General features: G+C 43.1%; 2 protein-coding genes across 4 annotated transcripts; both read left to right on the forward strand.

The window, feature by feature from the left end:
* The first annotated feature begins 1,250 nt into the window (after window positions 1-1,250).
* Window positions 1,251-25,451, forward strand: LOC147108627 (plasmanylethanolamine desaturase 1-like). Its single transcript, XM_086005323.1, has 5 exons — window positions 1,251-1,390; window positions 8,729-8,820; window positions 12,043-12,187; window positions 19,151-19,363; window positions 20,131-25,451. Exons 1-5 carry the CDS (start codon window positions 1,318-1,320, stop codon window positions 20,250-20,252), a joined length of 645 nt encoding a protein of 214 aa, XP_085861449.1. The 5' UTR covers window positions 1,251-1,317; the 3' UTR covers window positions 20,253-25,451.
* A 4,059-nt stretch (window positions 25,452-29,510) lies between these two features.
* Window positions 29,511-62,185, forward strand: LOC147108628 (ubiquitin-conjugating enzyme E2 variant 1-like). 3 transcript variants are annotated; one of them, XM_086005324.1, is made up of 4 exons: window positions 29,511-29,618; window positions 54,991-55,139; window positions 56,637-56,762; window positions 58,499-62,185. In XM_086005324.1, exons 1-4 carry the CDS (start codon window positions 29,597-29,599, stop codon window positions 58,643-58,645), a joined length of 444 nt encoding a protein of 147 aa, XP_085861450.1. In that variant the 5' UTR covers window positions 29,511-29,596; the 3' UTR covers window positions 58,646-62,185. The 3 variants fall into 3 exon arrangements, with proteins under 3 accessions (XP_085861450.1, XP_085861451.1, XP_085861452.1); XM_086005325.1 differs by lacking the exon at window positions 29,511-29,618 and adding an exon at window positions 29,632-29,797; XM_086005326.1 differs by lacking the exon at window positions 29,511-29,618 and adding an exon at window positions 29,916-29,990.
* The last annotated feature ends 81,994 nt before the right edge of the window (window positions 62,186-144,179 follow it).

Below are 144,179 nucleotides of genomic sequence, written 5' to 3' on the forward strand. Positions count from 1 at the left end.
TTCTGTTTTGAATTCTGTTCCTCTAGAAATGAACCCCAATGCTTTGCTTGCATTTTTATGGCTTTGTTCACCTGCATTGCTACTTTTAATAATTTGTGAATCTGTACCCCTAGATCCCTTTGCTCCTCTACCCCATTTAAACTCTTATTTTCCAAGGTGGCCTCCTTATTCCTCCTACCAAAATGCATCACCTCGCACTTACCTATATTGAAATTCATTTGCCATTTACACGCCCATTCTGGAAGTTTAACGTCGTCTTGTATTTTGACTCAGTCTTCCTCAGTATTAACTATCCTCCCAAATTTGGTATTTTGTTCAAATTTTGATATTTGTGTTTTGATATTTCAAATTGTAAAAATGTCTATTTTTTAATTGAGTTGTGGCTGGTAACACAATTTTGGTTAACTAACAGGTATTGGAGCTGAATATACATATTGTCGTCTTCTGATGATATCTGTGGTTTTGCATACTCATTTGGGTGGCCAGCCATTCATATGATGGCCACATGCAGTAAAAGCTGGCCAAGCACAGTTCATGCAGATTGTGAGCTTTTAGTACAGGTGAATATTTCTTGATGTAGGAATGTGTCAGCATCCACTGCATGTAAAGACAGTAATGGTGTTAGTGGCTTATGCTGGATTGCACTGTGGTCTTGGGTTTCTTCTCGGCTTTCTTGGAATTCACTGGAGCTCAGTCAAATGTGGTCGTTGGACTTTGAGTAAATTGGGCAGCATAGTCTGACTTGTCTACACCATCAAAACTGATTGATTGGTACATACTAGTCACATTTGGATAAGGTGATCCTTTCCAAGGTTTACCAGTATTGTATATCCCAAAATAACACTTTCCGTGACTGCTTTTAATTAATTTGCATTTGTGGTTACAGTACAGTAGTTGGAAAACAAAAGCATTGTAAGTTCCATGTGGTTATTTTCCTTTTCTCACTATCTAGGCTCCCTTCGGAGGCTTTAGACTGGAATTCCCCCACCTGCCCCCTGAGGAATTGTGAGGATGTACTAGTCTCCCTACTCACTTACCTGAAACATTGATGCACCAAAGCACATATGTACCATACTGTCAACCAAAGAAAATGCCTAATTTAATACTGTAATATTGCAGAATATAAAACATAAATGGCAAGTTAAGTTTATGCTGAGAGAAAACTGGAGCTAAACTTCAGTCAGTTAATTAAAAAAACAGATTTCCAATAAATTTGCATGTTTGCTCAGTTATAAAACCAATTAACTTCTGTTTTCTTTTTCTCCCACAGTGAAACGATTTCAGGAATGGGTGTGTGTTATTTTAAACATTGCTCTAATGAACTGCAACTTATATCATCTGGTCATAAATTTCAGCTGGGACCACATCCATCTGGTCCTTATTGGAATTAGTAAGTAAAAGTTTAGTATGTAGAAGTTTAATAAGTAAACGTTTAACATGCTTTGCAATGAAATTATGCAAAATGAAAATGCATCCTATTTGACCCTAAGCTGAGCTGCTGACCCAATATACTCTCCATCACAAAGACCGCCTACTACCATCTCCATAACATCACCCACCTCCGCCCCTGGCAGCCATGATAAATTAGAGATATCAGTAGGATTTGCATTTACATTGACACTAAGCAGCCACTCTTGAGCATAGTATTAAATTAAAACTCATTACTATTGTAATTGACACTTGGAGTTAATTGTCTGGCATAAGTTACTGCCTTGAATCCATACAAAAGCCAGCAACTTAAGCATCTATATATTTATCTTACGAGATGTGTATGCAGCTTGTGCTTCATTTACATTATAGTACTGCCTCCAGAGGTAGAACTGCATCATAAGTGAACTGATGTAAGTGCCTGAGGAATTAGTTTCACTCTGGTGACAGCGAAGGTAAAAAGCTGTCAGTGTCAGCAATTGCTGGCAGATGTGCTATTTCATCCTAGTCATGGATGGGTTAACATTGCTGGCGTGTGTTTAGATGTTATGAGTCACGATTCCACCATCTTTGGCTCATGCCTGTTTTAGGGTGCAAATTTTTTTAAATTAAATGGGCAATTGATGCTAAGCTACAGGAGATGGACAAGGAGAGGTGACTGAACTTCAGGTTGAAAAGGTAGATTTTAAAAGGACAGTAGTGAAGTCAATCAATCTCGAGTAACAAACAATGCATGAAAAGAAATTATACAAATAAAAGCGACAACACAAAATGGTGTCAGCTGTGGCTCAGTGCTAGCAATCTTGTCTCTGAGACAGAGGTTGTAAGTTCAAGTCCCACTCTAGAAACGTGAGCACAAAAATCTAAGCTGACATTTCAGTGCAGCACTTTGTTCCTTGTCCCCAGGCCATGAGGGGATTTAAACGCAAGGATGAGAATTTTAAATTTCAGGCATTGATGGACTGGGAGGTAATGTAATTCAGTGAGGACAGGGGTGTTGGGTGAATGGACTTGGTGCAGGAAATGATATGGGCAGCAGAGTTGGCTAAAGTAGGTTGGGAAACTAGATTAAAAGATATGACAGTAGAAAAGCAATGGCAAACATTTAAAGAAATAATTCATAATTCATAATTCGCAACAAATGTACATTCCCTTAAGTAATAAAAACACCATGGAAAAAATGGTCCAACCGTGGCTAATGAGAAATTAAAGATAGTATTAGATTCGAGGAAGAGGCTTATAATTTTGCCAAAAAGAGTAGTAAGCCTGAGGATTGAGGGGATTTTAGAATTCAGCAAAGGAAGACCAAGAAATTGATAAAGGGAAAATAGAATATGAGTAAACTAGTGAGAGACATAAAACAGACTGTAAAAGCTTCTACAGGTATGTAAAAAGGAAAAGATTAGCAAAAGTAAATGTGGATCCCTTAACAGGCTGAGACAGGAGAAATTATAATGGGGAATAAGGAAATGGCAGAGAAATTAAACAAATACTTTGTGCCTGTCTTCATGGAAATAGTGGAGAACCAAGGGTCTAGCAAGAATGAGAAACTGAAATAAATTAGTATTGGTGGAAAAAAAGTACTGGAGAAATTAATGGGACTGAAAGCTGATAAATCCCTTGAACCTGATGGCCTACATCCTAGGGTTTTAAAAGAGGTAGTGGATGTATTGGTTGTCATTGTCCAAAATCCCATAGATTCTAGAACGGTTCCTGCTGATTGGAAGGTAGCAAATGTAACCCCACTATTTAAGAAAGGAGGGAGAGAGAAAACGGGGAACTACAGACCAGTTAGCCTGACATCACTAGTAGGGAAAATGCTAGAATCTATTATTAAGGACATAGTAACAGGGCACTTAGAAAATAATAATAGGATTGGGCAGAGTCAACACGGATTTATGAAAGGGAAATCATGTTTGACGAATCTGTTAGAGGTTGTAACAAGCCGAATAGATAAGGGGGAACCAGTGGATGTGGTGCATTTGGATTTTCAGAAGGCATTTGATAAGTTGCCACACGAGGTTATTACATAAAAATTAGGGCTCACGGGATTGGGGTTAATATACTAGCATGGATTGAGGATTGGTTAACGGACAAAAACAGAGAGTAGGAATAAATGGGTCATTTTTGGGTTGAAAGGCTATAACTAGTGGGGTACTGCAAGGATCAGGGCTTGGGCCTCAGCTATTCACAATCTATATCAATGATTTGGATGAGAGGACCAAATGTAATATATCCAAATTTGCTGATTAGGCAAAGCTAGGTGGGAATGTAATTTGAGAGGAGGATACAAAGAGGCTTCAAGGGGATATAGACAGGTTAAGTAAGTGGGCATGGCAAATGGAATATAATGTGGAGAAATGTGAAGTTATCCACTTTGGTAGGAAAAATAGAAAAGCGTCGTATTTTTTTAAATGGTGAGAGATTGGGAAATGTTGGTGTTCAGAGGGACCTAGGTGTCCTTGTACACGAATCACTGAAAGTTAACATGCAGGTACAGCAAGCAATTAGGAAAGCAAATGGTGTGTTGGCCTTCATTACAAGAGGATTTGAGTATAAGAGTAAAGACATCTTACTGCAATTATATAGGGCCCTGGAGACCAGACCTGGAGTATTGTGTACAGTTCTGGTCTCCTTACCTAATATACTTGCCTTAGAGGGAGTGCAACGAAGGTTCGCCAGACTGATTCCTGGGATTGGGGGGGATTTGTCCTATGAGGAGAGATTGAGTAAACTCGGCCTATATTCTCGAGTTTAGAAGAATGAGAGGTGATCTCATTGAAACATACAAAATTCTTACAGGGCTTGACAGGGTAGATGCAAGGAGGATGTTTCCCCTGGCTGGGGAGTCTAGAACACGGGGTCACAGTCTCAGAATAAGGGCCTGGCCATTTAGGACTGAGATGAGGAGAAATTTCTTCACTCAGAGGGTGGTGAATCTTTGGAATTCTCTACCCCAGAGGGCTGTGGAGGCTCAGTCATTGAGTATATTCAAGACAGAGATTGATAGGTTTTTTGGATGTTAAGGGAATCGAGGGATGTGGGGATAGTGCAGGAAAGTGGAGTTGAGGCAGAAGATCAGCCATGATCTTATTGAAAGGTGGAGCAGACTCGAAGGGCCATTTGGCCCTCTCCTCCTGTTTCTTATGTTCGGGTCAGCTGAAGTTTATGGGGGGTGCAGGGTGGGAGGTCAGTCAACAGGGCATTAGAATAATCCGATCTGGCAGTGACAAAGGCATGGATGAGTGTTTCAGCAGCAGATGGCCTGAGGTAGACTAGAGGGGGACAATGCCATGTAGGTGGAAGTACGCAATCTTTGTGATGGCGAGCGTTTGGGTTTGGAAGTTCATCTTGGAGTCAAATAGGACACCAAGGTTGGTGTGAACAATCTAGTTTAGCCTGAGACAATAGCCGAGGAGGGGGATGGAATCGTTGGCAAGGGTACAGAATATTTGGCAGGTGGCGAAAATGATGACTGGTCTTCCCAATGTTTAACGGGAAGAAATTGCGGCTCATAGTACTGCTGTTGTAAAACATCATCCTCCTCCGGCCCACCATGAGCAATGTCATAAGAGACCTAGAATATAGAAGTGATAATTGTTACAATTTGGACTGCCCTAGAATTTTTTTTCTCATCGCCAACACAAACGCGAGCTCCCCTAGTAAAACTTGTACCTGTAGTGAATGGAAGTGTGTGCATGAAGTAATCTGGGAAAGTGTGCTCTGGCTGAAAATAGACTTTTTTTATTGTTACTGGATTATATATAGGAGATCCACTATAAATCCATGTCACTTCACAAGATGATCAATATAGATTATTCCAGATCCTTGCATAATGGACTAAACTACTACATTGATTTATTCAAAGCAGGCAATACCCATGAGTCATTGAAGCTGATACAATTCAAAACTGCTGTATTATATTTGGATTACAAAACTTAAATGTAAATTCCCTGTTCCAAAACAATAAATGGGAAGTTATATTTCACAATTGAATAAAAGTTTTCTGATATAGTTATGCCTGATGAGGTAACTCTGATGCCAAGAGTGATCACTTCCCCCTAACCAATCATTAGTAATGCTTGTTAAATAATCCACCTCATCAGAGGTGACTCATGCCCCTTGACGTAACATCTGCACGTAAATGCATATTTCACTCAGACGTAGGTACTATATAGATCAGGACATGTATAGATTAGGAGAGACATGGCCCGGTTGTCAACCGAGGATAAGGAAGAGACAATGAGTGTCCAAAGTTAAAGTTCCCAGAGGGATATCTGTGTGGTGAGTGTGTGTTTCTGATTGGATAACCGAATTCAGTGACCTCCTGATGCTTTGCCTTGTCCTCCACAACTGTATCTGAACTTGAATATTGGTCGGTGCTCAGGCTTGTCTACAAGTAAATTTCATCCCATCCCAGGAACTTAGGGGGAGAAATTCATTAAAGCCCCATTTGGGGCGTTAAAACTTTGAAAGCTGAAAAATTAGCGGCAGGCGCTAATGATAGGCTCCCGTGAAATTCAGTTGTAGCGCTCCAAGAGGGAAGTGGAGCGCTAAATCAAGCGGTAACCACTTCTGTTAGGGCGCTAAAGTCGGAGAGCGGGGCGATACTGGCAGAGCGCGAGACAATTTGCAGCGCATTCCAGACGGCACTCTTCAATCACAGAGGCTGCTTCCCTCGCTTAAAGAGAAGGGACAATACTGCACCAGAAGCTATTTGTCAGCTCTGCAGTCTTGCAAGGCGACTGCCAATACAGCTCCAAACACTCATGAGGTGGAGGGCTTGGACATCCTGCAACAATGAAAGAGTGAAAACTTTGCGCAGGCACCAGACTGGTGCAAATAATAACGGTTCAGCGATCTGAAAAGCATTCCCTTTAATTACTGCTCCTGAAGTGGCCATCCGACTTCAGAACGCCTCCTCTTGCTGGCGTTGTCAGCGCAAGGCAATAATGCAGGGGGCGAAAATCAATTTCACATCCGGGGCGCTGCGCACTTGATAACATCACAATCTACGGGGCACTAGAGACCAAGGTGGTAAGTGGTAACGCCAGCGCAAAACTGCCAGGGAAGTTCACGGGCGTCGCTGAATTCACCACGTCCGGTCGGTAATCCCTTAGTGCCCCGTTACCACCCCCCACAGGTGCTAACGGGAGGCGCAAAGTAGCCACATTTCTAGCCCATAGTCTTTAACTTTCGACTCTTGTATTGTCTCTTCCCTAACCTCCAATTTACAATCAGAACATTTCTCTCCTAATCTTTACCATGCTTACGTAACCTGAACTCGCTCTGAGAGACTGAAGATAGATAAGTCTCCAGGACCTACTGTTTCCACCCCAGGATATTAAAAGTAGTAGGTGAAGAAGTCGATGCTTTAGTAATGATCTTCCAAAACTCTCGACTCAGGAATTGTCCAATTAGATTGGAAAAGTTGCTAATGTCACTCCATTATTTAAGACGGGTGGGAGAGATGAACCAGGAAATCGTAGACCTATTCGTTTAATGTCTGTTATTAGGGACTGAGTGACTGAGCACTTGGACATATATGAACTGATCAAAGAGAGGTAGCATGGATTTGTAAAGGGTAGGTCTTTCTAACTAAACTAATTGAATTCTTTGATGAGGTCACCTAATGTGGTAGATAAGGGAGTGTCTGTGGATATGGACTTAAAGAAGGCATTCGATAAGGTTCCACACAAGAGACTGATGGGAAAAATGGAAGCGCATGGACAGAAAGTTGTCAGATTTATTCTGGATGTGCCGCAGTTTCGACCAGTTAAACATTGGTAGGACTAATACCTTTGGACCCCCACCACTTGCCACCAATTTCATCCCCCTGCTTAGTCACTAGATTGTTCGCAACCTCCATGTTCCATTTGACCCCGAGCTGAGCTTCTGACTCTCTAACATCCATCATAAAGACCGTCATCTTCTATCTCTCTAACATTGCCTGTCTCTTCTATTCTCGCGTTTAAATCCCTTCATGGCCTTGCTATCCTTCTATCTAACCTTCTCCAGCTGTGCAACATTCTCGAGGACTCTGCATTCTTCTAACTCTAGCCTTTTTGCACATCCCCCACACCCTTCGCCCCACCCTTGCCGAACGTGCCTTTAGCCATCTGGGCCCTAAGATCTGGAATTCTCTCCCTAAATCTCTTAAATGAGGAGAGGGAGGTAGAGAAATTAAGACCCTCCTTAAAACATGCCTCTTTAACCAAGCTTTTAGTCTCACTTCCTAGTATCTCCTTTGGCTCAGCATCTATTTTTGTTAAGCACTTTGATATATTTTTCTATGTTAAAGGTGCAATATAAATGCAAGTTGTTAAATGAAATGGAAATTGATCGTTGTTGTAAATAAATTGAATTGATAGCTAAATTAATACACTGCTATGGGGGAGATTGTATTTAAAGGACTTAGAGTCATAGTCATAGTCATAAAGGCACAGAAGGAGGCCATTTGGCCCATCGAGTCCGTGCCAGCTCTCTGCAGAGCAATCCAGTCAGTCCCATTCCCCCGCTCTATCCCCGTAGCCCTGCAAGTTTATTTCCCTCAAGTGCCTATCCAGTCTCCCCTTGAAAACATTGAGTGTCTCCACTTCCACCACGTCCGTCGGCAGCGAGTTCCAGGTCCTCGCCACTCGTTATGTAAAAAAGTTTTTCCTCCCATCCCCCCTGTATCTTTTGCCCAAAGCCTTAAATCTGTGTCCCCTAGTCCTTGTGCCATCAACTAGTGGGAGCAGCCTTTCCCCGTCTAGCCTATCCAAACCCGTCATAATCTTGTACACCTCTATCAGATCACCCCTCAACCTCCTTTGCTCTAATGAAAACAAATCCAGCTTCTCCAACCTGTCCTTGTAGCTAAGATTCCCCATCACCAGAACCATTCTGGTAAATCTCCTCTGTACCCTCTCAAAGGCCTTCACATCCTTCCTAAAGTGTGGTGACCAGAACTGGACACGATACTCCAGTTGTGGCCTAACCAACGTTTTATAAAGGTTCAGCATAACTTCACTACTTTTGTATTCTATACCTCTATTTATGAAGCCCAAGATCCCATATGCTTTGCTGACCACTCTCTCAATATATCCTGCCACCTTCAGGGATCTATGCACATTAACTCCCAGGTCCCTCTGTCCCTGCACACTCTTTAAAACTTGTTCTAAACATTTGTTGTTTGCTGGATGTTTGTGTGTGTGTATATCTTGTATAATCTTGCCTATCATGTACATATCTTGTATTTTTTAATACCCAAGTCATAAAGATGATATTTGTTCTAATTGTGTGGTTTTTAAAAATCTAGTTGCAGGGATGGTTACTGCTGACTTTGCTTCAGGATTTGTCCACTGGGGAGCAGACACGTGGGGTTCTGTTGATCTGCCTGTACTTGGCAAGGTACGCAATAGAACTGCATTTCTCCGGCTTTTCCTCATACTGATGCAAATTCCAGAATATGTCATAATGTTGAATTTGTTATTGAGACCTGAACACCATATGTTGTAATGCCTTACTTAGCTTGGTGTTTGTAGTTTGTGAAATTACACAATGCTTTTCTTCTTCACCCATTACATTTTGAGGGGGGTGGGGGCGCAAAGACTTCAAAATTATCTTTTCAAATAGCATGTAAATGTATGTGTGGGTATGTTTACATTGCATGCTTTTGTATGTGCAGCATTAATGGGCTTGCCTTTATTTTTGAGTGGGAAAGTGCATATGTTCCTGTGAAAATAAGTAATGGTTTTATTTTTAATCACTAAAAGTAAGACTGTTTTTCAGGGGGGAAGCGATTGGCTTATTTTGCTGTGCTGTTCTCCATATAGTCTACCCTCAAAGCCACAGCATGTCTGTACAAACCTCATTATTGACTAACTGTATACCAGTATGTTCTTTCAGGAGCTAGCTTCATTCAACTATTGGTAGTGCCATGGTAGACCCATCACCCACTGTTTCTCATCTATGGTTCACTTTTAAGGACCCTGTTTGACTGGTTACACTTCTCATCCCAACGCCTCCACATATTGCCAGCCAGGGGGATGTGTGGCAAGCAGAGGGGGGAAGCAGTAGATGGCAGCTGAACAGATGGTGTCAATCTTAGTGACAAAGCCCATGAGCTCCTCATGCCTGGATCAGTTTCCATATGTGTGATGGTGGTAAACAGAATGCCTAATTCAAACCCTTATCCATGTTTTCCTTGCCTCCAGACTAGACTTCTTCAATGCCCTTTATGTGAGCCTCCCAAACTTCTTTTAAAAGTCTATTTGCCCAAAACGCCACCATCTGCAGCGTGTCCTCACTTGTCACCTGTATCGTCCCTGATCTTGACTGTCTCCCTTTTCCCCCAACACACCAAATGTTTGTCTTCATTAACAACTTGCTGCACGGCTCACCCTGCCCTACCTCTGCAATCTTCTCCAATCCTACATTCCAGCCCATATCCAACAGTCCTCTAAATCTGAGCTCCTGTTCATCCGACCATTCCACTCCCTGCCCCCCTCACCTTACACCTCGCCTCACCAACAGGTGTTTCTCAATTACTGGCAAAGCTTTCCGCTGTTTGGGACTCTCTACCTAAATCTGTCTGCCTTGTTACTTCCCCCTCCAAAATCACCAATTGTTAGTTTTACTTCTACCTTCTGTTAAGTGCATTTTATTTCTATCTTCTGTGAAGTACATTGGGGTCTTTTATTATGTTAAATCTACTATGTAAGTTGTGTCTTGTTAATATGACCTTAGTGGGTATATTGTCTGCATGCCCCACCAAAAAACAGGTGCCTTGCACTGGTGTGGTCATTAGTAGCTGGCTACGCTGCTCAGTTGCAATGTTCTCTTCCTGGCATTGCTGGAAGGGTGGTAGTTTGCAGCAGGAAACCTCCACCAGTTATTTCTGGTAGTTGCTGGAAATAACTTGCAGCCTACATTTTTGGCCCATTTTAAGAGTCCTTAGTGCCTTCCACTTGTCTGAAAAGCAGCTGGTAAAACACATGTACCACACACACCTTTCTCTTCTCTCTCCCACCCTCCCAAAGTCGTCTTTGTAATTAATTGGAAATGATTATCATTCTGGATGATCCCCAAATCTAGCTGAGAAAAAGGAGCTTACTCCGTAGTGATGTTGACAAAATTGAAAGGCTCAACCTGTGAGTGCTCGTGCAAAATTGTCTTAAATTTTATTGACGTCCACGATCTTGATGTACATTTATCGATTTTTGAAAAGTTTGGCTCTGCTAACTATTCAATTCACAAGTGAATTGTCAGTTTAATCCTTTGTGAAGTTGGCAATAGTAACTAATAAATACAAACCATGCCTTCTGCAACTATTCAAGATTGTAATACTGCACCACTTGGGTGCAAACCAGGAGGACTAAGTTCAAAGTAAAGGATAATTCTTATCTGCATTTTTAGTGAGTGAATTGCAAACGTCTGTCGAGTTGTGCAATTGAGTAAGTCCATAGTCACTGATTTTTTTAAGCAATTCTTCTCTGTAGGTTAGAAGGTGATAAAGGGAGAGGGAAGGAGGAAGTGATGTGGTTAGGCTGGGAGTCTGGTCCAATTTAGGTACCCTCTGACTAGGACTAATTATCTCGCACAGTATTGCAATCAATGTTATCTGTCGATTTAATGAACAATGGAAAATGAAAAATATCGGCCCCACTGATCATTAGGTGAAGAATAATAAACATAATGTGATGTGATATGTAATCTGCCAAAACAAGCCTGCAGTAGGGGAGAGGAAGCACCAAAGATTGTGGCTGCACCTTTGTTCCTTTTACGATATCCCGGATTTTGCAGGAAGCAGTGAAGGAACACCGCTTGCTGTTCACTACGCTGACAGCTGCCCGCGGTTTTCACAGGCCTTTGAGCTTCGACTTGCTGGCCTCTGGTGTCTGATCCAGCCTGGCGCCCTCTACAGGGGATCTGTGGAGCCTGTGAGCAGGATAAGTAACAGCGAGCCTCTTCAACCAATCAGCTTGAAGAATCTTCACTGGCGACATGCAGAGTCTAAACCAGGAATTATAAATGAGATTTAAATCATGTACAGAAAGCAAAATAAAGATTGGGAAAGAAAGATGGGATTAAGAGATAAAAGACAGACAGAAAAAGTTTTTATTTTTTTATTTGTTTAAATCTCCAACACTAATTACATTCTGAAAGCATGAGACTCTAAATTTTCAGGACCAGAGAGATTGTTTGGCAGTAATTACGACTGATCGCCATTAAAAATTCATCAACCCTAACTTTTTCCAGCATGTTTAGTGGTTAACTAGTGGGCAAGTACTGCAGCTTCATGCCCATCATGTGTTTTAATGCTGAATCTGTCGGCGAGGTACCGGTGTAGTGCAGCTTGTAGAAGAGCATGGCAAATCAGACAGCAACTGCGTTCAGCTGCAGATACTGGAAGTTGCTATCTGATTTACTCCATAATAACGGTGAGTGCTGATAGCCTCACCATTACTCCTATCGCAAAATCCAGGCATATATGTATTTGTATCCGCCACTACCCTTTAATTGAGTTCCCATACTGAGACTGAGCACTGTTAAAATGGGAATGTTATCTTCTAATGTTCACACGCTGCTGGCACAGTGCTTTTTCTGTAATAATGTTTCTCTGTGTTCCAGGCTTTCATTAGACCATTCAGAGAACATCATATTGATCCCACTGCTATAACGAGGCATGACTTGATAGAAACAAATGGCGATAACTGTATGCTTACTGTGATTCCCCTGGCTAACATGGCATACAAGTTTTTTACTCTATCCCCAGGTATGTTGATCTGATGCACTGATTTTATTACAAGTACAGTGTTGTGCAATTAATGAGGACGAATTCATTCCTTTAAAGCCTCCCCAGCTGGCTCAGTAAATTTATCCAGCGAGCAGATGAGCCATACACACCAGCAAGGTCCCCAGTTTCTGGCCCAGGATTATGCTGAGCTAACCGATCTCAGCAGGGGTGTTAGAATTGGCCAGAGTTACACTTTGAATTGCTATCCGGGAGCCCTTTCTGAAGTGCTCGGTGAGGACAGGATTAAGTTTGGCTGTCATACCCTCTGCTATCCAATACCCTGTTAATATTTGCTGTTAAATCTCATGTGAATAATGAGTATGGTACTCGAGACTAATTGGCATCAGTGGAACTGTACCACTGTAAGCATTCAATGCCGCTAGGAGAGGAAGGCAGGGGAGGAAATTGGCAAGGAAAAAGATGTTTAAAATCAATTGTTGTGATTCCTGTTCAGTATTCGATCACGTGGTAACCTACATTTAGATGCCAAGACATCCTGAGGGTGTGATGTGCAGGTTATTTTTAATTGTGCCATAATTGCTCTGTATAGTACAATGTTGTACTTCAATAAGAACTGTGCTGATAGATGGGTGCTGTGTATGTGCAGTAATGTCGGTACACTTTGTCCGTGTCCCTCTTTAAATGCTGTAAGCTGTGGAATGTGTAAAACTTGAAAGATTCCAAGCAAACTGCAAATCAGCACCTCTCTTACTAATTATTGAATAAATTGATCACAATTCATTATATTGTTTGCAAGTTCCATTTCCTCCTCATTCTCTGTGTAAAGAAATTATTTCTTTGATCTGTCAATGGCTATCTTGTATTTATGCCTCCTTATGGACTCGCCCACAAGTGGAAACAGTTTCTCCACATCTACCCTATCAAACCTCTTCCTATGTTTAACGACCTCTATCAGGTTTCCTCTTAGTCTTCTCTTTTCAAAAGAAAAGAGCCCCAGCCTGCTCAATCTTTCCTGATAGTTGCAACCTCTCAATTCTGGTAACAGCCTTGTAAATTATTACTGCACACAGTACTCCAAGTGTGCTTTAACCAAGGATCTATATAAATTTAACATTGCCTCCCTGCTTTTGCATTCTATTCTTCGAGAAATGAACCCGTACTTCACTACTTTTTGTCATTTATTTATCTGTATTCCTAAATCTTTCTGCTCCATTTAGTTTTTTTTTACCTTGCAGGGAATAATTATGAACTGCCCCACACGTCGATATATTGAATTTTATTTGCCCACTCTGCAAGCTTGTTTGTCGAATTGCATTTTGGTGGAGTCCTCCAAATTATTAGCTATACCCCCCAATTTAGTGGTATCTGCAAATTTTGACACCATACCTCCAATTTCTGAGTCCAGATCATTTATTAATAAACATAGGTCAGGACACCAGGAGAACTCTCCTTTTTTTCCCAAATTGTGCTGTGGGAACTTTTACATCCAACTGACAGGGGAGGTGGGTCTTAATTTAACGTCTCATCTGAAAGATGGCACTGCCTCAGCCTAGATTATGTGGTCAAATTTCCAGAGTGGGCTTGAACCCACCGACTTTGACTCATAGGTGAGAGTGCTACCACTGAGCCAAGGCTGACAATCTTTTCTTCCATGAGCAATGCCACAGGAGATCTTGTACAGCACACGGTTACTGAAGTAGTGCTTCTGTATATTTATTCAATTAACTTTGTAAAGTGGACCATCAAATCTGTAGCAGAAAAAAACCTCAAACATTACATTTTGCTCATTGGCACAAATAAGCAACATAACTACGCTGGTTGACTAATCGTGTAGACCATTAAAGATCGCACAGAAAAGCACCAACTTGAAAGGCTCCAATTTTAATCACATTGACCAATTTATTTTTTCAGTGGTTCCAGCTGCCATCTTGAATTTTTGACCCATCTGAATACATTGCTGCATAAATAGCACATATAATTAAAAAATATATCATTTACATAAAATGTATTAAACATGTCCACAGAACTATTCATTTAATAATTTAATATTGGAATTACTGCAAGAAGTTTCCCTTGGAGAGGTTTACCCTCTTTCTGTGGCTTGTGTTCTGCTTTAGACCCAAGTGGAAAATTTCACTTGAGCCTTGAGTGCTGGGTATTTTCAGCTGTTGTGGATGAGCTCTGCACATGTGAGATGTAACATGAGAGTTTGTTTTTCACCCTGCTCTTGTGGAATTATAATGACAATCTGTGTTACATGACAACCAGGTTTAAAAAAAAAAAAATTGTAAATAATGGCGAGACACAATGGCAAGGAGATGGGATTCCAAAAAAATCACTTTTTTCCCCAGCTTTTTATACAACTTAATTTTCATTTAACAGCTTAATAGGGTTGTTGCTGAGGGCCACAGATGTTTGCACTAGCGGGGAATATTTATACACCCATTGATGCTAAAGTCTCGGACATTCCAGCTGGAGTCGGCCCAGGACATAACATTCAAAATCATGATCGCTGGAGACTCAACAGTGGGGGGAAACATTTTGGTGCAGTGCTGCACCAACAACTGCTTTTTGCAAGATCTATAGATCTACCACGAGTAAGGCAGAGGGAAAAATATCTCTTTAATAATTATGTAAATAGTTGAGGAAAAAGATTTTGGGAGAGGAGGGAAGAATGAACAAATTAAGTACTTGCAGCTGTGTTTTTTAAACAGCATACCTCTAACTCACTCACTAAGTAATATCACAGGGGTGTGTGTATACATGTGAACAAACAAATTGGGGTTGAATTGGCAGTCAGGTTAGCATACTTTAACTCCTGGGAGCAACATTTGAATGCAGCCCATACTTTTCGACTGAAAAGTCTTTGTGTGCTTGTCTGTATGTATCTTCAATGTCATGTTTTTCAATTTCAATTTTATTTGTCACATAACCAAATACAACAAGTGAAATCCAGTCAGTGAAATGCTTTTTTCTTAACGAGCCGAGCGCACCAAGCAGCAAAGGACACTTAGCTGCCTGGTACGCACGGAGCCCGCAAGGACGGCAGCCATCTTCATCGGCGCCATCACAATCGGGTCCGCTCTCGCCTCGCTCCGCCTTTCTCGCACTCCTGCCCGACAATCTTTTCTGAGGCTTTTCTGAAGAAATTCGCGTTAACATTATCGAGGTGATGTAATGCACTTGTACCTTTCCTTCCCCACCAAATGTGAGGGGGTGATCAAAGCTATTTTTGAAAATGTGATTTTTAGGTAGGAATCTATCCTGCTTACAAACAAAATAGGCCATTAAGCTGGCAGACCTTTCTGGTTTCAAGGGTAATGTCACAGAGTGACTGTGCAACCGATGTGAGGAAGAACTGATGTACGCTTGAACATAGCGTTTTTCATGAACTTGTCACCTATGTTGAGTGAATGGCCTGGATTTTGCGGTCAGCTTCTTGGAAAAATGAAATAACTTGTTTATAGAAATCTGGCAAAGGTTCCACCTGTAAAGCAAGGTTCCATTTACTTCTAACCTTTATCTAGGTTCTCTCTTCTTAGAAAAGCAATTTCATTTTTCCAAAAAGTCCCCAGGGAACATTATGAAGTGATCAAATGTCACGGTTTAGTTGCTAATGAAATCGATGTGTTTCCTCTTCCAACATCAAGCGCTCTCGGGATAGGTCATTTTTTTCCCCAGACAGATAAAATTGGAGGAAAGAAGCGAGGAAAGTCACCACCCCCCCTTTTTTTTTATAAAATAAAAGTGTTGCAGGTTCGTGTATTATTGACCAGCTAAGAGAATGGCTGATACCTGTTAGATCTCTGCTTGTGCTACTGTTGCAGCTACCACTGGTAGGTATCAGTTTTAAATACCCCCATGGGGCGAAGTGCCTGATCATCACACAGTGCAGTTTGTTTGACAGTATGGCCAAGATTTGGAATGTGTGTGGGTGTTTCTGAGCATGAAACTGCATCCTACATTTTCTTCTAAAACATAATTTTAGGGACTTACTCTACTACCTCTCCTTTTCAAAGGATTATAAAGAGCTACTGTCACATCAGCACTCTAATGCCAAGATTCTTGATGAGTGGGAGGCCAGTAGGCAGTGGCCCATACATGCCCTAGAATCCATATGCAGAACTCTGCCTGCTCCCACTCCACTGCATTGAGAGCATCCATTATACAGGAAACTTTGGTTTATCCGGAGGTTAACTGTCCGGAATGCTCGAGCCACCGGCAAGATTCAGGAGTCGGTTCAGAAAGTTTTTTTTCTTTTCGTTGCTTTTTTTTCACTAGTCAGGCTCTGCAAGGTCTAGCTAAAGCTGTTGCTTGGCTACAGAGACGCTTGCAAGCTATGGCCGACTGTTTAGAAGCTGCAACAGGGCTTGTTGCTAGATACGGAGCTCAAAAGCTTCCGTATGTTTTAACATTAGCGCTGGTTTGTCCGGCAGTTTTGATGGGACGGCAACAGCTCGGTCCCGTCGGTGCCGGATATCACAAAGTTTCCTGTATTTGCAGGTCCCTTCTAATGCCTGAAATGCAATCAGTCCTATATCGGTTGGAAATTGTGACTGGAATGTTTGGGACATAATTAATCGACTTTAGATATCATCCCATTTAATTAAATGTTTGTTCAATTTAATTATAATGGAGGTCATTTTTGAACATTCTCTTGTACTTGCCTTATTTTGCACAGAGCAAATATTACTGAAGAGCACCACCTGCAGGGTTTTTGGAGTTTCAAGGTTAAGTCAATCTACGTTTTGCTGTGCATTAATGCAATATTGGGATAACTTTTTGGATGATTCATGAGAAATTTACTTTTAGAAGTGCAGACTTAGCAAAATTTAGAAAGCTGGTTATTAAATGCCTGTAAAGAGTGATTTACTAAGGTATGTCTACTAGACATTCTCTACAGCTGCCTAAATGCTTTAAGTTAGCATTCCTCCATAAGTTACATTTCAGTCACATTCATGATATTCTGAGATGAATGGTGAAAAGCTCCACCCTTGGCATAATCTGCTTGGAGCAACAAGTTTTTGTGTTGTGTTTATAGCGAGGAGGGCCCACTGATGTTTCTGCCCCAGCTCAACGCCAGTGAAAACCTCTGCAGATAACCAAAGTCATACTGTATCCATAAACTGGAATCGAACTCATTAGGATGAAAAGAATTCTAATCCCTAGGTTATTACAAACAGCTCATGGTTGACTTCAGTTGAACGTCACTTGGGTCCTGTTGGGAAAGCGAGATATAAATTTTCAACTGTAGTTTTCCTATTGGTAAACAGTTTTGAAAACATATATTGGTGACATGAAACATATTTGTTTTTAGGCATCAGCTTTGTATTTGAATCTAAACTTTTTTTTTAAGTTTTAGCTTGACCATTTATATGGAACTGGACTATATTTCTTGTAGTGGCTAGATTGTAATAACAACCTGGAAAGTAGTTTTGGAAGAGAATTCCAGAGGGCACTGGCAACGTGGCTGAAAGAATGTCAGTGGTGGAATGGTAGGCTTGCAGAACAAGTTATAAACTTGTTTCATAGGAGTGGAGAGTGTAGACTGAAACATGGGTGGAGCAAGGCTGTGAAGGAATTTGTAGATGAGGATAAGGATCTTGATCTGGGGCGCAGGTCGGTAGTGTAGTTTGGTAAAGACTGCTGTGAGGGACAGTGTGCAGGGGAAGAGCTGAGCTGTCGGTTCCTGGATAAATTGAAGATTTTGAAGAGGGGAGTTGAGGAAGTCAGTAAGTGAAGCATTGCAGTAATCTATCCTTGATGATGAAGCACTCTAGCACTGAAGGGTGTGAGGTGCGGACTTAAGCCGGCAATGTTCAAAAAGCTGGGGTGGGGGGGGGGGGGGGGGGGGAAGTAGCTTTAGTGATGAAATTCAGCTTAGGGTCTAACAGAATGCCAAGCTTGGGTTCAGCCTGAGTGAAGAACCAGGTACTTTCATGGAATAGGAGCCCACGGTACATAGGTGCTGGGAGAGCCAATGGTGGCTTTAGACTTCTGTGTTGAGCTGTAGAAAGTCACAGCTCTCAGGACTTGATGTCAGATAGTACCCTTAACAGTCCTTGAATGAAGGGTGGTGACTGGTAGAATAAGGTGGCCATTGATGATGGCAGCATAGAGGTGAGGAATAAAAAGGGATGTGTGGCATGATGAAAGTTACTGCAAGTATTGAAGATCTCGTGACTACCTTGGTACAGGTAGGAGTGGAACTGAGCAAGCGGTGAAATTGGGCTGTACCACAGGAGAGGTGGTGGAGTAGAATGGAGTGGTCAACATTTTTGAAGGCAGAAAAAAGAAAAAACTTGCACCCGTATATTGTCTTATCATGTCCCTCAGAAGAATACACCCTACACGACAAGGAACGTTAATTTTTTCCACATCTACAACCTGAAGCTGTTGAGTTAGCCTGCTTACTTACTGCCACATTGTGGAGTAGTTTTGTGCTGTGGATGGATATGCACTGGAAATCTGGTTGATGGAAACTAACTAGCCTTAAATACTTTTGTCGCAGACTTGAACTCAGCTGGTGGAGTTCAGATTTTGCACTGATGGCATTAACTCTACCTCATTTTACACCCTCACTGCAACTATTCTAAATGCTGACTATACTGCACTGGCATGTACTTGATCAAGAAGTTGAATTTTGCGACCAAGATGTGGATGTTTAGATTCAAATTTTGTGTCCTTTATATCTAAGACCATATAATTCTGAAGATTCACTAGATATAAATACAGATCTTACACCACACAATAGTTATGAAATGGTTACAAATCTCGAGGGTGAGCAGATTAATGTCAGTTTAATAGGATTTGCAGTCATCTTTAAACCAGTTGTGTAATGTAAACGGTACTTAGGAAAATTATTGTCTTCATGATATTGAATAACGGTGTGGAGTGCATATATGCACTTTCAAAACATTGTTTGGTAGCCAGTGTCTTTCTGCTCATATGCTTCTAATTGAGATATATTTCCTTCAACAGAGGCCATGAATGGTGTATATCCTTGGGAGTGCTATGTCTTTTCTCTTGGATTATTTGTGACTCTGACCAACCAGATTCACAAATGGTCTCATACGTATTTTGGACTTCCTTCATGGGTCTGCTTTTTACAGGACTGGCACATCATTCTGCCCCGGAAACATCATCGTATTCACCATGTATCTCCACATGAAACCTACTTCTGTATTACCACAGGTCAGCAATTGGAATCAGGCAGCTATATATATATATAGAATTTAAAACTTGAATTTGTTGTTTAAATTTCCTAATTGATTTGTGCATTTGTAGCTATTCAACCAAAATTCTAACCAGCTTTCTGTATTGATGCTGTAGTCTAACAATCTGGCTTTTGGAGTGGAGGAAGCTGGGCTAATTGTTCATAGGAACAATAATGTTAGACTTCCCTCCAATCCAATTTTTTCAAGTTCCATTACAGATGTGGCTGACACTGCAATGTCAAAGCTCTTTTTAATTCCCTCCCACGGAAAAGTAGGCCAAGAGTTCATTTCATTGACTGCCCATGTGTTGGGTTCCCAATCTCAACCAAGTGAGGTGCTTAGTGGAGTCTTGATGATTGCTTGGAGGAGAGCATTTCTATGAGTCAGGTTCCCTTGTGACTGACTCCACAGTGGTGTTGCTTGAAGCCTGGGAACAGGTTATCTGACTGATCTCTAAGCCTGCATATGGTGTGGAGTGTCCGAGGTGTAGGGAAAATGTGGGTTATTGTGCAAAATACATCAGTAGCTCTTGTTGTTTTTCATTAAACAGCCAGGTGTGAAATGAATGCAGTATGAACCTAAGTTTATACATGTCCAGACTCCACTATAGCTAAATGTAATATTTGAAAGAAAAATTAATCTTTGTTCTAATTAATGATGCCAGTTGGTAACTGCATAAAGTATTATGCCTGTCCTTTTTAATATTTTGAGCGTACAATAATGTTTATGTTTTAATCTTTTAAGGTTGGCTAAACTATCCCCTGGAGAAAATAAGATTCTGGAAAACTCTAGAGGACATTATCCAAGGATTAACTGGAAATAAACCCAGAGCAGATGATTTCAAGTGGGCTCAGAAAACAAAGTAACCTTTTGCCAATATTTTGACTTTTTAAACTACTTTTTGCCAACTAATTGCACCAGCCAAATCTATAACTGCAGTCTGAAGAAGATGCACCCTGGAAGCACATACTACTCCAAAAATAAGGACACTCATAAAACTGAAGATGTTTGAAGGAACTTGAATGTATTTGAATAGTGATCCTTTGGTGTAGCCATTTCTGGTTTTCAAATTAACGTTCAGAGTGTAATATGAACACACACAATGTGTGTTGCACTTGAATTTAGGTTAACGAGGTCAATCGAAATATGTTCTAGGGACACAATCTTATAGCTGTGGAAATACTGGAATTTCAAGAGGGTAAATCTTAGGGATGGAAATGCTACAAAATGACAGTGTCCATATGGTGCTTGCTTATTTGTGTACTATAATACTGACAAGGCCTTAAAAAAAACTTTTGTTTGCCAGAGATATTTAAAGTATTATTTTGAATGTGTATCTATAAAATTCAAAACTGCTGCATACTAGTTATTGTTGAATTTAAAGTCATACTTTACAAGTGCTTGCGTATAGTGATAAACAATTTGGCCTGAGATCTCAATGATTTTTTTTATTATAGCTGCTTAAAATACAAGAATTTAACTCTTACATTGAGGAGTAACACAATATTAATGATTTTAATGTCGCCATTCAGCTGTCCAGTATTTTACAATAAGGAACTATTATGGAAGCTTTAACAAGGTTAGCAAACCAAAAAGCACTCCAGAGTTCCAAGGCTTTAAGACCTAGGAATATACAGCACTTTCCACATCATCAGCAATTTAAATTTATTACTGATTTTCAGTACCAGTTGGCGAGATGGCTTGATGCACTTATGGCTTCAAATATAATTGCCAAATAACACATTGAACCATTCCTAATACCTGTAAATATTTGTGAATCCAGGCTCTAGAATGAAGGAATATTTACATTTTACTGGTCAGTCAGTAAAAATTACCTGTATAGTTTGATATCCCTCCTTTAAATACTAGTGTAACTACTGTAAATAAAGCCAAGGCCAACTATACTGGCAACTCGGAGCCTGCCTCGTTAGAAATGTTACCATGATTTGAATGAATAAAGGATGTCCACTCTTAGGACTAGCACATTTGTATAATAGTTATTGGATTTACTCACTAACCACAGTGAAGGAATTCTTGTTTTTAGAAACTCTCCAATAAGTTCCCAGCTCTCTTTATGAAAAAATACAGTTTATTGTATTGAATTATGTGTTCATTCGCATGCAGATTTTGCCTGCCGCTCCAGACCTGAGCCCATTATTTCTATCTTTTTTTTCTTCTCTTCTCTCCTGTCCCCTTCCCTTGTAGTCATCTTTTATTTCTCGCTTCTTGCTTACTTTGCCTTCCTACTCTCCAGTCACAATCCAGGCTTGAATATGCCTTCGATAGGTCCACAGTTACCTTTCTGTGCCTCTTGGCATTCTCCGTCAGGGCCATTGAGGCACCCATCGCAGCCTCCTATAAGCAGCAACCCAAACTGCCCCATCTTCCTCTGTCGCCAGCCTTCCTGCCCAGTGCACTTATTGGGGCTAACCTTACCGACTTCCTTCCCACTCACCTCATCCACTACCATCACTTTGGATTCTGCCAGTGGACCAACAATCACACCTCCACAATGTCTGTTCACTCACGACTGAGGCCCTGGCCATCTATGACCTTATTGTACACTATTGCACTGACATCCTAGCTTTTACTGAAACCTGGCTCATTGTTGGCAAAACCTTGCCCCTTGCTGAAGCCACCACTCCTGGTTATACTTTCTACCACCTGCCCCACCTGGCATGCCACAGTGGCGGTGTGTCTCTTATCAAATCTCACTTTGGTCTATTCTTCTACTCCTCTGGTACTTTCTCCTGCTTCAAGCTACTCTTTGTTCCACTTCTCCTTTAAAATCTTTGTTGGCTACTGCATTTCCCCAGCCCCACCCTGAGTTTCTCACCAAAACATCCTCCTTCAGCCGCTGCATAAAACAACTCTTCATCCTCAATGAATGCGATCTTCATCTCGGCTCTCCTCTCTTGCACTCACTGACCTCCTGTCCTCCCCACATCTCCCTCCATGTAAACTCTCCTACCCATATTCACGGCCACCCCCTGGACCTTGCCTTCTCGCCTGGCCCCTCTACATTCATTGTCTTGATCACAGAACCATCCAGCTCTGACCATTTACTTGTATCGTTCACCACCCTCATCCCTTACCCCCTTCCAATCCCACTTTCTATTTGTCACCATCCCTGGAAAAAAAAACTATGCCAAATCACTTGCAACTGCACTTTCTAAATTCAAACCACCTAGCCTTTGGTCCTCCATTCATCACTCTGTTCAACCACTCCCTCACATCAAACTTTCATGCCCTTGTCCCCAGCAAAAACTTTGGCCTTTCCCATCCTGGTCAATTCCACTGCTATGGCCCTCATCTTTGCTCCCTCAATCCAAGGGACATAGACTTGAGCATGTCTAGTGTACCACTGTTATAGCCATCAATTACCAGATCTCACTGGACCACATCAAGTGCCAATGGGCTTCACTTTCCTCACTACTCAGGATCATCCTGGAGAGCAAAGATAACCCTGGCTTCTTTTCTCAACTACCAACTGTCTCTGTAAACCACTCTCCCCTTCACCTCCAAGTGCGAGGAGCTGGTGGATTCTTAGTCACTAAATTGAGACCATCTGTTCAGCTGCTTTCCTACCCGCTCCCCCCAACCTTCTCCTTGCCTACCAAGTAAACCTACCCTCTTTCCCCCTGCCTTAGCAGTGAACCTGCACCTTTGACGCCTTTCTTTCCTATCTCCCTCATGCTCTCTTTGAGCTCGCCTTGCCCATGAGATCTACTTCTAACTCTCTTGACCCCAATCCCACTAAACTGCTGGCCACCTAACTTCCCTTCCTGATCTGTATGCGAGCTGACATTGTAAATGGTTCCCTCTCCTCAGGGACTGTCTCCCTTTCAAAACTGACATCATCCTCTCATGGGGGGGAAAAAAACACTCGACGACATTCCTTGGAAACTATGCTCCCTTCAACCTGCTTTCCTCTCGTAATTGAATGTGCAGTTGCCTGCCTCCCAAATCCATCCTATCTTTCCTGCAACGCCATGTTTGAATCTCTCCAGTCTGGTTTCTACCCTGCCACATCAGTGAAACAGCCCTAACCAAAGTCACAGATGACATTCTCTGTAACTGACCATCATGCATTATCACTCCTTGTCCTTTCTACAGCCTTTGAAGCCATCATCTTTGGCCCCTGCCACAAATGCTCTACCCTCGCCACCGACTCGATCCCTCTCCCTGGCTATTGTCCCAAGCTGAATTAGACTGCTAGCAATCTTGGTGTCCTATACAAGCTGAGCCTCCAACCCCATATACTCTCCATCACAAAGACCCCTACTTTCACCTCTGCCTCAGCTCATCTGCTGCTGAAACCCTGACTCATGCCTTTGTCACCACCAGACTACTATTCCACGCTTTCCTGGCCAGACTTCCATCCTTTAAACTTCAGCTCACCCAAAACTCTCCTGCCCACATTTTATCCCACATCAGATCCTACTCTTCTATCGGCCCTATATTGGCCGGTTCCCCCAACTCTTCCAATTTAAAATTCTCATCCTCTTATTTAAATTCCTTCATAGTTTCACCAATCTCTCTGACCTTCTCCAGCCCCACAACCCTTCTCCAGAACTCTTTGTTCCTCTGACTCTGGCCTTTTGTGCTTTTGCCCCACCATTGACGGCTATGCCTTCAGCTATCTAGACCTCATGCTCTGGAATTCCCTTCCTAAACTCATCCGCCCCTCTACCTCGCTCTCCTCCTTTAAGACCTTACAACCCACCGCTTTGACCAAGCATTTGGTGAGCCCTCCTAATATCTCCTCCTTTGGCTTGACTCTGACGGGCCTTGGTCCGTTTTTCTATGTAAATGGCACTATACAAATGTAAATTGTTGAAACCTCTTACTAGGTTTCTGGTGAGCAAACTTTTCATTGTAATTTTTATTTTCAACAATGAAAAAGTGCCCAGTGATGATGGGTTAGCTATGAAAGGGATCCAAAACTTATACATTGTGTATTGGTTTATCACTACTTTTGTAAGATTATGTTTAACTGCTTTCATTTTGGCAAAGCAACTGTTTTATTTTTGTTTATGCAGGGCTTACATTTAATGCTGTCAGTTGATTTTGTTTTTGCTAGCTTATCATCTTCCCAAGCTTTAGCATATCTTTCCACGCTAAGCCTTACTGTCTTGTATCACTCTATTCTGATAATTTCTTCCCCCCTACCAAAAAAAAAAAAAAAAAAAATATTTCCGGTCAAAAAAAAATTGCTTTTGTGTTTTTTAAATTCCTTTTTCTAGTGAGCACAATAGTTACCAGCAATACATTTAAATAAAACTAATTAAATGTGACTCCTGTATATGGTTTGCAAGTTGGTGAGATTATTTTGTTACACAGTATATAAATCAACATTAAAGTTAATGAACAAGATATGTTTGAAGAAGTAACTGACTTTTTTTGCACATATTACAAAGTGTGAAATTTAAGTTATGTGTCATTGAACGTGTAACATTTGATCTGAAATGCTTTTTCCTCGGTATCTGATTTTTTTTTAAACTAGCTGTTCAAAAACACATGAGCTAGTGAAATGTTCATACCACTATTAGGCGAATCAACATTACTGTGCATGGTCTGTGGTTTATTATTTTTGAAAGGGAAGAAGAATTTACACTCAAACTATACAGCTGAATGCCTTTTTTTTAATGCTTATTTCAAAGATTAGAGCTGTAACAAAGCTTTGGTCCCTGCAAGCCATGTTCAGTGAAAAAGCTTTGTTGTTCATCTGTCCAGTTTTAAGCTTCATTACTGGGACCATTCCTGTTTTCCTAACCCTGATCATGCTTACTTTAATTCAGTACCAATGTCAAAGTTTATTGGATATGTCCAGAGCTTTTGATATTTTTCTTCCACCCCCAAAAAGGTTTTGTTACAACTGTATTTTTTAGGCTGTGAAGACCTGATCCTGATGATCTGATGCATTCTGCTCATGATTAACTTCAGAGTATAAGTGCGATACAGTGAGCACTTGAACTAAGGTATGGAAAACATGTATTGTAGTTTTATAACTTGCTGAAGTAAACTTAATTGGAAAAAATAAAAATCCTGTGATCAAATGCAAATGATGTGTGTCCAGTGATTTTACTTGGAGGAGGAGGAGGAGGAGGGGTGTGTCGCTGTCCTTCCATTTATTAAAAAACTTGATTTATTAGGGATTGCATTCCACTCTACCTACTTCAATATAAGTTAGAGGTACTCTGCAGTTGTGCATCTGGATATAATATATCACAAAAGTATTTAAATAGCCAATGCTAATTTGGGTCAGAATGTTTCCAACAAAAATCTAATGTTTGAATCGCCAATAGCTTCAGCACTTTTGTACTGCAGATGTATTTGTGTTGTGGTCTCCACCTCTACTGCTTTGTACATCAGCAAAAGCCTTTGTCGGTGTGATATAATTGCACTTATTCAATTCTCAAGTTTGATTATAACAATCCATCAATTGTAGGTCGGATGTTCTAGAAAACTTCCCAGAGATGTGTAAAGGAGTTGGCTCAGTCAGTTGATCTTACTTTAGTATTAAGACATGAATTCATAAGAATCTACATGCATGGGGGTTGGGTATGGTTGCATTGATGGTTAGTGAGAAGATTGATAGAGGAGCAAGACAGTGTGGGATGGATGTAGATGTTGGGGTTTTGGATGAACTCCTATTTGCAAGTTTTTGGTGGAATATGAACAATATGTCTTCAGTTTTGATTATGTTGAGCTGAAAAAAAATTCTTGTGCATCCTGGTCATGACGGTGGGTAAACAGTTGGACAACACAGTGGTGGCTGAAGAGTCAAGGGTGATGGCAGAGAGGTAATGCTGGGTGTCATCAGGATACTGGATACATGTGAAAGCTGAGCCAATGTTTACAAATTATGTTGCTGAGAGAAGCTGTCTAGGAGGGAAAAGGGGCTTAAAGTGGAGCCTCCACCATTAGCACACCATGGCTGTAGTGTGTATTATTGATAGGATGCACAGCAGCAACTCGCCAAGACTTCGAGTACCTCCCAAACCCGTGAGCTCCACCATCTAGAAGGATGAGGGCAGCAGGTGCATGGGAACATCATCACCTCCAAGTTACATACCATCTCGACTTGGACATATATCGCTGTTTCTTCATCATCACATGGTAGAAATGCTGGAACTCCCTACCTAACAGCACTGTGGGAGTACCTTCACCACATGGACTGCAGTGGTTTAAGAAGACAGCTTACCACTACCTCTTCAAGGGCAACTAGGGATGAGCAATAAATGCTGGCATTGCCACTGATGCCCATATCCCGAATGAATTTTAAAAAAAACTTACCCTCTATTTTCTATATTCTGTTTGATTTTCTTTTGTTACTAGAATTGTCACAGACCTCTGTTTAAGTCACATTTAAATTTGAACTTCTTTACTCATCCAAGACTGCAACCCCATGACATTTTATGGCAACACATCTAGTTTGCACCCTAAGCATCTCTTGTTTGAACCATTAGAATATAAGAAATAGGAGCTGGAGTAGGCCATCTGGCCCTTAAAGCCTGTTCTGCCATTCAACAAGATCATGGCTGATCTTCCACCTAAACTCCACCTTCCCGCACTATCCCCCATATCCCTTAATTCCCTTCATTCCCCAAAATTTATGGACCTCTGTCTTGAATATACTCAACGACTGAGCATCCACCGCTCTATGGGGTAGAGAATTTCCTGTCAAGCTCCTTCAGAATGTTATATGTTTCAGTTAGATCACACCTCATTCTTCTAAACTCTAGGGAATATAGACCTAGTCTACTCAACCTCTCCTCATATAAGGGCAATCCCCTTATCCTAGGAACCAGTAGAGTGAACCTTTGCTGCACTCCCTTTAAGTATGTCTTTCCTTAGGTAAGGAGACCAGAACTGTACACAGTACTCCAGGTGTGGCCTCACCAATGCCCTGTATAATTGTAGTAAGACTTATACTCTAATCCCTTTGTAACAAAAGCTAACATCATTTGCTTTCCTAATTGCTTGCTGTACCTGCATATTAACTTTCTGTGATTCATGTACAAGGACACCCAGGTCCCTCTGAGTGCAAACATTTCCCAGTCTCTCACCATTCAAAAAATATTCTGCTTTTTTGTTTTTCCTACCAAAGTGGATATCTTAACACTTCCCCACATTGTATTCCATTTGCCATATTCTTGACCACTCAGTCAATCTATATCTCTTTGCGTCCACCTAACTTTATATCAGCAAACTTGGATACGTTACTCAGTCCCTTCATCAAATCATTAATATAGATTGTAAATAGTTGAGACCCAAGCACTGATCAGCTGTGGCTCAGTTGGTAGCACACTCGCCTCTGAAGGTTGTGGGTTCAAGTCCCACTCCAAGGACTTGAGCGCATCAAGCTAGGCTGACACTGCAGTACAGTACTGAGGGAGTGCTGCACTGCCGGAGGTGCCGTCTCTCGGATGAGACATTAAACCAAGACCCCATCTGCCCTCAGGTGGATGTAAAAGATCCCATGGTACTATTTCGAAGATGAAGTTATCCCCGGTCTACTGGCCAATATTTATCCCTCAACCAACATAACAATAACAGATTATCTGGTCATTATCACATTGCTGTTTGTGGGAGCTTGTTGTGCGCAAATTGGCTGCTGCATTTCCCACATTACAACAATGACTACACTCCAAAAGTACTTCATTGGCTGTAAAGCGCTTTGAGACATCCGATGGTCATGAAAGGCACTATATAAATGCAAGTCTTTCTTTTCTTTTTCCCCCGCTAGTTACAGCCTGCCAACCTGAAAAAGTCCTGTTTATTCCTACTCTGTTTTCTGTCCATTAACCAATCCTCAATCCATGCTAATATATTACCCCCAATACCATGAGTCCTAATTTTGTGTAATAACCTCTTGCGTGGCACCTTATCGAATGCTTTTTGAAAATGCAAATACACTACATCCACTGTTTCCCCCTTATCCATCCTACTAGTTACATCTTTGAAAAACTCTTAAGATTTGTTAAACATGATTTCCCTTACATAAAACCATGCTGACTCTGTCTAATCATATTATGATTTTCTAAGTGCCCTGTTACTATGTCCCTAATAACAGATTTTGCCTACTACTGATGTCAGGCTAACTGGCCTATAATTCCCCATTTTTTCTCTTCCTCCTTTCCCATTTCCCATTGTCCAACCTTATCTCATAAGTTTTTTCCAATTTATCTGGGCTAAGTCCCTTTTCAACTCATTGAAATAGTTTTTTTTCCAGTCAAGTATGTATGTATCTTTGACTGTTCCCTCTCCTTTTCAGTTTTTATAACAATCCTAATTATGTCTGGCAAGAATGTTCAAACACAATTTCCTCAGCTGGGCAAATATTAATAAAAAGAAACAAAGAGCAAGTGCTGGCATTATGAAACAAAAGCAGCAGATGCTGGAAATAATCACCAGGTCATTCAGCTTAAGGAGAAAAGATGAAGGTTATAAGCCCTACCTTAACCTGTCTTTTCTGTTTACTGAGGCTGAATGAACTGCTGTGCATTGCTAGTATTTTCTATTACTATTATGAAACAAGACTACCCTTGGAGTTAAAGAAAAGACTTGCAATTATATAGCGTCCTTTCATGACCACCGGACGTCTCAAAGCGCTTTACAGCCAATGAAGTACTTTTGAAGCGGAGTCACTGTTGTAATGTAGAAAATGCGGCAGCCAATTTGCACACATCAAGCTCCCACAAACAGCAATGTGATAATGACCAGATAATCTGTTTCTGTTCTGTTGGTTGAGGGATAAATATTGGCCAGGACACCAGGGATAACTCCCCAGCTCTTCTTTGAAATAGTGTCATGGGATCTTTTACATTCACCTGAGAGAGCACACGGGGCCTCGGTTTAACATCTCAGCCGACAGTGCAGCACTCCCTTAAAACAATAAATACATGTGAGTAGCTTTAGGTATATGTAAATTAATCTAGCAGATTGATATTGCAATACACTAGTTGCAATGCATGAGTGCAAATGTTCCACCCGTCCATGAAGTCTCACTGAAGACCTGCAGTATTCACGGTCCACAAAGCTGGCGCTTCTCAACCCAGCCCAGCCCTGCACCCGGAAGAGCGCCGCGGAGCGAGCGCGCGCGCGCGCGCACGCCAACGGCGCCGTGCCCGCGGTCCGCCGCCTGTTCCCGCGTTTAATGACGTCACGACCGGAGGCGGTCAGCAGCGACCGGTAGCGACACAAGATGGCGACCACCGGGAGCAAGAGTGAGTCGGGGCAGAGGGTGTGGGTGCTTTTCTTTTCTTCCCGCTTTATAAAGTCTCCATTCGGAGCCGGCTGGTTCGAGTGAGCCGGCCCCTCCCCCCCCGATCCGAATGCGGTCTCTTTCCTGGTTGCTGGGAGCCGCTGGCTCCTGGGGAAGGGCCCCGGGGAGCCGCGTCTGCAGGTTAGTTCGAAGCCTGCCATAATCTGCGCCCTCACTGTTTGTGTGGGCAACTCGAGCGGTTTCGTTTTCATTGAGGGATCCGGCAACGGCCCGACCGGATTTGTCCGCGGGAGGAGGAGGAGGAAGCGCATTTTAATCGGAAATAAAACGTTGCCGAGTTTTTTTTTGTAGTGCCAGCATATTTTGTCTTAAGGTATGTGTGCCTTGGCCACCTCGGCAGAGGCAGGTTGTTGCTATTGCCGCCGCTGTAGCCTGGCTGCGGTTTGCTTCCTGTGGGTGAGGCTGCGCCGCTTTTTCTCTGTCCTTTTTTAAGGTTCACGCTTTTGCCCGCAAATAAGTAGCCCACGCAGGCTAACGTCCTGCTTCCCCATCCGCTTCCTTGGGGGTCCTTTCCCCTTTTATTAGTTTAAACATCTGCTTAGGTATTTCAAATTTAATTCAGATGTGTAATGGCAGTTTCCCTCATTGTCGTCATTTTATATAATCCAGACACAACGGTTTTTTTTAATGTGCATTTTTCAGCTATTGTGAAACTGCAAGGGGTAGGTGTCCTGTTCTACAACATTTGTCATAGAAATTGTTAGAACTGTTTAGGGGAACCTTTTTCTGAAATGTTAGATTATGCTTAGAATTTAAGTGATAAAAATAAATTTAAAATGATGTAATTTTTTTAAGTGTCAGCTTGATTCAGTTTGATTTATGGTTGCTAGGCCGTTGTAGTTTCAAGCCTCAATCATGTATTTGTAAATAATATTAATCTAGACAGGTTTTCTAGTGCACTCCTGTTAGTGGCCCATTTTATAATCGCCATCCAGAATTTATAGGCAACCCCTGCCCCCCACACTCTTATCAGATAATCCAGTTGTTAAATTATTCTGGGACTGTTGCCGCCTCAACAACAACTTGTATTTATATAGCGCCTTTAACGTAGTTAAAAAGTCCCAAGGCACTTCACAGGAGTATTATAAGACAAAATATTTGACACTGAGCCACATAAGGAGAAATTAGGGCAGGTGACCAAAAGCTTGGTTAGAGAGGTAGGTATTAAGGAGCATCTTAAAGGAGGATAGAGAGGCGGAGAGGTTTAGGCAGGGAATTCCGGAGCTTAGGGCCTAGCCAACAGAAGGCATGGCAACCAATGGTTGAGCGATTTATAATCAGGAATGCTCAAGAGGGCAGAATTAGAGGAACACATATCTTGAGGGGGTGGGGGGCGGAGTGGTTGTGCGGCTGAAGGAGATTACAGAGATAGGGACGAGGCCATGCAGGGATTTGAAAACAAGAATGAGAATTTTGAAATCGAGGTGTTGCTTAACCAGGAGCCAATGTAGGTCAGCGAGCACAGGGGTGATGGGTGAACGGGACTTGGTGCGAGTTAGGACATGGGTAGCCAAGTTTTGGATTACTTCAAGTGTACGTAGGGTAGAATGTGGGAGACCATCCAGGAGTGCATTGGAATAGTCAAGTCTGGAGGTAACAGAGGCATGGATGAGGGTTTCAGCAGTGGATGAGGTGAGGCAGGGGCAGAGATGAGCGATGTTACGGAGGTGGAAATAGGTGGTCTTAGTTATGCTGCGGATATGTGGTCAGAAGCTCATTTCACGGTCAAATATGACACCAAGGTTGCGAACAGTGTGGTTCAGCCTCAGACAGATGTTCGGGAGAGGGATGGAGTCCGTGGCTAGGGAACAGAGTTTGTGACTGGGATTGAAAACAAAGGCGTCGGTCTTCCCAATATTTAATTGGAGAAAATCTCTGCTCATCCAGAACTGGATGTCTGACGAGCAGTCTGACAATTTAGACACCGTGGAGAGGTCAAGAGAAGTGGTAGTGAGGTTGAGCTGTGTGTCATCAGCGTACATGTAGAAACTGACGCTGTGTTTTTGGATGATGATGTAAAGCGAGAAATAGGAGGGGGCCAAGGATAGATTGTTGGGGGACATCCTCACCCCTTGATCCTCCTAGATCAGTCCTGAATGGTACCTTTTAGTTAATTTGAACCTGTGTCCCCTTGTCCTAATGTTGTTGCAGTTGAATTTGTAGTAGAGTTTTGGGTTTACTTTTTCTGTTTGAGAGGATATAATGAAAGAGCAGCCGATACAAAGGATTTTAACAACATACAAGAAATTTATATTTAAATAAGTCAATCAGCGTTGAGTAAGGACAATTTCTCCAGAAGGTTGAAGCAATGGGTGATATATAAGTACTTTATCTTGGTTTTCATACAAGACTGATAGTGGGAATGAAAAGTTATGAGGAGAAAGTAAAAATGAAATTAGGAATTGATGGTGCAATTCAAAAGTATGGAGTGGTACTGGGCCCTGGTGGCATACATCCTAGATTACTGAGGAAATTAGAGAGGAAATAGCAGAACTTTAACCTCAATGTTTCAAACAACTTTGGATATGAAATTTATGCCAGAGGCCTGGAGGGTTGCCAGTATAACACTTTTGTTCAGGAAGGGAGACGGGGATAGACAAAGTAACTAACTATAAACCAGTTAGCCTAACCTCAGAGGTGGGTAAATTTCCAGAGATCATAATACAAGATAAAATTAATTGCTCATTTAAAAGGAATAGATGTGAGGAAATAATTAAGTGTATTGATAAAGGAAATGCAGTGGATGTGTATATGGATTTTCAGAAAGTGTTTAATAAGGTCCTACTTAGCAAGCTAGTTCATAAAAATGAACACACATGCATGATATTAAAGGGAATGTGGTACCATGGATAGTAAGTTAACCAGAGGATAGAAAATAGTGGTGATGAATAGGAAGTTTTGGGGACTAGATTGTAAACAGTGGTGTCTTCCTGGGGTCCGTATTAAGACCATAAGGGGTGCAATATGAAAATTTTCAGGCACAAAAATAAAGAATGTGGTTATCCAAAGAGGACTGTAAACAACTTCAGGTGGAAGCAGATAGATGCCAGTTCAATTTAATGTAGGGAAATGTATGGTGATGCATTTTGGGATAAAGAATACGAGGAGTAACTAAGCATCAAATTGTGAAAGAGCAGAGACTTGATTTAGAGACAGAATTTTAAAGTGGGAGGAAAAGTTAAAACTGGGATTAAAAAAACATTTGGAATTGTGGATTTCATAAATAGGGACAGAGTACCAAAGTACCAGTTTTGGGTGCTCTATTTTAGGAAGGACGCCAAGGCCATGGAGAGGGTAAAGAAGAGGTGTACTAAGATGAATACCAGGGCTGAGAGGCTTTAGTTATGAGGAGCAATGTTCCCTGTAGACTGCCCTGTGTTCTGCAGGCCTGTTTCTTTCAATGTGTGGTCCCTTTCAATTTAATGCATAAGCAGTACAGGTAGACGACCCTTTATCCGAACTTCCGAAAACCGAAACCCTCTAAAAACCGAAGGTTTTTTCATTCAGCATAAGTCGTGCGCACGACATGACCAGAGTGGCGCACGACTTACGCTGAGCAGGGCAGAGGGTCACTGAGTTCCCTCCTGGGTAGGAGATTGCAGGCCGAGCTGGGCAGTGTGAAGGAGGTATACTGGGAGAGTGAACCCAACAATACAGCGGCCCGTCCGATAGCTGCAGCGGCCTGTCCGATATTCTTTTCTCCCGACCCCCCCCCCCCCCCCCCTTTCGGATAAGGGATAGTGTATCCTTTATCCGCACTTCCGAAAACCGAAATCCTCTGAAAACCGAAAGTGTTTTCGTTCAGCGTAAGTCGTGCGCACGACGCCGACCCCCACCCTCGACAAATTTCCCAGTCTTATAAAATACCTTCCGAAATTTTCCGAAAACCGAAACACGGCTGGTCCCGAGGTTTTCGGATAAAGGATAGTCTACCTATATTTCCAGTGTAAAAGCTTGTGAGCAGCCTGTGTGGGACCTTGCAGATTGCTGCGCACGCGCACAGTTTAGAGGGAACATGGATGAGGACACACGAGAGAAACTATGGCTCTTATAGAAACATAGAAGATAGGAGCAGGCCATTCGGCCCCTCGAGCCTGCTCCGCCATTCAATGCAATCATGGCTGATCATCCAAATTCAGTACCCTGTCCCTGCTTTCACCCCATATCCCTTGATCCCTTTAGCCTTAAGAAATATATCCAACTCCTTCTTGAATATATTTAATGAATTGGCCTCAACTGTCTTCTGTGGTAGAGAATTCCACAGGTTCACCACTCTCTGGGTGAAGAAATTCCTCCTCATCTCTGTCCTAAATGGCTTACCCCTTATCCTTAGACTGTGACCCCTGATTCTGGACTCCCCAACCATCGGGAACATCCTGCATCTAGTTTGTCCAGTCCTGTCAGAATTTTATAAGTTTCAATGAGACCCCCTCTCATTCTTCTAAACTCCAGCGAGTATAAGCCCAATCGACCCAATCTCTCCTCATACGTCATTCCTGCCATCCCAGGTATCAGCCTAGTGAATCTTCGCTGAACTCCTTCCATGGCAAGAACATCCTTCCTCAGATAAGGTGACCAAAACTGCACACAACACAACACTAAAACAGAGAAAACTAAGAGGAGATCTGATAGAGGTGTGCGAAATTATAACGTGTTTTCATCAGGTAAATTAGATAAAACTATTTCTACTGTTTGGTAAGCCGGTAACCAGATGGTGTACATTTAAGATCATCCAAAAAACAAAAGGAAAGGTTAGGAGAAATTCTGCGCAGATCTCAGTTGGGACATGGAATGCCTTATCAGAAACGGATGGAAGCCGAATCCGTAATCACTATTAATGGGAGTGGATAAATATTTAGAAAAGCATTTAATAGTTAGACGGCAGAGGAATGGGATTAAATGCCTAGTTCTTTAGCTGGCACAAGTGCAGTGGCCTGCATGGCCACTACCTGTGCTGTAATATTCTATAGCATTTATTTTTTTCTATACCTCCTGTAGTTCCTGCTCAGTTGCTTCCTTTCAAGTCAGAAATCTCTCACGTTTTTCTCGACTTTCCTCATACCTCAGTCCTCTAACACTGGGGATCAGTTTTGTATCTCCTCGGCTTATTCCCTGATATTGTGGTATTCAAGAGATGAAAAGAAAAAATACATGCAAATACTGGAAATCTGAAGCAAAAATCAAAATGTGCTGAAAATGCATAGCCGGTCTGTCATGGGAAACAGGTTAATGTTTCCACTGTGGAATATTTTTATTCAGTTTTCTCTTTATATAGATGCTAATGGTGCTGCCGTATATTCTAGCATCTTCTATTTTTATTACATTATGCTGAAGATGTGGTGTGGTCTAACCAGATTATAACTTCCTCCTTCTTAGAATTTAACCAAACAGTAATGTTTATTTGTTTTAATAAATGCTGAGTCTCCTAAAACTCCAGATCTTTCAGCTTCACCTGTTGCTATTTTGCTCCCATTCATGCATTCTGTATGTTGATTTATTTTGCATTTCTATATGCAATACTTTGCACCTATAAGTCATATTCATTTTGTCACTACCCTATCCATTTGTATATTTTACCTACTTCATTTTGTAACTTCCTGGCTATCTCTTTAGATTCACTTGCGTGCTCTCCCGATGTTGGTGTTGTCTGCAAATTTGACTAGCTTGCTTTGAGGTTTTGAATCCAAGTTAATGTGCGGGCACAATATGATGAAAGTGTATTGTAAATATGCTCCCCTTTGCTTTGTGTTTGGAATAATATCTACAGTGATTCTGAAAAAGCTGGCAAACTATAGTGGAAGAAATAAAATCAAACGGCAAAGAGTTTAAGAAAATTACTGAGATTAATGGATTTGTAGGGTTACGGAACTAAGGCGGGTAGATGGAGTTGAGATACAGATCAGCCATGATCTGATTGAATGAATGACAGAACAGCCTCCGGGCTGAATGGCCTACTCCTGTTCCTATATTTCTATGAAAAAAATGGCTTGGGTAGCATTGCGAGACGGATGATATCAGCTGAACTGCTTGATTCTGTTTTAACTTTGTAACATACCCCCAGTTAGTTGTTCTGGCCAATGAGTTAAAATTAGCTCCTCGGGGTCCTGAACTAGTTTTGGCAGCAGCAAAGAAAGCACTAGAAATGTTTGCATAGAGCATGCTGTATATGTATTGCAGTATGTTTTCCAGATCCAAGTTGCATGGTAGCTAAATTTATATGGCCAGCTGAGGGGGTGAGCTCAGTTCTCCTGCTCTCTTAATTAAAAAACTCAATAATGTGTTTAACTTGTTAAATACCCATCTACTGGAGTCCAACATGAAAAAAATGCTCCAAGTTCCTACATCAGTCCTGGACTACACTGTAATTGGGTAGATCTTAGTGATGTACTAGATTTCACTGCTTGCATTTAAAATGGTGGTTGTTATTTATAATGTCAGACTTGGCTCAATGGTAGAAGGCCATGGGTTCAAGCCCAACTCAGGAGAATAGAGCGCATAATCTAGGCAGATATTTCGGTGCTGCAGGGTTGGAGGTGCTATCTTTCGGCTGAGGCTCTGCCTGCCCCCTCAGGTAGATATAAAAGATCCCAACCAGCAACCCCTCAGCCAACACCAAAAAAGACAGATTATCTGGTCATTTACCTCATTCTGTTCGTGGGACACTGCTGTGCAAAAATTGTCTACCACATTTCCCTACATTACGACCATATTACAACAGTGACTACACTTCACTGGGTGTGAAGTGCTTTGGTTCATCCTGAGGTTATGAAAGGTGCTATATAAATTCTCTTCCTTCCTTCTTACCTACTTTCTTTCCTGCATTCTACTGGTATTTTGTGTGGTATACTGGAAACTATTGTGCATGTAGAAATATATATCAGAAGGATGGAATAACAAACTGGTTTTGGAATATTCTAACTGGTGTATCGTGGTCACAAGTTCTAGATTGTAAATGTCTGATGGCATTTCTGACTGATTTATACGCAAGTATGTGATCAGAATTTTAACCATTTGGAAAGTTAGCTATACCTTTTTTTAATGGGAGTAAACTGTATTTGTAAAATACTACAAAAGTTTCATGATGGCTAATTTTAAAGTGTTTTAAAATGAGTCTACAAAGATAATTTGTAGATTTTCCAGCGGTTGTTGCAATGATAACAAGACTTGAGTGTGTTAGAATTGGCGGCAAGTCCTGCCCCAGCTCCAACGCATTGGCTGACACAGTGTGTCAGTAGACACTCCAGAGCGAGGACAAACCCAGATGCAAATAACATGGAAGCTTAAAAGCTGAAGCGGCCTGCAAGGATGTGGTTGTAGTAGTTGTGAAACATTTTTAGTAGAATCCTTTTGTCATTGAACACCAATTATAGCAAAAATAATGTTTTTTGCAGCAGTGTTTTTTTGAGCAGTTTTAATAACCAGCAGCAGGAAAGCCTGCAACTGAATGGTAGTGCATGTTTATTAAGGAAGTGGTAACTGGGCACTTAGAAAATCATATGATTAGGCAGAATCAACATGGTTTTATGAAAGGGAAATAGCGTTTAACAAGTTTATTACAGTTTTTTGAGGATGTAACTAGCGGGGTAGATAAAGGGGAACCAGTGGATGTAGTATATTTAGATTTCCAAAAGGCATTCAATAAGGTGCCACATAAAAGGTTGCTACGCAAGATGAGGGCTCATGGGGTTGGAGGTAATATATTAGCATAGTTAGAGGATTGGTTAACAGACAGAAAACAGTTTTGGGGTAAATGGGTCATTTTCCGGTTGGCAGGCTATAACTAGTGGGGTGCCACAAGGATCAGTGCTTGGCCTTCAGCTAATTACAATCTATATTAATGACTTGGATGAAGGGACCGAGTGCAATGTATCCAAGTTTTCTGACAATACAAAGCTAGGTGGGAAAGTAAGCTGTGAGGAGGACGCAAAGAGCCTGTAAAGGGATATAGACAGGTTAAGTGTGCAATAAGGTGGCAGATGGCATGTAATGTGGGGAAATGTGAGGTTATTCACTTTGGTAGGAAGAATAGAAAAACAGAATATTTTTTAAATGGTAAACTATTAAATGTTGTTCAGAGAGATTTTGGTGTCTTCAGGGTTAGCATGCAGGTACAGCAACCAATTACGAAGGCAATGGCACATTGGCCTTTATTGCAAGGGGGTTGGAGTACAAGAGTAAGGAAGTCTTGCTGCAATTGTACAGGGCTTTGGTGAGACCACACCTGGAGTACTGTGCACAGTTTTGGTCTCCTTATCTGAGGAAGGATAAACTTGCTTTTGAGATGGTGCAGCGAAGATTCACTAAATTGATTCCTGGGATGAGAGGGTTGTCCTATGATGAGAGATTGAGTAGATTGGGCCTATACTCTCTGAAGTTCACATTCTTGATATTTTAACAAGTCGTGTAACCAAATGAATAAAGAATCATTGACAGTGATTTGTTAAATGTTGAGACGAAAAAACTTGGAATTTTAAAAGTGGTGGCTGCGACTAAAACCTAAATCTAAGGATTTGTTCACACAACCCGTGGTTTGCGTTCAGTTGATTGAATGAAAACTAACAGTGCTGCTCAAAAATAAACTCTTAGATGATGATGCTCAGCCAGTGGATCCAACAGAGGAGTAGCTGATTTTTGTTTCTCTTTCCTCCCTGCCCGACCTCCCCTTTTCCAAATTTGCTCTCTTCCTTTCTACGTTCATGCTGGAGTACAGTTTTACAGACTCCACTATCTCGCCTAAGTGTCCTTTCTTGTGTTTTAGGCTAGACAGTGGGTGGTGACAAACTATTCAACTGTCTGTAAAAGCGTAGGTCCCTTGCAGTCAGAATCGGGAATTTATAATGGGAAACAAAGAAATGGCAGACCAACTAAATTCATACTTTGGTTCTGTCTTCACAAAGGAGGACACAAATAACCTCCCAGAGATGCCGGGGAACATAGGGCCTGATGAAAGGGTGGAACTGAAAGAAATAAGTATTTGTAGGGAAATGGTGTTAGGAAAATTGATGGGACTGAAGGCTGATAAATCCCCAGGGCCTGATAATCTACATCCCAGGGTACTTAAGGAAGTGGCCCTAGAAATAGTAGATGCATTGCTGGTCATCTTCCAGAACTCAATAGACTCTGGAACAGTACCCATGGATTAGAGGGTAGCTAATGTTACCCCACTATTCAAAAAGGTGGTCGAGAAAAAGCGGGGAATTATAGACCGGTAAGCCTGACATCGGTAGTGGGGAAAATGCTAGAATCTATTATAAAAGATGTAATAGCAGAGCACTTGGTAAGCAGTGACAGGATCAGACAAAGTCAGCATGGATTTACAAAAGGTAAATCATGCTTGACTAATCTACTGGAATTTTTTGAGGATGTAACTGGTAAAATAGATAAGGGAGAACCAGTGGATGTGGTGTATTTGGACTTTCAGAAGGCTTTCGATAAGGTCCCACATAAGAGATTAGCGTGCAAAATTAAGGCACATGGGATTGGTGGCAAGGTATTGACTTGGATAGAGAACTGGTTGGCGGACAGAAGGCAGAGCGTTGGAATAAACGGGTCGTTTTCCGAGTGGCAGGCAGTGACTAGTGGGGTACCGCAGGGATCGGTCCTAGGACCCCAGCTGTTCACAATATATATTAATGATCTGGACGAGGGAATTGGATGTAATATCTCCAAATTTGCAGACGACACAAAGCTGGGTGGGAGGGTAAGCTGTGAGGAGGATGTCGAGAAACTCCAGTACGATTTGGACAGATTGGGTGATTGGGCAGAAACATGGCAAATGCACTATAATGTGGATAAATGTGAGGTTATCCACTTTGGTGGCAAAAACAGGAAGGCAGATTATTATTTGAATGGCAATAGATTGGGAGAAGGGGAAGTGCAAAGAGATCTGGGTGTTCTTGTACACCAGTCGCTGAAGGTAAGCATGCAGGTGCAGCAGGCGGTTAAGAAGGCAAATGGTATGTTGGCCTTCATAGCAAGAGGGTTCGAGTACAGGAACAAGGATGTCTTGCTACAGCTGTACAGGGCCTTGGTGAGACCGCACCTTGAGTATTGTGTGCAGTTTTGGTCGCCTTACCTGAGGAAGGACGTTCTTGCCATGGAAGGAGTACAGCGACGATTCACCAGGCTGATACCTGGGATGGCAGGAATGACGTATGAGGAGAGATTGTGTCGATTGGGCTTATACTCACTGGAGTTTAGAAGATTGAGAGGGGATCTCATCGAAACCTATAAAATTCTGTCAGGCCTGGACAGACTAGATGCAGGAAGGATGTTTATGATGGCCGGGGAGTCCAGAACCAGGGGTCATAGTCTAAGGATAAGGGGTAAGCCATTTAGGACTGAAATGAGGAGGAATTTCTTCACCCAGAGAGTGGTGAACCTGTGGAATTCTCTGCCACAGAGGGCGGTGGAGGCCAGTTCATTAAATATATTCAAAAAGGAGTTGGATATATTTCTTAAGGCTAAAGGGATATGGGGAGAAGGCAGGGACAGGGTACTGAATTTGGATGATCAGCCATGATCTCATGGAATGGCAGAGCAGGCTCGAGGGGCCGAATGGCCTACTCCTCCTATCTTCTATGTGAGTGCCACCAGAATGGAACCTAATTCTGCTCCCACTTGACTTGCTCACGCATGCACATTTCGATACAGACCAACGGGCAGTTACTAGGAGTGGAAACCTTGGCTGACCTTTTTCCATCTCCCAGCCTGCTGGGAGCAGGAAGGAATGAGACTAAATAGCACATCAATTGTAGGCACACCCTAGCTGAGATCAGCTATCTCGCTACAGACCCGGGAACAAATGAAGGAGCAAACTGCTTTAGTTACACATTTGCTTTGCCAACTAAGTCGTTAGGGGAGCTGGTCGATCTGTTTCTAAGCTGCTAGTGCTGTTTTATAACTGGATGGGGAAAAATGTGTTTCCAAATGGGAAATTGTATTGTCCTTGCCCTGAACCAGTTATTCAGTGTAAATCAGGAATTTGCCATGTGAGCAATTGTAGAAATATCCTTCATTTTAACAAGGTACCTAAGAAGATTACTCAGTGTATCCCTGTCTCGTGCTAAGAAGCACCAAGTCTTGTATGGCAGTGGTGCCACTAACCAGACGGGGAAAAATGTGGGTGGCAGGCACACGGGCTAGTGGTTCAGTGAGAGGCACTAATTCCTTGCTCTCCGAGTAACTTTAGCAGAACTTGTGTTTGGTTTAGGTCTTCAGATATTAAAATGGAGCTTTTAAAAAGGCAAAGATATTTTCAAAAACAAAAATTATTTGTAATTTGACTTTTTTGCCTTTTTAGTTAGCTGTTTTACAGGAGAAGAGCAAGGTCAAAAACAAATCTCATTAAAGCTGCTGTAAGTCCACACTACGAGCAGTGGCTATGTTAACTTGCTGCTGCAGATTTGATGGTGGAATTGATGCAATTGGGAGCTGTGTATTTAGAGAATTTGAAATAAATCCAAATGCCCAAAAGTTGCTGAATACAGTAGCAAATGAAGCCTAATTGTATGTTTCCTGTTTGGCACAATAGAGGAGGTTTTGGTATGGAACTGCACACGTTAACCAAGACGCATTCTATACTAACAACAGAAAATGCTGGAAAAACTCATTTGTTATTTCGGATTGCCAGCATCTGCAGTATTTTGCTATCGTACGCATCCTATACTGTCTGATTGTCAGGAATCCCCAATTATATACAGAGATCATCCGCTTATCTCATTCATCAATTCTACTGAAGCTCATATGGGATTGAAAGAAAGAAATAACTTTCATTTGATATCACCTTCTATCAGACGAACCCAAAGTACTTCACATATGACAAATCACTGAAGTTCTTGTTATTTGGGTATGCATGGCAGCCATCTTGCGTCTAGTAACATAATACAAAGCAATGAGATGAAGACCAGTTGATCTATTTATGGTGGTCTTGGCTGCGATAAGAATGTTGACAAAAATACCAAGAGAACTCGCTAATCTCCTTTGACTACCATCAAAAGATCTTTAATATTCATTGGAACAGCCAGATAGGGCCTTGGTTTAATGTCTCACCCAAAAGACAGCACTCCCTAAATAGACTAGTGTCAGCCTAGATCAACTTTTTGGAGCGGTTGTCTGGATCTATGTGACACAGTTATTGAGTGGCTGCATATGATTAAAATATCTGGGGGTTTGGCAGAATTGTGATTAAAGTAATTATTTCAGACATAGTGTTAATGTAAAGCTGGACAAACATTTGCACACTTTGCTATATTTACATTTATAATCGACCTTTTACAAGACTATCGGTCGGTTTTTCAAAGCGAAATAGGGCTTGCATCTGATTCACACGCACTTTCATTCTTGGTGCTAGCTTTGTTGTGGACGACTGAAGGATGTGAGTCTTGAGCAAAACCAGGACATCTGTAGATTCATTTGTGAAAAGTTCTCTCGCATACACTTGCAGAGCCAAATAATAGCAGCAGGCACTGGGCATAACACTACTTGTTGAATGCTCGTACGCTGACCATATCGAGCCTGCTCTTCAGCATTGCAGTCAGGTTACTGGGACACTCCAGACTGTCAGCAAGAGTTTCCAAACCCCTCCAGCTCCTGCAATCTGTTACAGAAGTCTTGGAAACCGCTAGCTAGCCCACACGCCACAATCTTCATCCTGGAAGTGCAATAGCTATGGTTAGTAGTCCTTTGCAGCTCCTTTTCTGTGACAGCATATAACGGGAATGTGACGACTTACCACAAGGCACCTGACTTGAAACTCCAGAACTTATTTGCAAAAGTGCTCAAATGGCTGAACACCTGATCAGCCTCTTGATGAGAATATTGAAGTGTTTTGTGAAATCCACTCAATGCAAGGTCCATTTGACCTGTCTGATCACTGAGATCTGGCAGGGGTCTTTTCTTCTGCTCCAAGAGGTATATTTCATGACGCAAGTCAGAAGTACCATACCATAGTCAAGCCAGTGTACATTATGCACAGTTTTGCAAATTTAACTCTTCCAGCTGGTTTTCAAACTGGAGGTGGTTCAGGCCTCTTGCTTGAATGAGGGTGCTTGCCTTAATGGTATTCCACAATTGGCTGCAGGTTGACCCACCAGAGCCTTTTGGTGTAAAAAGCAGTGGTGGCTGAGAGTTGAATTGTTTATCTGCAACTCAGGTTGTGAGTGGTCGCAATTATTTCCAGGATTTGCACCAAAGTAGGCAACACCCACTGAGTGCATCTGCCCAAATATGGGTGGGTGTGTTCAGTGGGTCATCAATATCGCCATAGCAATGCTGAATGCCATCATGTTCCGAACGGCCAGCGTTGCTTTGGCATCAAAGGCCCGGCAAATGATTGCAGTTGATCACTGGGCAATTGTATTCTGGAAACCTGTATTTAAAAAAAAAACGTAAGTTTGGAAACTGGCACTCTTCTTCACCTGCCCCCCAAAACCCTGCAGCAGCCATTCCTCCATTCCAAAGTGGGCATCGTGCCAGGGGCCTGACAATTATGCTAATTAATCTGACCATGGTCATCACTTAATGCAAGAATTTCCAAGTCAAGCCGATGCAAAGAACGTTACACCAACTTCACACTGGGTTTCTGCCAAAGCATGTTTGCAGTGCATCACGGGTTAGTCCAACAGACATGGCCCTTCATACATACATCTGACTTTTCCAAATGCAACAGGTCAGATTCTGTTAAATGTAATGGATTATTTTTGAACGTGGAAATTATAAACGGGTAATATTTCGGTTCATTTGTTACCTATTTGTTTTATGTACTTCAAAGCAGTTTGTCTTGCATTGAAGGAGCTGTTGACTCAAAGATGCGTAGCTGAGCAATATTCACACTTAGTGCTTCTGTCCATAGCGAGGTTGTACCACATGAAATGATGGGCCCTATCAACCAGTTGCACTGATGTCTTTTGACATTTGTTCCAGCCTTCGTGCTTGTTTTGCACGATAAGCTGATGTTGACAGAGACACGCCTCTTCCATGAACTGATAAATTATGCTATGACCTTTATTCTCAAAGCTTCTCAATACCACCATCTGCGAAGGGCTTTGTGATCAAAACTAGCTATGTGTGTGTGTTCTATATACCTCTTTTTGCATGCTGGAAAATGCTGCTCGAGTGAGTTGATTTTTCAATTCACTGACTTCACTGCAAAAATCTGCCAAGTTTTGCTTCAGGTTTGGTCTTGTAGTCCTCTTGTAAGTTGAACTCCATGAACAGCTTGACATGGGACAGAATACTCTGAAGCTTCCTTTTCCTGGAGTTCCTGTTTGCCATTTCAATCAGACAATCTAGCTTTACAAAGTAAGCTAACATAATTAGGGGTTTTAAATAATGTGGAAACATTCATTTTTTTTCAATGCTGATTTAACAGTGCACAGTGAATAATCTAGCTATTCATACTTTATCACACAGAATTATTACATGAAATCATTGCAGTGCACCTGTGCGTCCTGTGATTTGGATTTTATTCTGTTGATAATGAGGCATTAACATTTTAAGATTCATGCAACATTAAACATGGAAGACCTCATTTTAAACTTCACATGTGAGTCAAGCAGTTACACTTTTTCCCCCCCACAAGTCAGTGTTTGAGGGTGTTGGCAACAATCTATTCACTGTTCCCCTTTGACTCTCTTGTGTGAAAAGTTCAAGACCATCATACACACAAATGTAAGCCTCCTCTGCAAAGTTAGGCTCTATTACCTTTTTGCTCTTCACTACTAGGCTTGGTCTGGTGTCCCTACTAACTCTTGCCTTTTACCATCTGACTTACTTACCATAATAATCTGCTGTCCTGATAGATACTTGCTCCCCACTGCGCTCTGCCTCTATTGCCTTTTCCTCTAGGCTCGCTGTTTCTGTCATCTGTAGCCTCTGCTCTTTCTCGGTCAATATGACTGCTGTGAAGTTTAAGTACTTAGAAGCTTCAACCGTGGCTCTTTTTAAACTTACCTGGCTTGGAGAACTGTAAAGGCTAATTGACCTATCCTGTTTTTCAGTGTTTTATTTTGCTCTCATACTAATGCTGTTCCATTCCTCATTGTTTCTTTCTTCCTCTCTTGCCGTGTCTCTTACTATCCTTTTTTCTGTTGCTTCCAATTCTTTGTATTTCACTTACTTGCTCTGATTTCCTCTTCAAATCTTGTCAATTCAAGAATAACCCCTTAAAGTTTTGAAGAAACAGAATGAAAGAAAGCAGAGCCACAATTAAAAGGCCCCTCCACTCCAGATTAGCTAATTGGTGTCCCTGGCCATTAAAGCTAATTCTCTGCTCTGTAAACATTTGATCAATGCTTTCCTTTTGCTGCTCGTAGTGTCACGGTCTAGATAAAATAGCTTTGTGGACCATCTTACATTATTTGAGAGTCCCATGAATATGTGAAACACCTCATTAGATTCCCAAGCTGAATTTGAATTGGCTTTCTTTTTAAGAATGTTAACATGTTTTAGCAGACTATAAGACTGTGTGGTGTCTATGTATAATTTGCCGTAAATGTTTTGTTTTTATTTTAAGTTTAGTGCAATATGAAAGAAAAACACTTTCGTTTTCAGGCAATAAGAAAAGATATTGATCGTTTGGTTGCAAATGTGATCTCGTGTTCAGTAATAATGGTCCCGGTTTTGCGGTAAGAATAAATGTGAGGCTCTCATTGCTCACTGTAAATTATGGAGTAAATCGGACAGTAACTTCCAGTGTCTACACATGCGCATTTAAATGCGGAAATCAGGAAGTTGCTGTCTGATTTGATCTGTTCCTCCACAAGCTTTGTTACACCGGTGACCTCACCAAGAGACTGCATTAAAATACATGAATGTGAAGTTGTTGTACTTGCCCACTAGATATCCACTAAACAGCTGAAAAAGTTAAGGATTGTCCATTCCAGTGTAACTGAATTTTTAGTGGCATGATGAGTCCAATCAATGTCTCTGGCACTGAAAATTTACTTTACAAGTGTGGAGTTTCATTCTTTCATATTTTAATTATCGTTAGATTTTTTTTTTAATTACATTTTCTTTTGTCTTTTTTTAATCTCTCTCCCTTTTAATCCCATCTTTCCTTCTCTATTTTGTTTTCAGTACATGATTTGGCATTAAATTAAATATTCTAACTTGCACTCCCTGGTTTAGACTCTGTGTCTCAGTAAGGATTCTTCAATCTGGTTGAAGAGACACACTGTTGCTTGCCCTGTTCACACAGGTCCCAGATCCCCTGTAGATGATGCCATGCTGAAATGGCTTTCTAATTAGCATAAATTGCCACGCAAAAGCGCACAGTCTGTGCAGCTGTAAGCATAATGAAACGGCAAGTGATGTTCGTTCGTTCTCCGCTGACTGCAAAATCTGGGCCACTGTCATTTAGGCAGCATTGTAACACACACACACTACTGAGATTGTCCAGGTGCAACATGTTTATATGAAAAATGTATCGGTGATGCTTTTCTATATGCTTTTACTTGCATGATCCTGACACTTTCAAATTTTTCTTTAATTTTTTTAAATTCTGCTTCTCTCTTTTTAAAGGGTAGTTTGGGGGTGCTATGGTAAGAGAGCAGGTAGGGTCCCCTGTACAGATATGAAAAGGGCAGAAAGAATTGGTGTAGAACACATGCCTCATAAACACACAGTGGTTGTTTGATCCACACAGTTTTTTGCAACGTGTCTACCTTACTTTAAAGCCCCTATCGGTTTTTAGCATTTCCTATCGTGTTAATCAACAAATGTCTCCTCCTTTCTGGGACACAATCGCAAATGGCACAGGCACTATGCACGAACATATTAAGGATTGATCATCGGTCTAAACAAATACATTGGGATTAACAATAAAATAAGTTAAATTTAAAATAGCAATCAGCGTGACAATGCATTCAATAAATTTGATCTCTGGTTACTAAAAGTACAGATCTGTAAGTGCTACAATACTTTTTTATGACTCATAAGTTATGTCCTGGAAATCAACATTTTTGATTGAGGAAGTTGATTAAATTAAAGGTATGAGGGACTAAAGGTGACCTAATAGAGGTTTTCAAGATGGAGAGGTTGTGATAGAGTAAATGGGGGAAAAGGTATTTCCTCTGGTGAGTGGGTCAATAACTAGAGGTCAGAGATTCAAAATCATTGGAACAGGGTCTGATGGGGAGATGAGCAATTTTTTCACTCAGTTGTCGGGATCTGGAATGCTTCACCTGAAAAGATGATGGAAGCTGATTCCATAAATAATAAAAGGGAGTTGGCCGAGTACTTGAGGATAAGTTACTTACAGGGTTACGGACAAAGGGCAGGGATGTGGGACTAAGCATGACTGCTCTTCTAAAGAGCCAGCGCAGGCACGACGGGCCGAATGGCCGCCTCCTGTGCTGTAAGTTTCTATGATTCTAAATCTAGTTTAATATTTTTTGATTAGAGGAGGGAGATTTGTGCTGTAGGATGTCAACACTAGTTGACCAATGTATTCATACCCCATAAATAAATCTGAGTAAGTTGGCCTGAGTTTACTTTGAGTTTGGAGTCCTCATTCACACAGCTAACTCCAAATCCAATCTGAGCTGGCGGTGCTTCTTTTGATTTTGATGTAATGTATACTATATTCCCTGGAGGGGCAATAAACTGAAGAATAATTTGATTTAAAAAAAAAAAAAAAGACTTTTTAAACAACACGATGGGATCTCTAATTCAGATCTGAAATTGGCCGGTCCTGGGGTTAGACAGTTGTCTAGGTATTGCTTCGATCTGCTGTCGCCCCTGTCTACACCAGTTTTAGCATTGTTACAAAGCAGGAACCACTTCTAATTGATGCTAAAGATGGTGTGAATGCATCCTGAAAATTTTAATGCCTTTTTTCTTTCCATTTAATATTCTGAGCCCATCATGTGTTTGATACTGCAGTAATGCTTCCTTTATGTTCCCCTTCTCCCCCAACCTGCCTACATTCTCTCTTCCTTCTTCATTACAGTGTATTCATGTATGTTTATGGTAAAGATGTCAACTATTCTTCAAATGAGGCATCTTTCACACACTGAGCTACAATCCCTGCAAATAAAAGTTTGAAAATAGGTCCTAAGTTCATCCACTGAGTAGCTTGGTTATAGACCAGGAAGGTTCCAGATTTGATCGCTAATCTCAGTCAGCATAGCAGTAGGGTCAAGTTCCCTTGAGCATCCCTGAGTTAGGGAGCAGAGAATTGGTTAGGTTCTCATTCTTGATCACTATCCTGCAACTCCTACTGGAAGTGCGTGGATATGCATGTCTGGTAAGGACAGCATTGAACTCTTGTGATGCCCCATGGTTGAACGGCTTGCCAACAGTACTGACCATCTGCAGATGCATAATGGCCATTTAGGGTGAGGTAGTGGAGGGTAACTGACACTGGAAATTGTACCAGCACGAAGGATTCAGGAAGAGAAGAAAATGTTTAATCCCGTCTTTAAATCATTCAAGCGCACTCTTAGTTGAGCTTTGACTGACATTTGCTTTGCTAACATTGACAAAATGTATCAAAAGATGAGATTCAGTACAGGCCTACAGTTTCTTTTTACGGAGATTAAGTTCAAATACTGATCTATTTGACTAGTTATTTTCTCATCATATAGAACCTTCATAATTCAAAGATTCTTGAGGTTTCTGTAAGGATTAAATGGTGATTGTGGCTGAAATGGAGGGCAGCTACATTTGATCTTAATTTACGGTTGGAGCAAATTTTACACTGCAATCATTAAAGTAACATTAAAGCTTCAAATTGCCAGCTTCAATTTAATGCTTAATGAATAGAACATTTCTCCAACTTTTTGGTTTACCGTGTGCAGACTTATGAGACCATTTTAATGTGCGTCTTTCCACTCGTCTGAAACAGCTGTCGACTGCTTTGGCAGTGTTTTTTTAATTCGTTTATGGGATGTGGGTGTTGCTGGCAAGGCCCACATTTATTGCCCATCCCTGATTGCCCTTGAGAAGGTGGTGGTGAGCTGCCTTCTTGAACCGTTGCAGTCTTTGTGGTGAAGGTACTCCCACAGTGCTGTTAGGTAGGCAGTTCCAGGATTTTGACCCAGTGACGATGAAGGGTCGGCGATATACTTCTAAGCCAGGATGGTGTGTGACTTGGAGGGGAACTTGGAGGTTGTTCCCATGCGCCTGCTGCCCTTGTCCTTCTAGGTGGAAGAGGTCGCGGGTTTGGGAGGTGCTGCCGAAGAAGCCTTGGCTAGTTGCTGCAGTGCATCTTGTAGATGGTACACACTGCAGCCATGGTACGCCGGTGGTGGATGGGGTGCCAATCAAGCGGGCTGCTTTATCCTGGATGGCATTGAGCTTCTTGAGTGTTGTTGGAGCTGCACCCATCCAGGCAAGTGGAGAGTATTCCATCACACTCCTTACTTGTGCCTTGTAGATGGTGGAAAGGCTTTGGGGAGTCAGGAGGTGAGACACTCGCTGCAGAATACCTAGCCTCTGACCCACTCTTGTTGCCACAGTATTTATGTGGCTGATCCAGTTAAGTTTCTGGTCAATGGTGATCCCCCAGGATGTTGATGGTGGCGGATTCGGCGATGGTAATGCTGTTGAATGTCATGGGGAGGTGGTTAGACTCTCGCTTGTTGGTGGTAGTCATTGCCTGGCACTTGTGCATCATGTTCCTGAAGGATGTCATGGTAGCTCAGAGGAGAACGATAAATTTTGAGTTCATGTAGTTTTTTTTAAACAAGTGATCAATAGACTAACATTTTTAGTGGGGATCTGAACTTTGAAGGAAAAAAAATTGAGACACACACAAACTCAATTTAAAGATGCCAAGAATCTCATTTATTTTAGCTGCAGCTTTTCCAAACAATTCATTGCTGCTGGAAAACCAAGTGGAGAACATTATTTTGAAAGCTGTTTTACTGGTAGATAAAGTAGGGGGAAAAAGTGCTTGAAACTAGGTATTTTCTATTAAATAAAAGTTGATTATAGAATTTGCTTTTAACTAAATTTTAAACTTAACTGCTTTCAATTTAACAAAATAAAAAATTATAATGAATGGAAAATATTTGATTTTTTTATACCAGACTTGATCTTAAATACATTCTAAAAATGTTGAAAGAGCTCAACTAAAGGCAATAATGTGTGATCTTCTTCACCACCTCCTCGTTGACCTCATTCCCACTAAACTGCTGACCACCAAAATTCTGTTCTTGGCCCCATGCTAGCTGACCTTGCAAGTGGATCCCTCTCTTCAGGTACTGCCCCTTATCATTCAAAACTGGTGTCAGCTTCCCCTCCCCTCAAAACATCCACCCTCGACCCCTATGTCCATGCAAACTGCCACTCCATTTTCAACCTCCCTTTCCCTTCAAAAGTCCTTGAATATGTTATCACGTCCCAAATCCGTGCCCATCTTTCCTGCAACTCCCTTTTTGAATCAGTCCAATGAGGTTTCCGATCCTGCAACAACAATAAAATGACCCTGATCAAAATCACAAATTACATTCTATGTGACTGACAATGGTGCATTTTTCCTCTTCAACTTCTTTGCAGCTTTGCACATGATCACCTTCAGCATCCCCCTTAAATGCCTCTTTTCCAACTCAGTGGAACTGACCTTGTTTGGTTCTACTCTTCCCTATCCCATTATAGGAGGAGAATATCTAGTAATGGCTTCTCTTCCTACCCCTGCACCGTGAGGTTTGGAGACCCCACAAGGATCAATCCTTGGCTCCCTCCTCTTCCTCATTTACATGCTGCCCCTTGGTGACCTCATCTGAAAACACAGGTCAGTTTCCACAAGCATGCTGATGACACCTGGCTCTACCCCTCCTCCACTTCTCAATTTCGCTCCCTCCCCCATACCTCTCTTACTTCTGTGTTGTCAGACTTGCATGTCTGACATTTAGTCTTAGGTGAGCCTCGATTGCCTTCATTTAAACATTGGGAATACTGACGCCATTGTCTTCAGGCCCTGCCACAAACTCCGTACCCGTGTTACCGATTGCGTCCTCCCCTGGCACTGTCTCGGGTTGTACCAGACTGTTTACAACCTCGGCACCCTATTCGATCACATTGAGCTTGCATCCCATATCTTCACAAAGACCACCTACAGGAAACTCTCGATTTACCGGCACCTAAATAACCGGAAATCTCTGTTAACCGGCAAAATTCAGGAGTAGCTTCAAGTAAGTTTTTTACTTCATATTAGTGGCAGTTCCTGGATCTGTGGCTGTGTAACTGGGGTTCCTGCACTTGTTGCTAAGCAACAGGTACGCTTGGTCTGTGGCCGGAGTTCCTGCACATGTTGCTAAGCAACAGGGAAGCCTGGATTTGTTGCTGTGTACGGAGCTCTCGTACCTTTTAACTATACTTCTCTGTAATCCGGACTTTTTGATAAACCGTCACCACGCCGGTCCCGTCAGTGCTGGATAATAAAGAGCTTCCTGTACTTCTACCTCCTTATCATCTGCTGCTGAAATGCTCGCCCATGCCTTTTTTACCTCCAGACTCAGCAGTTGCAATGCTCTCTCGAGTCGGCCTCCCAATACTCTAGATTTGTGGTCATCCAAAATTCTGCTGCCTGTATTTTATCCCACTCAATCAATCACTCCTTTCCTTGCTGACCCGTATTGGCTCCTGGTCTCCCAACACCTCATAGAAGATAGGAGAAGGAGTAGGCCACTCGGCCCCTCGAGCTTGCTCCGCCATTCAATGAGATCATGGCTGATCATCCAAATTCAGTACCCTGTCCCTGCTTTCTCCCCATTTCCCTTGATCCCTTTAGCCTTAAGAAATATATCTAACTCCTTGAATATATTTAATGAATTGGCCTCAACTGTCTTCTGTGGTACAGAATTCTACAGGTTCACCACTCTCGAGGAGGAATTTCTTCACCCAATCTCTGTCCTAAATGGCTTACCCCTTACCCTTAGACTGTGACCCCTGGTTCTGGACTCCCCCGCCATCGGGAACAGCCTTCCTGCATCTAGTCTGTCTAGTCCTGTTAGACTTTTATAAGTTTCAATGAGATCCCCCCTCATTCTTCTAAAACTCTAGCGAATATAAGCCTAATCTACCCAATCTTTCTTCATACGTCATTCCTGCCATCCAAGTATCAGTCTGGTGAATCTTTGCTGCACTCCCTCCATGGTAAGAACATCCTTCCTCAGACTAAAACTGCACACAATACTCAAGGTGTGATCTCACCAAGGCCCTGTAAACTGCAGCAAGACATCCTTGCTCCTGCACTTGAATCCTCTCGCTATGAAGGCCAGCATACCATTTGCTGCCTTAACCGCCTGCTGCACCTGCATGCTTACCTTCAGCGACTGGTGCACAAGGACACCCTGGTCTCGTTGCACTCCCCTCTTCCCAATCTATTGCCGTTCAGATAATCTGCCTTCCTGTTTTTGCCACCAAAGTGGATAACCTCGCATTTATCCACATTATACTGCGTCTGCCCAATCGCCCAACCTGTCCAAATCGTACTGGAGTTTCTCTGCATCCTCCTCACAGCATACACGCCCACCCAGCTTTGTGTCGTCTGCAAACTTGGCAATATTACATCTAGTTCCCTCGTCTAGATCATTAATATGTATTGTGAATAACTGGGGTCCTAGCACCGTTCCCTGCGGTACCCCACTAGTCACTGCCTGCCACTCAGGAAAAAGACCCGTTTATTCCAATGTAAAATTCTCGCCAGGATGTCGAACAAGCAGTCTGACACCAGAGGGAATGGGGGGTTGAAATAGTTGGTGGAGAGGCAGAATTGGGTGGTGTTGGTGTGCATGTGGAAGCTGACCCTATCTTCCATGATGAAACAGCAACAATGTACATTATATAACATCTTTTTAAGGTACTTCTGGGGCATATGGGGAAAAAGTAGATGCTGAAACAAAGAAGCTTTTTGGGTGACTAAGAGGATGGAAACAACTAATTTTGACCTCTACCCAACTATCACGCTGGTACCACACTTTAGTTGCACTTATCCCATTTTTGTATACAATGGCCCAGAACTTGCATTCCTAATGCCGGCGAACTGGCAGCGTGCGCAACCTAATGCGGAAATCCTGAAGTTGTGGTTGGTCAGTCACAGCACCTCCACACGCTGTACTGTGTGCCCCTCTTTCCCCCCCCCAGAGCCAGCAATCGTGAAATCTTTCAAATCATGGAAACTCTAGAAAATTTTAGCTCTTCTGCGGTAATATCGCTGTTAAATTCCCCACCAGGTTAGGTGTAACTGGGATTTTAACAGCATATTGACTGCTAAACGAACATTATGGCCCTGAAAAACTCATTTTAATTTTGTGCAATGTAAATTTATACATTTTAATAAAAATAAATTTTAAGCTTTTTTAAAAATGTAATATTTTTTTAAAGTTTGTTCATCTTTATTTCTGGTTTGCCTTTTCCCCATGCGAGGACCCCAATCTTTGTTCTCTCTCTCTAATATTTTTTAAAAGTTAGAATTTTAAGAGCTTACTCACTTCCTTGTTCGCTGTCTGTGAGAATTTTGTTTTGATTGGCTGCTTAGACAGTTTGTTGACGTCACAGCAGCTCGCTCTATGGGTTTCCCACTATACTCCGTTGATTTGAATTACACATCGGAAGACCCGAACTTCTCGACACAGTGATCGAGCTCTTTGTGCACAGCTTACTTTGGGGCCAGCGGTGATCGCCTTTGCTTCACCGCTGACTGCAAATTCTGGGCCAATATTTGTAAACTCTAAGCAACTATATTAACTGAGGACAGATGCTTCAGCAACTGTTTAGTACTTTGTATTCTACTTTTTAAAATAGAACTAATCACTGCTTTTTAAATCTAAACGGGTACGGTGGATTAAACAAGTTGTATCATTGATTTAGTGCTAATAGAATACATGCATACAGTTTGGAAGGCAGGATTAAGAATAGTTTGCATTTCTGTTTTGATTCATTTGTACTTTAAACAGGAAGTGATAATAGAAGTGTTCTTAACTGTTTCTACCATTGCATTAATTACTTTGAAAACATTACACTTTGCCAAAAGTATATATAAGTTACTTCCTGTAGGTTCAATGCAATAAGATATATACAGGAAGTAAACTACTTACATTTTTAGAATTTTGCAGACCTGTGTGCATTTTCACCTGTGAAATGATGGTTTTGCACTGTCCTGTTTTTCCATTAATGAGTTGCATAGCACTACAGCATAGAAATCTTCCAGTAATAAAGTTCTGCATCCTCAGATTCTTGCTGCTCTTGTTTTAGAATGATTTAAGCACTGGAATCAGATACTCTGGTACATGTAAAAGGTTCTGTCTGTCCGGTTTCTGATCTACCTGAAGATATGAAAAATTAGAGGCTGAACAGCAAGTCCCCCAGGTTCTGTCTGATTACAGCTCAATTGAAGATAATTTGGAGAATATGGCGTTCAAAACAAAACTGGCACTCTTGTTATTAGGTTAAAGAATCTCTTGCCAAAATTCAAGTGAGATTTAGAAGCAGACTTGTATAGATCAGATTATGTATAAACTATGTATTTTTATCCTTCAGTGACCGTGAATTTGACAAAAATAACACCTTTTGGTGTAAATACAAGCAGCGTATTTAAATAAAAAGCTATAGAATGCTCCATTAAGGTCATGTCTGCTTCCTTTCAGCCTTTTAACATTTGGTTACATATGAATTCCGAGCCAGCAATTGAGATTTAGACAGGATGCAGGTAACAGTGTGGCTGATAAAGCCAGACATCGAAATGTCAAAACTTGGTCATCGACCTGAAACGTTAACTGTTTCTCTCCACAGATGCTGCCTGACCTGAGTATTTCCAGCAATTTCTGTTTTTTTTTCAGATTTCCAGCATCTGCGGTATTTTGCTTTTGTTTTACTATAGTCCTATTGATTTGTTTATCAAGTCAGTTCATATTACAGTAATTGAATTTATCAGTCATTATAATCCACTAATACTTTAGTGCACATTATATAAATAGGAAGCATTTACAAGTCATTCTATGACAACATCCTTCTAAACCACAAGATCAAAGCTTGAGCAATTTTTATAAATGTTGTCTAAGCCCTGGGTTTGTCTTGCTGGCCTTAAATCCCTCCTTACCCAACCAGAGCTGCCTCAAATTGTAGAATCGCATCATTGTATATAGCAACCCTACAGGTAAGCAAATACATGCTAACACATGGCAAGTAATATGTTGCAAACTTGTGTTGTATGGAGATCCAACTGACTTGCCTTTTAAATATATTATAATTCAGTCCTATGGAAATTAATTTGATGTACCTGCAGTTGAAGTGGCTTAAATTCAACTACTTTAAACTACTAAATGTTAGACTGTTGTAGTTTATGTTTATCATCTTGTTTGTTGCAGCTATAACAGTGCCACGCAATTTCCGCCTTTTGGAAGAGCTAGAAGATGGCCAGAAGGGAGCAAGTGATGGGACAGTAAGTTGGGGACTTGAAGATGATGAAGATATGACACTTACAAGGTGGACAGGGATGATTATTGGACCTGCAAGAGTAAGTGTAGTTTAAAAAAAAAAAATTCAGAACACAGTTGCAGTGATACTAATCTGGTGGTGATGTTTGGTTACCCAGGATTCATGTGCTTTTGGACCAGTGCGATATTTTCACAGTTTTAGATGAGTGTTGTAGAAATGCAGAATTTGAGAGTACTGAAAAAACATACAATTTTGATTACAGGCCAGATTCTGTAGGAACACTGGAACCGGAGTAGACTAGCCCCTCAAGCCTGTTCTACCATTCAGTTAAATCATGGCTGATCCATACCTCAACTCCTTTGTTCATTATCCCTTGATGCCCTTACCTAACACAAATCTTATTGATCACAGGCTTGTAAATTTCAATTGGTTCAGCATCCATAGCCTTTTGGGAAGCGAGTTCCAGTTTTCCACTTGCCTTTTTGTGAAAAGGTGCTTCTTGATTTCACTTCTGGCTCTAATTTTAAGATTATGCCCCCCCATTAAATAGGGTAGATACAGAGAAACTGTCATATCTCTTGATCATTTTAAGTACCTCGATTAGATCACCCCATAACCTTCTAAACTCAAGGGAATACTAGCCAAGTTTGTCTTCATAATTTGATTCCAAAACCCTGCTATCATTCTGGTGAATCTGCATTTTACCCCTTCCACGGCGCATATATATTTCCTGAGGTTCAGTACCCAAAACTGAACGCAGTACTCCTCCTTCCAGACCAAGGCTTGTGTACAACTGAAGCATCATTTCTGAATTTCAATTGCCTTGAGATAAAGGCCAACATTCTATTAGCCTTTTTGACTATCTTTTGTACGTGTGCACAAGGTTTTAATTATTTTTTACATGGACACATACCATTGTGTGAATTATCAAATTCTAGAAATCCAGGTTTCAATATTTCTTGAGGACAGAAATGTTAAGAGTGAAGTGAGTTTTAGTAGTTGCTGTTTGTTCTCGTGAACCAAAATTGTCAAAACACTTTAAAACCTTCTGTTCTGCTTTTTGTCTCATTTTCTGTTTGTCTTTATGGACCTGACTTGCACTCCTGAGTTGGGACACATTAATAAAATCTGGTCCTGGATGACTAAAATCCAGCATCAATGGTCGGTTTCTTATAGCATGTGTCAGGACAGTAAAGACCCAGGTTGTTTAAATGATAGCATCAGGTCAATTTTCTGATACTTCAGAGTGCAACAGCAGATGCTGCAGCTGCTTAACAATATGATTTACTAGCAGAGCATGCATTGCCAAAGCCAGCAGCACACTAGGGGGTTAATAAATTCCTGGTTTTACATTTATAGTGAAAATAAAATCTTGCGGTTAATTTGTTTTCAGCTATTTCACCCCTTCTCATTGGTCAAAATGAAGTGTCCCAATGAGAGATGTGGTCTGAGCCTTTCCATGCCTAAAATGGCGCACATTTTAACTGGAAATCTAGACGTGACATTCTAGCGAAACAAATATATTTGAATGCATTTGGTATTAAACAGTAATGCTAAACAATATGTTTTTTTACAGACAATTTATGAAAATCGAATATACAGTCTTAAAATAGACTGTGGTCCTAGATATCCAGAGATAGCTCCACATGTTCGATTTGTAACAAAAATAAATATGAATGGAGTAAATAGTTCCAATGGAACGGTAAGTTTATTTGCCATCAATAACCACATTACTTTGACTAATGTCTTTTAAGGTCTCATTGTCACAATACCACAGCAGTGGAATGAATGCCCTCTGGTAGACTTCTTTGGGCTAATTAGAGGATTTGACTTATCACTTGTCATATGGCTTAATTTTGATTGAGAAATTGTTAAACTTTTCAAAAGTCTAAGTATGAAGCAAAAGCGAGCCATCATAAAAGTTAATACTATGCTCACCCTCTGGCTCAGTCATTTGGAGAACTATGCAGACTAGGAAGCTTGCATGATTTACTCCTGATCCATTCTGAATTGGCTTTTCTCAACTGGAGCCAACATAGTAGGGTAGCACAACTGAGGTCAGTAGTATGGGTTCGAAAGAGGAAAATTAACCCATGTTTCAGATTCTGATTGCTATCCAGCAACCCCTGTTGGAAGCGTGTGTGTGTGAGTAAGAGAGGACAAGGTGAAGCTTGGCTATAATGTTTCATGTCAAATCGCCTGCTGATCCATACACAGGAATAGGAGTAGGCCATTCAGCCCCTTGAGCCTGTTCCGCCATTCAATTAGATCATGGTTGATCTGTACCTCAACTCTACTCACCCTTGATCTGTATCCCTTGATATTCTTACCGAACAAAAATCTATCAATCTCAATCTTAAATTTCAATTGATCCCACAACCACAGCCTTTTGGAGGAGAGAATTTCAGATTTCCACTATCCTTTGTGGAAAAGTGTTTCCTATTTCACTCTTGAATGGCTTAGCTCTCATTTTATGATTGTGCCCCCTTGTTCTATCAAGACACACACCTGAATAATGGCTGAAGGCAGCCTGGTGCCAGTGCAACTGTTCACCAAAAAGGAGGCAGTGCTTTCAGAAGAGGTGAGAAACATTTGGTGAGAAACTTTAAAAAGTAAAAGCCAGGAGTATTTAGTTTTTAACAAGTTGTCAGTGCAAGCTATGTTTTATCTTGATTTACATTTTAGTAATGGTCCTCCTTTTACTTACTCCCAATTTAGGGCTGTTGCACTACAAGCTATTTTCAGTTGAATGGGTAGACAAGATAGGCAGTCATCCAGTGGGATGGGTGTAGATTTCATTTTTAAAGCTGACCTGACCATTCCTGAAATTCATCTAACCTTAACTTGCTTGAATCGAGTCAGTTTTAGGCTATGCCACAAGATGGAGCAACTGTAACTTGGATGAGGCCCTACCCTACCAGGCTGCAAATGCCTTATGCTAGCTTGCATATGGAATGTTTTAACTTCTCATTGTGTTCAAAGCACTTTATTTAGATTTTGTCTTTTGTTTAAGGGGTAGTTTTATACGTATCTTCCATCATTAGCGTGGCATTATTTATCACTTGTACCTGAGTATATGGAGAGCATTTTTCACGTTTATATGCATTTTTATGTACTTTTTTTAAATTATAAAAAAAAAAAATGATTCCCTGTCACATACTTTGAAAACCAGTGACAAATATTGGTTCTTTGATCCTTGGTCATAATATGTAGGATCAAGTGCATGATTTATAGGTGGAATTTTAAAATAAATACATGGAAACCTAATGTTTTAATGTGGCAAACTAGTGACCTTATTCACTTCTATGACTTTATTTGTATTTAAATCAAATGTATAAAATTTAAGGTGCCTTTGTGGTTATAGGAAAGGAACCAATCAAAAGTCAACAAAAATACTTCAGCAGATATTTGTGTAATTTGTATTTGCATCTTCTCCAGGTGGATCCAAAAAGCATATCAGTTCTATCTAAATGGCAGAATTCATATAGTATCAAAGCTGTTTTGACGGAACTTCGGCGTCAAATGATGTGTAAAGAAAACGGGAAACTCGCTCAGCCCCCAGAAGGACAAAGTTACAGCAATTAATCTGGAATTGTACCTCCCTCAATTCAAGCTTACTTCATTCTCCACTGTAGTAATTTTTTTCTAGACGCATCTTGTAGATCTCAAAGTACTGGAAAAAGAATAATTCCCATTAAAAAGCAATTGATCTTAATACTGTAAATGTAAGCCAATACTAATTGTTTTTGTTGGACAAAAGTTGTATGATAACACAAATAATCTTGCGCGTAACCACTGTCTACACAGTAGAATCTTTTGTTGTCAGGAATTATCTATTGAAATTAGTACTGTTGAGACCAGTGTGGCACATTTAGCTAAAGCTGTGAATATGCACATCACGCAGACACTTGCTGCAGGTTTGGCCTTTAAATTATTGTCCCTTCGCAATAGTATTAAAGCTCAGGGCTATTTATTAGAGTCCAAACACAGAGGTTGGAACGATCAGTGCAGTATTGTTTTCTGGTCTCCATCTGCCAATGGGATTTATCTTGCTTTCAGAGCCAACTTTTCCTTTGTGCTGTCTCTAGTAAATGCTGAACACAGCTGATGTATTTTGGACCACTAACCTTAGTTTGCTGTAATGTGGATGCAAGCTACGTGTATAACTATTTGGTGTGTCCAGGAATTTTTTGACATTCATGTTTGTACAAAGCCACATTTTAAAGCAGCAGGTATCACCACAACTCTTAAACAACCATTGTTTCCATTAAAAGCATATTTTGTTGAAAAATGTTTAAGATATTAGATGTATGGATATAACAGTCTTGGAAATTAAAGAATTTAACATAACTTAATGGTATTCTATTAATAGCCTTTTATTGTGTCAGCCTGATTATGAAATATTAAAATTTTGCATTATGGGTAATGCATGGATTATATTTAAGCTAAATTGTAAATACAATAGCTTTGACCGAATCTAAATTACAAGGGCATATAAAATGCAGGTCAGAAAAACATTCTCTTTATAAATTTGTCATAAGCTTTTTCATGTACTTTTACTTTAGTGGACTGAATACTAGTGTCTTGTACTGCACTAAAGGCAATTGTAATAGAAATAAGGCATTTAAAAATATATATTTGGATATGTCTGGGCTGTTTTGTATATGTTGTAAGTTTATCTACAGTAGCCACAGAATTGTTTAAATTAGTTATAGTATTCCTATGGGACAAGACAGTCCAGTGAGTTAGAACAATTGTCTTGTATCTCTGGGACTTCAGCAATCCAGCTAATAGGATAAAACTCTGCTGCAGTGGGTCAGCATGAAATGATTATGTAAAATCACAACCTGGCTCTCAGTGGGCATGAATCCACAGCCCGAGCTGCCTTTGGTTGGGTACTAATTGGTAATCTCACTTGGGAAGGTCACAAGGGTAGGGATTGAAAATGTTGCAATAGTCCATTAGAGGGTGTACTCTGAAAGTTGGTTACGGCATATTGTTCAGGAGATAGATTCAGCTGATTCCAGACCTTAACCTATGCAACCCTTCTTGGCAGTACATTCTGGGTGTTGATCTGTAGTTGCGTGACGAACTTCCTGACATCTGTTTCTGTGGAGAACTTTTGGAAGGCAAAGTACCCCAGATTGTAAGCTTTTCCACAGTCCACTGGGAATGGCATTTCAAAAAAAAATGTCAGAGGTTGGTCAGACAGCATCTTCCTCTTCTGAATCTATGTTGGCTGCTATTAGGTTGGGTAAGGCTTATATTTTGGGGGGTTCAGCATTATGAGCAACTCTGTGATCCTTGCATTCCCTATGATACTGAGTGAACTTTCTGCTGCCCAATATCTAGGTAAATGATAGTGAGACCCAGAGAGTGTAACAGAATCCTTACTGTATCATGCCACCAAAAGTCTCTCTACAAAAGTAGACTGATGTGTGCTCCTACCAGACAGAGACTCAGACTTTGGACCAGCAAGTGGTTTTATTTGCATAAGACAGATGCATGAGCAATAAAGTGACAGTGAAATCTATATTTCACTATCTCAATATAGATGCGGCTCATTCTAACCATAGACAGACATTCAAATGTTGACCTGATCAGAACTTGTAGAATGTTTGTCTCTGCTCTTACTGCTGGTTGGCCCAAACAGTCTTTGGCTGTATGAAACTAGATGTAGACTGCCTTCCAGGTTGAAATGGGCTTCCCATAGAAATGAAATCTGCTCTTAAGACAATAAATGGCTGTGTCTTTCATGATTGAATTAGATCAAACACCAATTCATCATTGAATGGAAGTCAAACATTAAAAGTGGCAAAAGATGTTTGACTGCATATAATGGCCTAGGTTGATTGATTAATTAACATTTTATACAACTATTGTGTGGGCCACAGCAACTTGCACCTTCTGGAGTCCTTTCCAACAAACTTGTCTAGACTGAGCTGGTGGCTTTTTTTGACATTGGGTATTATGCCATTGTGTACTGTTTCTAGTAATACGGAATACAAGTTTAAAAATTCAACTCAGTCAAAATACATTTTTTCCCACCTGATGTGCCTGATCTGGGTGTACTTACTGCTAGCATTGGAAGGTAAATAGTAGGAACATGTTCTATTATCTAGCACTGACAATGCAATGTTCAACACAAATTCCATTTTACTTAGAATACTCTAGTTTCAGAAAATATTTTTTGTTGAAACAGCCAGGACTGATTTCAAATGCCATAGGAATAGGAGTCGGCTATTCATCCCCGCAAGCCTGTTCTGCCATTCGATTAGGTCGGAGCTGATCTGTATTTAACTCTTTTACCTGCCTTAGTTCCATATCCCTCAATGGTAGCCATAAAACATGAGAAAATACAAAAATAAAAGTCAAAATGATAGATTAAAGAATAAAATTTAATACAAAATAGTGGAAGGTTAAACCTAATCAGCACTAAAAGGACAGTATATAAAAAGGGGAAATGTTTTTTTTTTAAATATATAGTATTTAGTGAGAGCAGCTTCTCTGCCTTTTCTAAAAACTAGGATGGTATATGAAGGAAAGGAGAGAAGCAGGAGTGAATGAAATACCTTTTTAAAAGCCAATATGGGCACCCATAGTCCCGGTTCAATCCTAGTCCAATATTTGGCTGTTCTCGGTTAGCACAACAGTAAGATTACTACAATTGATTACTGCTTCTGGGACATGAAGATGAAAATCGACCAGGTTCTCCTGCGCATGATTGCCATTTGTGTTGGAAAGTGCATTAATGGAAGTTGGGCGAGGACAAGATTGAGCTAAGCTCCGAAGAGCCTTTTATTTTAAGTGGTTGATTTTATTTATAGTTATAGTTCTGATTTCTTACTGTTTTATGAATACATAATTTCATCTAATCAACCAAAGTGTGGCAAAGGAACTTGCATAATACAGGCAAGATGCCAAAATTTTTTACCTGAGTGGTGTTGGACAGGAAGTGTATGCTATATGTACTGTTTAATATATTAGCTTGTAGATATCTTACGGTAAGTTGGAGGATATGCTGTTTTATAACAACGGTGTTACGCCATGTAATGTAATTTGTATTCTTATCTGGACTACTGTTATATAGTGACTGAAGAAGTCAAATTATATTATTGCACAGTATCCTGGGGTATTGACTGATATTTTTGAGATTGAGTTTGTGATTCCATTGTTCTATTAAAAAGCAGCACTTGGAGGCAAGAAGTGTTGAGAGGACAGGAGTCCTGTGATCTGGCAGCACTGGGAAGGGGAAGATAAAAGAGCAGCAAACACAAAGATTCCACTCTTGTGCCTATGTCTCCCTCTGTTTCTACCTCTATCTCAAAATTAGCACATGGCTGCTTTAATATACAAATGCCATAAATTTAAGAAATAGTTCATACATTGTTTTCAAAATTACCAAGAAACACAGAAATGGCAATTCTTCCCATTCCTCAGTAAAAACTGACGGCCGGTGACTAATAACTCTGGCTTAATTCCAGCTTTTCAATATAATTTTCAGCCAGCAATGCCCCTTTTTGTATACTGCGTATCTATATAATAATTGAACGCCTTGCATATAGTACATATCCATCTCTCTCCAAACAGTCAACACATGCAGAGTGAATGTCATACTTCTGATTAACTCGCATTCAACTATTAATGATGCTAATTACCAGAAAGGTGTGATTGACATTTTAGTATAGCTTTGAAAGTTCTTTTAGTTATGCTTTACACAATAAAGTACCTGCATTATGTTTGGCGCATTACTTGCTACTGGGTGCTGTTGCATCTCCTTTTGCAGATAACATTTCCCTCAGCACTTGCTGACCGCAGCAGCCACAGTATTCAGTGTGGGAATTCCTTTGGGCATGCCAATGGTAGTGATGGAGTTGGAGGGGGAAGAGGAGTTCGTGGTTGGAGTAATTTCACCTCCGGTGTCTGACACTGACACCCACTTCTCTCAGACGCTGAGTCTTCAGACCTAGGTACAATTACTTGGGGATGTCTGAAGAGACCTGTCTTTGCTTTCTATGCTACACTAATAGTTACGGCCGTGCTGTTATTTCATCTCAAGCCCGAACTCCAGACGAGATCTACCGTGGGCATAACCCTGTCTACATCTGGAAAGGTTACCGCATCATTAATTATTTTACGCAAAAATCTTTACAAACCACTGCAGGTGACATTTGGTGGAGCAGTCCATTTTTAGCACACCAATGCATAAAGTAAGTAAGGAAGCCACCTTTGCTGGGAGCAAAACGTTCATCAATTCCCTGTGGAAAGGAGGTTGTTGTCGTACGTGTCTTCATACTGTTCCCTTTGGGGAACTGTATGAAGTGGTGGAAGGATTTCTGGCCGCGATTAACGTTCCTTCTGTGACCGTAACCATCTTCGTACCAGCCATTAGGGTGGTTAGTCCTATGGCGGGAGGGTTTTACAGGCTCCCACAACCCATACCTGGGGGGGGGGCACCCACGGACGCAAGTATCCCGCTGGATGTCAACCCAGAATTTAGAGCCGGAGCTCCGACTCCACTTGCCGGGACTGTCTGGAGCGGGGTTCGAAACCCTACACCTTCTGGCCCAGCGGCGGGGATGCTACCGCTACGCCAAAGGCCCACTGGAAAGGAGGTGACGACACAAGAAGGCGCAGGGCTTTTACTAGGTGGCAGATTTTCCAAAACTACAGAATTTCGTTGGCACACGTGGCCATCAGGGACTCTAGCAACAACCCCATGGCACATATAAATAGAAAAGGCTTTTATGCTATTATGGTGTTGGAGCACAGGAGCAGAATATTGCAATTAACATGCAATATCCTGGCCGCAACCGCAATGCATGTATTTTGTGTCATGCCAACATTATTTGAAGAAGCAGGAAAACTAGATGGCTGGCTGCCATGGGACCAAGGATACCCACTGCAGCCCTGGCTAATGACCCCATTGTGAAACCCCCCAAACAAAGATAGAACACAGCTACAATGAAGCTCATACCAAATTCTGGTGGGACATATAATTGGAACACAAACAGATATTTTGATGTTTGGACAGGTCAAGGGGAATATTGCTCTATCGTCCTAACAAGATGCAGCGTAGTGGAAAATGTTACCATTCAAAGGGAACCCACACAGCAAGAAGACCAGGAGCATAGGAGTAATGGATGGAGGAAGAAGAAGAAATTGTTGATGGTGAAATGTAGCCAGGGTAACTGTTGCATCAAGCATTGATTGACAAGACTTTTACTTAATTCTGTAAATGTACCTCTGCATGAATAGTCCTACGGCCTGAGCAAAATATACTGGTCCCGTGAGATTTGCCCATTCAACATTGCCTTTAACACCATACATGCCTATCAACCCATTACCTGCTATGTTAATATGTCCTTTCTGAAAATATCACCTTCCAAAGAAGGTGCACCCAGTTTATTTTCCTACTACTATTTTGTACACATACTCTCACTGTTTGCTTCCCAAGTGCTTGCCCTTGATAATTCGTATAGTGTATGGCAGCTTCTACCTTTTTTTTGCTCCTAATTGCTACCCATGTGACTTTTGGCAATCTTCCATAGCTGCTCTTCAATGCAGCCAAAACAAACATTTCTAAAATGGAGCAGCAGCGTGATGAATAGTGAGAACAGCAATTCTGGCTTCATTTTTGCTGGGATTGCTGAATTGGCATTTTATGTGAAATAAATTTGGATAGTTTGAACCCAGTTTCTATTGGGTATAGGTCCACCACACAAAATTGAAAGCCTTATGGATGTCTGCTATGGAAAATACAAAAGAACACATTGGGACAGTTGGTTTATTTATTTATAAAGCGGATATTAAAACACATGCTTGGGGTAGAGTTTAGGATGCCTCACAAAAAAATGTTTAAACTTTGGCAGATTTATTACATCCCTCCTCCCAACTCTGTTGAGTTGGCAGTCTCACCTGGAGAAGGGGCTGAGTAGACCAGTCAGGAAAAGAGGGTGAATTATCACCTAGATCCTTTTGCACACTTCCTAGTAACAAAGACTGAGGACAGGCCCCTTGCACTTTTGGCTGCAGATCTGTTGCCTTTTCAAACCAAAAAGGTAAGAAAATTAAAAAAATTAGTAAGTAACAACTTTTAAAAAAATCTTCAGTCATTGACACTAAGCTTGATGACTATTGTTTCAGACTCAAGAAATAAAAGCTGTACAAGACCACAGTGTTTCAAGATCATAATCAGATTTCCCTGTGTTGTATACAATGTTTTCCTATATGTCATGGATATTTTCCTGCAGTTAAAAGACTCAAAGAAAAGTGTGAAGCATTGAAACTGCTATAATATTTTTCAAATTATGAGTTATCAAATATTTAATCAGCTAGAGTCATAATGTGATTGGTGCCATTTTAAATTCTGGAAATTAATGCAAACATTTTGGAACAGGACAGAAAACCATAGGAACCAGCCTCCGTTGATTTGGGTATTGTTTTTTTCCTTCCAACTTGAACAATTGTTTTGACAAAAGCAGAAGTATCTGTACACATCTGGAATACATCATACTACATACCATGAAGAGAAAAATTCTTTTGACTCCCTTTTTAAATGTGTATGAAAATTTTGGTACAGGTTTGTGTTAATAAGAAATGTTATAACCTCCGTGAGTAATTATAGGGGCTTGAACCAGGTAACAAGTGATGTTCAATGGGTCAATATTACTATTTGGAAAACTACACTTTATTGTTCTAGAGTGCCTTTAGCCATTTTGTGGCAGTAATTTTAGTTGCACAGTGTAAACCTGTGGTTAACTGCTTTAAGCAATCACTTGCTCTAAGTACTTGTTTTCTCAAATGGCACCTGTAATGCACAGGCATTAATGACATCAATTTATTTATCAGCCAAAGAAAATTGATAGTTTTCTAACCCAGCAATTGGATTTTTAGGAACAGCAGAGGAGGAGCTAGATAGTATGTAAATGGCAGAAATATCTCAACCAGGATTGTCCACATTTTGCGAGCATACCACAGTCTTCTGGACCACATATCTGGGATAAATCAGCGTTCCCATCAATTTGCAAATACCTCAAGTTGCAAACTAATAGGTCTTAGTGTTCTAATTTAGGGTTTGTTCACAATGAGGCAACAGCACAAAGAGTAGCCTGTTCAGAAAGCCCACAAAATTCAAAGTGGGACAAACCAATGAGTATGGAATATAAGATCAAATAGACTGAGTTGTTGCTTGCTGGACTGAATTGCTAGGGGTCGAGGGCTGGAAATGGTCCATGGGCCATAGTTTGGGACACTTCTGCCCTAGACAGTATTGTTTATAGAAAAAGTTTCTGGTTGGCTTCAACAATAACCAAGAATAGTTGAAAATGTAAGCCCATTCAAAGTCTGTGAATAATTTCTAAGTGGAAAAAATGCATAGTGGTAGTTAATTTTGGGAGAAAAAAGTTTTATACTTTGTAGAGTTCTTGAGTTTGTAAAATGCTATGCATAGGGAATATCCTATATTTTAAATAGGTAATATCATAGATCTCTCAACCATCTGGAAAAGCAGATCCCAGAATATGGTAATTTTTTAAAAAGTGAACAATTTCAAGTGCTATATGCTCAATAGTAATTAAATATATCACATATTTTACTATTTTAACTTCTAATGTGGCAAAAGTAGTCCTGGGAGCTTAAACATTTAGACCTAAAAAAGAAAAATCTTTTTATGTCTTTTATGACTGAATGCAAACAATTCATTTAATGCGCAATAAAGCTTTGCTCGATCATTAGATTTTCAGTTCACACAGGCTTATAAACCACAAATAGGTCAATAGCTTTTAAAAATTGTATCTGCAATGCTGCTGATGTTGATTCTGTTAGCATACATTGCTTAACCGGGATGATAAATGACTTCAGGTATTTTTCAGAATTGATTGTAACATGTTTGTTTAACTATCCCTATAAACCAGCTCACATCAAATATCATTTAAATGGCTTGAAATAAAATACATTTCACCTCCGTACAATGTTAAGATTCCAATGCAAATATCCATGAAGTAAAAAGTGATGTACATTTGAAAAGCCTTTGGGGACTTATTTATATGTAATGCATTTAACACATGTAATTGTGTAGCATACAAGAAGTCCTAATACAACCACTGAAAGTCACCTTGTGATTTGGAAACCTAATATTACCTTCTAAGTGCATGGACTCTCCTCAACTTATTGGATTTCTTGAGAGAGATAAAAGTTCCAAGAAGCTAGTCCCGAAGGTAAAAAAGCAGAAAACTCCAGGATATTTAACTAATGTTACAGTCTACATTAAGAAACCTTCAACCTACAGAGGAAAAAGCAGAGAGACAGAGGGTGTTGCCACTTGATGCCTTCAATAGTTTTAACTACTTTGATTCATCTATGTACTTTTGAGAGACTTTCATGTTATGTTTTACAACCCTTTGCTCTAGATTGCAGTTTAAAAATCCTTTAGAGGACATGCTTAACTTACTAAACCTTGGTTACAGTCTCTGTACAGAAATTAGGATTCAAGTACTACATCTTCCAAGGTACATCATCAATAGAGATCTTGATAAGATCTGAGAGGAGAAGGATTTGAAATACGGTAGCAATTGCTTCCTACAACTTACATCTCAATCTAACCAGCTACAATGGAACAAATAGCCAAAAATGTGTGACACCTGTTATTCACCGTGCAAGTTATTTCATGAACCCTGAAGAACTGTTCAAGTTTTTCGCAGTGACGCTTAATTAGATGGAAGTTGACTGTTTCAAGTAATGTTGATTACAGACAGCAGGGGGAGCTGCTGCCTTTGTACAGTCTCTAGAATGAACTCTTAACAGGAATGACTTGTTTTGCCAACCAGGAGCTATGCGTACACACTGTTCTGATGACAAGATGAGATTATGCCATCATTGCTGTTGCTCGCAAGACAGTCAGTGTGTTAGTATGATAAGTATAAAGGATGGCAGCAGATGGTGCTAATTGACTACAGGGATAGAATACAGACCATTATTAACAATTTCAGAAATATAATGCTTTTATTAAAATATTGTGACCTTTTGAAACTTATTGTAACAATCAAAACACAAGAACCGAGTTTCCAAGACACCAATTGCATCGGAAAATTTACCTCGGATACAAGCAGAACAATGCTGTTCTTAATTCATTGCAAGCAAAAAGCTATGTATATGATTTATATTTAAGAATTAAAAACAATACAACTTTTAGAAGGATTTGAAGGGATTTTGCACATTCTTTAAAAGTGATTTGTGATATTGTGTTGCATTAATAATAACGAATGATTAAATTGGGCTAGATTCAGGGTCATAAATATGGAAGGAAGACTTCAGTGTGTGTTTCTCTGTATTTTAATGTCACTGACTGTTAATGTTATAGCTACATATCAATATCCAATATTCTCAACTGGTTCTTAACCTGGAAGTACTGTGTGTGTAGGAGATGCATTAAACATAAAAAAGACATGGATTTTTTTTTCAGTATTGTGTCGTGCTAGGAAAGCACAATCCAGTACTCAAGTTTAAATTTGAACTGGAACTACTAAAATTTTTGTCCTTATAATGTCAACCATAAAGTTTAATTTAAATATTTCAAGTAGTTCCTGCTTCTTTGTTCCCTGCTTCCATCCCCCACCCAGGTCCCTTTCACATGTATTATTAAAAATCTTGTGTATGGGTGCACTTTCTGTCCAACTTTCTGTTGTCACAATTTGCGGTTATATTTTTATGCCAAAATCTAACATTGAAACTACCTATGTAAACATTGTGGGCTGGATTTTGCCTTTCAATGCAGCTTGGGGGCAGGATAGCTGCCTTCCGGGTTTCAATCCCACCCCCAAAGACATCCGATGCACAGATGCTATTTTGCGTCAATTGGCCTTGTTAAGCCCGCCTTGCAGGCTTCCTGGCCAATTAAGAGGAAGCCAGTGTCAGATGACATCAGTTGATGATGCGTCATCTGCCGGTTTTCTTAAAGGGACCACACACAATTTTTTTTGACAGGTGATTTTTCAGTGTTTGACAGCATTGAGGTGCTGCAAACACTGACAATCACTGTACAAAGGTGTGCTCTTGCACCCAGGCTCTCCAGTGACTCCCTCCTTAGGCTAGAACAGACAGCAGCTGCAGGTACGGTTACAGAAGCACTCTGTAATTTAAGCTTATATTGAAGCAAGATAGCCTTCTTTATACCTGTCGATCAGTGGAATATATGCACACCATACAATGATGATTACTTCCTGACCAAGGTTCCTTCTGTTCCATCACTGAGTGCTATGCCATGTTAATTCTGGTCTTTCTTATGAGATCCATGGCTAAAAGAAGGTAAATATTGCATAAGTGTACTGGTGAGAGAGGTTCTCCCAGTGAGGTGGGACTTCAAACACTTCAAAACTTGTTACCTACAGAAAAGTCTAAATACTTTAAAAATGATTTTCCCAACATTTTCTTACCTCTGAAACTCACCAGTGTTCCATTGGATCCTTCACACCACTTCTGCAGCTATCATCAATGAGGAAACATTACAGTAGACCCGCAGCATGCCACATTTACCCTGGCGTGGTGTCCGGACATCGGGAAGCCCACAGTTGACCTGTCAAAATTGGAAAAAGCCTCTTAACTGCCTGTTAACAATCTGTTAACAAGCAGTTAAGTGGCTATAAACCTCTTCCCGCCGCTAGGTGTCGGGTTCATGCACAAATCGGGGACCCAACACCCAGGAAGATTGTTTGGAGGCGGCTTGACAGCGGGTTTAGGACCCGCTGTCAATCTTTGCAATTTTGCCACCGGTCCCGCCTCCAAACCCGCCCCCTCAGCGCTGGCAAAAATCCCCCCTATGAATTGGAATCCTGTAAGTAAAGTTACTTGTAGCAATGTAGGCTCTGGCCAGTAGGTGGTTCTGTGAAGTGAGTTTCTGAAATTTCTCTCTCAAATCCATTTTCATCTCATATATAAAACAAACTTGTATTCATCAACTGACTGGACAATGCCACAGACAAATTACTAGTACATATAAAATTCTCAGGTCCAGAGATTATATAAATATGTGTTCTTATCAAACCGAAACCCAAACTAACATTTTTGATGCTGAAATAAGCCACGCTGTAATTTAAGCTTATATTGAAGCAAGATAGCCTTCTTTATACCTGTCAATCAGTGGAATATATGCACACCATACAATGATGATGATTTCTTCCTGACCAAGGTTCCTTCTGTTCTATCACTGAGTGCTATGCCATTGTTAATTCTGGACTTTCTTATGAGATCCATGGCTAAAAGAAGGTAAATATTGCATAAGTGTACAATACCAATGCAAAGGATTGTCATAAATTCTTTTTATTTAAACTGCAATCTTGTCTGTTATCACACTGCAAGGGACAAGCTGAGCAGAGCGGAGTAGGCGTGTGTGTCCTGAGGCTATGCATCTCTAGGAGAGCTGCCTGATGTGTGATTGAACATTTTTCATAACGTAGTGTAAAGAAATGTTCTCTCCTGAGTACTTCTGATTGAAGTATATAACCTTGCTCATAGCTTCCTCTCAGGACTGTTTCAGAAAGTCAAAACCCTGTAACTAATTGTACATAACAGTCTTTTACATGATGGCTAAGGGCTTGCTACTTATTATATATTTTAACTTTACATTTTAGACTGAGTGACCTTTGGTCACTGTAAAACATGGCATTCTATTGTTTTAAATTGGTGTATCCTAAGTAAATGATGAGCAAGTTATTGCAATGGTATATTTTGCATTTTACTTACTTTATCCAGTAGAATAATGACAGTTTTATGGCAATAGGTACAGATAGTCACTAAGCTATTGGCTTGACAGATAGACAGGCACAGTAATCCATGTAATCCTCTTCAGGTTTTATAGCCCTTAAAAAGGCTTAATGAAGAACTTAACTAACAATGATGGCTGTTTGAGAAGAGAAGTGAAAAACTCCTGGGCACCAGATTAAGTGAAATTTATTATGTTGTTTCAGGTTGTTTGCCAGATGTTCCTTGGATGCTTTTTCAGGTTGTTTGATCAACACCAAGCAAGGTTTATTTAATGATAAATTTAAAAAATGAGTGTATGTGCAGCACTGTCAGCATTAAGTTTTCAATTCTAACATTCAGCAATCCCTTAAAAATGTACTACAATCATTGGCAACTGTGTTATTTTTCTTTTTAAAACAGGGGATCATTGATGTTTTCTGTAGCACACTTCCATATCCTGCGTGGGCCAGTGTTGGGTTGCCACCTGCTATTGCAGTGTATGACTGGTCCTCCCCCTCATTTCTCTGGCGCCAGAGCAGTGTGGTCCCTGCAATGTGATTATTTGTGTTAGCAGATAATTTAGCCCAGCAGACACATGTGCCAAAGCTGCCTGTACCTCGTAATGCTCTTCAACAAAAGCTACTTTTATGGCTCCCTCCTCTCCATTTCTTTCCAAATTTTGCTCACATTTTGTGTGAGGAGATTATTTTTGTCTGTTGCTATGAGAGACTGTAGTGTTTATATAGTCTTTAAGGGGATACCAGATTGATTCAATCATTTCAATAGACTTCTGATGTTTTTACATAGAGTTTACACTTCCTGTTTAATTATAATTATGTGGAAATTAAGTTGATGTCGATTCTACTACATTGCTTCATAGAAAGAATTATTACCAGGTAAAGACCTGAGAGTATTTTGTAGTGGAAGCCAATATACATAATTCTAAGGGGGAAAATTACAGCTTTCACTTAATATTGCTTCAGTAACATTATACAATGCGCCTACATTTAAAACCATTACGAGCTCACTGTGAGAAGCAAAAAGTTAAATTGGAAAAACATTTAGCATGGAAAGAAAATAAGTTGTGAGAGCAAGACAGGCTCACTCAAGTATATTTATTTTTATAGGTTGGCCCAAGCCTTATTTGATTGGTATTCAAAAATATTCCAAGCTTATATTCCTTAGTTATCCACATTTTTTGAAATTATTCTCCTTTAACCTGCAGAATGCCCTTGCTCTTTGTTTTTTGTTTCCTCTTGCCAATTTTTCTCTCTCTTTTCTCCTGAAGGCATTGACATTTTCTACTGGTGTCTGGTTCCACGGGTGCTGATTGCTGTCTGGTACCGTATCCAAATGACCAGTTTTATTATTCATGAATGTGCCATGACAGTGAATGCCAGCAGGCTAGATGACCATGGGGGGCATCACAGCTGGGCCTGCTCCTGACCTGATCCAATGCCACACACCCCACTTCCAGCAGTGGATTGCAATCGAGAAGAGAATCATGGGATTTCCCCTTCCTGGCTCAAGGGTGCTGAGGCCAACTGTAGCATTCCTACTGCTACCCTAGCTAAAGTCAGCTATCTCAGCATAGCCTGGGACTTTCTTGGTCTGAATAACTTAGCTACTCATCCATTGGACCATCAGTGGAATTCTTATTTATGTTCCACTCCAATTACCCAGCATTTTTTAAATATCTGAATGGAGCAACAAATTTATAAAACATGCATATTCCTCACAAATTATTAAGTATCGTTTTCATATCTATTTGGTTTTTTTGACCATTCATTAAGTATGTGAGTTCTCCATATCCTCATCAAGTTGTAGTCAGGAATGTTATAAAGTGAGGGAAGATAAACAGGAGCATATAAAACAAATTCTTCCTTATCAGTTTTGAGCAAACATTTAGTTTATTTCAAATGCTACAGAAAATAATAGTGAGTTAATGTTGCATTTTGAAATAATGTAACAGCTTCTTATAATTCACCAACCTACTACAACTAGCTTTGGATGTATGCTATGCAGCTTGACTGAGTATGTAGGAGGATCCGCAGTTAGCTACGGCTGTACTGTGCTCCCATCTCTTTTCAGATACACTGTCCATTGGCTGTGTAGGTGTAAGAATTGATTTTCACACTACGTATTGTAGGTGGCTCCATGCCTGTGTTTTGACTTTTGGTCTGAAGCCATTCTGGCTCAGCAATTGCAATAAAATCACGTTGTGTAAAGGAGACCCCGGTGACTACAAAGTAACAGTGAAGAATTCGTACTCTCTAGTCAAGCATGCTTTAATGCCTTGTGTCACTATCATGTTGCTCGTCCATTCAACTCTGCTAGAATATATTTTTACTGATGCAGTCTTTGTTTCATAATCGTGTTTTATCTCAATCAGTAGTCAATTTTGCAACATTTTGATAATGGCTACAGATGATTCAAAAGACATTTTAATGTCTGGCTTTGTAATTTATGTAGTGCTGTAGTTTTATTCAATTTATTTTTAAATTGCATGCGCATAGACCTTAATCCCATTTTAAAACAATTTGTAATTTGATATAATAAATTGCAGTTTTTTTAATGGTCATATTAATACAAGTTGGTGATGGTTCTAATGTTATTAAATTAAATAATTTCTTTATTTTTATTTTTATACACAGTATCATGAGCTAATCAAAAGATGCATAGCTAAATAGCAATTCAAAGGAAAAATCGTGTTGGTTTAAGGGTTTGCTAAGTGAACAAGTAATATTTATTTAGATAAAGGCATATGTAAAATTTGCAGTGGATTATCAAATCTTGGAGATTACTACAGGCTAAACAGATCACTCCTGTAATATTTAATTGTGTCACAATTCTGTATTAAGGGAGCATCAGCGCTCTGAGAATTAAGGATAAAAAAGATGTTCCTTGATGCTGTCAATGTTCTCAATTTCAAAGGAAGCAAGTGATAGTATATTTAAAACCAAGCATCTATCCCAAACCTCCATTGCTGGGTTTGTTCACTCTCAGTGCATCAATGCTATTCTGAGCTATTTCTCTTTCAAACCAATAGCAAAAAATCCATGGACGTTGAAAAATTACTGTGAAGCTTCAGATGTCACTCTATGCCAAAAGCACTGTTGAGAGATATGTCTCTGCTGTATAGTATACAGGTGCTGGATACTATTGTTCTTAATGGTTTTAAATTGTGTTTTTAAACTATATTTCCTCCCTCGGCTTCCCCCTTCCCCCATAATCGGCATTTCTGGTTTTAAAAGTACACATTGTGCAGGTGGCTCAGTGGTAAATACATCATGGTGTGGCTCTTAGCATACAAATGAATAAAGTCCAAGATTTGACCACCAGTTTGTGCTGAGATAGCTTATGTAAACTTGACCAGCTCAGATTGGCTATAGCTTCCCCAAACTTACCGCTCCTGTCCACTCCCTAGTGGTTCCGGCCAGAAGTGGATGTGAGACAAGATGAGGTTGCGTTGTAATGATCCTGGTGGTTAAAATGCCACCATCCCGATTCACACAGGAAGAATTGACACTAGGGTGAAGTACTGAAGGGCCAGCTGCATCTATGGTACCCAGAAAGCAAAACAAAAATCAGAGCACATTGAAAGAAAAATTTAAAGAAGCGTCTGCCGTCTTGGAAATATTATGGAAAGAACCAGTGTCGTTTTGTGTTATGTTCATAAATAAATAGACGTTTTCATTATGAACAGCTAGCTTGAGCTAGTCATTTATTCAGCCATGTGGACTAGTATACAGGCATCCATCTTGACTACTGCCTTATGGGTAGCCCACTACTAAACATACAGCTCCACCTAGTGTACCATTCTAGAATGACATGTTACTGATCATTACATCCCCCTTTCTTTGAGGTTAAACAAAATCAATATCAATCGATATCAATCAATCATAACGACATAAACATCTTCACAACAGTCAACACATTTTCAAAGCTTTACTTTATGAACTCTAAGCTTTTCATTCTTTTATTATAGTTTTTTCTTTGTACTCAAAGATTAAGTCTATCAGGCTTTTTTACTTCACGTGTGGATCTTCTCAGCACAGGTAAGTCTGATGTGTTTGCATGAGAGCCTGTATGTGTGTTTGTGTTAGATTGTTCTGGTGGTGAGTGACAAGATTCAGTTGCGGCATTGTCATCGATTTGCTCTTGGATAGTTTCTTGTGTTTTCAGGAGGGATCGGCGGTTTCTCCTGAGAATCTGTCCTTCCTAAGTTCTAACAGTGTATGACCTTGGTCCTACTTCCTCAAGAACTGTAGCTTTCCTGTTCCATGCATCTGGATCCTCAATCCTGACAACATCATCCCTTGTCAATGGTTTCAGAGTTTTGGATGACTTGTCATAGTGTGATTTCTGTTTCAGCTTTAACAGTTGAAGTCTCTGTCTCAGTTCCTTACTCTGCTTTTCTTTTGCACAGCAGGGTAGCATTGTGTGCAACTTGCGACCCATTAGGAGTTCAGCAGGTGAAGAACCAGAGTCTAAAGGGGAGGCTCGGTAGCTCAGCAGGGCGAGATAAAGATCAGACTTGCTTTCTGTTGCTTTCTTCAGTAGCTGTTTGAGAACTTGAACACCTTTCTCTGCCTTACCATTCGACTGAGCATACAAAGGACTGGATGTGATGTGCTGAAAGTCATAATGTGCTGCAAACTGTTGCCACTCCTTACAGTTGAAGCACGGACCATTGTCGCTAACGGCAATCCTGGGAATTCCATGTCTGGCGAAGATGGATTTAACATGCATTATGACACTGCTTGCTGATGTGCTTGAGAGCAGTGCCATCTCAGGATAGTTAGAATAGTAGTCAATCACTATTAGATAGTCTTTACCATTCAAATGAAAGAGGTCCATACCAACCTTTTGCCATGGTGCTGTTGGTAAGTCAGCTACTATCATTGGTTCCTTTGCTTGTTTGTTTTGGTGTTTCTGACATGTCTCACATTTGCCTATCATGTTCTCAATGTCCTTATTTATGCCAGGCCAATAAACAGTGTCTCTTGCTCTCCTTTTGCATTTTTCAATTCCGAGGTGTCCCTCGTGAATCCTTTTGAGCATGTCTCGACGTAGAGCCTGTGGAATGACTATTCTGTTCTGTTTTAGTAATAGTCCACTTGCGACACTCAACTCTGACCTGATGTGATAGTACTTTGGACAGGAACCTTTTGGCCAACCATGATGAATGTTCTCTATTACTGTTTGTAACACTGTATCTTTTACTGTTTCTTCTGCTATTTGCTTTGATTTTGTGTCTGACACAGGCAGCGCAGCAGTGACTATACTCACATGAACATCCACGTCCTCCTCAGTAGAGCTCACATGACTCATTGTGGGTGCTCGAGATAGTGCATCTGCTAACACTATGGCCTAGAAATTCAGTTGTTTGCGCCAGCCGCTAGCGCCTTAGGAGGAGGAGGTGTGGGGCGCTAGGCGGCTAGCGGCCGGGTGCAGTGCGATCTGCGCCTCTCCCCAACTTCAGTAAAGATTTAGCGGCGGCGCAAAGCCTTTGCGCGCGCTCAGCTGCGCGCGCAGATCCTGATGTCATTTCATCGTGCAACGCCCTTTGTTCGCCCCACACCGGAAATTCAGTGGCGCTGGCCTATTGTGCGCCTGGCGCCCCTAGCGACTGGTAGAGGGGAACGGTTCTCAGTCGCTGCGGGGCGCATATTAAAGGGCACTCCTCCTGCAGTAGAAAAGGCAGCCATTTTGCAACACTCCTTCTTTGTGAGAGACGGATCTTTGCAGAGAGACAAAGGTAGAGAGCTTTCTGGTTTGGCTCAACACTCGCACAGGTACTTGTGGCTTCAGGCCACAGCTTTCCACTTGTCTTTAACTTCAGAGCCATATCATTGATTGGAAACATATAATGGGGGCTGCAATGGGTGCAAACGTTGGCATTCTCCATTGCATTCAAAGGGCTCACAGACGCCGTGAGAGAGTGGCAGACATGGCCAGATGGAGAGGGGGCAACAGGCGTTGGCAAAGGAGGCCTTACCCACCCAGGGTATACCGCCAGCAGTTCTCATATCTGAACATGTCTGATGAGCAGCGTGTTCGGAGGCTGCGATTCCGAAGGGCGGTGGTCACTGAGATCTGCCACCTGCTTCGCGGAGATCTGCAGCCACATCTGAGGAGCAGGACGTCTCTGTCGGTGGTAGTGAAGGTGATGGTGTCTCTCAACTTCTATGCCACCGGCTCCTTCCAATCCGCCACTGGGGACATTTCCAACATCTCCCAGTTTGCCGTGCATTGCTGCATCCGCCAGGTGACCAATGCCCTTTTCAGAAGGAGACGTCAGTTCATCTCCTTCTCCATGGCCCTTGTCAAGCAGCAACAGCGTGCAATGGGCTTTGCAGCATTAGCGGGCTTCCCCATGGTGCAGGGCGCCATTGACTGCACGCATGTGGCTTTGCGGGCACCTCTGGAGAATGCCGAGGATTACCGCAACCGGAAGGGCTACCATTCGCTCAACGTGCAGTTGGTGTGTGACCACAGGCAGCTCATCCTAGCTGTCAATGCCCGCTTTCCAGGCAGCAGCCACGATGCCTTCATCCTGCGCCAGACTTCTGTAGCAGACATATTCCAGGCCCAGCCTCACCCACGAGGATGGCTTCTCAGGGACAAAAGCTATCCTTTGTGCACCTGGCTGATGACCCCGCTCCGTGCGCCCAGCACCCCTGCTGAAGAGGGATACAATGACAGCCATCAAGCAACCAGGTACATCATTGAGCAAACAATCGGCGTCCTGAAGCAACGGTTCCGCTGTCTGGATCGTTCCGGAGGAGCCCTACAGTATTCGCCTGAGCGAGTCTCCCATTTCGTGGTCGTGTGCTGCATGCTGCACAACCTGGCTATCCGCAGGACTCAGCCACTGCCACCAGACATTGGAGGACCACCGGAGGAGGAGGAGGAGGACCAGCACAGGAGGGAGGCAGAAAGTGCAAGGGCCGCCCGTCGGCGGCTTATGAACGTCGGTTCTAGGCCCCCTCTCAGGGAATGGAATGGCACAAGAAGAATGTAGCCGCTCCACAAGCCCTCAGCCGAGCAGGGCAACCAGGACTTCCAAAAGAAAGCATGGACAGTGCGATTTAAGAACATTTATTTCTTTGAAACCTCTGCCCTTCCCACATTACAAACTAATGGAGAGAAGCCCCCCCAAAAAACACAAATCGACCAGTCTCGGCCTTTCAAAAAACACAAATACACCAGTCTAGGCCTTTCAAAAAAACAAATCCACACTCCCCCTTTAAGAGCTCACCGGCGCCAGGGTGTCTACCATCAATCAGCAGCTCGCCGCACCTGCGCTGCGCCCGCCCTCGGGGGTTTCGCCCCGGGCCGCCGGCTTAGCGCCTAATGATAGTCATGCATCGCCTGTTTTAGCGCAGCAGCAACCTCTTGGGGTGATGCCACTGAATATTGGCGAAGGTGGCGCGAAGTTGCGCCGGGCGCAAACTTTAGCGGCCGCCCGGCTGTAGCGCCCCAAACATGGCTAATACTGAATTTCTAGGCCAATGTGTTTGCCAGGTGTGTAGATCAGTTCAAAGTCATATCTTTGCAGCTTCATCGTGAGTCGTTGAATCCTTGGAGACATCTCATTCAGGTTTTTTTTTCTGATGGCAACCAGTGGGCAGTAGTCTGTCTCAACTGTGAAGGTGGGAAGTCCATATATGTAGCCATGGAACTTTTCTAGTCCAACTACCAAGCCTAGACATTCCTTTTCAATCTGGGCATATCGACACTCAGAATCAGTCATAGACCTGGAGGCATAGGCAACTGGCTTCCAATCTTCACCCTCTGCTTGTAGCAAGACCGCGCCTAGACCATCTTTTGATGCATCCGTTGACACTTTGATTCTCTTTGTTGGATCAAAGAAGGTGAGTACAGGTGTGGTTGTCAGCACTGTTTTGAGGTTCATCCACTCCTGTTCATGTCTTTCTGTCCATGCGAACTCATTTGTTTTATGAAGCAGGTCTCGCAGACAGGCTGTCTTGGCTGACAAGTTAGGAATGAACTTTCCAGTTAAGTTTATCATCCCCATGATGCGTAGCACTCCTTTTTTGTCAGTGGGTCGGGGCATTTTGAGTATGGCGTTTACTTTTTCCATATCTGGCTCTATTCCTTTACCAGATAGATTATCTCCTAGGAAAGTGACTTCCTGGATGCCAAACTGACACTTGGCTTTGTTGAGCTTCAGTCCATTCTGGCATATGCTCTGTAGCACTTTAGTCAGTCTCTCATTGTGTTCTTTCAGTGTGGAGCCCCAGATGATGATGTCATCAACATAGACCTGAACTCCTTCCAGACCTTCAATTATGTGTTCCATTGCTCTATGAAAGATTTCAGATGCAGATATTATCCCGAAAGGCATTCTGAGGAAACAATACCTGCCAAATGGTGTGTTGAAGTTACAGTATTTGGTGCTCTCTTCATCCAGCTTTAGTTGCCAAAATCCTTGCGAGGCATCGAGCTTTGTGAAGTATCTGGCACCTGACATTTCACTGGTGATTTCTTCTCGCTTGGGAATCTGGTAGTGTTCACGTTTTATGTTTGCATTTAAGTCCTTTGGATCCATGCATGCTCTTAGATCATTGTTCTTTTTATTTACACATACCATGGAGTTAACCCAGTCTGTTGGCTCTTCGACTTTCCGGATGACTCCTAGTGTGGTCATTCTGTCCAGTTCTTTCTTGAGCCGGTCACGCAGGGGTGCTGGAACTCTCCGTGGAGCATGTACCACTGGCTGAGCATCCTCCTTTAGCTGGATCTTGTAAGTGAATGGTAGAACTCCAAATCACAGAATCACAGAATCTACAGTGCAGACAGAGGCCATTTCGGCCCATCAAGCCTGCACCGACACATATCCACCCTATCCCCGTAACCCCACGTATTTAATCCCCTAACACTAAGGGTCAATTTATCAAAGCCAAATCAACCTAACCCGCACATCTTTGGACTGTGGGAGGAAACCGGAGCACCTGGAGGAAACCCACGCAGACACGGGGAGAATGTGCAAACTCCACACAGACAGTCGCCCGAGGCCAGATTTGAACCCGGGTCCCTGGCGCTGTGAGGCAACAGTGCTAACCACTATGCCACCGTGCCCCCCTTTGAACACATCCTGGAAATTACTCACTACAGAATCCACTGAGTCATCTGGTCTGCTTATGGCACAGTTTATACGGTAGACTCTCTTGACCAGTTCTAAGTCCTCACAAGCTTTGTCACCTAGTAGTGAATCAAGTCCTTCAGCCGCAACAGAAAACATGAGATGATGCACTTTGTCTTTGACTGTCACTTTAAGTGTGCATACACCTAAGCTATCTATTTTCTGTCCATTATAGTTCTTCAGTAGTACTGACTTTTTCTGTATTTTGGGCTTTTCTTTCATATTTTTAATGTCACTCATACTGATTAAGTTTGCTTTTGCCGCAGTGTCTAGTTTCAATGTAACCAATGCTCCATTTACCTGCAGTGGCATTATCCATTTGTTCTCTTTTACTGCATTAACTTTATGTTCAGCATTGTCCATTCCTGAGGGCTGCACATTTTCTGTATCCTTTTCGATATTGTCACATGACACAATTCCTACAAAAAATGTCTCACTTAAATCAGTGTCCTCAATCACATTGACTTGTTGCTCTTTCTTTGTTTTTACTTTTGAAAAGCACTGTTTGGCAAAGTGATTCTTTCCATTACATTTTGTGCAGATTTTTCCAAACGCTGGGCATTGTCTTGACTGGTGCTGGTAACCACAGCATTTACAATTAAAAATTCCATCCTCCGATTGCTTTGCATTTCTGTTCTGCCCATGTTTCTTCCCCTTGTAGGACACAGCACTGACAGCAGCACAGTCATTCACTACAGTCGCATTATTATTAATTTCACTGAAAGTCTTTGCGTGCTGTTGAGCTAGCTCACTGGCATGGCATATTTTCACAGCATCCTCCAATGTTAGTTTGGTTTCTCTCAACAAACGTTCCCTGACTTTTTTATCATGAATACCAAACACAATCTGGTCACGAATCATGGATGATTTCAGTTCAGAGAAATTACATGTCTGTGCTTTCAGTTTCAGATCTGTCACAAAGCTATCAAAAGTCTCATTTTGCTGCTGTGTCCGTGAACGGAACACGTACCTCTCATAGGTCCCGTTCTTTTTGGGAGAACAATGTGTATCAAACTTCTTTAGCACATCGTCCATTTTTTCTCTGTCCTCCTCTTGATCAAATACAAATGTATTAAATACCTCTATCGCCTGCGGGCCTGCAACCATGAGCAGTAACGCTATTTTCCTTGCGTCTGGCATCGTACCGAACCCGATGGCGGCAATGTAGAGTTCGAATTGTTGTTTGAAAGTCCTCCAATTGCAGTCGACATTCCCCGTGAGTTTCAAACCCTCCGGTGGCTTCAAATTCTCCATGTCGCGTTTCGCAATATTCAGCAGATATTACCAATCCTGGTACCATGTTATGTTCATAAATAAATAGACGTTTTCATTATGAACAGCTAGCTTGAGCTAGTCATTTATTCAGCCATGCAGACTAGTATACAGGCATCCATCTTGACTACTGCCTTATGGGTAGCCCACTTCTAAACATACAGCTCCACCTAGTGTACCATTCTAGAATGACATGTTACTGATCATTACAGTTTTGGAGTCATGTGGGGCGATTTTAAACTATGGTGCAAATTGGGCAGATGCTGGGTACGATTTCCACAATGCCAGCCCAATAACACCAGTGGTTGGCTTAAACCATTTTTGTGGTTGGGCCTCATTTGCATAATGTTGGAGAGTCGCCATTGCTCAACAAATGCTGACCAGCAGCTCACCAATTGGAGGGGAAGGAAAACCTGGCAGCTCCTTTTATGGAGCCGAGTCGGAAGCGTGTGCTTAAAATGGGGGGATGAGGGTGGCGGGGGGGAAGAACAGAAGAACTGGCAGTCAACTGGAAGATATTTTGGGGCCAGGAGGAGCATTCCTGGTACCTGAAAATTGCATTGGGGTCATGCGTAGGAGATTATGTAGATTAGATAGAGTCCACTGATAAGACCCCAATTTAAATATTTGCCTGCTTTGGGTGGAAGTCCTAGCTTTCCCTGTTTGTGGCCTGCTCAAAAATCCAGTCAGATGAGCAGTAGGTTTTGCTTTAAATTTTCGTCTGCCTACCGCCCTGTTTTTCAGCTTAAAGGAAGTGGTAGGCAGATGAAAATAACCCTCCATTATTTAAAAAAATAAAGTGTAATTGCTTGGTTTAGTTGCCTGTCCTGGGGCTTATGGAACAGGTACATGGTTCAAGATGATTTTTGACTCTCAAATTACACTTCATCACAACAAACACTTCTCAATCAACTCTCCTAAACCAAGGGTCCAGTCCATGGATCCAATACAGTCAGGATGAATTCACAGTTAGACATGACTGGATTTCACTTTTTTCTTTTTTAAATCTTGTGTTTTGAAAAGCACAACAATTCTTATACTATTATTGTTGTAAGAGTTTGTTATTTTGTTCTGACGCACAGGAATGCCCGGCCGAGCATATATCAGTGAGGAATGTTAGAATTTCAACAAGAGGAGTAAATTTCCCAAGATGGATTAAAGTTTTAGTAAGAACACAAAACCTTTATTTTTCAGAAGGATACTGAATGGTTTGGTGAGGGTAACGAGAGGCTGAGAAGGGCAGCGGTGTTCTTGGGGGATGGAGGGACATCTGAGTTAGTGACAGTACTGCAGTCTCTTGAAGGTTATGCAAGTGGCTTAGGAAGCTATACTAAGGAACGGGACTTGACCCGATTTTCTACATTTTCTAGTTCTCCTGAAATAGTAGGTCTTTTTGAAATTTGGGGGAGTGAAAGGTTTATGGTAGACTGAGCAAACAAAAGGATTTGCAACTCAGAAGTGAACGCACCAAAGTCTGAGGGATTTCTTGAGAAATTAATTAAATAACAATTTTTCTTAAACACTGAGCACTTTATTTAATTTTATTTGTGTACTGGCAGTCAGCACTGATAGATACATCATGTGTCGTCAAATACTGTGGAGGAATTTTTCCAGCTTGATTCTTGAGCTGTCACAGCACTGTCCTGCCTCCTGCTGAGCTGATTAGCCTCTGCTCTGCCCTAAGATACTGCCTGTGGTGAGGTAAAAAGGGAATAGGACTTGAGCCCTTGATGCTGTGGAATTTGTTAATCCAGTTGATTGTCATATGACTTGTTACGATACTGAGTTTTTAGCCCTTTAAATTGTGATTTTACACAGTGTGACATGTCCTCACAGCACATAATGAAGAACTTAGGTTTTTCTAACATGCAATGGACATTCTTTGGCAAAACCTCACTCTAAATCACAATTATCATGATAATACAAGGTTGCATGAGTTGTGCTATCTATGTGAATCATTGCACCCAGACAATTATCATGGGAATCAGTGAGTTTTTTTGCTTAGAAAGAGAAAGCAGCATCTTCCGAACAAATGTGTAGGTGTGACACAAAATAGTTGGGGAGAAGGTGCATTTGCCCAATCAGCCTTACAATGTTTAATCTCTTAATCAGCTTTGTACAATGTTTAATCTCGCTTCAAATCTCACCAAATGTGAGAAAGACCAAAAAATATGAAAAAGTACCCATCTTTAGGATTCACACCTGCATCAATTAGGAGAGCTTTCTTTAGATAGTGGGGTAAATTTTTGTGCATTTGATTCTATCAGGCAGAAGGCCAATGGAATCACTATGAGCCCTGACCAATTTTCATGGTTGCGCCTCATTGGAATAATTTTGATGAGCTACCAGCACTGAATGAGCACTGATGGGCAGCTCACTGATTTGGGCGGGTTGGAAATCCAACAGCTCCTTCGCTGAGCTGAGCCGGAGGTGGGACTTTAAAGGGAAGAGAAGCAAACCGGGGGTGGGGAGGCATGTGGGAAGATTTGGTGGGGCCAGGAAGATCAATAGGGCCCTGATTGTATGTAGGCTTCTGCCTGTTTCCCACCCACTTCATCTTAGCGGGCCAGGTGTCGGTGGGAATGGGACAGTAACTGCTGTAACGAAAATCAGCCCCAGTTTATTCACGATAAGGGGCACTGTCTTCCATCCCATTGAACTGCTAATACTGTGCTCTCCTCTGAACTGTACAGGTAATTCTCCTTAATGTAGAATAGAGACAAAGTAAACTGTGGTGCAAAACAAGCTAGTTAAAAAAAAAACTAGGGTCGATTTTTGTCTGTATTTTCGGAAGTCAATGACTTGCCTTCGCATCCACCCTCCCCATGCCTCCCTGCCTCCCGCTGTATCTTCCCACTCCCCCACCCCCCGACATGCCTTCCCACCTCCCCCGACATGCCTTCTCACCTCCCCCGACATGCCTTCCCACCTCCCCCGACATGCCTTCCCACCTCCCCTGACATGCCTTCCCACCTCCCCCAACATGCCTTCCCACCTCCCCCGACATGCCTTCCCACCTCCCCCAACATGCCTTCTCACCTCCCCCGACATGCCTTCCCACCTCCCCCAACATGCCTTCCCACCTCCCCCGACATGCCTTCCCACCTCCCCCGACATGCCTTCCCACCTCCCCCGACATGCCTTCCCACCTCCCCCGACATGCCTTCCCACCTCCCCCGACTTGCCTTCCCACCTCCCCCGACATGCCTTCTCACCTCCCCCGACATGCCTTCTCACCTCCCCCGACATGCCTTCTCACCTCCCCCTACATGCCTTCCCACCTCCCCCATGTGCCATCCCACCTCCCCCGACATGCCTTCCCACCTCCCCGACATGCCTTCTCACCTCCCCCGACATGCCTTCTCACCTCCCCCGACATGCCTTCCCACCTCCCCCGACATGCCTTCCCACCTCCCCCGACATGCCTTCCCACCTCCCCCGACATGCCTTCCCACCTCCCCCGACATGCCTTCACACCTCCCCCGACATGCCTTCCCACCTCCCCCGACATGCCTTCCCACCTCCCCCGACATGCCTTCCCACCTCCCCCGACATGCCTTCACACCTCCCCCGACATGCCTTCCCACCTCCCCCGACATGCCTTCCCACCTCCCCCGACGTGCCTTCCCACCTCCCCCGACGTGCCTTCCCACCTCCCCCATGTGCCTTCCCACCTCCCCGGACATGCCTTCCCACCTCCCCCGACATGCCTTCCCACCTCCCCCCCGACTTGCCTTCTTACTTATGATGTTCAGCTTTCCTACTTATGATGTACAGTTGGTAAGTATGATAGGAAACTGAACACTGCAACAGTGAAGAGAAAAGCATGAGTGAAGAAAGACCATGACAGTAACCGATTGGAGTGGTTTGAGGAAGCTGAATTTCTCTGGGTGGGTTGGATTGCCTGTGAATGACTCTACTTCCAAACCACACCTCAGTATTCTTAGTCCCCCATCTCTCCTTTCAGTACTCCCAGAACTTACCTTCACCCCTGTGCTCCTAAATCTATTCAGTGTTCCTGCTCCCACAACCCAGATCCTCTTCCAACCCTCAATATTTCTACATCCCCCCCCCCCACTCTTCCCATGTCCCAGCTGCCTCCAGTGGAACCGCTATGCAGCCCTCACCATCAGAGCACTCAACCCCCGTGCCACCCGCAGACTCCAATCACCTGAGTCTTCCCAGACTTCTGACTCCTCTTCAGTGCTCTCTTTTCCTCCCCCTTCCCCCCCGCACCCACAAGGATTCCCATGCCCCTGACCCATTCGCACCCTGCCCTTAAGTGTTGCCAAAGCCCAGCCACCTTCAAAGTCTTCTTGGGGCCTAGAATGTAATGTTACTGAGTGAGTGTTCCCAGTGAGTGAGTCTGCCTATGGCCACCTCTTACCCCTCCTTCCCACACTCCAATTCCAACCTGTTACTCCCTACTCACCACAGCCCTGTCTCCTCTTTAAACTGCCCATGTTGCAGCACCTCTCAGCCTGTCCCACTCTCACCTTCAACCTTGGCTCTCATCTTCATATGTGCCCTGGACATTTAAAAAAGGCAAGAGACAGGCATTGAGACATCAAGCAAAAGAATATATATGAGAGCAACGCAGAGACATTGGAGGCATAGGGAAGAGAGAGGAGGCCGAGGGAAGGAGTGTCATACAGGAAGAGTGATACAGAAACAATGAGTAAAATAACTGGGCAGAGTGATTACAGAAGCACAATGAGAACAATGTGTGACAGCCATTCAGAGAGGAAGGGAGAGCAAAAGGATGGTAAACAAATATGGAAAGATGACACAGATAGAGTGGGGGAACAGCAGAGTTACAGGACGATGAATAAAACTACTTTATGTTATGTATTGTGTGTTCTCCTCCCACCTGTGGTGGCGCTGTCACAGGAGATAAATGGTTGGGTGTTCTCTGTTAAGTTTAGCTCTCTCTGTTTGGAACTTTCCAGAACTTCCTTTCCTTCCAATAAAGCACTTCATGTTTGAATCTCTGAGTTCTGAGTCCTAAATTGTGTCTAGGTAGAAAGGTACCGACACAACAAGTGGCAACGAGAAGCGGATGAGTCTGCGTACGTTACGGGTGCAGTGAGTAAACAGAAAATTTAATTTGAAACGTGAGATGGCTACTATATTAGGAAACATCGGTGATTTTGATGAAAATGTGGAGCAATGGAGCGCTTATACAGAACGTTTTGACTATTTTGTATTGGCGAATGCGGTGGCAAATAAAAAGGTCGTGCCTACCTTTTTGAGTGTAATCGGGCCGAAGACATTCAATTTACTTTGCAGCCTCGTGCAACCAGATAAGCCAGGAACTAAAACATATAAGCAACTAGTGGAAATTCTTGGAGCACATTTTTCACCAAAACCTCCGGTTATTGCTGAAAGATTTAGATTTCATAAACGGAATCAAGAGGAGGGGGAATCAGTGACGATGTTTATTGCTGCTTTAAAAAGGTTGTCGGAACACTGCCAGTTCAAAGAGGTGCTGAATGACACCATTAGAGACAGACTTGTGTGTGGTCTGCAAAATGCAGCCACACAGAAGCGCCTTCTTACTAAGGACAACCTTACTCTTGAAAAGGCCATTGAAGTTAGTGTCTCCATGGAGATGGTGGAAAAGGAGGCTCACCAGTTGAGTTCAACAGGGAGAGTTCACAAGGTGTCGTCTGAGCCTAAAGGTGCGCGGAACGGCACATGTTACCGTTGTGGGAAAACGGGCCATCACGCTAATGACTGCTGGTGTGTACGGAGCTGGAATGCCAAAATTGTGGCAAAAAGGGTCACATTGAACGCGCCTGTAGAGGTAAAAAAAGAACAGACAGAGCTGGGAAGCATGGAAGCAAAATGTCTGTATTTGGACAAGAGAGGAAAAAGAGTGTTCATTCAGTGCAGTATGATGGAACAAGCAAAACAGAGGGGAGCGACACCTCTGAGGAGGAAGAGGTGCACATACTGACGGTTGCAGGTGATTTAAATGGCTACTGGGTGTCACCACTGGTGGAGGGACAATCAGTGCGGATGGAGGTGGACACAGGCGCGGCTGTGTCCCTTGTTTCAGACACTGTCTACAACAAAATGCTAAAGCATCTTACCCTTCAGCCAACAAACATTGTGCTAAAGACGTATACCGGCGAACCTGTGGCCATGAGAGGCGTCATTGAGGTGACAGTTAAATTGAACGGACAGACTGCAAAACTGCCACTATATGTGGTAAAGGGAAATTACCCATCACTACTGGGACGTGCGTGGCTAGAGAAAATCACGCTGGACTGGCCTGCAGTCCGCATGATGTCAAAAGGGGAGTCAGGTCTGACTGCAGTGTTAAACAAACATGCAGAACTCTTCAATGGGGAACTTGGGAGCATGAAAAACATCAGCGTGAGACTGGACATTAAACCTGACAGCAAGCCGAAGTTTCACAAAGCCCGACCTGTACCCTATGCAATTAGGCCAAAAGTTGAGGCTAACTTGGAGGCCTGAATCGAGAATGGAGTCCTGGAGCCTGTGAGCATGAGCAAATGGGCCACACCAATTGTTCCTGTCCTGAAAAAGGATGGATCTGTTCGAATCTGCGGGGATTTTAAAGTGACTATTAACCCGGTGCTGTCTGCGGAACAGTACCCTCTTCCCCTCATTGATAATCTTTTTACGGGCCTGGCCGGAGGGCAAAAGTTCAGCAAAATAGACTTATGCCAGGCTTATCTACAAATGCATGTCGATGACAAATCAAAGGAGCTGCTGACAATTGTGACACACACGGGGCTATACAGGTACTGCCGCCTTCCGTTTGGAATTACGTCGGTCCCTGCTCTATTCCAAAGGGCAATGGATCAGATTTTGAGTGGACTGCCAGGAGTCCAGTGCTACCTGGACGACATCCTTGTCACTGGGACAAATGAGGAGGATCATCTTCTGAACTTGGATGCGACACTACAACGACTGAAAGAGTACGGACTCAGAGTTCGTAAAGACAAATGTGAATTCTTTCAGTCTTCAGTTGAGTACCTGGGGCATGTGATTGATGCTACTGGCCTGCATAAGGCGCCGTCAAAGGTCAAGGCGATCGTGGAGGCCCCAGCACCCCAGAATGTGAGCCAGTTACGTTCATTTCTGGGGCTACTTAACTACTATGGGAAGTTTATTCCAGACTTAGCAACATTGCTGAAGCCGTTACATCAGTTGCTATGTCAAGGCAAAACATGGAAATGGACTGAACTGTGCAACGAAGCTTTCGACCAAGCAAAGAAAGCATTGCTGAAATCGGAGGTCCTGACACACTTCGACCCAAAGCTACCCATGCAGCTAGTATGTGATGCATCACCATATGGTGTGGGAGCAGTCATATCCCACATCATGCCTTCGGGTGAAGAGAAACCTATCGCCTTTGCATCACGCACCTTGAACAAGGCCGAGAGTAACTATGCGCAGATTGAGCGCGAGGCCTTGGGAATCGTTTTTGGAATTCAAAAATTTCATCAGTACCTGTTTGGGAGAAGGTTCACACTCCTGATGGACCACCGTCCATTGACTTCAATCTTCGGGCCCCACACCGGAATTCCGTCTCTCGCTGCAAGCAGGATGCAAAGGTGGGCTTTACTATTGTCGGGACACACATACGACATCAAATATCGCAAATCAGACTTGCACGGCAACGCAGATGGTCTCTTGAGGCTACCCTTGCCTGTTACTCCCCCAGAGCCTCATCAGATAGACATCTTCTACTTTAGACAAGTGGAGGGAGCACCTGTCACTGCAGTTCAGGTGCGAAGGTACACCCGCAACGATCCAGTCCTGTCTGAGGTAATGGACGATGTCATTCGAGGGAGAGCTATAGGAGATTCTCCTAGTTTGAAACTTTACTTTTCAAAAAGAAATGAGCTCTCCGTCCAGGCAGGTTGTCTTCTTTGGGGACGCCGTGTCATCATTCCGCCACCTCTGAGGGAACCTATACTGCAACAACTTCATACAGGCCACAGTGGGATGGTTCGGATGAAAGAAATGGCAAGAAGCTACCTCTGGTGGCCAGGTCTCGATGGGAATATTGAGGAGAAAGCCAAAACATGTTCCCCATGTCAAAGGGTCCGGAATGTTCCACAGCTGGCAACCCTACACCCCTGGGATTGGCCTGCAGAAGTGTGGCAGCGAGTACATGTGGACTTCGCCAGTCCTTTCGAAGAGAAGATGTTTATGGTGGTTGTGGACGCTCGTAGCAAGTGGCCGGAGGTCGCTGTGATGAGGTCTACCACGACAGAGAAAACAATTGAGAAACTTGGTGAGATGTTCAGCCGTTATGGCTCACCGGAACAACTCGTAAGTGACAACGGTCCACTATTTGTATCACAGGAGTTTGCAACCTTCCTGCATGTGAATGGTGTCCAACACATCAGGTCTGCGCCCTATCATCCCTCTACTAACGGCCAGGCAGAAAGGTTTGTGCAAACTTTGAAGCACGCCTTGAAGGCATCGCAAGGTCAGGGCTCAATCCACCAATGTCTGAACAGCTTCCTGTTGTCCTACAGGAACGAGCCGCATGCCACAACCAAAACTTCCCCCGCTTCGCTCATGATGAAGAGGCAGTTGCGGACAAGTTTTGACTTACTCAAACCTCCAAGGGCAGAACAGGTTGTCCATTGTCAACGACAAGCTCAAGTTGAAAAGAGAGAGAAAAGAGCCAAGGAGAGACGGTTTCACCCTGGAGAGCACGTCCTAGCTCGAAACTACAACACTGGACCGAAATGGGTTCCTGCTACGGTAATCGCGCAGACGGGCCCTGTGTCTTACACGGTTGAGACTGCTGAGGACGTCGTCTGGAGAAGACACACAGATCAACTGTTGCTAGGAGCAGAGACAGCCACAGAGGCTCCAACGGCTGGTTGGCCTGAACTGTTTCCGGATGATACCGCAAACCAGCATCCTTTGCCACAGTGCTCTTCTCCAACACAGGAAGTCAAAGAGACTGTTCCACCTGTGCAAACTCCTGACTTTCAACTGACACAGGCACCTTCTCCATCCAGGCCTGTGTCAATGCCTACTGCTGTGGAAGCCAGCGATGACCGCCGGTATCCTGTCAGAGAGCGGCGGCCTCCAAGACGCTTGGATCTGTAGGCTTAGTGACTTACCCACAAGACTGGGGCAGAATAAACCCCAGGGTAAAGTCAGGGTTTGAGGCAGTCTACCTCTACCCTAGGTTCGTTGAGTGCATTGAAAGTAACTTACCTGTTGAGGAATAATGTGGACCTTCCATTTAAGAGGGGCGGAAATGTTATGTATTGTGTGTTCTATTGTGTGTTCTCCTCCCACCTGTGGTGGCGCTGTCACAGGAGATAAATGGTTGGGTGTCCTCTGTTAAGTTTAGCTCTCTCTGTTCGGAACTTTCCAGAACATCCTTTCCTTCCAATAAAGCACTTCATGTTTGAATCTCTGAGTTCTGAGTCCTAAATTGTGTCTAGGTAGAAAGGTACCGACACAACACTTTATAACATTAAAATAGAGCAAACAGAAACAAAATGGTGACATGTTCTGCATTTGTGCTTGACGGAAGCTGATACATACGTTATATATCACCTTTGTACTAGCAATGCAAAACACGAGTAAAATGCATATTTCTCTGTGAAATACCAGGAAAGTTGAATGTATGATTTACATACAGATATTGCATTCAGGTTTTGATCTAACCAAATTAATTCACCGTTAGTGTGCGTATATTATTAAAGCTTTGATGAATTGTTTTTACAACTGAATATATTTAATTCAAATACTTTGCTTAGGTATGTGAGTGAGTTTATAAGAATGTTAAGTACTGTATTTACATTATTAATCTTTTTTCATCCTGAACTGAATGTTTTAATCTCAATATAGTAAAAAGGAATCTGTTACATCTTGAGTGTCATTGTTGAACCAATCCATTCACATACTTCATTCAGTGAGACTTCTACATTGGAACGTTTTGGAATCCTCAGTACAATACAACAGTTTGTTGTTTGTTGCTAAGGTGGGTCTATGCACAAATTAAAGCAGCTGTTGTATTATGTGGGGCAGGCATTATTTTGGAGGAAAAATGATTACAGTGTCCTTCAGGGATGAAAGTTTTATTGTCCATTTCTCATTGTTTTGTAACAAGTGCTGATGTTAATAGAAATGTTAAGGATGCCGCTTTTCTGTAGTATGCAACAAACACATAATAGTGAAAGGATTAGCTTCAAACTGTGTTACTGATTGTACAAAGCACTAGGCCTGATCACCAGGACAGCAGCTTGGCTCCTGGGTCCCTACTGAGCTGGTGTTGAGGTCACTGACCTTACAACAAATTAAAGGACAAAACGCTTTTTATCCAGACCCCCAAACTGGTGGCAGCCCTTTGAACGGACTCCTTTTAAGAGAAGTAACTGAATAATGTTTTAGTGCTGTCGAGAATGACTTTAGAACCCTTCCAGTCTATTGGAGCTGAACATGCTGTTGCAGACAAACCGTCTGTGCACATTGAACTTTGATTACATTTCACAGACTTCTGAAATTCCAGTGATAGTTCAGTGGGCCTGATCCAAAGTAAATACTGTATCCTATTTTATTCAGAAGCACAAATATCGTCTAAGATTAGATTTGATAGCACATGATGTCTGCCCCCAGGACATGCCTGCAGTGGTCTCCTGATATCAGTGCACCTTGCATTTTAAATGGCATTGCTTCGAACTAAGTGCATTAGGAAAAAGTTGTTGTTCTTTATATATTGCCACTATGGGATTTCAAGAATTTTATACTTATTGCTGCCTAAAGAACATTTTGCAACTTAGGGGAAAAATAAAACCCCTTGTTTGTAAGTTCTTTCTCCCACCTAATTTAGGTCTGTGTACCACTCACTTTTACCTAGCAAAGATACTGCATAAACAGGTTGATCCCAGTTCTGTCTCTGTTGTTCTTGAACCTGTTGCTTGGAGTTGCAAGTGAGCAACACAAATTGAATCAAGCAACAGTGTTGCCTCTCTGAAGGGAAAGACCACGACTTTTCACGGCGACACATTAGGCAGCCTGGCGGAGATCGGCAACATAATGAAAGTGAAATTTAAAGACTGAACCTGCATTGTACAATCCATAGTACAGCATGTTGAGGCACTAATAGGCTGTTCCACCAAGCCACCTCGAATCCTTCAGTGTTTCAAGACATTACTGATTTCTTTATCAGGTGAATGTTGTAAACAATTTACTTCATTAATGTGAAGACTTCAGTATCACAGAGTTAAGGTGAGCTTGGTTCTTCAGCCACAAGATATTTTTATGAAGGTACAGTATTCAAATTGTGTTCTTATATGTATGATGAAAGGATTCAACTGATGCAATTGAAAGGAAACAAGATGGCTGCAAAAATCAAAGGACTGATGTTTGCGTAGTGTTTGTAATTCACTTGTTGCCATCTGTTTTTATATAAATATATCTCTGCCTTAACCACTCCCTGTGGCAAAACATTCCCTGCTCCAGTAATCCTGCATGTAAAAAAAAATCTTCTAACCCCTCTCCTCATTCTCTTATTAACAGTTTTAAATTGATGATTCCCCATCCAGAGGAAATTTCCATTTTTCATTCTGATAAGGGTTGCCAATTTGGAACCAAATTATGGGGAATTTTTTTTCCTGTGGGCCCATGCCTACTAGAAACTTGTTTGCCCAAACTAATTTAACTTAGAATCTTTGCAGTTGGCAGAGTGAGGAAATATTCATCCAAGGTCTTGAATCAAACCCAGCTCCTAGAAGTGAAAAGGGTAAATTTTGTGAGGTATGGTTGACAGTGCAAACTAAAGGGGGTTTGCAAAATTTACGCTAATTTCTTAAACCAGCACAGATATTGCCTAATGTTTAAATATGACTAATGATATTACTGATGAATATTACCCATTATTAATGGAGAGCCGGTGGATGGGCTATTTATAATCTGAGCCCAATAAGCCCTGAGAACAATCATCCCGCCAACTCCCTGGAGAGGCAGAAAAGCCCCTCCCCCTTCCCCCACAAAAGTTTCCCTTTCTTCTCTTCATCCTCAACAGGGTGTATGTGTTTCTCTTTCTTCCTACCCACAACAGGTTCTCTTTGTCCACCTTCACAACAAGGCGGCTTTCTCTCTTCGAAGTACTCTGCTCAACAGGTCTCTCTCTTTCTCTCTCATTCTCCACCTGCCCCTGAATAGGGTCTCTCTTCCTCCCCCATCCAAACAGGTTCTTTTCTTTCTTTCCTCTTGCAAAAACAAGATCTCTCCCTCCCCCTCCCCCAAGTGACTGTCTCCTTTCTCTTCCTCCGCTTACTTTTGAGTGAGTTTCCCTCTTTCTCCCTCACCAGAACAGCATTAGTTTTAAAGTCGTTCGATCTCTCTTTCTTTCCTGGGCTGAAAGAGACACCTAAATAATGAGGCAGAAGAAAATTGACAAACAGACTCATTGTAAAGATAGTTTAGGAAAATTGCTGTAAAATGTTGAACTCTAACTTGCCTTCAGTTAGTAAGAGTCATATCGGACCAAGATATGACTAGTGTTGAAGGCAAAACGCACTGGGGTAGAAATTAGTCTGGGTCCAAACAGAAAGGCCCGAAGCAGTCTCAAAAATTGGTCCTCGGGCCTCATCTACATCTTTGGGGTGAGCAGCTGGTACATGTTGCACCTCCACAGGCAGCTCAGCCCATGAGAAAAATGAATGAGAGATGCTGGGAGCAGAATCTCTCGGATAGGTTCTGAAGGGGGATTGAATCGGGCAGTTGATGGAGCACTGCTACTCCTCCTGGCTCCACAGAACATTTAATTAAAAAAAATAAACCCATCACTTAACTTTATTTGGAGGCCGCTGAAGAATCCTGAGCTGGGTAGGCCCGATGCCTGCCCATCATCACCGATAACTAATTTTATAAAGGGGTCCCTCCAAGACATGTTGGGCCTCTCATTAACATAGTTAAGGTGCCTAACGTCTGTTTTAGTCGTCCACCTGGGACGCCTGAAAAAAAACGGTCCCCATGAATTTAGAAGTGGAACCAATGCCTACGCAGATTGGGTGCAGGCCGATCTCCTACTAAATTGGTATGCTTTGAGCCCATTTTATACCTGAAAAACAGGCACACGCATACTAATTTCTACCCCACTGGTACTAAACCCACAAATAGCTTTTACCGATGTATGATGTGGATCTCATAGCCAGTTCATGACACTTTGATACCTGTTGCACATTTTGGATCTATTGCTTGAAGTAGAGCTGTCACACTTGTAGCCACCTCCATTTTCAGTATCAGCAAAGAAAAAGTCTTTATTCTAACTTGAGACGGTTACGCTAGTGGAGATATCCTGCCTCATTTGTCAGGATGTGTGACAAGTAGAAGCAAGATGTTGGTAACGCACAGCTGATGAATGAAGTCCTGTGATGAGATGGCAGTCAGAGGTCAGTGCTTAGAGCGTGATGTATCTGCATGACCTCCTCCAAGATAAGGCTTTCTAAAAGGTCATAAGACTGTGATACCTCTGTAAGCGTTTCTTTTCTGGTATCAGGAATCAGAGAACTGTAGAGAAGAGAATGTGACAGTTTTTTTAAAAATTTCTAATTTGTGAAATGAGCATCTATTTGGAATGTGTTCATTCTACATTGTGGGAAGCTGATCTTTAGGGGACGGTATTTAAAATTCAAAACAGATTGGCATGAACCTGCTTACTAGGGATTTGCAAGCAGCAGAAGTCTTTTTTGAGGATTGACTTTTACCATAAACTTTGGAAAATCTGAACCTGTTTTTGTGCCCTCAGCATTAATGAGAATGATAACTAAGCAAAAGTGGATTTCTGACCATGTTGAAAGATGACTATAAGGGAGAGCATATTGAAAATAATTGTACTAAAATTAGAATCTTTGCCTAATATAAATCAATGCTACTGTAAAGGACTATAAACCAGAAATATGGGACTAAAATATTAATTCCTTCTTCTTCTTAGGCAGTCCCTCGGAACCGAGGATGACTTGCTTCCACATTAAAAATGAGTTCGCAGGTGACTGATTAGTCCAATGCGGGACCTACAGTCTCTGTCGCAGGTGGGGCAGACAGTGGTTCAAGGGGCGGGTTGGTGGGGTGCTTGGGTTGACGTGCGCTCCTTCTGCTGTTTGCGCTTGGCTTCGCTTGCTCCCAGCGAAGAGACTCGAGGTGTTCGGCGCCTTCCCGGATGCTTCTCCTCCACTTTGTGCGGTCTTGGGCCAGGGATTCCCAGGTATTGGTGGGGATGTTACACTTTTTCAAGGAGGCTTTGAGGGTGTCTTTGAAGTGTTTCCTCTGCCCACCTGGGGCTCTCTTGCCATGCCGGAGCTCTGAGTAGAGCGCTTGTTTTGGGAGTCTCGTATCGGGCATGCGGACAATGTGACCCGTCCATCGGAGCTGATTGAGCGTGGTCAAAACTTCGATGCTGGGAATGTTGGCCTGAGCAAGAACACTGACATTGGTGCGCCTATCCTGCCAATGGATTTGCAGGATCTTGCGGAGGCAGCATTGGTGGTACCTCTCCAGTGCTTTGAGGTGCCAGCTGTACATGGTCCATGTCTCTGAGGCATACAGCAAGGCAGGTATCACCGCTGCCCTGTAGACCATGAGCTTAATGCCGGGTTTGAGGTCCTGGTCTTCAAACACTCTCTTCCGAAGGCGACCGAAGGCTGCACTGGCACACTGAAGGCGGTGTTGGACTTCGTCGTCGATGTCTGCCCTTGTTGACAGTAGGCTCCCGAGGTATGGAAAGTGGTTCACGTTGTCCAAGGCCTTGTCGTGGATTTTGATAATCGGGGGGCAGCACTGTGTGGCGGGGCCAGGTTGGTAGAGGACCTTTGTCTTACGGATGTTTAGTGTAAGGCCCATGCTCTTGTACACTTCGGTGAAGGTGTTGACGATGGTTTGGAGTTCGACCCCCGAGTGAGCGCAGACGTAAGCATCGTCTGCATACTGTAATTTGACAACAGAGGATGGGATGACCTTGGATCTGGACTGGAGGCGACGGAGGTTGAACAGTTTCCCGTTTGTTCTGTAAATGAGCTCCACTCCAGTGGGGAGCTTACTGAGGGTGAGATGGAGCATTGCAGCAAGGAAGATCGAGAAGAGTGTTGGTGCGATGACACAGCCTTGCTTGACCCCGGTTCATATGTGAATTGGGTCTGTGGTGGAACCATTGGTCAGGATCACGGCTTGCATGTCGTCGTGAAGCAGGGGGAGGATGGTGAGAAACTTTTGAGGGCAGTCGAATTTGAGGAGGACACTCCATAATCCCTCATGGTTGACAGTGTCAAAGGCCTTTGTGAGATCAAAGAAGGCCATCTACAGTGATTGGTGGTGTTCCCTGCATTTCTCTTGTAATTGACGTGCGGTGAAGATCATGTCCATTGTGCCCCTTAGTGGGCGGAATCCGCATTGCGACTCTGGGAGGAGCCCTTCGGCCACTGGGAGAAGGCGATTGAGGAGGATTCTTGCGATGACTTTCCCTGTGGCAGATAGCAGGGAAACTCCTCTGTAATTACCGCAATCGGACTTGTCACCTTTCTTGAAGATGGTCACAATTACAGCGTCGCTAAGATCCCCTGGTATGCTCTCCTCCTTCCAGATAAGAGAAATGAGTTCATAAATTCGCGGCAGTAGTGCTTCTCCGCCATGCTTTAGTGCCTCGGCGGGGATTCCATCTGGTCCTGAGGCCTTGTTGTTCTTCAGTTGTCAGATGGCCTTTTCAACCTCATGCCGGGCTGGGGTTGTGCTGAGATGGTGGCGGGTAGCATGCTGTCGGATGGAGTTGAGGACACTCGTGTCGAAGACAGAGTCATGGTTAAGGAGATCTTCGAAGTGCTCCTTCCAGCGGGCACTGACTGCTTCCCTGTCCTTGATGAGTACCTCTCCGTTCTTGGCCCACAGTGGGGAATATTAATTCAATGATTATGTAAATATACTACCATTTTCTCACCAATTGAGAAGACCTTTGTATACTAAACAATAATTGCCTACACTACAATAGTGGCTACGCTTCAAAAATACTTCATTGGTAGTGAGTGAGGTGCTTTGGGATGTCCTGAGAATATCAAATATGCTTCATAAATGTAAGTCTTTATTTCTTTAACTATTATACTGGATATCTGATCAGCTTATTTGCATAACTTCAACACATTTAATTAAATGCTACTTTAATTACGTCCATCTCCACAACATTACCCATCTACTCACCTACCTCACCTTTACTGCAGCTGAAACCCTTGTCCACACTATTCTTGTATCAAGAATCGACTTCTCTAACACTCTCTTCTTCACCAGCCTCTTGAGCACCACCTACACTAATTAAATCTTGTCCAAAATTCTGCAACCCAAAACCTGTCCTGCACTAACTCCCACTCACTTATCACTTCTGTCCTTGTCAATCTCCATTGGCCACAGATGCCTAACACAAAATCCCTCGATGGTCTTGTTCCACATCACACCTCTGTAACCTTGTCCAGTCCATGCCAATAATGTCCAACAATGCCTCGATTTTAACATTCTCATCCTTGCCTTGCCCATTCCTATCTCTGTAACCTCCTCCAAGATCTCTGCACTCCTCCAATTTTGGCCTCTTGTGCATCCCCGATTTTCATCGCTCCGCCATTGATGGCTGTGCCGTCAGTTGCCTAGGCATTAAGCTCTGGAATTCCCTCCCTAAACATTTTCGCCTCTCCACCACTCTCCTTCTTTAAGACGTTCCTTAAAATCTACCTCTTTGACCAAGTCCTGCCCTAATATCTCCTTATGTAGCTCGGTGTCAAATTTTGTTTGATAACACTGTGAAGCGCCTTGGAACATTTTATTATGTTAAAAGTGCTATATAATTGCAAGCTGTTGTTGTTACAGCTCTTCCACCCTGGTATCCTGTGCATCCACTACTCCCAGCATTCCTCACTCAATGTCAAAGCTTTTAGCCATATAAGACCTATCTTCTGGAACTCTCTCCCTAAAGCTCTTTGGCTTGTCACTTCTCTCTCACCCTTAAAAGCCTCTTCGACATCTTTTCGATTGTATGTTGAGTCAATTTTCATAACTCTTCTACTACTGCTTGCTTCACTTCCTTTGTGAAATGCCTTGGGATGCTTTTGTACATAAAAGGCACAATACAAATGCAAGTTCTTGTTGAAATAACTGTTTTCAGAATGTCTGTTTTTTTCTATGGTTCATGTGTGTAGTTTTGATGTATTTGGCATCTTGCCCATCCTTGTGACTTCTCTAATATAATATGCATGAGAGTTTAACTACACAATAATAGTTCTTTGTGGGAGAAATACTTTTGGTATTCAGACAACACTTTTTGAAGAAATCCCTGCTTTACGCATGGCTATCTTTAAAGCTAAACATCTGTAGTAGAGATTATATAAATCAGAGCATCATTTCCCTTCTGTCAAAACTTGGTCTAGTATCCGTACAGTATTAGCAGAGAACATATGAGTGAATATTCACCCCATGCCTCAGTTTTCAACACCACAAAACTTTAGCAGAAGTAGCAGTAACATTTAGCAATATAAGCAGGCATTGTATTGTTCAACATTATAGGCAAATATCAAAAAAACTCAAAGAATGATTATTCTTTCAAAAGCTAAAGAAAAGCTCAGGGTCTGTTCAGAGGAACAGAATCAATGCTATTGACACAGACTTATTTCAATCTGGACAAGCTCTCAGTTTCAATTCAGACTGAATTAACATCGTAAATTCATCTGTCATTTTTCATACAGCAGGAACCCACACCCAACAATAAGATGAATGACAAGCTAAACAGTTTCTTTTTAATGATTTTGGTGGGAGAAGGATATTGGCTGGGAAAGGTGGACTAAGTTTAAGAGAGATGGAAAGATGATGTGGGACAGGGTAAAATTCAGAGGCATGATGCAAGGGCTACCATCTGCAGCAGAGGTTGTATTGGTGCCTGGAAAGTACAGGATCCGGCAAATCAGCAGGGATGGGGGGAATAACACTTGTTCATGATGATCAAACAGAATGGAACAATGGAGGAAGGCTCTTTACCAAGCTTATTGGAGGAGAAAGAGAAGCCAGAAAGGTCAGTTTTATCTTTGATAGAGCAACTGTGTATTCAGGAAGGAAGGAAAGTGGCAAGGAAGACTCAAAAGTTACAAGAGACAGTTTTGGCAAGGAAAAAAACTTTAAAACTCATCCTGCATGACAGTAAGATTTTCTACTTAATGCGAGATTTCTGCTGAGCCTTAAATTCCTTGTGCAACCAAAGTAATGGTTCTTTCAGAAATGTATTTATTTTTTGATCCTTGGAACATACCATCAGTCAAAGGAATGCACATATTGAGAATCAGATAGTTCTGCTTACAGTGTAGTTTTAATATTGCACCTCTTTCTTACTTGAAACTCTATTTTAGAATGCAGTGATCACTCACGGTGTCCTGCATTAAAGCTGGGTGCATTCATCTTGGGATCAAACAGGGTTTGAGCACCGTGTAGTCTTAACTTCAATAACAACAACTTGTACTTTTATAGCATTTTTTGCATAATAAAAATTCCCAAGAAACTTTATAGGGGGTTGAGGGGACCCAAGCAGGAAAATGAAGAAAAACAAGTCACGATGGCCAAAGGCACAGTCAAAGCATTAGGTTGCGAGGAGGCTGTTTGAAGGTGGGGAGAAAGGCAGAGGGGCTTAGAAGAGCATTCCAGGATGCACAGATACAGTGGCCGAAAGTTCTGCCACTCCTGATGGAGCAAAGGGAAAGTGGTGCATAATAGACCAGAGAAGAACATTGTTGTATGCTGGGACATAGGATTGTGGAAGGTTGGTGTGAGTGAGAAGGAGCACGGCCATGAGGAATTTCAAATTGAGGACAGGGGGTTTTAGCTTCAAATGTCTGGGGCTAGGGACCTAATGGAAGTTGGCAAGGAGCTGAGTGATAACCTCATGGTTAAGGGTTTGGATATTTGCTGTCAACCGTACAAGGTTCTGGTAGAGGGTCCCTGTGATTAATCATCCCATGCCATTTGTGGAGATTATAAAGTCCATTGCCTAGACTGTCCAACTTTTCTAGATAATATGGAATCAGAGACCACAGAGGAGGTGTGGAATTATGAAAAGATTGAAGAGGGAGGGGAAATATTAACAAATGTAATTCATAATACTCACTTTGTTATATTCAGCAAAATGATTCAGTTAGAAGTGAGATTAGGAAACCACTGTGCAATCATTTCTTTGGCCGTAAATCTAAACACTAACCCCTAAAACAATCACATAATGCAGTCTCAAAAGCCACAGTTAATTCTTGCAGTTAAGTGGTTTGAATACTGAGAATAAATGTCAATTAGGCCTAGCAAAATGCTTGTAATGAGTTATGTAAAAATGATTTGATATCGGTGTATTTTCCTTACCTGCAAAGCAAAAGAGGTAGCATGGAAAGCTCATTTCCTTTCTACATCTTTCTTTGTCTTTTTTGCTCACTGGGGTAATAGTCATAGGGATGTTGTGCATGGTCCCCATTTATGATTTTTTTAAATTTCAAGCAGCCTTGACAACACAGAGCACAGAACAATGTGGAAAATGGCTGCAAAGTAACCCTAGAAAATGGGCAAAAGAAACAGGGCCTGGAGTTTCTGGTAAGTCAGCTAGTGTCAGCTGTGGCTAAGTTGGTAGCACACTTGCCTCTGGTAGTCAGAAGGTTGTGGGTTCAAGTCTCACTTCAGGGACTTGAGTGCATAAAACTAGGCTGACACTCCACTCCAGTGCAGTGCTGAGGGAGTGCTGCACTGTCAGAGGTGCTGTCTTTCAGATGAGCTGTTAAACCGAGGCCCTGTCTGCTCTCTCTCTCAGGTGGACGTAAAAGATCCCATGGCACTATTTCAAAGAAGAGCAGGGGAGTTATCTCCAGTGTCCTGGCCAATATTTGTTGTTTGTGGGACCTTGCTGTGCGCAAATTGGCTGCCATGTTTCCCACATTACAACATTGACTCTACTTCAATGGCTGTAGAGCGCTTTGAGATGTCCGGTGGTCGTGAAAGGCACTATATAAATGCAAGTCTTTCTTTCTAGGTGGCGCTGTGTTTTTCAGCTCAATTTGCCCGAAATAGGCCATACCAGTGCAAAAGATCGAGGAATTTCAAACGCAAATTACGTCTGGTGCAAATTGAGTCATCTTTTGCGCTAGTTTAAAAAACATTACGCTAGAAGCCGGCCCTGCCCACAAAACTGGCAATGCCCCCCAGACGTAATTAATCATCATTGCGAGTTTTCACTAATTGCGCCCCTTTGCGGGCCTTCGAGGAGGCTCTTAAAACTAAGCTTTTTTTTAAGCAAGGACACTAATAGGCACATTTTAAAAGCTTTTGAATATAATTTGTTTTCATTTATTAAGAAACTGACTATTGTACACCAATGTAACTAGTAAATGGTGCGGTGTAGTATTTTAAAAAAGTAATTTCAGTTATTTAAAATCAGGTTACTCACAGCTGGTGGACTCACAGCCGACGAGTCGGGCGGAGGCAGCGCAGCGCAACGAGCAGCAGCAGCAGCTACGACGACCTGCTGCAGCACGTCGGCCGGCAGCTCCATGGCGGGAAGCTCGCAGTCCGACTGGGAGGAGGGGAGCCGGGCATGGCGGCCAGAGGTCGGATCGTGAGCGGGAGAAGCAGGCCACCACATGTGGAGCCGGCAACAGTGAGGAGGAGGCCGCGGTGACGAGGAGGACGGAGCGGCTGAGGGACATCGTGCTCCCACTGCCACTGGAAGCCATTGTATTGACTCTGAACGCGGCGCTGTATGAATAGCTGACGTGTCCCTACGGGGAGTAAGCATTCCATTGTACTTGTACTAGTACTGGTTACATATGGCAAATAAAATTGAATTGAATTGAGACACTGATTAAAAATGCTTATTTTTGGTGATAAACCCATTTTCAGCTGTATTAATCAAACTGCACCAGGTTACCACTTTTAAATACATCAAGGAATACTTTTTAAAGCAAATTTTTTTAAAATTATGTTCCAAAATGATTGCGCTGGTTCCTGGAAGATTTTATGTTCGGCGATATGTTAATGAGTTTGAGCAGAAACTTGAGAAAGAAAACACTTCTCAAAACTGGCGCAATTTTGTGCACCAATTGCGCCTAAAGCGGAAACTCGAGGCCCAGTTCTTTAAGGAATGTATTTAAGTTTTGATCATCAGAAGATCCCATCCCGCAGAAGGAATGATTGGGGCCATATTGTGGGAAGAGATGGCCTGTTTACAATAAGCAGGATGGAGAACATCAAAGTGAAAAAGTTGCTGTATTAGAACCCTGTTCCATGACAAACTGCCTGGTTCACAATGTGTGGGATTCCTCACTGAATCAAATTAATTGTTTGCTCGCTCCTCATTAAATACATGCTAGTGTTTCTTTTTGTAGTCAAGAAGACCATTGTTGTAGAATTTCATCTGGACTTTCAAAGTACTACTTTATGGGATCAATAACAGGATCCCAGCTGCACAACACCAGGAGCCCTGCCTGTGAGGTGCCTGCACCCAACTGAGCTGCCCTCACCCCATCATGCAAGGCCACCTCATTAACACAATTTCAAGGTGCTTCCAGCATGCTGTTCAGGGGCAAGGTGTCCTGCACCAACCGCTCTTAAAATCTCCTATCCCGGTGAGCAATGCCTCTGCTACCTGCTTAATCCCATGTGGACTGAAGGTTGGAGAATGTGGTAAGAGAGCTCCCACACTTGGATACAAGGAGCCTGCCACATAAAAGTTCAAAGCAGCCGTGACCTTTACAGTGACTGATTGGACCCTGCCTGTGCTGGAGATGGGCAATACATCTGGCTGCAGCAGTGTGAAGAATTCAGTATTGGTCTCCTTCGGGAATCATAGCCAATGTAGGCAGGTTTCTATGGACAGGCCGAGATAAAAGGGGGGAATTTGGCAGGCGCGCAGGGGGCGGGATTGGAGGTGGAACTGGTGGCAAAATTGCAAAGATAGACAGCGGGTCCCGAACCCGCTGTCAAGCTGCCTCCAAACAATCTTCCTGGGTGTCGGGTCCCTGATTTGCACATGGACCCAACACCTAGTGGCAGGAAGAGGATTATAGGCACTTAACTGCTTGTTAACAGGTTGTTTCCAATTTTGACAGGTCTACTGCGGGCTTCCCGACATCCGGACACCACGCCAGAGTAAGTGTGGCGTGCTGTGGGTCTACTGTAATGTTTCTTCATTGATGACAACTGCAGAAGTGGTGTGAAGGATCCAATGGTACACTGGTGAGTTTCAGAGGTAAGAAAATGTTGGGAAAATCATTTTTTAATGTATTTAGACTTTTCTGTAGGTAACAAGTTTTGAAGTATTTTTGTAGTCCTACCTCATTGGGAGAACCTCTCTCACTAGCGACAGATCACCTCTGTAACCTCACCTGCAGCTGCCATCTGTTTTAGCTTAAGAGGGGAGTCACTAGCGAGCCTGGGTGCAAGGGCTCACCTTTGTACAGTGATTGTCAGTGTTTGCAGCACCTCAATGCTGTCAAACACTGAAAAGTCACGTCAAAAAAATTGTGTGTGGCCCCTTTAAGAAAACCGGCAGATGATGCGTCATCAACTGATTCTCTTAATTGGCCGGCAAACCTGCAGGGCGGGCTTAACAAGGCCAATTGATGCAAAATAGCATCTGTGCGTCGGACGTCATTGGGTGCGGGATCGGTATCCTGAAGGCAGCTGACCCGCCCCCAAGCCGCATCAAAAGGTAAAATCCAGCCCTCTGGGGGGAAAATTCAGTTGCTTTGTGCCTCCCGTTAGCGACCCCAAGGGGTCCAAGCACATAGCGCCCGGGCGCGGCGCCGCTAACACCTCCCGTGGAATTCAGCGGGAGGTCAGCGGTGGTGGTAGCCGGTAGTACCCCGTGGCGCTGCGCCCCTGGCGATGACGGCATCATCATGCGCAGCGCCCCGCTCATGCCCCGGCCACAAACTTGGCTCGGGCCCCTGACCTACCACCGGATGCTATGTCCGACCGGGTCAAGGTGGCATTTTTGCAGCCGGGACGGCGATTATTAAACAGCAGGTGCCGGGCGGCCATTTTCTTTTGGGCCACCTGCCCCCTCTCGCCTCCTCTTGTGGGGTGCCGGCCATGATCGGGTAGCCCGGCACCTGCCCTTTAATTATCACCGCCCCGGCCACAAAAACGACACACTGACCCTGTCCTCTTGAGTGCCGGGCTCTTTTGCCGGCTCCCCAGTGGTCCAGCAGCGTCCCGGTGCGTGCTGCGCTAGGCCCCTTCCCCTTAATCAGGGGTGTGAGGTCTGCAGTACCGTGGTGCTATGCGCCGACGCACATGATGCTGCTGCACGTAGCGCCGCGATATTCAATGGGAGCGCCCCAAGAGGGAGGGGGAGCGCTTCCAGTAGTGTCCCACCTCCTGCTTGGGGTGCTACCATTGAATTTTGGGCGTGGGGGGGCACTAACTTTTTTGAGCCAATTTTTCCCCCTCTGTCCCTGTGTACACGAATTGTAGCATATGGAAGCATCTGAATGGAGTGTTGAAGGTATTCGCACACCTATGTGGCATGTCTCCTCTGCTCCTCCTCTTTAGAACCTGAAAATAGAGGTGTGCCCATAGGAATACCCATAGTTGGACTTCAATGAGCAAACTCGCAGTTGTAGCAGTACTAACAATCAGAGAGACAAGTTCCAGTACAGCTTTAAGTAGCTGTCAGAAAAGCTCTATGTAGTGTCAACAATTACCTTGTCCAACAAGACCCAAATCACACAGAAGCAAACTGTTACTAAGAGTTACAGCAAAATCTGCAATGTACTTTTAACAATGAGATGCAAATTGAAAGAACAGGCCTCTTTAGCAGCAACCGTTTTATATAGATGCTTAGCCTATTGGGTGATGCTCCCACCTTCCTGATCATATCAAGGGGAGAATACCATTTACTAACGTATAATGTGAGATTATATTGAGCCTTACGTGCCGTTTGTATACAAGCTTCAAGTACACACTAGGCATTAGGGATGCATTATTAAGTGTTAGGTGTGACAGGCACACAGTAAATGTCAGGCAGCTGAGTGCCGGTACGGGAAGCTGATACACATTGGCTTAATGGGAACGGCCTATCACATTAATGGCCCCCATGTGTCTTCCTGCAAACATTTTAACATTTATGTTTACAAACTATATTTCCAAAGTTATTTCAACCATGATTAATTTTGAAAACACCTTGGCCATGGCAATTCAGTAATTGCTTCACAGTCTAAAAAAAAAGAGGGGAGGTATTTATTATTTCAATCACATTACTTACTTAGCAGCACTTTTAATGTATGTTTTCTGTTTTAGATCATCCTGTAGCATGCGGCATTTAATGACCGAGAGGGATTGGGACTGCTCTTGGCTTTTCCCAGTGTTGTTCTTCATCCAGTTGCTATGAGTTATGTAAGAGCAGCTGGAGTGATTTATCTTCTCTTCCTTTAGGAATACACCTGACCTCCACTCGGAGCTTCCATCAGAAGGCTTCTCTGAAAGCAGAAACTTGCTGATGGGGAAATAACATTAATTTTTATCCCACCTTGTCTTTCTTACAAATCCCAATATTCCACTGGAATAATGTACTAAGATTGTATCAAAACCACATATTTGAAGTGCACTATTTTAATTTGCAACCATGGCAACATTTTTATGGCCAAAGAAACGAAGTAGTTTAATACAGCTGGGAAACTGTGAATGCCAGGCTACGAGCTCTGTGACCAACAGTATAAAGCCATCCCAGAGGTGCACATAAACTCAATGACCTGGTGGGATTTTACATTGGACTCTGGATAACATGGGAATGTTTTGGAACCCTGCAGTTAAGGAACGTGACTACTCATCAAACACCCAGAAACTATATAAAAATAATATGGTTCCCACAAAGGGTGACCCTCAAAGTTGTGTGATGGAAAATATTTTGCTTAGCTGCAAGCTGAAATAGGTAGCGTGAGAGCCTGACCTGGGCTAATTTCTTTTCCGTGTCTTTTATTTCTATTTTTTTCTCTTCTTTTTGCTGACTGGAGAAATAATCACAGGGATGTTGTGCATGATCCCACTTCTTTTTTGGAGTTCAAATAGCCTTGAGAACGCAGATTGTTTTACATGTGATTTCACTTACTGTACCCTAAGGCCCTCCTAGTTGCAGGGGCTGTGTTGAAAGGTGGCTTTAAAACGTGCAGAATTTCCATGACTTTTTTTTTTGCAAAAGCTAACTGTGCAAATAACATGCTTGAGAAAAATGCGCACGGTGACTTTTTAAAAAGACTGTTTACAAAATAATTGATCATAGAAAATATTTATAGCGCACAGTGCTATAGTATTGCTCCTGCCAATAACACTTAATAAGTTTAGAATCCAGCTGGAACATTGGATCCCCAGCTACAGACCCAAGCTCAAATCCCAGTCTTGGCTGATGATCCTACTCAGGTTTCCCTCGGTGAATGCAGAATTTCCTAGGAATAATATTTCTGTTTTAACGTTGTTTATTAATGGTGCTGTGTCATGCAGGGGAGGGGGTGGCTGCATGAGGTTGATAACGGCTGCGAATAACCTCAGTTCTCGCACTCATAATGGCGGTTCAGCAAACTGAAAGATGGCTGGTGGGTGTAAGTTTGCAACTGTGAATTCTACAACGGGAACGTTTTTTGACCTTGTGCCGTGCTGAGACACTCACGTGCGATGCTACAGAATGCTCACATCGGGATTTTCATTTGCAGTTTCCGCACACGGTGAGTTCCTCACCTGAACTGCACCACTAGGAAGCAAGTCCAAATGGAAGCTAGATGCTTCCCTACCAGAGACAAAGAAAGTCAGAGGGCAGGTCAACCATGAGCCACCTTTGTGCACTTTCTAGTAGACAGTCACAAAGCAGTACTGGCAGAGGCTAGACAGCTGGCCTCTAAAGAGAGGAAATGATTAAAACCGGAGAATACAGAAACATTTAAAAAATCCGATTATGAACAGTTTCAAACTGATGTGAAGGTAAGGGGTTGTGTGGTCAGACATACACTTGCACTGCCATCTTGGATACATCGGATTGGCCGCACTGTCAACAGAAATTTACATGCCACAAATTTTGGGGATGAAGTGTCCTTCATCAAATGATCTTCACAAATAGATTCAGAAGCTGCTGATTACCTGAGCATAATCAATTTTGTTACATAATGTAATGTATTTTATTCATTAGCCTGCAATGAAGGCTTAAATTGTGAACCAGTTTGTAATTTGGATAAGCAAACAAATCCTTCCCGGTGAGGGGGGGAAAAAAAAACACAGCTTGATCCTGATTTCACTTTGTTCAAACATGCTGAGTGTGATTTTCTAATCGCTCTCTGTGGGGGCACTAAAGTTGCACTAAGAGTAGATTTTTTGCACCTGGGTGCAAAGTTGCAATTTTTACGTGCACTGTGCCTGTTAGCAGAACCTTTTTAATATTTAAATAAATGGTGCAGTTTCCAACAATGATGAGGCCTGTCACAGTGGTGGAATGGCCACTAATAGTATGGGGAGGTCTAAATGCCACTTACCTTCTCCCCCTCCCTCTCCCCTGCCGCTCCTCCTCCCCCTCTGTATATATAGCTTTATAAGTTAAGCTATTTTAAGTTATTCTTTTATTCAAAAAGTCTGCCATTGGTCACTTTGACAATTATTGCCTGATAGGCAAATCCTTTTTTTGTACACTGAGTTGTTACTCACTATTTTTTTTTAAATGATGACATAATGCAGTGACTGCTCCAAAATAAATACCTTTGGAGTGGCGTTCTGTTCCACATTCTCATCAATTTACTAAAGAAAGACTTGCATTTATATAGCGCCTTTCATGACCATCAGATGTCTCAAAGCGCTTTACAGCCAATGAAGTACTTTTGAAGTGGAGTCACTGTTGTAATGTGGGAAACGCAGCAGCCAATTTGCACTCAGCAAGGTCCCACAAACAGCAATGTGACAATGACCAGATAATTTGTTTTTGTATTGTTGATTGAAGGATAAATATTGGCCAGGACACCAGGGATAACTCCCCTACTCTTCTTTGAAATAGTGCCATGGGATCTTTTATGTCCACCTGAGAGGACAGACAGGGCCTCAGGTTTAACATCTCATCCGAAAGACAGCACCGCCGACAGTGCAGTACTCCCTCAGTACTGCACTGCAGTGTCAGCCTAGCTTTATGTGCTCAAGTCCTTGGAGGGAGGATTTGAACCCACAACCTTCTAACTCAGAGGCAAAGTGTGCTACCAACTGAGCCACAGCTGACACTACAAACTACTGGCCTGGGTCCTGCAGCTGCCATTAAATTATTTTATAAAACAACCCTTCTAAGTGAGCCATGTGTAGAGGTGTAGTTGTGTATAAACATGGGGGGAAGACTTCGGAACGTAACCAACAGCAACAAAATAAAATTGTGGCTAGGGACATAGTTCCCTCGTTCTGGTGGTGAACTATATGAACTTTAATTGAAAAAAAAATGTTTTTATCAATTTTATTGAGTTGAGTTCTTCCCTAATCTTGCTAGGAGTCCCATTTAGAATCAGGGATTCGAGCAATTAGGCTATGTCACCATGCATCCAGTACAGCCATTGACTGTGGAAACCTACAAATAATTAATGTTTAAAGATCCTGGTTCTGGAAACAACAACAACTTGTATTTATAAAGCACCTTTAACATAGTAAAATGTCCCAAGGCGCTTCACAGGAGCGTTATCAAAACAAGATTTGACACCGAGCCACATAAGGAGATATTAGGGCAGATGACCAAAAGCTTGGGTAGGTTTTAAGGAGCATCTTAAAGGAGGAAAAAGAGAGATAGAGAGGCGGAGAGGTTTAGGGAGGGAATTCCAGAGCTTAGGGCCTTGGCAGCTGAAGGCATGGCCGCCAATGGTGGAGCGTTTAAAATCGGGGATGCTCAAGGCCAGTATTGGAGGAGTGCAGATATCTTGGAGGGATGTAGGGCTGGCGTAGATTACAGAGATACTATCAATGTTCCCGCTAAGCTGCATGGCTTACTGTCCAGCGTACTGAAGGAGTTAACCTTCAGTTCTGCTCCAGTCCATTATCAGAAGCTCCTGACCACTTTCCTGTGAGGAGATCCTCATCCTGAGTTGTTTTCTTCTGCTGCCATTGTCTTTCAGGCAGCTGTCTCTATCGATAACATGTCCATTAACTCTCTGAGATCTGTGTACTAAAACAAGAAATCCACTTTATTTTTTTAAATTTTCATTGATTACTGTGATTAAGCAATGGCCAGTTGATAACTAGCTAACAACTGGATCACTAATTCAATTGAGGAGTACCGGTGACATTAAATGAGAAAATCCTTCATGAATGTGAGCAGAACGTCAAGATTGAATTACACCAATGAAGTTACTGCCAGTTATTTGTTATTTTATATGATATTTATTTGACAAATGTCCTGTAAGATAAAGTTGGAAGCTTGCAGAGCAGATCACAGTAGCACATTCATGCTGTATAGTGGATCTGTAAGGTGCAGGTTCCTATCGTGATTTCATGAACAGTGAATTCCCCATCTCAGCTGTATTGTCGGGAGGTGGGGGTGGGGGGAGGGGGGGTGCGGGATGCCAGGGAAAAGCTGATCAAAGAACAGTCACTTCCCCACAGGGAGGGAGGAGTGGACCTTGAGTCTCCTGGGTTGCTGTCTCACACTTCAAGCAGTCGGATCAATAAAGAAACGGACTGGTGTGCGAACAAGCCACTGCTTGCCTGTATAATAGGTGGTGTGACGAGACCTTTAAAAAGAACAAAAAAAAGAATTAAAAGTAGGCTTAAAAAGGGGAAAAGTTAGACTTAAGTAACAGTATCAGTGTCGTTATAATTGGTGGTGCCGTTTTAGTCTGGAGTCCAAATGCAGAAGTGGTTCCAGAGGTTATTATAGGTGAAAGGAGTCCCATCTTTACTAATATGTGCAATATACCATGAAAACCTGTGTATAAACAGAGTGCAAGGATTAGGTTCATCTGTTTATACAGAGTACGATTTACATTCTGTGGAGAAAACATTTCAATCCTCTGCATCCTGTTCCCATTTGTGAGAGTGATGTAAAAAAAATAATTTAACAATGATGTAAGAGCTGAAAGATTACAGTATCATGTGACAGCTACTAGAGTATTACCAGTACTTTTTCCACAGCTTTTTACAATATGTTAGTGTATATATAATATCGTAAATTTATAGGTGAATTATCTTTACGTAACTCACACAGATGGTTCTAACTACATCATAAACTGCAAGGGTAAAACTCAAGCAGTTTATAAACTATAGCTTGAGATTGAAATACAGCTTTAAACTCAGTGCCAGCTTATTGTTGTTCTGAATAAAATATAGACTAGGCAGTAGATTTTGGTCTGGGCCCATTTTCAGGCCTAGACTTGGTGCTGCGCGACCAGTGCATACCTGAACCAAGAGGGCTCAGGATCGATGGACATTGGTCTTCGGGCCTCATCAGTATGCTCGGCGCAAGCTGCAGGGGCTGGTCACTCCTTCACAGGCAGCTCGCCCGAGAGTTGAGATCAATGTCAGGTCGCCTGTCTCGCTGGCAATGGCCCTTGGGTAGATCCCAACCGGGGGGGGATTTGAGGGGCTACGGGGGAGGGCTGATCGCAACTCCTGTTCACTTAGAGGAGCATGTCTGCTCCTCCAGGCTCCACAGGATTAGTTTTTAAAGAAAAGAAAAATTAACTTGCCTTTCGTTGGCGGCCGCAGGGGCTGTTGAAGAATTATGTATGGGGCAATCCCATGCTTACCCTGTTCATCGCCGCCTAATTTATGGATGGGTCCCTTTAACAGGCGTTAGGCCCCTAACTTACATAATTTACATCCAGGACGCCTAAAAAAATGGCCCCACAAATTTAACAGTGGGACCAACGCCTGCGCAGTTTGGGTGCAGGCTGTCCGCCTGCTAAATTGGAATGTTTTGCGCTCGTTTTACGCCTGAAAAACAGGCACATGCATGCCAATTTCTACCCTTATAAGTTAACTTTGGAAATGTATTTATTACTTTTTAAAAATTAATTGTGTGGCAAGCACACTGAGTACAACAGAGATGGGACATGAAGCCATGAAACTGCAACTACTAAATCCAAACATAGTTATACAAGGTTTGGTTTTCTGATGCTGAATTTCCAGGAGATTGTCTTCTGTGTATTTTTACAGATATTCTGTGACCAAAAATGTATGTACGAGCTCTGAAGAAACATTCAGTACTCAGAGGGTTAATCAAGACTTTTTAATCAGGAAATCGCATTTGAAATTTCACAAGGAGAAAGAAAGGAAATACATTTTAAAGCTTTTGCCAGAATAGATCTGGCGATTTGAAAAAATAACCTTTGTCTCAAACCGCAAACTTATTCACTGACTCCTTTACATGACTGTAATATTTTTCTGTTTCAATGTCGCATGCTGTTATGCATAACACTAATCATGTGAAATGTACTCAAGTATGTGAACAACCAGAGTGCTGTGTGATTTACAGACGTTTCAGTTTAAGCCAGGCAATAAAAGTGACATTTATTCTATGAGAATTTCACAGTGCTTACCAGCATCTCTGGAAGGTCTGAGACTGAATATCTGTGCTCCTTCCTGTATCCTGCGCCAAGAGCACCACTGTGGCGTTCTACCCCACGGATTGATGAGCCCTGGGATGCCAGTTCACTGCGCTTTGCAGCCACTCTGGAGCCAGCACACATCTGGAGTGCAGTAAACGTACCCAGAAGCAAAAAGCAGCTCTGTAAGGGTCATCAGTACAGAGAGCGGCCGCTGACAAGAGGCGCCATCCCAAACCCACATGCATTTCCTTATGTAAACACATGTGGCCAAAAGGCATCTATGGTCACCCTTTCCTAACTGGGTTATATGAAACGGTTAGAACAGCTAGTAACAATGTCACCATTATTGTTCAAGCATTCCTGCAACTAAAAAAAACCTTTTTTTCTGCTCAAAACTGTTCTTTAAAGAGAACAATTACACACATTGTAGATTCAGGGTAATTTATTTTAAAAGTGTAGCTCTGTAACAGTGACATTGTATACTTTTAATGCTATTATGGGGTGATGATAAAAGAAAATATTGAATTAGTTTATTTCTTTTTCTCTTTCATTTATCTCTCTCTCTCTCTTCTCTGCTTCGGTTTTTCACCAGAGCTATAATTATACGTTTGTGATAACTGCCCAGGAAATAATTTTTTCACACAAACCACTGACTAAATTGGCTGTCTCCAGAGTACAGCTGGCAAACACTTGAAGGAAGTGCTTGTGGTACTGTGTGCAGTTCAACACACCACCATACTGTTTCAGACTCCTTATAAGGACCTGTGCATGTCTTTATGTGTTTTTTATTGGTCACAGGAGAAAAGGTTGTCTGATCACCATAAATCAACAAAACATAAAATGAACTTTTAAATGCAAAATTTTAACAATGTAAGCAATTTATTAGAATTACAGAACAGTGGGGCATAAATTCTCGCCTAAACTGCATGTTTTTGTTAAGCTGTGGGTCACTGGGTATCTTAGAATGGAATCCTTTATGATTACAAGTAAAGCATTATTTAACTTGCATTTTTGTTTTACATTTCATTAGTGCTGAATTACTGTGTACACTTGAATTCAGAGGCTCTGGACAATTAAAGAGCTTCTCAAATAATGGGTCTTAACCCCTTAGCTGCCAGTGCCACATGTATTAATTCATGTACTGACAAAATTACACTAGGGTTATATTTAACTTCTGTTTTGCTGCATTACTACATAAGTACATAAGAAATAGGAGCAGGAGTAGGCCATTCGGCCCTACGATCCTGCTCCACCATTCAATAAGATCATGGCTGATCATCGAGCTCAACTCCACCTTCTCTTACAGACTCTTAAGAATTTACAGCGCTAAGAAGTTTTTGTTTAACCTGGTGAATGTTCTTGTGTTACAAATGGCTGCTAATATTTAGCCTCAGTCATTGCAACCAACAAAGAGTAGAAGCTTTATGAAAGGTTTAACAAAAAACAAATCACTTGGTGAGTCAGCAGTGTTTGGAATTAGGATATGAAATGCTTTACCCTGTGCATCAAGTCTCTAGACTTGTTGGATGGACTCACTGGATATGATTTATTTCACTGCTGTAATTTTAATTTAGCATACGAGTGCATATTTCAGGTCAGTACGTTACACAAAGCACTTCTTGTGGGACAATGGACAGCCAAGTTACAAGAACATAGCAGAAAATGTTCTAATCTCCACCACACACAGTTACTGTAACACAAACAGGACTCCCACCTTTAAAACACAACTTATTAACTCATCTTAATTAGGCTACATGAGCCATGATATGAGCAGAAACAATTAGACCCAGCCAGATATGACACTTATTCAAAGATTGACAAACGTCTTTATTACTCGTATTATTTGGTTGTTGCTCTCATTCAGTAAGTACTGTATCCAATCTGGCTCTGACAGTATCTTCTATTCATTAGCTTTCAGCTAAATTTCTATAAAACCTTCTGGTGTCTTAGAAATCATTAAAGCATTTTGAATTTTGATACTAAGCTGTTGATTACTACAGCATCTCAAGTTACAGTAAATATATTGCCATGAAATAATTTTTGAATGTCTGCCAAACCTGTAACATTTGATTAAAAAATGTCTATGTTATATTATAAACTTTGTTCAGGTGCTGTTTGTTTCGTGGATAGTGAGACTGTGGCTACTGTTTATAGAAAATATCAGTGAATATTCTTCCATCTGGCTATTGAGGATACATGGGCTTCTAAAGTTCTGTCTGACTTTCTGAGTTCACTGTTTCAAGACACAGTGGCTCACAGATGATGGTGTGGATTCAAAATGAAAGTTGACCTCAGATTAATGACACCTTGCTTTGAAAGAAGTGCAGGCTTGAAGACTGATAAAACCTTGTTTGAACCTTTTTATCAGGCAATACTGCTCATTGCAAAGCTCCCTGCCGTGCTTTTTAGAACTTTTGTTTACTTTGTGGCCTTTCTGTTTTAAATAATATGGTCTTTATTGAAATGCATTTGTTTGATGTGTCCTTCAAAGATTGCCACTAATATTGTATTGATGCAACAAAAAAGAAATTTAGTGTTGCAAGTCTAAATGTGGACAGGTGCCATGCGGAAGATCTTTTGCTTAATGTATCTATCTTAATATATATGTTTAACCAGCTAAAAAGGGTTAAAGAACAGAAACTGAGCTAAATGGGACTTCCTATTCCCAAGCCTCTGTGCACCTATGTCTGTAACTGAAACTGAAATCAACCTAATAACTTATCTCAGATTTTATTTGACTAAGGGAGAAATAAAGAAGTCATATATCTGTTGCAACATTTTAGAATGTTTGGGGTTGTTTTCCCCCTTGTGTGTTTTTCCACCGTTTAGGTTTTCTCATATCACAAGCAATGAAATGGACCATTGGACTTACCCAGTGTATGTAGGTGAGTTCACCTTTTACAAAGTGACCATGGGTAATAAGTCACTGTAACATAGTGGTTAGCACTGTTGCCTCACAGCGCCAGAGACCCGGGTTCGAATCCGGCCTCGGGTGACTGTCTGTGTGGAGTTTGCACATTCTCCCCGTGTTTGCGTGGGTTTTCTCCGGGTGCTCCGGTTTCCTCCCACAGTCCAAAGATGTGCGGGTTAGGTTGATTGGCTATGATAAAAATTGACCCTTAGTGTTAGGGGGATTAAATACGTGGGGTTATGGGGATAGGGTGGGATATGTGTTGGTGCAGAGGTTACGGGGATCGGGTGGGATATGTGTCGGTGCAGGCTCGATGGGCCGAAATGGCCTCTATCTGCACTGTGAGGATTCTGTGATTCTAAAAAAAAAAATGTGCTTGTGCATGGTGGGACTGGACTATGGTGTTTCATATGGCTGACCAGCTTCATCCTCCTCCATCTCCTCTCCTCTGTTAGCCAGCTCCACGGGGTTCTCCTCCTACCTGCTTTAATGAAGTCAGCGCATCTCAACCAAAGGCCCCTTCTCCTAACCCTGGAGTCCACTAAGGATCTATCCTTGGCACCTTCTTATTCATAATCTACAAGCTGCCTCTCAGTAACAGGCAAGAGACCAGCATGAAGGCTGATATCACCTTTAGCTCTGCACCACTTCCCTCAACTGCATAACTACCTCTGTACTGTCAGAGTGCATGGAGAACATTAAATAGTGGATTAATTGTAAATTTCCTCAGACTGATCATTGGAAAGACTGAAGGCTTTGTTTTCAGGCTCCCTTGACATTGACTCCATCCCACTTTCTGGCCAGTTGCTGAGGCTGAACCAAGCAATGAAAAATCTTGGCATCCTGTTCGATCCAGGGCTGTGCTTTAAACCATATCCTATCAATCACTAAGCTCCCTTAATTTCAATTCCATATCACAGTTTACCTCTACCCTACCTCACCACTGCTAAAACCCTTATCAACATCTTTGTCACCTCTCCATTGTCCTTTTTTCTGGCTTCCCATCTTCCACCCTTCATAAACTTATCTAAAATTCAGCTGTCTGTATCCTGTCCTGTACTTAAGTCCTGCTCACCCATCATCCCGTCCTTGTTGATCTATGTTGGCTCCATGTTTCCCAGTGCATTGAATTTAAATTCCTAATCCTCATCTTTATTTCCATTCATGGCCTCATGCCACACAATCGCCTCCAGCCTTATGTCCCCTCCCGCACACTTTGGTCCTCCAACTCTGGCCTTGTGTACCTTTGTTCTTTCGTCCAAACTCTGGCAACATAACCTTCAGTCGCCGGGGCCCTACACTCAGGAACTCCTTCCCCAAGCTCCCTCCCCAAGCTTTCTCCACCTTTAGATAAACCTTCTTAAAACCGATCTTTTTGACCAAGTTTTTGGTCACCCTGTCATAACTCTCCACTAGTGGCTCAGCATTCTTTCTTTTTACTATACTCTTTCCTCCGGTTAAGTGCCTGGGACATTTTCTATGTTGATGGTAACTTCAAGAGTTCTGTTGCTTCTAGTATTCTTTTCTCTGGAGATGGAGAACCTAGTAACTATAGAATGCCCGTCTACTAGTCAGGAACTAAAAAAACCTACTCAGTGTATTTGAATGAGTTCAATTTAGACTCTTTTATATTGTTTATATTTTTAGTGTACCTATCTAGGGAGAGTGACTCTGTGTATTCTGCTTCACCTTTAATTCACAGCCACATGTTGATGGCACTGTTGAATGCAAGGAAACAGTTGCTGAGACAATGGAAAAAGAGGGGAGATTTTTGACTTCTACCTGAAACGGATGGGGAGTTGATGGAACAGTTCTGCCGCCCGTCTGAAACCAATGTCAGGAGGCTCAGCCATTTTCAAGTTTGGGCCTCCTTTGAATGCAGCTGGTGAGCTGCGGGTGCCTAATGGGGTGCTCCGCCGCAGCTCGCCGGTTGTGAGATGGTGATAATTTGATGACTCCTGAGCTGAGCCAGCTGCTAGGTCGTGCCTGGGAAGGAGGAAAGGCAATCCCGGAAGGAGCGAACTAGGATCGGCAATGGGCCGCACTCTAGCTCCTCTTGGAACCACAGAATAAAAGTTAGACATTTCCTTGGGCCATTTTTTAAGCCGCCTCCAGTAGTCCCTTTAAGGACCATTGGTTAGGCTGCTCACCACCTAGTAAAATTGTGTAGAGCCAGGGAGGCACCTGTTCTGCCCATTGTTATTTCAAAATTGCAATGGGTTGTCACAATGGTGTAGGGCCCTGAGTTTTATATTTAAACAGCTTCCCACTTGAAACATTAAAAGTCCGGCCTGAAAATTGTATCAGGTGGACCTTGGGCGTACAAATAGCTTTGGGGAATCTACTCACCTCACTTTGAAACTATGGGGGTGATTTTGCCAAAGGGAAGCTTTTGGAGGTGGGACTTGGGTTTCAGTCCCGCCTCCAACAACTTCTGGCCAATCCACATTATTTTCCCTTGCGGGCTTAGCAGGCCAGTTAAGGGAAAGCCGGTTGCAGAGAACATCAACGTATGATGTTTCATCTGTGAAAATTTTTTGACAGATGAATTGTCATCGTTTGACAGCTCTGTGAAGCTGTCAAACAGTGACATTCTCTGTAGTTTGATGAGGTCTTCAAGACCTCATCAAACTTCTTTCTTTTACAGAAATGAGATGGTTGTTGCATCTGAGAATGCAACGGCCATCTGTCATCCCCAAAGTAGAGGTGCGAGACTCTCCATCCGCATACACACCGACTGAAGCCTGCAGGAAGAAACAAAGTTAAGTACACTTTTAATAACACTTTGCACTTACCTCAGATACTCACCTCTCCACTCTTGCACACATCACTTACCTTCAAAGCACACTTTTGCACCCCCCTGACCCCCGCAGACCCACTACTCGCTGAGCTGAGCTGCCGGGTTTCGGTGCCTTTGGGAAGCCAGCACTTGTGAGGGCAAAAAGGGGATAATCCTATATTCTGCCTGTTAACTACCTGTTAACAGGCAGTTAATAGGCTTTAATCCCTTCCCGCCTCCAAGGAGACAGGACCTGGCACAGGACGGCTACCCGCCTCCTGGCAAGATGGCATGGAAGCGAGTTGGGCACCTGCCCCCAAATTCTGCCATTTTCCCGGCAGTCCCGCCTCCATACCCGCCTCCCCAGGGCTGGCAAAATTGCCCCCATTGAGCTGGAAATTCTCAAAAGTATACTTTTTTAACTGATTTATTTACATAGCAATCTCAATGGAAGAGCTTTATTGTCATGATTTGAATTTAATACCATCACACTTTTTTTCACTGCAAAGCTGACAAATGGGAAGAGAAAACTAGGTGGGAATGGTTCCAGTTTTTGTGACCCAATATTCCCCTTTTATAAATGCATCCTGCATTAGTGAGGAATCTAGTAGCAATAGCCATTATGAAAAGTTGGGGTGTAACACAGGTAAATGACTCAATTTTTCTTCAGTTGCATGTGAATTGTGACCAAATACATGTCTGAATATTTGTTTTGTAATGCTACATACATGACTAGTGACGGAATACCATTTTGGTGTATTGGATTCACACTAGAATGTCTTGACTATGGGTTAATAGGCTTTAATCCCTTCCCGCCTCCAAGGAGACGGGACCTATAAAATCGAAACCTATAAAATTCTGTCAGGCCTGGACAGACTAGATGCAGGAAGGATGTTTCTGATGGCCGGGGAGTCCAGAACCAGGGGTCATAGTCTAAGGATAAGGGGTAAGCCATTTAGGACTGAAATGAGGAGGAATTTCTTCACCCAGAGAGTGGTGAACCTGTGGAATTCTCTGCCACAGAGGGCAGTGGAGGCCAGTTCATTAAGTATATTCAAGAAAGAGTTGGATATATTTCTTAAGGCTAAAGGGATCAAGGGATATGGGGAGAAGGCAGGGACCGGGTACTGAATTTGGATGATTAGCCATGATCTCATTGAATGGCGGAGCAGGCTCGAAGGGCCGAATGGCCTACTCCTGCTCCTATCTTCTATGTATCTATGTATCTATGGTAGTATTCAGTGTTGGGATGCTTTTCTCTGATTGATGAACTTTCAGAAATCCCCAGTTCCATTACAGCTGCAAACTCTCACTTGCTGCCAATCCACTGTTGGTTTCTAATGTATGGTTTAAGTTATTTTTTTTTCAGTTGAAAAGCCGAGTTGAAGGGCCAAGGATACAGTGCAGGACACCACCACTGTGGAAAGAATAAAAAGTGAAGTAAATCAGGAAGTAATGATTAGGTGATGATTATACGAATGAGGCGCGATGGAATGCTGTAGCTATTTGTTTTCTCCATCTTAGATTCAAATGGAACTCTTGCATTTGTGTAGTGAGCCTGCAGATGGCTGTGTGTCAGGAGATCAACACCAGGCTGCCATGAACATCTAATGCAAATCTCCTGTAAGGGGAGAATTGGCCAGGGTTCATGGGCCTGATTGCTCTCGAGTGAATTGCGCTGGAAGTGTGCCTGTGTGGATGTCAGCAATGAGCTGTGCTGTGATGGCCCCTACTGCTGAATAGTCTGTGAGCACTCACTGTCTCCAGGCTCTCGTATGATAAATGCTGAATAAGGGAATGGAGGGTTGCTGCTGCCTGTGGAACTGGATGTGGAAGCAAAATTGGCAACAATAGGAAAAATTGGAATGAAAACTAATAACTTGAAGCTAGACTCCACAGGGTGCCAAGCTGGGATAAGCAAGTTATTCTGCGGAGAGTCAGAACAGTGGCTACTCCGTACTCAAAAGGAATTTACTTTAGTTCCATCAGCTCCCAGCAGCTCTCTGGTTATTCATTTAACAATAATTTACAAAAGCACTGGAATTATTCTGTTAGATTTTGTTACTAATGCTTAGTGGATTACTCTATTGCAAGTAAGTTACAGATATGTTTTATTTCACAACAATCTTACAAACAATTGGCCGTAAAAAAATTTTTTTGCCTTTTGTACCCTCTTGTCCTGAAGCCATCGACTCTTACTGGGGTCGAGTTCCACAGGTGCTGGACTTCTTCCTATATCTTGGCCAAATGGTCAAATCTTAACATGTGGGCTGAGGCAATGGATTTAGGTAGACTATTTAGTCTTAGGGGGCATCACAGTTAGGACCAATCCTATCCTCCACATCAACACAAAGGTGCATAATTGAGCAGGGGTTAACAATCTAGACTCCCCCTCCCTTGTCAAGAATGGCAGAGGCTAATTAGACTGCCTCTACAACAACTTGCATTTCTATAGTGATCCTCACATCAGGAGGACCACTGAAAATGTTTTGCTGTTAGAGGGATAAGAAATAGTTAACACCAAGCAGGAAGGGAAAGAGGAGAAATGGGTGAAATGGCTGAACAGTTTAGAAAATGGGGGACCAAAGGCATGGCCAAAGAGCAGGATTTGAGGAAGCTTTTGAAAACAGGGAAGGAGACAGTAAGGCAGAGGGAACTATGTAGAGAATTTCAGAAGATAGGAGCATAGCATTTGAATGAGCTTCCAAAGAAACAACGTTTTAGAGAAACAGTGGGTGTACTCAAGGGTGGAAAGACGAAGAAAATGGGTGGGATGAGGCCTTGGAAGAATTTGAAAATGATGATGAAAATATTGCATCCAACCTATTGGGGCACAGGGATCCCGAGGAGCTTGGAGATGACATGGGTGATGGGAGTGTGGGGCTTTGCGGAGGTGTGGCATAGGTTCTAGGATTTTGAATGAGTTTAAATATCGGGGATTGAGACAGGGTGTCAATTGAAAGAGCTTTGCAGGAATCAAACCTTGAGACGATGAAGGCATGGACAAGGGTTTTGGTGGTGGAGTGGGTGAGGTAGGGTGGAGGTGCAAAAACGTGGTCTTAAGAACAGAGCAGATGTGGGAGAAACTGATAGAATCATAGAAACTTACAGCACAGAAGGAGGCCATTTGGCCCGTCGTGCCTGTGCCGGCTCTTTGAAAGAGCAGTTGAGCTTAGTCCCACATCCCCACTTTTTATCCGTAACCCTGTAAATTCCTAATCTTCCAGTACCTGTCCAACTCCCTTTTAAAATTATTTATGAAATCAGCTTCCACCGCCTCTTCAGGTAAAGTGTTCCAGATCCCGACACCTCTCTGAGTGAAAACAATTCTCATCTCCCCTCTAGACCTTTTTCCAATGATTCTGAATCTATGACCCCTAGTTATTGACCCACTCGCCAGAGGGAATACTTTTTCCCTATTTACTCTATCAAATCCTCTCATCATCTTGAAAACCTCTATTAGATCACCTCTTAACCTTCTCTGTTCCAATGAGAACAGTCCTAACTTTTCCAATCTCTCCACATAGCTGAAGCCTTTCATCCCTGGTAACATCCTGGTAAACCTCTCTGTACCCTTTCTAAGGCCTTTACATCTTTCCTGGAGTGTGATGCCCAGAATTGTCCACAACACTCCAGTTGAGGCCTAACTAGTGATCTTTAAAGTCCTAGCATGAGCTCTTTGCTTTTACATTCTATACCTCTATTTATCAACCCAAGTAACCCATATGCTTTTTTAATCAACTTGCCCTTTAAGGATTTGTGTATATGGACACCAAGGTCTCTCTGCTCATCTACACTTTTCAAAATCGTGCCATTTATAGTATACTGTCTTTCCATATTAGTCCTCCCAAAGTGCATCACTTCACGCTTCTCCGCATTGAACTCCACCTGCCTTGCTTCTGTCCATTTCACCATCCTGTCTATGTCATCCTGAAGCCCATAACTCTCCTCATCATGATCTACTACTTTGCCAAGTTCCGTATCATCTGCAAGCTTTATAATGCTGCTCCCTGCACCCGAGTCTGGGTTGTTTATTAAAAATTGAAAAGAGTAATGGACCCAAAACTGATCTTGGGGATGAGCAAAAACAAATTGCATTATTATAGCACTTTTTAATGTAGAAAAAAAAACCTCAAGGCGCTTGAAAGAGGAGAAGAAAAAGTGAAAGCCAAGGCTTTGTGGGAGAGTTGGGAGAAGTGACTGAAAGCTTACAAATGCAAAACTTTACTTTATCTTGTCCTTTTAAAGAATAATATTATATCATTTAATAATATAATATTAATCAAGCTTGTTTAAAATTGTCAGTACCACCAGCCCCCATTTTTATCCCACCTCAGATACAGAGTGCAATGAGAAGTAAACCGGTATCAGCTGTATCCCAGCTTTGCATGTTGCCAGGGAAATGGAGTTGGGCCTAGCAAGGCTACAGCCAGTGATGCTCCAGTTTCTACAATTTATTTGATTTGTAAAAGATTTTACAATGCAATTTTTTGACTCTTAGTTTAGGAATACCTCTTTAGTAAAGCTGTTATTCATGATATAATTACATAATTGTGCCACTGATCACATCATTGTGCCCTCCTCTGTTTATAAACAAGGTAAAGTAAGTTTTATGATAGTATCCTCCCCAAACCTCTCTGCCTCTCCCTTCTCCTTTTAAGACCCTCCTTAAAACCTACCTCTTTGACCAAGCTTTTGGTCAGCTGTCCCAATATCTCCTTATGTGGCTCGATGTCAAATTTTGTCCGATAACGCTCCTGTGAAGTGCCTTGGGATGTTTTACTACATTAAAGGTGATATATAAATGCAAGTTGTTGTTGTAACCCTTTAATTTTGCAGTTCCAGAAATTTCTAATGCAGTACAGCAGAGTGAATAAATGATGACATCTATGAGACAAGACATTTTATTATAAATTACTTTTATAGCTCTAATATTTATGGGGGTTGTTCATAACCACCACAATAAAAAAAACTGCTTGTGTTCCTCCTCCTGATGGCAACAGCACGGTAAATAAAGTTCACTGACGCTAGTGACTTTCTGTATTCTTGCTAAATTATATAAGCGTCAGGATTTCTACCATTCAGCTTTGTATTTTTAACTGGTTCTTTTTGGTGCTAGTTGAAGTCTCTTTTTCTGGGCATTTCTAGATCGGTGTTAAAATTTACTTTTGAAGAGTTCAGTAATCACCCACTGCAGTTCTCTGTTTGTTTACGGTTGCTTACAAATTATTGCAGTGCACTAAATAAAAAGAACAAACTTGTCTTATCACGTTTCTCAGAACTGTCACAAAGAATGAGTTACATTTGCACTTAATATTGTGCGGGTGAAAATGGCAGCCATTTTGTGCACAGCAAGGTCCCACAATCAGCAACAAGATAAATGACCAGTTAGCTGTTTTTGATGGTGCTGGGTGAGGGAGGAATGTTTGCTTTTGAAATCCACGTCAGGAGTGGTACATACAAGTGACATCAGAGTCTAACTGGTTGGATGTCTGATAGGAAAGCAAGAAACCTGAGGAAGTGAGTGCGTTTCTTATAAACATTGACTCAGTTGTTGCTCCACTGAACTCCTACAGTGCTGTGATATTTAAATGGCAACTCTCTTTCCCAGCTCTTGACTTCTGACTTGGCTTCTGCTGCTGATTTTAAGCTGTGATACTGTATTTACATGAAAAGCCTCTCCTTCTCTCTACTTAAAATGTAAATGTCTGCTCAACCTACTCCTTCTTAGAGACATCAGTATCCTATCCATCAAATTCTGAGCAACAAATGACTGGTCCGAACAAATCACTAGTCTAGCTGTGGTCAGTCCTGATGAGTTTTGATTAGTAACATTCTACTGTAATAAGTTTGCTAATTCTGCTGCACAGGATCCGAGACCATAGGTTGGTTGATTTCTGAACTGATATTACTGGGATAGCTGGAGCTTTCAAATCTATTTTAGAACTGTTTTAAATGAAAACCAACTTGCCAACAGATGCAGGGACTAAATGTCTTCTTTGTACAAAAGTGAACTCTGTTTGACTTTAAACCGTTCCAAATAAATACATCTGAAATGGTGGCGGTGTGTTTATATCCCTATGTGTTTAGCCGCCTCTAATCAAAAGTTAATTGTTTTGTACGAGTGGGGTGCGGGGGGGGGGGGGGCGGTGGGGGGGAGGGTGCATGTAGAGTGCCGAGCAATCCATGGCCTGTTCTCCACCTGTTGTTATTCTGGTCTGGCCCAATCAACCTGCTAGCCAGACTGGAGCCAGCGGCCATCTGGAATAACTGCACTGTTTATAAAATTGACATGGAGCGGCACCCCAGGGCCCTGACCTCCCACACAAATCTGGAAATGATTAAAATGAGCTGGCTACCTAGCCACTGAGCGCTCCATGCTGAGAAGTACCCACTGAGGAGATTTGGAGTTTCTTGTTAGGCTTGTTGTAAATTAAATACCTCTGATTTGCTGAATGACTCAGTCCTTCTGGGAAATGTTATTTTTTTATTGGCGTGGTGTTCCTGACGTTTACCCCGCTCCCTTTTTCTAATTTGCGAAATGAGTGTGTGCTCTTTCTTTTCCCAGGATCTCTTCCAGCAACTGTTTTGACAATAATTCTAGTATCTCAACCTTAATTATTTCACATATTCTCCAAGGCAATGCAAAAGATAAATACGGCAATGATCTATTAGCTCTATTCTAAGAACACAAGCCCTGTTGGATTTAATTTTGACTGCACAGAAGTTTATCAAAGTTGGAAAGGCAATAAATGTATTCCTTTAGTGGTATTTTTAACTGTGGTTGTCTTTCTTTCATTTTATGAGCACCTGGTATGGCTGGCATCAGCGCGATTTTCCACCATTTTATACTTTCGTTACAAAAACAAAACAGAAGTAAGCATTTAAGGGGATAAAGCTGTAGAGAAAATGTGCACTCAGTAAACCTCCAAATATAGAAAAATAATCATTGAGTGGTGTACCAGTAACTTGGATAGGTCAGATCACTTAGGAATATGTTCTTTATTTATGGTACCCTTCTGTCACCCCAATAGTTTCCATTCCAGTTATACTCTGAAAGGTATGGTCTACATTGGTACAACCTCTCGCTTTGACTAAAAAAAAGTTTATAAAATTAAGATCAGGAATGTCGTTCATTCCTGCAAAGATGCTCGCCAATGCAGACTGATGATGTAAGAAAATGGCCCATGCTTAATTGTATTTTAATGCATTCCATTCAATGGTCTGAGGAATATGTTGGGGTAAGGCAAGCCTGCAATCTCTGCACATTTACACACATTGAGGATTATCAGCTTTACACTTTAATGGGTTATACCAGTGCAGTAAAGCTGTGGTTGAAGTTATAGATTGATGCACCTACTGCTTGTGTACTATGTGCAAGAAGCAGTCATTGCTCATTCCAGTTAAATCTAACAAACATGAGGGCATTTGCTTACAGGATATTAAAATGTAATAAGTTTCACTTTTTTTGTTTATAGAATGAGAGAATTGGAAAATAGAGAAAGAGTTTTGGTGGAAAACGAACCAATGGGCTGACCCCATGCTACCTGTCAGGATAAATTTTATATCCGTGCTAATGCAGCTTTCTCACGATGTGGGCTCAGCAAGTCCACCAAGTCAGTGTTCTTGATTTTGGCATCTTGAGTCATTAAATATATATCTGCAAGTAACATGTAACCTCCACTGTACCACATGGCCCAATCAAATGTGTAAACTCTGCACAATTCAATAAAAAATTGTTGGATTTTTATTCACAGGCCTCAACATGACATAACCCATATCAGAACATATTATGTGTGACAGAAACATGATCACACTGCTTGCATATGATGTCATTGTGACACCAATGATGTAACTGTTTGCTCAGATATAATGGCCCCGATTTTCGGCTTGTGTGGGGAATGGTCGGATTTCCCCGAATGTGGGGTTTCTGACACACATAAAAAAGTGTCAGCCAGCCCCACGCAATTTTCCCTCAATTGGCCAATTAATTCCCAGCATGTGGGAAGCCTTGCTAATTGTCTAAATCGAGTCAGAAATCCCCACAGTATGATGTCATCATTCGTGGTGCTTTCAAGGTCCATGGCAAGCACTGCATCCTCTGAAGGCTTCCAAATGAACCATACAGGATGGCAGAGGAGCCTGCAGCAGCTGTGGCCAGTGCCAGACCCCGAGCTGCCTTCAAATTCGACGAGGCTTCACTGCAGGCATTATTGGATGGGGTTAGGGCCCACAAGGAGGTCCTCTTCCCTAGGTCAGGGAGGAAGAGGCCTCCCACTGAGACCAAGGCTGTATGGATGCAGGTGTCAGCAGATGCCAACTCGCTGGGAGTCACCAGAGGAACCTTGGCATTACATCTGTAACTCCTTCCTTTACTCCCCCACAGCACCATCCAGAGCCCCCGTCCTCACTGTGGAGGAGGAAGAGGCTGTGCAGCCAGACTCCTCAGAGGAAGCTCCAACCTCTGAGGGTGCAGCGTCAGCAAAAGTAAGCGCACCCAGCACCAGCGCAGACACTCACACCTCGGGGGGACCTTCGGGACATAGAGTAGTGTTGTCACCTGATGTTTCACAGCTGACAAGTGAGCCTCAGCAGATACTGGAGACAGGGACAGCAGTGGAGAGTCCTCGTCTGAGGGCGCAGGGGTCTGCCAGCTCAGCTCAGCTGCGCTGCATCTCGACCCTCTGCCTCTGGGTCCATCCGCAAGAGAAGAGGTGATGGACCTCCATGCACAGATGCAGGAGTTTCTGGCAGGTTTTGTCTCCAGGGTCGCTGCGAGTGTGGAGCGAATGGAGGAGTCCATAGCGACCATGAGCAGAGCCTTTGTGGAGTCATTGGTGCATGAACGCAGCACCATGGAAAAGTTGGCAACCTCCATGGAGGAGATAACTCGCCAGCATACGGAAAACATGGTGAGTGCTCATAAGAGAATGACATCTCTTGAGGAGTGTTGGTCATCTGTTGAACAGAGAAACCAGATCTTCATGGAAGTCCTTCTGAGTAGGACTGCCAGTGCAGAAACGGGTCCCACTGGCCCCCTAAAGCGCAGCAACGTGCTCTCAAGCCACTTCCAAGCGCTGGCCCCTTCTGGCTTGTGCAGCTTCAGGTGAGTGAGCAGCAGCCTGGTGCTCCTGGTAATCATCCTGCTGTTCCTGGTTCTGCTGCTGCCACCTCTGCTGTTGGAGATCCTCTAATGCCAGGAAGGGAAGGTGCCAAAGGCCTCCCATGCTTCTAGCAGATGGCTCGGTTGAGGAGGTCCTGAGTTAGGGTGGTGAGAGGGGCTTCCCAGGAGCTCACACTGAAGAAGTGTGTGAGGCTCCAACTTCCGGCAGCTGCTCCTAAGGCTTCAAATAGTTCCCCCAAGCCTTGATCAACAAGGTCCTGCAGCCTGCAAATGCTGCCTCTTTAAATCTCTTCAGCCCTCAGCGACCTGCTGCTGCAAGCAAGCAAGCCAGCTGTTTTCACGCCAGCTCTCATCAGCGGGGTTCCCCACAGGCGGGTTTCAGGTGGGGAAAGCCCCAAAGTCGCAACGGCACGGGAAAATCGTCCTTAACAAGGTGATCATTGGTGATTAGTGCTCCGACGAGCAGTCCCGCCAGCGGCGGGCGGGACTGAAGCGGGGCGCGTGTGTAGTGTATGTAACTGTTCTACCTTTAAGAGAACTATTGTATGTAACCGTTCACCTTTAAGAGAACTATTTTAGGTGTGGCACTACTTTATCTTGGCTGCTGTATATTGTAATACCGACGGTGACCACACCAGTATATAAGTGCTGTGTCAGGATTTATTGGGCAGATTCGCCCTGACCTTCGAATAGTAAAGTCCTGTTTAAGTTACTCTTGTAGTCTGTGTACTACTTCGCTATACAACCCACAGACTTTACAGTGGCGACGAGTTCGATCTTACCCTGCGGCAACAATACTTCTGAAGAAGTAAACGAGCGTCGAAAAGAGGCACCCGCCCTCGTCGGTTTGCTGAGAGAAAACTCGAGTCTGCAGACCAAGAAAGGAGGAAGATTTCAAACACGAAGTCTTCCATCAGCAACAGGCATGGATTGTCCCTTCTGCCACAGTGGTGAGTGAGCCGATCAACACGAGAAGCAAGTCGGCCACGGTGACTGTGAGTAAAGGGAAAATAGAAACAAATAAACGGAGGATAAGGGCGGTGCACTCGACCACGGTCGAGGGGGAAAGGAGCCGGACAGAAGTCGGGCCCAGAGGCGCTGAGACTGGGGCAGCGTGGAGCAGAAGCCGCGGTACAAGCGGGCTGGGGAGCGTCGTGAGACGGCTAGACCGCGACGGCGAAAAAGGCCGGACAACTACCGCGACCACGAGGCGCTGCGACCGGGATCGTAAGGCGCGGGAAGATATAAAAATAAATAAGCCACGGAGAACTCAGCCGCAGCCGCAGCCGGGGAGGAAAGCACCGGACTGCGAGAAGCTGGGAGGCGCGATTGGGGTGAAAAAGGCCAGACAGTGATTAAGGCCACGAAGCGCTGCGACCGGATCGTAAGGCGCGGGACGATATAAAATAAATAAACCGCGGAGAACGTAGCCGCAGCCGGGGAGGGAAGCACCGGACTGCGAGAGGGCTGGAGGCGCGATTGGGAGCCCGAGCGAGCGGGAGAGACAGAGCCCGAGCGAGGAAGGCTGAGCGAGATCCAGCCCAGCGGCTGAAACTGTTCGCCGCCAATGGGTTGTACCCAGCACCGGCTGCCCTGCCGAGAGAAGGGAATGCGCTGAAGCCGAAGCGCAGGCTGCAAACCCGAAAGCCAGCGGCCGTCGCCCGAGGGAAGCTTACCCCTCCTGCCAGGGAAAGAAACGCGGGAAGCCGCCAGTAGGCGGGGAAGAAGACAGAAGCGGGAACCGCCATTTTTAAAGTGGGCGGGGGAAGAAGATAAGCGCGGGAAACCGCCATCTGGAAAAAAAAAAGTTAAAGAATATTGTTGTTGTTTCTCAGGAAGAGTGTGAAGATGCCTAAGCATAGTAACAGCAACGGTTTCAATGCCGAGGTGGAAGACTGGCCCACGTATGTAGAACGCATCGAGATATATTGTACGGCTAATAAGATAGCAAATTATGAAAAAGCTCTAACCTTATTAAACTCAATGGGTGCGAGGACATACGGGTTATTGAAGCATCTTCTATCACCAGCTAAACCGGCGGATCAGTCTTTCGATAATATTGTTGCTGTCCTGAAGGATCATTTTAACCCCGCACCGCTGATGTTAGCGGAACAATCTAAATTTTACGGGAGAACGCAACGAAAAGAGGAAAGCAACGCGGAGTACTTGGTCGAGCTGCGTAGACTAGCGAAATACTGCCAGTTTAGAGGAAACCTGACAGAGGCATTGTGAGACAAGTTCGTGTGTGGATTGTCGAAGGAAGGAACGCAAAAACGACTACTCGAAGAGAACGATCTTACACTTGATAAGGCTGTCCTTATTGCAGCATCGCACGAAGCCGCAGCGAGAGGCACGGCGGAAATGCAGCGGAAGACAGCGGTACTCAGTGTGGATCAAATGACTTCGGGTACAACGAAATGTTATCGTTGTGGGAAGACAACACACGACCAGAACCAATGCTGGGTTAAAAACCAGGACTGTAGGAAATGTGGCAAGCTTGGCCACATAGCTAAGGTCTGCCGGTCAGGAAAGAAGAACAACAATAATAAGTCACCGCAGAAGAAGTACAGAAAGGTACATGAGGTGACTGGGAAGAGTCCAGGTGAACAGAATTCGGACTCAGACTCCAACAGCAAAGCACTGGGTAGTCTGAGGATTCATAATGTGAGTAAAGAAGCTGACCGACAAACTATCTGCATCACACTACAGATTGCAAAAGTCCAAGTGAAGATGGAAGTGGACACCGGATCGGCGTTGACGGTCATGAATAAGCATGATTACAAAAAGTTATTCAAACATATTCCCCTACGGGATACGGAGATAGTATTGCAGACATACACGGGGCACAAAGTATACCCCATCGGAAAGATAGAAGTCAAGGTGAGATACAAAGACAAAGATCACCAAAGGATGGACTTGTATGTGCTGCCCGAGGGAGGTCCACCACTTCTGGGACGGGAGTGGATCAGGAAAATAAAGATAGACTGGCATTCACTAAACACAATGACGGTAGATTCCGGGAAGGAAGAGGTCAAACCTGAACGGTTGTCCAGAATATTGGACGAAGCTAAAGAGGTATTCCAGCAAGGACTGGGAACACTGAGAGGAATTAAAGCAAAAATCAAGATTGCAGAACATGCAAGCCCAAAATTTTTCAAAGCCAGATCGGTACCTTACGCGATACGACCTGCTGTGGAGGCAGAACTGGAAGAGCTTGAACGTTCAGGGGTACTGTCTAAGGTGGACTGGAGTGAGTGGGCCATGCCCATTGTTCCCGTCATGAAGTCTTCATCAAGTAACAAGCCAGGGGGACTGGGGAAGGTCCGCATCTGCGGAGATTTCAAGATCACAGTTAATCCAGTGCTTCACACGGTACAATACCCGCTTCCGCGGATTGAGGATATCTTTGCTTCATTGTCTGGCGGGCAACACTTCACCAAGATAGACCTGGCACAGGCATACTTACAAATGGAAGTCGAGGAAGAGTCGCGCCAGTATCTCACAATCAACACGCACAGAGGCTTGTATCGTTATAATAGACTGGTTTTTGGAGTAGCTTCGGCTCCAGCAATTTGGCAGAGGGCAATGGAGCAGGTCTTACAAGGTGTTCCAAGCACGCAGTGTTACTTGGACGATATCCTGATTATGGGAGAAGACGAGGAGGAACACCTCACAAATTTGAAACTGGTGCTCACCAGGTTGAAGGAATATGGCCTTCGAGTTAATCGCCAGAAATGTGAGTTCTTCCAGAAACGGATCTCGTACTGCGGCCATGTCATTGACCAAGAGGGGCTGCACAAGTCGCCTGACAAGATAGAAGCTGTCGTGAAGGCCCCCGCTCCGGAAAACGTTTCACAGTTGAGATCGTTTCTGGGGTTGATTAATTATTATCACAAGTTTCTGCCAAATTTATCCACGGTGCTACATCCGCTGAATGCTCTGTTACGGAAAGAAGTGCCATGGAAGTGGAGCGAGGACTGTAAAAAGGCCTTTCGCAGAAGCAAGGCGTTGATTACCTCTGAGGAAGTGTTGGCTCATTTCAACCCAACGTTACCTCTTCGTCTAGCTTGTGATGCTTCCCCTTATGGAATTGGAGCAGTACTTTCACACAAGTTACCAAATGGCTCGGAAAGACCAGTCGCATTTGCGTCCCGATCGTTGACCTCCGCGGAGCGAAATTACGCTCAGATAGACAGGGAGGCCCTCAGCCTTGTGTGGGGAGTAAAGAAATTCAATCATTACCTGCAGGGCAAGAAGTTCACATTACTGACAGACCACCAGCCGTTGGTGTCCATATTCAACCCTAACAAGGCCGTTTCCACTATGACAGCGCAAAGGCTACAGAGGTGGTCCGTGTTACTTGGGGCACACCAATATGACATCGAATACAAAAGGTCCAAACAGCATGGAAATGCTGATGGGTTATCGCGCCTACCGTTGCCAGTAGCAGAAGAGGCGGCTACAGTGGACCCGGTAGAGATGTTCCACTCATCCATAGTGGAATGTCTACCAGTAACCAATTCAATGATCGAGAATGAAACAAGAAATGACCCGACTCTCTCACAGGTCTACGATCTAACAGTGGAGGGATGGCCAGCACATGGCGAACCAACACTGCCAGCATTTTCGCAACGGAAAGAACAGCTGTCAGTGTGCTGAGGAACCTTGATGTGTGGATCGAGAGTGGTGATTCCACCCAAACTTCAGCATAAGGTGCTAAAGGAACTTCACGAGGGGCATCTGGGTGGAGTGAAAATGAAGAACCTAGCAAGAGCGTTTGTGTGGTGGCCAGGTATTGATGGAGACATCGAGGAAATAACCAAGAGTTGTCTAGGATGCCAGAAGGTCCAAAACGCGCCACCACAAGCTCCGCTGCATCCATGGGAGTGGCCCTCATCTCCTTGGCAAAGGGTACACATCGACTTTGCTGGTCCATTTATGGACTCAATGTTTCTAATAGCGGTGGATGCACACTCCAAGTGGCCGGAGGTAATAAAGATGTCCTCCACCACCACGGAAAAAACCATCACAGTATTAAGGACCATGTTTGCCAGGAATGGGCTGCCGGAACAGGTCTGTTCTGATAATGGACCACAATTTGTGTCCGAAGAATTCAGGAAGTTCTTAAAAAGCAATGGGGTCAAGCACTACACGTCAGCCCCATACCATCCCGCCACCAATGGCTTAGTTGAAAGGTTTGTCCAGACCTTCAAGAAGGCCATAAAGGCCATGGGTAATGAGAACATCAACTTACAACATAAGGTAGATAACTTCTTGTTGGCGTACAGGAATGCAACACATGCGGTCACAAATCAAACTCCTGCCATGATGTTTTTCAATAGAAGACTAAGATGCCGGCTGGATTTGATTAAGCCAAACGTCAGAAGGGACGTAGAGAACCGGCAATTCCAGGGCATGAATGAAAGGCCAACTAGATCTTTTCAGACAGGTCAACAAGTTTTGGCCCGGGACTACCGTACCGAGAAATGGCAGCCTGGAACTATTGTAAAAAGGCTAGGGCCGCTGCTGTATACAGTGGACATTGGTGACAGCATAATAAGGCGCCATGTTGACCAGGTCATAGGGTCATCCACAAAGAGCCAACCTACTCCACAACCTTACACGGCTAATGTAGAAACAGAGATACCCAGAGCACCTACCTCCGATCTGGTAATACTGGAATCAGATGATCCTGACACTGTCCTTCAAGCTGAATCAGCCTTGCTGGAAGAACCTACTACCCCGCCGAAAACTACTACACCACCGAGGCGTTATCCGGACAGAGTCAGGAGACCTCCAGAGAGACTGAATCTGTGAACTGTTTTACATAATTTGTATATATGTTCTAATGATATGGTTAATGGGGAATAAGTATGTTGTAAGCTAAAAAGAGAGGATTGTAGTGTATGTAACTGTTCTACCTTTAAGAGAACTATTGTATGTAACCATTCACCTTTAAGAGAACTATTTTAGGTGTGGCACTACTTTATCTTGGCTGCTGTATACTGTAATACCGACGGTGACCACACCAGTATATAAGTACTGTGTCAGGATTTATTGGGCAGATTCGCCCTGACCTTCGAATAGTAAAGTCCTGTTTAAGTTACTCTTGTAGTCTGTGTATTACTTCGCTATACAACCCACAGACTTTACAGCGTGGAAACTGTGGTGTATGTAACCGTTCCACCTTTAAGAGAACTATTTTAAGAGATGCACTACTTTATCTTGGCTGCTGTATACTGTAATACCGGTGGCGACCACACCGGTATATAAGTGCTGTGTAATGATTTATTGGGCAGTTCAGCCTGACCTTCGACTAGTAAAGACCTGTTGAATTTGTTCTTGTGGTCTGTGTGCAGTGATTCTTATTAACAATAACTAGAACACACAGACTTAACAGAAACGGCGGTCCGAAAGTCGGACGGGGCGGGGAATCAGGCGGGGGGGGTCCCGACCCGCTTTTTCCACGATTTTCGGACCACGGCCGCATGAAAAGCCGCCCGACAGCTGCCCGAAAATTGGGGCCATTAATAAGTCTCTATAAAATTAAATGCAAGTTTTTGGAACTGAGTTTTGTGATGTTGTAATTTTAGAAATGGGCCTGATGGTGTGATTCTGTCTTTTAAAGGGCTGCCTGATGATAGAATTCCCACTTTGAAAGGGGCACTGATGGTGAGATTCCTCGATTAGAATCTAAGAAGAAAAAAAGAGGAAAGCTGATTGAAATTAAAGGATTGTTTAGAAATTGAGCCAGATTAGAAAAACTGCTGTAATTATTCCTCTTATAAGAATATAAGAACATAAGAAATAGGAGCAGGAGGCCATTTGGCCCGTCGAGCCTGCTCTGCCATTCAATGAGATCATGGCTGATCTTCTAACTCAACTCCACTTTCCTGCACTATCCCCATATCCCTTGATTCCCTTAATATCCAAAAATCTATCGATCATCTGTCTTGAATATCTTCTCTTCTTCTTAGGCAGCCCCTCGGAACTGAGGATGGCTTGCTTCCACACTAAAAACGAGTTCTCAGGTGATTGATGAGTGCAATGCGGGACCTACAGGGCTGGATTTTGACAGGCCCGAGGAGGCAGGTTTGGAGGCATGTGAGGTGGGAAAGTTGCAAAAAATGTTGGCGGGCTCCGATCCCACCTCCAGCCTGCCTCTGAGCCTTTCCCAAAAGCGAGCTTTCAGACCCCGTTTCGATCCTGCCTCCAAGAGGCGGGATAGGCCCTTATGGCCCTTAACAACCAGTTAAGTGCCTCTATAATGCCATTTTGAGAGGCCTTTCTGAATTTAACACATTTCCCCTGTGCTGCACGTCTCCTCTGGAACACGCCAGTTAATCCTGGCAGACTCACAAGCGGATGCAGGGAGCAGCAGGAGAGCGGCAGTACAGTGAGTATTTAAACTCACTTTCGCAGGCTTTTTTCCTCAGAGACCGGTGTCGGGAGCAATGGGAGAGCGGCAGTACAGTGAGTATTTAAACTCACTTTCGCGGGCTTTTTTCCTCAGAGACTTACCAATCTCGCAGGCCGGCGGCGGCGTTCCAGTGCCACATCACGATTCAAAAAGTGACACGGGCAAGAGGAAGCAGCTGATTGGGTGAGTATTTATACTACTCTATAGATTGACAGTTAAGGTTAATAGTTTATAAAGTTTAGAAGGTCTTAATGTTTGTGGTTATAGTTTCTAAGGTGTCTGTTGTGTAGCGGGGAGTGCTAGTAAACAAGGGCACTTGAGTATATCATTTAATTGTAGTGTAATTAGTGGTATTGATTTGATCTAATTTAACTTAAATTAATTAAAGAGTAAGTCATGGCAGTATAGCTCGGCCCCGTGGCATGCTCCTCCTGCACTATGTGGGAAATCAGGGACACTTCCGGTGTCCCCGATGACCATGTGTGCGGGAAGTGTATCCAGATGCAGCTACTGGCAGACCGCATTGCGATGCTAGAGCTGTGAATGGATACATACTGGAGCATTTGCGATGCTGAGGACGTCGTGGATAGCACATTTAATGAGTTGGTCACACCGCAGCTAAAGGCTGCACAGGCAGGAAGGGAATGGGTGACCACCAGGCAGAGAAGTAGGCGCAGGCAGGTAGTGCAGGGGTCCCCTGTGGCCATCCCCCTCTCAAACAAGTATACCGCTTTGGATATTAGAAACATAGAAATATAGAAGATAGGAGCAGGAGTAGGCCATTCGGCCCCTCGAGCCTGTTCCGCCATTTAATGAGATCATGGCTGATCATCCAAATTCAGTACCCTGTCCCTGCTTTCTCCCCATATCCCTTGATCCCTTTAGCCTTAAGAAATATATCTAACTCCTTTGTGAATATATTTAATGAATTGGCCTCAACTGTCTTCTGTAGTAGAGAATTCCACAGGTTCACCACTCTCTGGGTGAAGAAATTCCTCCTCATCTCAGTCCTAATTGTTGGGGGAGATGGCTTATTGGGGGAAGGCAGCAGCAGCCAACTTCCTGGCACCATGGGTGGTTCTGCTGCACAGGACAGGAGGAAAAAGAGCGGGAGAGCTATAGTGATAGGGGATTCTATTGTAAGGGGAATAGATAGGCGTTTCTGCGGCCGCAAACGAGACTCCGGGATGGTATATTGCATTCCTGGCGCAAGGGTCAAGGATGTCTCGGAGCGGCTGCAGGGCATTCCGGAGGGGGAGGGTGAACAGCCAGTTGTCGTGGTGCATATAGGTACCAACGATATAGGTAAAAAATGGGATGAGGTCCTAAAAGCTGAATATAGGGAGTTAGGGGGTAAATTAAAAAATAGGACCTCAAAGGTAGTAATCTCAGGATTGCTACCAGTGCCACGTGCTAGTCAGAGTAAAAATAGAAGGATATTTCAGATGAATACGTGGCTAGAGGAATGAGGTAAGTGGGAGGGATTCTAATTCCTGGGACATTGGAACGGGTTCTGGGGGAGGTGGGACCAGTACAAACTGGACGGTTTGCACCTGGGCAGGACCGGGACCGATGTCCTAGGGGGAGTGTTTGCTAGTGCTGTTGGGGAGGGTTTAAACTAAAGTGGCAGGGGGTTGGGAACCTGTGCAGGGACACAGAGGAAAGGGAAGCAAGGATAGAAGCAAAAGATAGGAAGGAGAAAAGCAAAAGTGGAAGGCAGAGAAATCAAGGGTATAAATCAAACAGAGCCACAGTAAATAATAATTGTAAAAGGACTAAGAGTGTTAAAAAAACAAGCGTGAAGGCTTTGTGTCTTAATGCGAGGAGCATTCGTAATAAGGTGGATGAATTAGCTGCGCAAATAGATGTAAACGGATATGATATAATTGGGATTACGGAGACATGGCTCCAGCATGACCAAGGCTGGGAATTCCAACATCCAGGGGTATTCAATATTCAGGAAGGACAGGCAAAAAGGAAAAGGAGGTGGGGTAGCATTGCTGGTTAAAGAGGAGATTAACACAATAGTAAGGAAGGATATTAGCTCTGATGATGTGGAATCTGTATAGGTAGAGCTGAGAAATACCAAGGGGCAGAAAACATTAGTGGGAGTTGTATACAGACCCCCAAACAGTAATGCTGAGGTTGGGGATGGCATTAAACGGGAAATTAGAGATGCGTGCAATAAGGGCACAGCAGTTATCATGGGTGACTTTAATCTACATGTAGATTGGGCGAACCAAATTAGTAACAATACTGTTGAGGAGGAATTCCTAGAGTGTATACGGGATGGTTTCCTGGACCAATATGTCGAGGAACCAACCAGAGATCAGGCCATCTTAGACTGGGTATTATGTAATGAGAAAGGATTAATTAGCAATCTTGTTGTGCGAGGCCCCTTGGGGAGGAGCGATCATAATATGATAGAATTCTTCATTAAGATGGAGAGTGAAGTAGTTGACTCAGAGACTAGGGTCCTGAATTTAAATAAAGGAAACTACGATGGCATGAGGCGCGAGTTGACTAGGATGGGTTGGGGAATGTTACTTAAAGGGTTGATAGTGGATAGGCAAAGGCAAATATTTAAAGATCGCATGGCTGAACTACAGAATTTGTTCATCCCTATTTGGCATAAAATTAAACAAAAATGGTGACTCAACTGTGGCTAACAAGGGAAATTAGGGATAGCATAAGATCCAAGGAGAGGACATATAAATTGGCCAGAAAAAACAGCAAACCTGAGGATTTGGGGCAGTTTAGGATTCAGCAAAGGAGGACAAAGGGATGAATTAAGAGGGGGGAAATAGAGTATTAGAGTAAGCTTGCAGGGAACATAAAAACTGACTGTAAAAGCTTCTATAGATATGTGAAGATAAAAAGATTGGTGAAGTCAAGCGTAGGTCCCTTGCAGTCAGAATCAGGGGAATTTATAATGGGGAACAAAGAAATAGCAGACCAATTAAATACATACTTTGGTTCTGTCTTCACAAAGGAGGACACAAGTAGCCTCCCAGAGATATCGGGGAACATAGGGTCTATTGAGAGGGAGGAACTGAATGAAATCAGTATTTGTAGGGAAATGGTGTTATGGAAATTGATGGGATTGAAGGCCGATAAATCCCCAAGGCCTGATAATCTACATCCTAGGGTACTTAAGGAAGAGGCCCTAGAAATAGTAGATGCATTGCTGGTCATCTTCCAAAATTCTAAAGACTCTGGAACAGTTCCCATGGATTGGAGGATAGCTAATGTAACCCCACTATTTAAAATGGGTGGTAGAGAGAAAATGGGGAATTATAGACCATTAAGCCTGACATTGGTAGTGGGGAAAATGCTAGAGTCCATTATAAAAGATATAATAGCAGAGCACTTGGAAAACAGTGACAGGATCGGACAAAGTCAACATGGATTTACAAAAGGTAAATCATGCTTGACTAATCTACTGGATTTTTTTGCTACAGTTGTACAGGGCCTTGGTGAGACCGCACCTTGAGTATTGTGTGCAGTTTTGGTCGCCTTACCTGAGGAAGGACGTTCTTGCCATGGAAGGAGTGCAGCGAAGATTCACCAGGCTGATACCTGGGATGGCAGGAATGACGTATGAGGAGAGATTGTGTCGATTGGGCTTATACTCACTGGAGTTTAGAAGATTGAGAGGGGATCTCATTGAAACCTATAAAATTCTGTCAGGCCTGGACAGACTAGATGCAGGAAGGATGTTTCTGATGGCTGGGGAGTCCAGAACCAGGGGTCATAGTTTAAGGATAAGGGGTAAGCCATTTAGGACTGAAATGAGGAGGAATTTCTTCACCCAGAGAGTGGTGAACCTGTGGAATTCTCTGCCACAGAGGGCGGTGGAGGCTAGTTCATTAAATATATTCAAGAAAGAGTTGGATATATTTCTTAAGGCTAAAGGGATCAAGGGATATGGGGAGAAGGCAGGGACAGGGTACTGAATTTGGATGATTAGCCATGATCTCATTGAATGGCGGAGCAGGCTCGAAGGGCCGAATGGCCTACTCCTGCTCCTATCTTCTATGTTTCTATGTAACTGGTAGAATAGATAAGGGAAAACCAGTGGATGTGGTGTATTTGGACTTTCAGAAGGCTTTCGATAAGGTCCCGCATAAGAGATTAGCGTGTAAATTTAAAGCACATGGGATTGGGGGTAAGGTACTGACTTGGATAGAGAACTGGTTGGCAGATGGGAAGCAAAGAGTTGGAATGAACGGGTCTTTTTCCGAGTGGCAGGCAGTAACTAGTGTGGTACCACAGGGATCGGTGCTAGGACCCCAACTATTCACAATATATATAAATGATCTAGACGAGGGAGCTAGATGTAATATTTCCAAGTTTGCAGACAACACAAAGCTGGGTGGGCATGTGTGCTGTGAGGAGGATGCAGAGAAACTCCAGTAAGATTTGGACAGGTTGGGTGATTGGGCAGATGCATGGCAGATGCAGTATAATGTAGATAAATGCGAGGTTATCCACTTTGGTGGCAAAAACAGGAAGACAAATTATTATTTGAACGGCAATAAATTGGGAAAAGGGGAAGTGCAACGAGACTTGGGTGTATTTGTGTACCAGTCGCTGCAGGTAAGCATGCAGGTGCAGCAGGTGGTTAAGAAGGCAAATGGTATGTTGGCCTTCATAGCGAGAGGATTCGCATACAGGAGCAAGGATGTGTTGCTGCAGTTGTACAGGGCCTTGGTGAGACCACACCTTGAGTATTGTGTGCAGTTCTGGTCGCCTTATCTGAGGAAGGATGTTCTTGCCATGAAGGGAGTGCAGTGAAGATTCACCAGACTGATACCTGGGATGGCAGGAATGACGTATGAAGAGAGATTGGGTCAATTAGGCTTATATTTGCTAGAGTTTAGAAGAATGAGAGGGAATCTCATTGAAACTTATAAAATTCTAACAGAACTAGACAGACTAGATGCAGGAAGGATGTTCCCGATGGCGGGGGAGTCCAGAACAAGGGGTCACAGTCTAAGGATAAGGGGTAAGCCACTTAGGACTGAGATGAGGAGGAATTTCTTCACCCAGAGAGTGGTGAACCTGTGGAATTATCTACCGCAGAAGGCAGTTGAGGCCAATTCATTAAATATATTCAAGAAGGAGTTAAATATATTTCTTAAGGCTAAAGGGATCAAGGGATATGGGGAGAAAGGAGGGACAGGGTACTGAATTTGGATGATCAGCCATGATCTCATTAAATGGCGGAACAGGCTCAAGGGGCCGAATGGCCTACTCCTGCTCCTATCTTCTATGTTTCTATGTTTCTATGGTGGCTTACGAACAGCTGCAGCTCCACCATTAAAAAGGAGTTTTCAACAATAATCATTTGCAGGTGGCAGAACTTTGTTTTCTCAGGTCTGGGAGAACTTTTAGCAGGCCTACTTATTGTGGAAGTTTTGTAGCTGAGATCCATCTCCAGTGTGACCTCCTGGGAAACCCCTCTCCCCATCTTGACTGAGCGCTTCCTCAACTGAGGTATACACCAACAGCATGGGAACCATTTATTTCCTTTCCTCCTGGACATCAGATTCGGATGAAGACCAGCTGTGGCAGCAGCAGCACCCGGAACAACAGCAGCACTAACAGCAGGAGCAACAACAGGAGCGCCAAGCTGCTGCTCACCCACCTGAAGCTGCACAGGCCAGAAGGCACCAGCGCATGGAAGCACGTCACTGCAGGAGATACCCCCAAAACAGGGTTTACAGACAGAGGATGAGCTACCTCAACATGACTGAGCAGCAGTACCAAAGGAGGCTCAGACTTTCGCGAGAGGTAGTGGGTGACATCTGCGCAATGCTGCAGCAAGACCTGGAGCCCAGAGGAACGAGTGGACACCCCTTACCAGTGGCCGTCAAAGTCACCAGCGCACTCAACTTTTTTGCTTCAGGCTCATTCCAGGGATCAACAGCAGATATCAGCAGCATCTCCCAGGCGGCCACACACACTTGCATCACGCAGGTAACCGATGCCCTCTTTGCCAATGCGCACAACTACATCAACTTCTCCAAGGATCAAGCAAGTGTAACCGCGCGTGCGTTTGGATTTGTTAATTTGGCAGGCTTTCCAAGGGTGCAGGGCGTCGTTGACTGCACACATGTGGCCCTTAAGGCACCCCATCATAATCCAGGTATTTTTGTCAACCGCAAGGGATTCCACTCCCTCAACACACAGCTGGTGTGTAGCCACAATAAGGAAATTTAGCATGTTTTCGCCAAGTACCCTGGCAGTTGCCATGACTCCTTCATCCTGCGGCAGCCTAGCATGCCTCCGCTCTTTAGTCCGCCAGACCAACTTTGCGGATGGTTACTTGGAGACAAGGGCTATCCCCTGAAGACGTGGCTAATGATGCCGTAGAGGAGGCCATCCAATGAAGCTGAGGAGCGCTACAACTCCAGCCACATTTCCGCCAGATCCATAATCGAGCAAACCATCGGCTTGCTGAAGATGCAATTCAGATGCCTAGATAGATTAGGTGGAGCCCTCCAGTGCTCAGCAGCCAGGGTCTCCAGAATCGTCGTGGTCTGCTGTGCACTTCACAGCATGGCACAGCATCATGGCTTGCAGCTGCCTGAGGTACAAGTGGCTCATCGCATAGCCTCCTCAGATGAGGATAAGGATGATGAGGAGGAGGAGGAGGAAGGCGACAACGAACAGCTTGCGGTGGCGCATCAACTAGGGGTAGCAGCACGCGAGCACATTGCTGCCCGGGATGCAAGGGACGCACTCATCTTGGCCAGATTTGCTTAGCCTGTCCAAGCAAACACATTTGCCTTGCACCTTCTTACCAGACCATCGAAAATGGCCAAGAACCAGCATCTTCCTATCACTCTGACCACCATACTGACAATTCCAAGTCGCCCTGAGCCCTCAATGTGGAAGTCCCATTTGCGAAATGACACAGCCTACAACTTGAACAGTTTGCCATCAAGTTATTTTATCACATAAATTCATGAATGGCTTTTCAAAAATAAACACAAGAACACCCAAGTGACTACCCTTGTGATTACTTGTGCTTTATCTCCCTCTTACGCATGCTCCTACGTGGTGCCTCCCCTGTGGCTTCAGCAGATGTGGAGGCCCCTTGCTCACTCTCATGCTGCTCCTGCCTCGACACCTTTGGCGGGCGTCCTCTGGGGTTGCGAGCCTGTGAGGGCTCGGCAACAGCCTGCTGCTCCTGCGGCTGTGCAGGGGCTGAGACGCCGATCTCAGTTGGGTGAGGACTCTGGTGGGGCTCTGACTGAGGGCTCTGCAGTGGCATGGTCATGTGAGCGCTTGGAGAGGTGCCCCCACTTCCCTGTTCTCTGCCATCAACATCCCTCTCATGGGTCAGCCACACTTCAGAGCTAGCAAGTGGCTTGACAACACCTTGCTGCTTTTCAGGGGGGCCATGAGGACCCGTTTCTGTACTGGCAGTCCTACTCCAGAGGACTTCCATGAAGGTCTGGTTTCCCTGCTCAATAGCTCACCATCGCTCCTCAAGCAATGTCATTCTATTCTGAACAATGACCATGTTTTCAAGACCTTGGCGACTTAGCTCCTCCATGGCCGTAGCCATCCTCTCCTCTACCGTAACCATCCTCTCCTCTAGCCAGCCTTACCATGGGGGTAGCCATCCTTTCCACGGAGGTTGCCATCCTTTCCGTGGTGATGCGTTCATGCGCCAATGCCTCCACAAAGGCTCTGCCCATGTGAGCCACGGACTCCTCCATTCGCTCCACACTCACAATGACCCTGGAGACAAAACCTGCCAGAGACTCCTGCACCTGTTCCTGGAGTTCCAGCACCGCTCTCCTGGATGGACCCAGAGGCACAGCAGCGACATGTAGCTGAGCCGAGCTGGGAGCGCCCTGCGCCCTCTGACGAGGACTTTCCACTGCTGTCCCTGTCTGCACCATCTGCTGATGCTCACTTGTGAGCTGATACACCAGGTGACAATACTGCTCTATCTCCCAAATGTCCCACCGAGGTGTGAGAGTCTGCACTGGCACTGGGTGCGCTTAATTCTGCTGACGCTGCGCCCTCAGAGGTTGCAGCTTCCTCTGAGGAGTCTTGATGCTCATGCTGTTCCTCCTGGTCAGTGAGGAGGGGGGCTGTCGATGGTCCTGTGTGGGAGTAAAGGAAAGAGTTAGGCATGTGAGATAACAGTTGCATGCATGTTGAATTGTGCAGATTATTATAAGTCAATCTGTTTGAGCATCAGAATCAAGATCAGTCACTCATGCAATGTCAATTAGAGAGGTGAAAAACTATTCTGTCACCAGCTTGCTCTGATATGCCCATCTGTCCGTTCCCCACTTGCGCATCCTCCTCGCCTCCCATGATCTCCAGGGCCACCTCCTCCACAGTGGTGAGCTGGGCTATTGAGGGTGGCCCGCCTCCTGTCCTCGCCCTCTCCCTCTTATTGTGGGCTCTCTTTTCCTGCAATGAGGGACACAAGTGGCATTTGAGTGAGAATGAAGGAGTGAGTGTAGAGAATTCATAGCACAGATGCTTAGAAGGACACAAAGATGGAGTGAGGTCCCAAGACCAAGGGCCCTCCCTGTGTGTTGTAAGTTGTTGTCATAGCATCACAGTGATAGGGAGTGCGAGGGCTGCATAGTCGAATAGTTAAGTGAATGTGAACATACAGAGAGAGCGAATGGTTAAGGGTGCAGGGATGTAAGGGTCAAGTGGGATGTGGAGGAGGAGGTTGACAAAGCAGAATGCTGGTGATGAGAGGTGATGGGAATCAGATTGAGGGTCATGGGGATGGAATATTCACTTTTCCTGAGCTGAGAAGGTCATGAAACCTCTTTCTGCACTGCAGCCAGGTTCTGCTGCACATTGAGATGGCACTCACCTCCTGTGCCACTTGCAGCCACACAGCTTTTTCCTCCCAGAAGAAGGAAACAGCACTTCCTTATTAGCTCTTGCTCCCTCCACCAGAGCTTGGAGGGAGTCCTCATCAAAACGGGGTGCACACTTTGGTCTGGTGCTTGCCATGGTTGGACCACGAATCCCTCAGAAGTCTAATCAAAAAGTTGTAAGGCAGAAAATGAACCAAGGCTGCTTGCAGGCCTTAAATGCAGTTGCATTGATGACATCGTCAGAGGTGAGTTTCAGGACCAAAAGACTCATTGGGCCAGGGGTTCCCACACGTTGGAAATCAAGTGCCCAATTAGGGCAAAATCGCTCAATTGTCCCGCCTCACATCGGAGGCGGGGTCGGGACCCGCCGACCACCTGACCCGCCCCCAATGACAAAATCCAGCCCACAGTCTCTGTCACAGGTGGGGCAGACAGTGGTTGAAGGGGCGGGTGGGTGTGGTGCTTGGGTTGACGTGCGCTCCTTCCGCTGTTTGCGCTTGGCTTCCGCTTGCTCCCAGCGAAGAGACTCGAGGTGTTCGGCGCCTTCCTGAATTCTTCTCCTCCACTTTGTGTGGTCTTGGGCCAGGGATTCCCAGGTGTCGGTGGGGATGTTGCACTTTTTCAAGGAGGCTTTGAGGGTGTCCTTGAAGCGTTTCCTCTGCCCACCTGGGGCTCTCTTGCCGTGTCGGAGCGGCGAGTCGAGCGCTTGTTTTGGGAGTCTCGTATCGGGTATGCGGACGATGTGGCCCGTCCATCGGAGCTGATCAAGCATGGTCAAAGCTTCGATGCTGGGGATGTTGGCCTGAGCGAGAACACTGATGTTGGTGCGCCAATCCTGCCAATGGATTTGCAGGATCTTGCGGAGGCAGCGTTGGTGTTACCTCTCCAGTGCTTTGAGGTGCCTGCTGTACATGGTCCATGTCGCTGAAGCATACAGGAGGGCAGGTATCACTACTGCTCTGTAGACCATGAGCTTGGTGCTGGGTTTGAGGTCCTGGTCTTCAAACACTCTCTTCCTCAGGCGACCGAAGGCTGTCTTGAATATACTCAATGACAGCATCCACAGCCCTCTGGGGTAGAGAATTCCAAATATTTACCACACTCTGAGTGAAGAAATTTCTCCTCATCTCAGTCCTAAATGGTCGACCCCTTATTCAGAGACTGTGAGCCCTGGTTCTAGATTCCCCAGCCAGGGGAAACATACTCCCTGCATCTACCCTGTCAAGCCCTGTAAGAGTTTTATATGTTTCAATGAGATCACCTCTCATTCTTCTAAACTCTA

Source organism: Somniosus microcephalus, chromosome 13, assembly GCF_052327205.1.
Source record: "Somniosus microcephalus isolate GS21.2 chromosome 13, FLI_Smic_1.0, whole genome shotgun sequence".
NCBI lineage: Eukaryota > Metazoa > Chordata > Chondrichthyes > Squaliformes > Somniosidae > Somniosus > Somniosus microcephalus.

Coding starts and splice junctions, on each gene's coding strand:
- LOC147108627 (XM_086005323.1), top strand. CDS start 1,318: ATGAACTGCAACTTATATCATCTGGTCATAAATTTCAGCTGGGACCAC. Junction 12,188..19,150: donor GTTTTTTACTCTATCCCCAG/GTATGTTGATCT, acceptor TTCCTTCAACAG/AGGCCATGAATGGTGTATAT. Junction 19,364..20,130: donor CTACTTCTGTATTACCACAG/GTCAGCAATTGG, acceptor TAATCTTTTAAG/GTTGGCTAAACTATCCCCTG.
- LOC147108628 (XM_086005324.1), top strand. CDS start 29,597: ATGGCGACCACCGGGAGCAAGA. Junction 29,619..54,990: donor GGCGACCACCGGGAGCAAGA/GTGAGTCGGGGC, acceptor TGTTTGTTGCAG/CTATAACAGTGCCACGCAAT. Junction 55,140..56,636: donor TGATTATTGGACCTGCAAGA/GTAAGTGTAGTT, acceptor GTTTTTTTACAG/ACAATTTATGAAAATCGAAT.